A 144,179-nucleotide genomic window follows, 5' to 3' on the forward strand; every position below is an offset into this window, starting at 1 on the left:
AAAGTGTTGTGATACCAAATTTTAAACTCGTAGGTCACTTCTCAAGAACGTCTTACAAAGGTGGAGGTAGTTGCATATTTGTAAAAGACAACATTACTGCTACACCTCTTGATATTTGCAATTCGTATAGTATCGAAAAAGATATAGAACTGTCAGGTGTAGAGCTTACAGGTCTAAATGTTTATATAATAGCACTTTACAGGTCACCCTCTGGTAACATAGGGACTTTCTACAAAAATCTAGCACCAGTAATAGAAAATCTAAGTAAAAGAAAATCATATAGTGTTCTAATATGTAGTGACTATAATGTAGATTTTCTCTCAGAAACCTCTAGCCATCTAAGCATTAAAAATTTTATGAACAACTACAACCTAGACCTAATGTTTAACACTCCAACCAGGATAACCAATCACAGTATCACTTGTATGGATCAAGTAGCAAGCAATATAAATTGTACTGTACTAGGATTTTCAGGCCACAATGCATTAATTATGCAGGTCTGGTTGCAAAATAACAGTCACGAACACAATAAAATCACTGTACAGAGGAGAAACTTCAATAAAACCCACGTGCATACTTTCCTATTTCATATACAGAATGAAAACGGGCAAAATGTATATGAGGCTCAAACAGTAGACAGCAAATATGAAGCATTCTTGGATATTTTCTGTTATTATTTTAATTGCCACTTTCCCTTGCAAACAAAAAGTATCAACAAAGATAGGAAACTCTCCAGCTGGCTCACCTCATGAATCATTAGATCATCACAAAGAAAAAGAGAACTTTTACATTAGCAAATCCAAACAAGGCAGTAGTGAAGCATTTAAGTCATACTTTACTCTATTTAAAAAGATATTAAGGAATGTAGTAAATGCAGCTGAAAAGCTACAGAATGATAACTACCTCAAATTGTCATCAAATAAGAGCAAAATCATGTGGCAACTTATTAATATGAATACTAATAGAGGAAAACAACAACAAAGTGATATTAGCTTAAAAATAAATGGAAAATTAGTCTCCAGTGGGAAAGCAACAGCACAGGAATTCAATAACTACATTACAGAAACAGTAGAAAACCTGGCTAACCATCTTAAAAATAGCTGTCCCTTACAACTAGAACCAAACTTATGCTCTGAGACTCTATTTTTAACGCCTACATCTGAAACTGAAATAGAAAAGACACTTCACAGCAAAATTTTAAAAAAATCATCTGTTGGACAAGGTCAAATTTCATGCTTCCTCCTTCATAATTGCAGTAACTTTATCAGTAAACTCCTAGCCCAAATAATAATATTCTCACTCCTGAATGGTGCATTTCCTGGTATGCTCAAAATTGCAACAATTATACCTGTCCACAAATAAGGAAGCAAAGAGGATCCCAGTAATTATCGACCCATTGCACTGCTTTCAACGTTTAGTAAAGTATTTGAATATGTAATGGCCACAAGAATCATGTCCTATCTAGACAAAGAAAATATCCTGTCACCTGCTCAGTTCGGCTTCCAAAGTAAGAAAGCTACAACTGATGCAATACAAGAATTTCTAGATCATGCACAGGAGCTTGTGGACAAAAAACTCCCAGCCATAGGTATCTTCCTAAATCTAACAAAGGCATTTGACATGGTTAATCATAGTATAGTTTTGCAAAAGATGCATTCCTATGGAATAAGAGGAAATGCCTATGACTGGTTTAAAAGCTATCTGGAAGATCCACAGCAGTATGTCGAATTAAATGAAACTAAGCTCTCAGGTACAGCTAGCACTGTACATTCCTCCATACATACCATAAAGCAAGGCGTTCCCCAAGGCTCCGTTCTGGCCCCCTTGCTGTTCTTACGTTACATAGCCGGCCGCGGTGGTCTAGCGGTTCAGGCGCTCAGTCCGGAAGTGCGGGACTGCTATGGTCGCAGGTTCGAATCCTGCCTCGGGCATGGATGTGTGTGATGTCCTTAGGTTAGTTAGGTTTAAGTAGTTCTAAGTTCTAGGGGACTGATGGCCATAAGTCCCATAGTGCTCAGAGCCATTTGAATTTTTTTACTTTACATAAATGACCTTCCTCACAGCCTACCAGACGCAAAAACCCTTTTGTATGCTGATGACACCTCAATACTCATATCAGCGCCCCAACAAATTCTCCAATCTAATATAGATAGGACCACATATCAAATAAGTCGATGGCTTCAAAGTACCAGGCTGCTGCTTAATGCAAAAAAGATAACTGGAATAACCTTCCACACAGCCGAAAACAGAAATCCATTACTACCAACTATATCACTGGAAAAAAATAATGTTAGACTTGAAAATGAAATAAAATTTTTGGGAGTCACTATTACTGAAAAGCTCACATGGGAAAGGCACATTGACGTTACCAGCACAAAACTTAGTAAATTATGCTTTATGATTAGATCAATAAGGAATGTCACTAACACAAGTACCCAAACCACAATGTACCATGCACTCTTTCACTCTGTACTTAACTACGGAATCATCTTCTGGGGCCAAAATTCTGAATCAATTAAGATACTCAAACTGCAGAAGAAGATAGTCAGAACAATTATGTTCAGAAAACAAAGAGACACTTGTAAACCATTATTTAAGAAACTACATATTTTCCCCCTCCCATGCCAATACATACTAGAATTATTATTCTTTGCCAAAAAAAGTATCAACAAAATTAGCAAAAATATGGATTATCACGATTATGACACAAGATCAAAAACCTCTCTAAGAATACTTACCCACTCCACAAAACTGTACAGTGATGGTTCAAGTGCATGGGAATAAAATTATATAATCATCTTCCAACTTTTATACAAGAAATCCAAGAAATAAATAAATTCAAACAGACAGTGAAATCTCTTTTTAAAAAAGACTGCTTTTATACCATCCAGGAATATTTGGATCTAAATTGTCTTAGTGCATGATAATGTATCAAAGCTGAATGTTTTTAAGTCAATTTTGTCACATCATGTAACAGTTCTCTGTAGAGCTGTAACTTTAGGTAACATAATTTTGTAGGTAATGTTAAATAATGATTCTTCTGTGTTCTTGTTTACTGTTTTAGACTCCTGTAAACTGTATATTGTATTGACTTATCCCATATCAGTTGTACAAGCCACTGTACTGATTTGATCTACGGGACAAATAATAAATAAATAAATAAACAGTGTTCAAATAGGCCGAAGGGTGTGATGATAGCTGTCTTTGAAGTATCTGTTGGTTGCATAGGGTCTGATGATAACCTTTGGAACAATCTAAAATGGAGAAAAAGTTAGAACCCTGGAGTAATTGCGTTAAGTCCTAGATATGTGGGATGGTGTGAGCATTAACGGACCTCTAGTCTTCGCACATGCTCTCCTTTTTGGGAACAAGGTGTACAGGTGAAGACCAGTGGCTATCAGAGGGGCAGAGGACACCCAAAGCCAACAGATCCTGAACAATCTCCTTTTCACCCAGAAGTTTGAGAGCGTTAGTGCCTGGCCTTATAATGAACTGGTGGTCCATCGGTGGTGCGAATCCAATCCCAAGTGCCATTACTGATGGCTCATACTCACGTAGGAGGGTCGGCAGTAGGGGTCAAGGAGCTATCCGCAGGCAACATTGGATCACTGACCCTGGTGAACCGGGACGGTGTTGGCAGGGCGTCTGCTGCAGTCTGCGATGGAAGACACAGTGCAGGAGTGGAGCATGCAGATGTATCTTGAAGATTGACCTGTAGCAGTGAGAAGACAACAGCAGGTGGTGGAATGCTCAAACAGGAGGAGACTGGTGAGAGAATGCTGTAGAGGCATGTGATGGACTGCCTCATTGCAGGTCTGCAGATAGGCAGTGTATGGTACACTGTGCGTGTTACAATTCAGCAGAGGTAGAGGCAATGTGAGAGTGTAGGGCATTGCTCTGGCTGTCAAGTTCCACGATTTGTTAGTGCACGTATGACATGTGAAGAGCCATATAGTAATGTGCTTGACCAGGGACACACACGTGTAAAGCATAGCCATGGAAGTGGGGAGTGAAGTCATGCTGAACTCAGCACAGAACTGTAGAGCCAGACGCATGGCAGAGCACGGCGGCCTGCAGGTCTGGCGAAATTTCGATGGTGTAGAAATTCCTATCCAATCACAGGTCGATCCACATTGGCTACATGGAAGGTCCAAGGGTAGGTGTGAACAGGTGAAGCGACATTTTGATGCAGCCATGAACCACAATAGGAGAACAACGGGCGGCGATCAAGCTGAGGGTAGAAGGTAGGGCATCAGCAACGTGCTTGGCTGGGATTACAACGAGAAAGCGGATGCCCGTTTACATGTCTGTGGCATAGAGGCGCCATATCGCTGAAACAAGTGGTGCAGCATCAGACGATAGGCACCGTGAGGGAATGTGGCGGGACGTGGCGCCTAAACGTGCCCACCAGTCTTGTTTGGGTAGGCACAAGGCACGTGGCAGTTGCAGGCAGCGTCTCTTTAAGTAGCATAGTGTGGTGTCACCGCCAGACACCACAGTTGCTAAGTGGTAGCCTTTAAATCGGCCGCGGTCCGGTAGTATACGTCGGACCCGCGTGTCGCCACTATCAGTGATTGCAGACAGAGCGCCGCCACACGGCAGGTCTAGAGAGACTTCCTGGCACTCGCCCCAGTTGTACAGCCGACTTTGCTAGCGATGGTTCACTGACTTCTACGCTCTCATTTGCCGAGACGATAGGTAGCATAGCCTTCAGCTACGTTATTTGCTACGACCTAGCAAGGCGCCAGTATCCGTACTATTGATATTGTGAATCATGTACCATAAAGAGCGACGTTCTCCATTAATGAATTAAAGTAAAGTATTCCACCAGCTACGTCCGTTTTTCTCAATTCTAATTCCCTTGTCATGTTCCAGACCTCATGCCAGCCTGCGTGAGCCAAAACGCGTTCATTTCGGCCTCCTTTAGTTATACGGGTTGGCTCTCCTGCCAACCACAACATTGGCGACGAGAGTAAAAGTGTTCTCATCTAAATTGCCCTGATTTACTTGTGTAATGGCTTCACCACAATCTCCAGATATACTGTTCGAATTTTATCGCTTACAGAATCAGCAGACGCAGGCCTTACTGGATGCCCTTGGACAGCTCGTCCAGGATTAACGTGCGATGCAAAACGATGCGGCAGCAGCCGCTTCACCGCTAACGCAGCCACAACACGCTGTTTCACCCACTTTTCGACCTTTTGATGCTGCACTGGAAAGCTGGACGGTGTGGTCACGCCAATTTGGATTCCATCTCGCCGCCTACAGAATTCAAGGTAACGAGCGGCAGCCTTTTTTGTTATCGTCAGTAGGGGTGACCACGAACCGTGTGATAGTCAAATTATTTCCCCGGCGCGACGTAGCAACTCTGTCCTACGAAGTAATTTTGCATGCATTAGATGCATAACAATCAGTCAATGTCGTTACGAAAAGGTATACATTCTTTCGTACAAAACGTACGACAGGTCAGACTAATCGGGAGTGGGTTGCAACCTTGCACGGCCTTACTAGGGATTGTGCTTTTGAGTGTCAATGTGGACTCCCTTATTCAGATACTATGGTACGTGATGCAATTGCACAGAACTTTTGTGATGTTCGTATAAGGGAACAGATTTTGAAAGTAGTAAATCCCTCCCTTCAACAAGTGATGGACATATTGGATCGGCAGGACACACTTGACTTTGCTCAGGAATCATTAGAAACTTCGCCAGCAGTGTGTCGGGTTAACCGGCCCGCCGGGCGAGCTGCACGGAGCAGTAAACAGCCCTCGCGCCCGGCCGCGCCGCTGTCGCCAGGCTCTCAGCCACGTGTGCCGCGCAGGCAAGCAAATGCAGTGATCAAATCATGCCCGCGGTGTGCTACTAAACATTCGCGTGAGAATTGCCCGTCACGCCAAGCTATTTGCTTTTATTGTAATAAAAAAGGACATGTTCAGAGTGTTTGCCAGAAAAAGCTCAGATCGGAAGCTCAAAGCCGTTCCAGGCCCTTTCCTTCGCGCCGGAATCGGAATCGAACCATGGATACTCAGGCTCTCGAAGCTTCGCCCATGGAAATTCATGTATTTCATTCCACTCCGCCCAGTGCCACTCTCTCTAAGAGTGACTGCGTTCGTCCCAGAAATAGTGTGCGTCGACATCGCCGGAACTCCCGTCAAGTCGCAAGTGATTATGTAGCAGTGTAAGTTCACGTTGCACGAGACAGTCGCTCTTGCCGTCAGCAGGACAAACTTTTTGTAGACTTGGACATTACCGGCAAAATGTTACCATTCCAGCTCGATACCGGAGCTGCAGTTTCACTGATCAATCAAGACATTTACAAACTGCTGGGCACACCTCCGTTGCGTGCCGCAAATGTTAACTAGCTATTCAGGACAAAACATCCCTGTGTTAGGACAGTGCAGCCTTCTTGCAACATACAAAGGACAAACAAAACTTGTCATTTTACGTCCTTCGTTCTTCTTCTGCAGTGAACTTGTTTGGTTTCGATTTATTTCAGTTGTTTAACTTGTCTATAGTAAATCAGGTCCTATCAGTGAACCAGACGGTGCCTTCAAACAGTGTTTCTCGTCTATGTGAAGAATTTGCAGACATTTTTGCACCGGGCCTCGGTTGCGCTAAGAACTATAAAGCACATTTGGAACTGAAAGTAAACGCGCAACCGAAATTTTTCAGAGCGCGCAATGTTCCTCACGCATTGCGTGATGAGGTCACAAAAACGTTACACGATTTGGAATCACAAGGTGTAATTGAACATGTGCAGGCTTCTCTCTGGGCATCACCCTTAGTAATTTTGCCAAAACCTTCCGGAAAGTTGAGACTTTGTGTTGACTTCAAGGCAACAGTGAATCCACAACTAGTGCTTGCAACTTTTCCTTTACCCCGCCCTGAAGATCTGTTTGACAAACTGTGCCCGGGTAAATATTTTTCGAAGTTGGAACTAGCAGATACGTACTTGCAAATACCGGTGGACGAAGAATCCCAGCGCGTTTTGGTGGTCAACACGCATCTTGGTTTGTATCGATTCAAACGACTGCTATTCGGGTGTGCATCCGCTTCTGCATTGTTTCAGCAATGTCTACAAACTGTTTGCACGTCGGTCCCTACTGCAACTAATTATCTGGACGATATTGTCATCTCCGGAAAGACGGAAGAAGAACATTTGGCCAAGCTCAGAACATTATTTCAGGTCTTGCGACAAAATGGTCTTCGCTTGCGGAAGGACAAATGTATGTGTTTTTTTTTTTTTTTTTTTCTCGGGACTTGCCATACCTGGCTCCGCTTCATTGCTTACGCCGTAAAGGTGTTCCATTCGTCTGGACGGCGGAATGCGACCGCGCCTTTCGCCAGTTGAAACCGGCGTTGCTTTCCAGTACTTGCCTTAACGCCATTCGATCCCCAAAAGACCCTCTTCTTGATGGTGGATGCATCGGATTACGGGATCGGTGCTGTGCTTGCGCACAAAGATGGATCGCACGATCGCCCTATTGCCTTTGCGTCCAAATTGCTCTCGTCTGCGCAAAGAAATTATTCACAGATTGAGAAAGAAGCATTGGCTCTCGTATTTGGTGTTACAAAGTTTCATGGTCGTCACTTTACCATAATCACAGACCACAAACCTTTGACATCGCTTTTTCATCCGACCAAGCCTGTACCTCCACGTACAGCGCAGAAATTCATTCGCTGGTCTATTTTCCTCTCGCAGTACCGCTACGATATCTTGTATCGGTCCACTGCTAAGCACGGAAACGTGATGCGTTGTCCCGCTTGCCTGTTGCTGAGGATAGGACATTCGATTCCTCCGAACTTGCTTGCATGTTCATTGATGCGGAAACCGATGACGTGGTCGAATCGTTTCCGATTGATTTTCGTCGTGTAGCTACAGCCACAGCTGCCGACCCTGTCCTTGCTCCCGTTCTGCGTTTTGTTGCTACGCAATGGCCCTTGCCCAAGTCACGGATCGGGGACCCGTTGGTTCGCCGATTTTTTGCTCACAAGGAGACACTTTTTGTACGACGTGGTGTTTTGATGTTTCGTTCTGATAATGATCAGTCCAGGGTCGTGGTCCCACGTTCGTTAGTCCTCTGTCTTACAGCTTCTCCACCAAGGACATTGGGGTATAGTGACAACGAAACAACTTGCTCGTCACCACTGTACTTGGTTCGGAATCGATGCCGCGATTACGAATATGTGCTCTTCTAGCATGGTGTGTGCCGAACAACAATCAGCACCACCGCGGAAATTCTTTGCATGGCCAAAAGCCACTTCCCCTTGGCAACGCTTACACATCGATTTTTCTGGTCCATTCTGGAATGCTCGATGGTTGGTTGTGGTAGATTCATTCAGTAATTTTCCTTTTGTTGTCCGGATGTCTTCCACGACGTCATCTGTCACCATCCAAGCGTTATCCGCTATCTTTTGCATTGAAAGTCTTCCACAGGCTATTGTTTCCGACAATGGCCCACAATTCATGTCTGCAGAATTTCAGTCATTCTGCAAGGCCAGTGGTATTCAACATCGACGTCCGCGCCGTTTTCGCCACAGTCAAACTGCGCCACTGAACGTTTGGTCAGGACTTTCAAGTCACAGATGTTGATGTTGAAAGTCGCATTCTCGGGAGGACGCGTTATTGCTCTTTTTGTCCTCGTATCGCTCTCAGCCTCGAGATGGTCGCTCGCCGGCTGAGTTGCTCCACGGTCGTCATCATCGAACCTTGATGTCTTTGCTACATCCGCCGCATCAGGTTCCTGTGCAGCAGCAGACACCTTCTTTTGCTCCAGGCGACGTCTACTATGGCCACTATCGAGGTTCACGACGTTGGCTCGAATGGCGCATTCTTCGCCGCTTCGGACGTGCTATGTATCTTGTTTTGGGGGCCCCTGATGAGGTGCATCTCAATCAGCTGCGCCTCTGTCGTCGCACTGGCTCTGCCGCTCGCCATCTGCTTTCAGCGACGGTGCCGTCCGGTCAGCGCACCGGGGACCCATCTACTGGCCCAGGTGTTACCGACGGTGCCTTCCATTTTGCCCATGGCGACGCGCCGCCACCTCCGCCGCCGCCTGTTCACCTGCCGGCGATGCCCGCAGTGGACGCACCGCTGCAGCCGCCGGGCGCCTCCCTGGCCGATCGCTTCCCGTGACCAGTTGTCCTCCGACATGGAACTCTTGCCCGCTCCGGACCATATGTCGTCTTCGCCCGTCGGGTGCCCCGGCCCGATGGAGGTCGACCCTTCAGCCCCTCCTGTCTCTCAACGGGCGCATACACCGCATGTTGGCGTGCACCCTGGAGCTGGTTTTCAGGCGTTTCCTAGCTCCCCGCGGTCCGAATGGCAGGGTGCGGGTGGCACAGCCTCGCCTGTTGTTAGGCTTCCCACCTCGTCACTTACGTCAGCATGCGGTCCTCCCCACGGCAGGCGGAAGCCTTATTCCACAACCGTACGCCGATTTGCGGGGGAGGAATGTGGTGTCACCGCCAGACACCACACTTGCTAGGTGGTAGCCTTTAAATCGGCCGCGGTCCGGTAGTATACGTCGGACCCGCGTGTCGCCACTATCAGTGATTGCAGACCGAGCGCCGCCACACGGCAGGTCTAGAGAGACTTCCTAGCACTCGCCCAGTTGTACAGCTGACTTTGCTAGCGATGGTTCACTGACTTCTGCGCTCTCATTTGCCGAGACGATAGGTAGCATAGCCTTCAGCTACGTTATTTGCTAGGACCTAGCAAGGCGCCAGTATCCGTACTATTGATATTGTGAATCATGTACCATAAAGAGCGATGTTCTCCATTAATGGATTAAAGTTAACTATTCCACCAGCTACGTCCGTTTTTCTCAATTCTAATTCCCTTGTCATGTTCCAGACCTCACGCCAGCCTGCGTGAGCTAAAACGCGTGCATTTCGGACTCCTTTAGTAACACTGTGTTGGCTCTCCTGCCAACCACAACACATAGAACCAGCACAGCAGGTAGGCCAGTAGGTGTGGTGGTGTGGTGCGGGAGTGGGCTGCAGCTGACTTCATTGGGACTGGTAACTGATCCGGTTGCTGCTTGGGCGAGGCCAGCGGATGGCAGGAGCCAGCTGGCTCTCCCGTAGGCCACTAGGTGGTAGCTCCTGACTGGCAGCTGAGACCCCGAGGCGAGAGCGCTGGCCTCTGCCAACAGGGTGCCGAACTGGAGGTGCAGACATTCCAATTGGTGGTGACGGAGATGTCGTTCATGACAGGCGGTGTCGGCTACAAATAATAGTGTAGGCCTGATCCGCCATGTGTAAACGAAACTCAAGTGGGTTGGTGACATGAGACAGAAGATGAAGTTGCAGGTCAAAAGGCTTTTTGACCATCCACAATGTCCAAAGCATGGTGTCAGGCAATTCTTGATCATTAATTAATACAAGTAGGTGTCGCCAAAGTTGCGAAGGGCTGTGGTTATCAAGATGCTCTTCATGAACAATGTGATGGATAGCCTCTGTTGGAGGGTGGGAAAGACAATCGATAAGCACTGATTTGGCCATCGTATAATTGTGTGAGGTGGGCGGTGAGAGGAGCAGGTCACTGATGAGGCCTGTACGTGTGTAGAAATGGCTCGTCAGAAAAAACGGGCTTTGTCATCTGAAATACTGTGGACCTGCAGGAGGTGGTCCACAGAGGTGACCCAAGTTTTTGGATTGTGTTTTTGCAATGCAGGTAGCTTAGGGAACCTGGTAACACCAGCAGATGGAGATCGGTGTGGGCAGAGCAGGGTGCATCCAACACTGCAAATGCAGTAGTGGTGATCACTGCATCGTCCGAGGCCTGTGTGGGACGGTGGCTGCATGCAACATACACAGCATAGGTTTGCAACAGCAAGTGGGAGGTGGTCGCAGTGAAGCCATAGGAGGGCTTATCCAGTAACCGGCGTTGGTCGAATGGTCGGCGCCATAAGAATGTGGGGGGAAGGTGGGTGTTGCGACACTAGGTAAATTATAACGTGCTACCACATGCATAGAAATTTTTGATTTGCAGTTCTGGAACTTTGGAACTTTGCTGGCATGTCAAGCCATCCCGGAGGTAGCAGTGTACGTGAAGGTTAAACCATAGTGCCTTTAACTGGAAGGTCGTCCATGTTGAGCCAGATAAGGTTAGGTGGCCACCAGCTTGGCCAGCTGTAGATAACTGTTCACTTGTAACCAAGTTCGAATTAGATATAATTGTCCACACATGGTCGCAATCAGCAGAGTTGGTGGGGCGCGTTGTAACAAAAGTCACTAGTAGATCCACTGAGGCGGAAACAATGTGGGCTGGCACATGAAGTTCATAAATGACGAAAACAAGCAGAAAATAACTCACAATGAGACGATGGTGGTCAAAAGAATTAGAAATAAAATCATAATAATAAATATAATTTCAACCACCAAAATTTAACATTCATGCTGGGGTCACCACTGCGCTTGTCACATAAGATTTGTTGGAGATAACAAACACTAAGTATTGAATACGCATTTATTAATCACTGATATATAACAAACATGGCAGTAGAACGAGTTGAGCGCCTAAAGGAAAAGACTATAACAAATCAGTCCAAAGAAGCAAAGACACAAAGATAGGGTGCTCTGCGCCAGAGACGCCACATGCTCCTCTGCTAAATTCTTGTAGCAGTATCACATCTCCTACCTCATCATGTATGTGCTTCACTTATCTGCATATGTCTCTTAGTTTTCCTATCGTTGACACCTAGCCATCTCATAAACATGCAGGTTTCTCCTCTGGCCAATCGTGCTGTGCCATTTTTAACTTTTTTCATTCTCACCTTTTACAACCCTGTAAAACTTTTTTCGTGGTTCATCATCTGCAGTTTCATATTTTTCTCTTTTCATCTGTTTTATTAAATATCTCTTACTATCAAAATGCTCCTACCATCTTTGCCTTTTTGCCTGTTTGATCGCATTTTGTTTCGGTTATTTCATCTCTGAAAGGTACCCAGTTTTCTTCTGTTATAATCCTTTTCACAGTTTCAGTTAAATGTTGCGTAATTCTCTCTTCAGAACTCTCAACAATCCCTGATATTTTAACTTATCCAGTGCCCATATCCATAATTTCCTACATTTTTAACCACTTCTTCAGTTTTAGCCTACAGATATTACAGTGAAGGTGCGTGTCTACCACTGTAAATCATTTACAGTTAAAAATCTGATATAGAAATCCCTGTCTTACCATTTTGCCATCTACCTGTAAAATTTCCAGTATCGCCAGATAAAATTGAGGAATACAAGCTTTTTTCTGAGTCCTAAACCAATTGTTAACAAGGATGAAATTATGCTCTGTGCAAAATCCTACCAGGCAGTTTCTCCTTACAATCATTTGGGTTGTTGTACTATTTTTTCTTGTTTTCCTGATACGAAAATATTTACGTCCCTAGGATCAGAAATGGTTGTTAAATATTCTACAAACATGGCAACTGGATTTGATCATATGGGATAACCTATAATATTCAAATAATCAACAGCAGATTAAACGTGCTTCTGTAAGTTTTCAGTGTAACATAAATAAAAATTTAAATTCTTGAGGTCTGAACAACATTAATTATTGTACCTGTATTCAAGCCCATCAAAAATACAGGTGAACACTGCTAAATTCAATTTTATATTTTGGTCTCTATGAGTGGTTTTGAGCAAAATACTGCATTGCTGGATCAAATCAATACATGGAGTGGGTGTTGGTGTCACTGCCTGGTATATGTAAGAGTGCTTATGTGTCCTACAGCATGCAACAGTTTAATCAGCGAGAAATTGGCCTGCCTGTTAGTTTCCTCTTAAGGTCGCATCAACATTTATTCTGACTATACTTCTTAGTAATTTGTGACAAATCTATACTTATAAAAATATGTGAGTGTGTTTGTTCCAGCAAAGCTCTGGTACGCCTGGAGTAACTTCAAATGGTCTTGGTTCACTTATACATCTAAATATATGGAAAGCATGCTGTTGCTGAAACACACCCTTAGCGACTATAATGGCGGTGTGAATGTAGGAAGGTCGCGGCATGTAAAAATATTGACACAAAGTACATTGTTGCCCCATCCTCAGTTTTGTGCTTGTTGAATCTGTTGGTAAGAGTAAAAATGATATTTAACCCTATGTCACAAAGGTTGTTAAGAGTAAACAGTAAAATGTTTCGCTGGGAAGCCCTTACACATCGTCCACAAAGTCCAGATCCCTCCCCATGCCATTTCATATTTTTGGAGTCCATAAGAGATAAATTCACGGCTGCTGATATGCTTTGGATGAAGAGCTGCGCACCTGAGTACACTCATGGTTCTGTAGGCAGCCGCAAATATTTTTCCTTGAAGACACTGACGACCTTGTCGCACAGTGGGGTAAATATATACAGTTATTACGATTACCTTTAAAATAAGTTTCTTTAACAAACAGTTTACTTACTCTGTTTTTCCATCAGTCTTGTTTCCATATGACTGTTCCTTACAGTTTGCAATTCAGCCATTATGTTGCACTGTGTTAGTTCAAAATGGTTCAAATGGCTCTGAGTGCTATGGGACTTAACTTCTGAGGTCATCAGTCCCCTAGAGCTTAGAACTTCTTAAACCTAACTAACCTAACGACATCACACGCATCCATGCCCAAGGCAGGATTCGAACCTGCGACCGTAGCAGTCGCGCGGTTCCAGACTTTAGCGCCTAGAACTGCTCAGCCAACCCGGCCAGCCACAGTGTTAGCACTTACATGAAAAATACTCGTTTTCACACACAGTCTTGTTTGAAAAAGATATGTTCCTACTGTTGAATGCATGGCAGTGTCGAAAACCTGCTTAAAATATCCACCACTCTGGGTGGTAATGGAAATCTGCTCTTCATTATTGCACTATATAGTTATTTGTGTTGTTTTTGAATACTTGGAACATCCAAGTAGTAAATGATTTCCCATTTACTGTTCATGTTCTGTGCATTAAGGAGAATTTGGTTGTGTTAGTCTATAAATATCACTTTATTTGTACCATGCACTGGCCCTATGCTAGCATGCTAATGAAGGAGGTCATTATTCTTCAAGACCAGAAACAGTTATATGTTGGAATGGATGATCTGAATGTATCACAATGTCTGCCATTTTCTGTCCTTGATCAAACCACCATCGAGTGAAGTACTGCCTGTTATTGTGCATCCAGCCTATAGAAGAAAGGAGTCCCATCCTGTGCTTTGTTTTGCTAGCTGGCCTGTAATTTCAGAGCAGTGTATGCCCATGTTGGCCTTAGCCCACACTAGGTTACTGATTTCACAGTTTGTTTGCCTTTCTGATTAGCTCCAGAACGTTATTTGTACATGTCATAACGGGTATAACTGCAGATATTATTATGTGGTGAGTTACTATGTATATACATGAGTGTGTTGATTGTTTTTTCTTTCTGTCTCAAACAAACAGTCTTCCTACAAACATGTCGCAAGCTTTATGACATGATATTTTCCACATGGTCGTAACTGCATTGTGAAGGGGACTACTCCTGTCAGTATTCACTAACGGTCTTGCGTCCACACATCAATATTTGAACATCTGACCAGGTGGCCAGAGGAAAACAGACATTAATGGCTTGCTTCTGCCATGTGTACTTGGAGGTACTACACAATCTGAAAACATACTACTTTTAATAGTATAATTATGAAATAGTATTATTGTATAATAGTACTACTACTCTGCAAATGGCATACATTCTGGCATAATGTTATTTAATGCACCATCCTTAGTCACCGATTGAAGCATCTGCACTTAAACCCATTGCACCCTGTTTATCTGCACACTCCATATTTTATGATCTAGATATTGTAAGGTATTTTTGGGTCTCAAATTTCGAATCAGAACATGGTGCAAAAATTGCTCATAAATGTAGAAACATGTACTACACAAAACATAAAAAATGTAGTATCGTATCACTGCAATATCAAATCCCTACTGGAATTGATGAACTCACAAAATATGTGGGTACAGCAATTTGTAGCAAATTTATGGCTCCTTTAACACTCAATGAGTAACGTTGATAACAGGAGAGCTTAGCCAGGAATACATTGTGTACTTCTGTGGAAACAAAGGCTACAGGAGATCAAAATAAGCAAGTCAAAGGATCTGTCAAATTGAATAACAAACGCGAGAAATGCCTCAATTCTGGTAAAGAAAAATAAATTACAAAAGACTGTCAGAAGACAAAGGAAAGAGTTTAGAACTGATTCCCATATGCTTGGTAGTCTTTCCAGCACTCAAGCAAATATGAAAGAATGCTTATTTATTATGGCTTTTGGTTTCATGACTATACAACCAACCATAGGGTAAAGACATCAGCAGCAATTGCATAGATTGAATTATCTAAGTACAAATTTCAGTGTGGTTATGGTGAAAGAAGTATAAATTTTATAACACTGATATACACACCACTTATCTCTGTGAAAAATTTAATTTAAAGTCAGTTACAACAAAATATTATTATTTTAAGTAAATAAATGCATACAAATACACTGCACTTTGTGTCCAATTTGTCTTCTGGCTGGCAAGTGATTGGATCATAGATTCAGCAGCCACTTATCACATATCATGATGAACGATTTTCAGCACTTTTCGATCCCCTTCTGAAGTCCATATTGCTAATAATTCCGCTAAAATACTATTAGGTGATGATGAATCTAGTTGAAAGTCTTCATGATTAGCACTGATATTAAAATGAAAATGAATATTTCAAGTACGTGATGAAATCCATTGCTAGCAACATCGGCACCTTCCCTCTGCACTGCACTGACCAGTGGCGTATCTCCATCCCCATTCTGCCAGTCAAATCCTGCCCGCTGTCCATGTTGCCTGTCTCCCGTGCCGAGGCATTGCCATGTTTCGCCAGCACGTCCAAACCAGCTCTCGTGAGCAGCCAAAGTGCTGTCCAGCTGAGATCGCCTCTCAACCGTATGTCTTTCTAAATTTGTAAGCACATGTAGATTGTTGACATCGCCAGTTTCTGCACTGTGATATAGTGACGAGTTTATGTCACTCTCGTCGCTATACTTCAAGTAGGTGTGCTGCGGTTGTGTCTGGCTACTGCAACTGGCGGCTGTTGAAGACCTTGCCCCCTGCAGCACCACATTACCCCCTACTCGGGGTGGAGTGACACCAGACAGGAACTGTGTGGCACAGTTAGGTATGTAGCTCTCTCCATGTGCTGGAGGACGAGTCCTCGACCATTGTGGATGAACATATTTGGGCTTCACTTTCTTCCCCTTCTGCGAAAGAGTCCTTCCTTTTTCTGCTGTTCTGATCTTCCCGTGTAAGAGCATGCTGCGCACCTGAAAACAAACATGAATCTTAAACATATAACTGCAACACAGTGGTAGACCTGCATCTATTTTGTACTGTTTTTACGATGGGTGTTGAATAAGTAATGCTACACTACTTTCTTCTGGGGCTATTTCTGTTTAAGAAAATGCGGAATTTGTTTTGGGATCGTCGAACATTACCGCTTCAGCCCTTATAGTATCATGAAGTTCCAATAGCTGGTGGAACTATATGCTGCCTACAAAATGTCGTCTGTAACGGAGCTGCGCTCGAAGCACAGAGCTGTCACTGAGTTTCGTTAGACAGAAAATCACGTCATCGCTGATATTCATAGGTGCTTGCAGAATGTCTACCAGTGAACGAAAGCATGGCGAGTCGTTGGGTGAGGCATTTGTCATCACAACAAGGAATAATGTGTATTGGAATCTTGAATAACACCAATCTGCTTTTAGAAAAAAAAAAGTGTTGCGTTACTTATTGAATGCCTCTCATACATAAAATAGTGCATGTGCTGACTGTTGCCACTAATCTATGTTTTTCCAAGAAACATATCAGTTAAACCAATCCTGGGTCATCCCTTGTGTTCTATAATACATTTATTTATTGTTTGGAGTGAACCCTTCAGTGCACTGAATTCAGTGGTACGTAGCGATCTGAGCTCAGCGATGACGGAAGAGTCCAGAGATATACTGCAACAATCAGTTTTATTCGACGAGTGGTAGGTCTTCTCAGAATATGTGTTTGATGGCAGCCAAAACATTAACAGATTCTTTACGATGACACTCAATGAAGAGGGAAAAGAGGATATACTGAATGGCAAGTTCCCATCTCCAGAGTTCTGACAGGTTGGTGTTAGTGGGAAGTATCCAGATAACCAGGACGATGTAACACTATGCCAACATGTGCTGGCCATGCACCAAGGCATGTTTAGCCACAGGGGGATCCTCATTACCAACAAATACTGTCTGCCTGTGTCCATTCATGCGAATAGACAGTTTGTTGCTGGTCATTCCCACATAGAAAGCTTCACAGTGTAGGCAGTTCAGTTGGTAAATCATGTGGGTGCCTTCACAGGTGGCTCTGCCTTTGATCGTGTACACCTTCTGGGTTATAGGACTGGAGTAGGTAGTGGTGCGAGGGTGCATGGGACAGGTTTAACACAGGGGGCGGTTACAAGGGTAGGAGCCAGAGGGTATGGAAGGTTGTTTGGGGATTTCATAGGGATGAACGAAGAGGTTACGAAGGTTAGGTGGACGACGGAAAGACACTCTTGGTGGAGTGGGGAGGATTTCATGAATGATGTATCTCATTTCAGGGCAGGATTTGAGGAAGTCGTATCTCTGGAGAGCCACATTCAGAGTCTGATCCAGTCCCAGAAAGTATCCTGTCAGAAGTGGGGCACTTTTGGGGTTCTTCTGTGGGAGGTTCTGGGTTTGAGGGGATAAGGAAGTGGCTCTGGTAATTTGCTTCTGTACCAGGTTGGGAGGGTAGTTGCGGGATGCGAAAGCTGTTTTCAGGTTGTTGGTGTAATGGTACAGGGATTCTGGACTGGAACAGATTCGTTTGCCATGAAGACCTACGCTGCAGGGAAGGGACCGTTTGATGTGGAATGAGTGGCAGCTGTCATAATGGAGGTACTGTTGCTTGTTGGTGGGTTTGATGTGGACGGATGTGTGAAGCTGGCCATTGGACAGAAGGAGGTCAACGTCAAGGAAAGTGGCATGGGATTTGGAGTAGGACCAGGTGAATCTGATGGAACCAAAGGAGTTGAGGTTGGAGAGCAAATTCTGGAGTTCTTCTTCACTGTGAGTCCAGATCTTGAAGATGTCATCAATAAATCTGTATCAAACTTTGGGTTGGCAGGCCTGAGTAACCATGGCTTCCTCTAAGCAACCAATAAATAGGTTGGCGTACGAGGGGGCCATCCTGGTACCCATGGCTGTTCCCTTTAATTGTTGGTATGTCTGGCCTTCGAAAGTGAAGAAGTTGTGAGTCAGGATGAAGCTGGCTAAGGTAATGAGGAAAGAGGTTTTAGGTTACCCACCAGGCCTCAACCTCAGCTAATTTCAAGTTGCCGCCGCTCATACGTCACCCATCATTCAACATCATCTTTGCCTCTGTACTTCCGCCTCAACTGACATATCTGCCCAAACTCTTAGCCTTTACAAATGTCTGCTTGTGTCTGTGTTTGTGCAGATGGATGTGTGTGTGTGGGTGTGTGTGCGAGTGTGTACCTGTCCTTTTTCCCCCCTGAGGTCTTTCCGCTCCAGGGATTGGAATGACTCCGTACCCTCTCACTTAAAACCCACATCCTTTCGTCTTTCCCTCTCCTTCCCTCTTTCCTGATGAACCAATCGTTCGTTGCGAAAGCTTGAATTTTGTGTGAATGTTTGTGTTTCTTTGTGTGTCTATCAACATGCCAGCGCTTTCGTTTGGTAAGTTGCATCATCTTTGTTTTTAGATATATTTTTCCCACGTGGAATGTTTCCCTCTATTATATAAAAATGAAATCATAAAAGTTAGCGGTATTATAATTTTGCAGTGCAAAAACATTTACCATATCTTCCTTGAAATTGAGTGGTATGAAATTTCAATATATCCACAACCTGTTAGATTCATATTATTGATCATCTTTATTCGAAGAGACATAAATTCTCGTAGATTGAGCGCTTTTGAGGCACAAGTCTTTATTATTTCATCATGCCACTTTGACTTAAAACCAGACAGATTAGCAATTTAACATATAGTCCATCACCTACCCAGTTAATTATTACTATTGTAAATTAACTTTATTTGTGTTTGGTATGTCTTGTTGGTGTGTGACTGCTTGAGTCTGTGACTGAGTGTTTGTATTTGGGCTCCTTATAGGAGTGTGAGGCAGTGCAGTTTGTTTATGCATGTATTTTGCGATTGATTAGATGTACTTTAGCAAACTAGTACCGACATTTTGCGGATGTTCAGATGAGTAGCAAAGATAGTGTTGCCACAGGTTCTGGAAAACAGGGAATATCAGGGAATTTCAAACACACGTCGGAAATTATTAGGGAAATTTGAATTGCTACTACTTCTCCCCATCCTACAACTCCCCTCAGCTTGCAGTCAGTGCTGCCACCATTTCTTGCCGCCAGCCTAGCAGCTGCCGACGACACGCAGGAAGGTATGAGGAGTGGTGTGTTTAGGTCTAGTCTCAGAGACTAGACGGCGCGGACGGAGACTGCACTCATGTATGCATGAGCTGTCTGAATTATTGTGTGAATATGTGTGTGCTCTTGTTTTCTGACAAAATGTGTGGCTGAAAATTTAGTCTTGAGAGTGAGATTGTCTTTTCTATGTAGCTGTTTGCAGCTCGGCAATCATCTTTATGGTGAGTTCCTACCTATCATTATTATTGATTCTCAGAGTATTTGAACAACTTATGTGTCGCATGGATTGATCACCATGGTCTCATTTCATCAACATGGTGCCTGTGGCTCGCCAATAGCTGGCGGCATGATTGGATTTCCGTGATGGACCAAAACTGGATGCTGTTTCTGCAGTTATTTGTAATGGGTTCGGCCTGCCAGTCTGAAGCCATTCGATTCCCACTAACGTGCAGGCCCTGCCCATCGGATCTAGTCTCACCCATCTGCCCACAGGCAAGGTCTGTTGGTATATGGCATAATGCAGCGGATTTTCATGGTTTTTCCATGGACCCAAGATTGCTCTGCTCCTCAGCAGGCCACAGGCCATGGGCGATGGATTTCAGAGCTTGGGGACTGTCTCACCCCCAAGTACATTGTACAGTTTGGCGTTTTATACACATTTTATTTGTTCTAGTACATTATGTCACTTCAAACGTAGTTTATATGTTAGAAAGCATGGACAATAAGAAGAAAATTGTCAGCCGCTGGCGGTTTTTACGCTATGTACTCATATATTTGTAGAACTAGAAATGACGCAACACCTGTAAATTAACAGATATAAAACAGTGGGTAATAATCAAGAGTAATGATCATAGTAGAACGAACATTTGATTGGCAGTCACCTACAATGTGGGTTTACAAAATTCTTGCCCGCCTTAAACACTTCTTTCAAGAGGCCTGAGGTTATATCTCAAATCAGTGGAGGTATTTTAAATCTGTCTTGTAACTCCAAAGAAATCCATTTTTTGTCACCAAATGTTTCATTTTATTGAGGTAAAACATCAGTTATCTAAATGAAACACATACCGTTTGGTTTGCTTTCTCCATCAAAAAGCACTTCATTACAAAAGATGTTCATGTTAATTCTTAAGATTTTTACTCACATAAGGAAACGCCACTTGCTTTTTTTTTAGATATTTCCTTGTTTGCACTTTTGTTTCTTGTGCCGTAGCTACAAAGACAGATTGTCAACTTATCAAAATTTGTCCACAAGAAATGCTAAAGCATTGCTACAGTCTAACGAAAGCTTACAGAAGTCACCACAGTCATGTGAAATTTTACAACAACTGGTAAAGACACATCACAATGAGGTTTTGTGTCAATTTTTTTTTGAATGAACACAACACACATCATCTTAACTGAACTACTATATAGAACCACACTGCACAAATCGCAAATTGTCTAGAACCTGTTCATCACATGCTTAGAGAAACACATAATGAGAAAAGAAAATCATAAATCACTTAAGGAAGAAATAAAAAAATCATAGGAAGATAACAGAAAAATCACAGGAGTAAAAGACAATGAAAATACAAAATTTATCAGTAATGACAGAAATTAAAAATGATCTTCAACCAATAAACAATTCTGTATCTAGAAAAAGTGCAAATTGTCAGCTAAAATCAACGCTGTAGTTCTGAGTGAAATGGTTACACAGATAAAATATCAGAACAAACATATAAAAACAGTAAAAGAAGTTAGTGAACAAGTGGAAATTTTGACACTAAGTTCTGAAGAATTAACCAGTGAAACACATTTGTGCAATGACAAAGTAAAAAAATATTCAAGGAAAACAATGTATCATTCCAGCTGATGGAGAACAAGAAATTTAACATCTGGGTGTCCCAACTTGTGACGAACATTAACAAAAAACAGCTGTCATTTCGAGTAAGATATGTTGAAACTCAGATAACACTTCACTATTTTGTTGTTGGCATATAAAGATACATGAAGCTTTGATGCAGCATACGGACAGTCATGTGAGACTTATGGAACAAAATCTTACACATAGTCAAACAAAGTGCAATTGCAATGATCTTGGTCATTCTTACTCACATTTTTTTTTCATTTTCTGTACATATATGTATTCATGGCATTTAGGTGACTTTGTAAGAACAGTTTCACTGTCAAAAACTGAACAGGCTTGGCGGCATATGAGCAAAGTTTTGTGGATTTAGAAAGTTTACAGTTATGTTTACAAACATTTTCATACAGTCAACAGGCAATTATTTTCTTATACAAAAAAGCACTTACACATAAGACATTGAACAGTCCTTGCGCAGTTATACTGAGCATTAGAGCACAATAATAACGAAACTTCAATTTCATGGTAGACTCGTCTTCTCTCGCTAACCATTTAGTTGATAAGTACAAGGAACTTTCTTCTACTATCCTAATGTCAATATGTTGTTGTTGTGGTCTTCAGTCCTGAGACTACATCCTTCTGAATCTGCTTAGTGTATTCATCTCTTTGTCTCCCTCTATAGTTTTTACCCTCCATGCTGCCCTCCAATACTAAATTGGTGATCCCTTGATGCCTCAGAACACGTCCTAGCAACTGATCCCTTCTTCTAGTCAAGTTGTGCCACAAACTTCTCTTCTCCCCAATCCTATTCAATACTTCCTCATTAGTTATGTGATCTACCCATTTAATTTTCAGCATTCTTCTGTAGCACCACAATCCGAAAGCTTCTATTCTATTCTTGTGTAAACTATTTATCATACATCTTTCACTTTATACATGGCTACACTCCATTCAAATACTTTCAGATACGACTTCCTGGCACTTAAATCTATACTCAAAGTTAACAAATTTCTCTTCTTCAGAAACGCTTTCCTTGCCAGTCTGCATTTTATATCCTCTCTACTTCGACATTCATCAGTTATTTTGCTCCCCAAATAGCAAAACTCCTTTACTACTTTAAGTGTCTCATTTCCTAATCTAATTCCCTCAGCGTCATCCGACTTAATTTGACTACATTCAATTACCCTCGTTTTGCTATTGTTGTTGTTTCAAGACACTGTCCATTCCGTTCAACTGCTGTTCCAAGTCCTTTGCTGTCTCTGACAGAATTACAATGTCATAGGCGAACCTCAAAGTTTTTATTTCTTCTCCGTGGATTTTAATACCTACCCCGAATTTTTCTTATGTCTCCTTCACTGCTTGCTCAATATACAGAGTGAATAAAATCGGGGATAGGCTACAACCCTGCCTCACTCCCTTCCGAACCACTGCTTCCCTTTCATGTCCCTTGACTCTTATGACTGCCATCTGGTTTCTGTACAAATTGTAAACAGCCTTTCGGTCCCTGTATTTTACCCCTGCCACCTTCAGAATTTGAAAGAGTATTCCAGTCAACACTGTCAAAAGCTTTCTCTAAGTCTACACCTTGAAATTCCAGCAGTAATTAATGAGTCACATCACACAAAATATAATGCTGCTACAGCACTAAACTTTTTTCACTTGTAAAAATATCTAGAACATCTTACTGATCATCCCAGTAAACATTTTGTAATACGAAATTTTTTAAAGTAAAACGCAGACTGGTGAGACAGGGATGCCGCTTTGAACACAATTATTTTTACTTACAGTGTTAGCAGTCATGACTTACAAAATGAAGGTTTTGTGAGCGTCATATTTCGCATGTCAAACCATATATAAAATAATTAAATTCAAATGATTCAGACCCACAAGAGCGAGGAGTGTCATCATATATGACATATCACACAATATATGGAATAATTCTATTTACTAACGTTGTACCCATGTACAGGACTACAAGTCACCTATTCAAAAATATTTCTTGCATTACAGAGCACAGTAACAGTTAGCAATAAACAATGCTATAGCACTGCATGACAGAGCCACTACCGTCATGCAATAAACTTAATTTATCCTGCAACAAATCAAGCGATTTGCTGCCATGATCCATAAGTTGGAGAAACTGCTATGAAGTTTGAAATTTCATCTAGGATCCGAATAGGAATAAATAATTTCTAATAAAATCAACATTGACAGTATTTATTTAAAACAGTTCTGAGAGGGAACACTGGTTATCAGCAATGGATTGTTCTCTTCCGAGTTATTTGTGGCTATACACAGTGGTGTTAATACAGAGACATATAACATTTTCTACCACTTTCGATGAGGTATACAGGATGTTATAGGATGGTAATTGTGTTGTCTGGAAAGAAAAGTGATAGGTATTTTGATGTAAGAAGTTTTTCACAATGAGGTGAGCTAGTGAAGCTACGTTTACTGAACAGTAATATTTATGATTATAGCTATGGGGTGTTGTTTGTGTGGAAATACGTTAATGAAAATAGAGCAGGGAATTGGTATTTGAAGTGTATATTGAGACAGAGGCAGCGAATATTGCAATAGGATAATGTTGTAATAGGATACTGAGATTTCTGTTGGTGAGGTACATGAGATTTATGATAGATACTGTAATAGAATGAGACAATGATTATGATGATTAATGAGGAAAAAGAGTGAGTAATGGTTAGGGCATAGGGGACTCTGTTCCTTGTTGTAGTCAGTTTTTATGCCATGTGGATGCATTTTGTGTAAAACGTAAAATTTTAAAAAGGTGTGGCTGGACGACAATAGTGAATGAAGGTATTGTGACTTGAGACAATACAATTATTTCTTTCAAGTGGAGTTTATAATTATATGATGCAAATTATTCAACCTTTTTACTAAATAGATACTGTCACTTTTTCATCTGAACAACACAGCAGGTAACAGTTATACATTACAATAATTTGAGAACTGTATATTTTTGTCCCCATTTGTGCACAGAAAATGTTTTGCAAAGACGTGGCTCAGCATTGATTGCTACTATGTACTGTGAAACACTCTTTAATATGTGGTACCTCATTGAATTTTTTGTGATTTTGTCTTTGTGGTAACGTCTGTTTTCTTATTTATACTGATGAATGACATTGTTTTTTCAGATTGATATGCAGCCCAAATATAACTCCTACTGAAATCTGTAAGCTAATCTCTCTTGTCTTTGTCTAACAGATAAACATTATGTATGTACAAAATGATTCATTTTTTACTTTTCAGCTTTATTCTTTTTGCCATGGAATAGTATAACATGCTTTTATATCTATTTTTCTACTAACATGTGTGACATTGCACACTGTCCCCTTGTATGTACATATGATGTAACACAATTACATGAATTACTTTAACTTAAGGAATTGTCAGATTGTATTTGCATATTATATTTATGTCATTTGTGTTTGGTCATAATGTATGTTCTCTGTATAAATTGTTACTATAGGATGTTAGTACAATAATTATGTTGAGTATAGTACTGTTAGGAGCTCTCGTGAGTTATTTAAGATGTGTAAGGAGGAAACAAAGAGAAAAAAGTAAAAACAAAAATAGCTATAAAGATTAATATGACAAATGGTTAGGTAGGACAAAGATGAGAAATGGTTAGGCAGGGTAAAGATGATAAATAGCTAGGTAGAGCAAAGACAACAAATGGTTAGGTGAGGCAATGGAGTTAAAAAGTATGAACTTGTGAGAATGCTTGATACATGTGACAGAAATAAGCAAAAAGTACAGTAAACAGTGGTATTTGTTGAAAATCTGATGAACTTATAGGCAAAAGTATTACAAGGTGCATGAACTAAAGCATGAAATATATCTAGATAGCAAGCTAATTACTGACCATATGAGGTATAATCATAGGCTGACATTTGTCTGATTGCATAAACTGGTTGTGCAAAACATTCTTTGATGTGAACCATGGTTACTCCATGATCCATGTTTTTCCTAATTATATATTTGTGTTCTCCTTATCTGTGGGTGTAACCACTATCCTTGTGTGTTTGTTTTGTGTGTGATCTCTATCCTTATGTGTCTCTCTACCTTACTCCCTATACTTTTTTGTATTTCACTGATGTCCACACAAACATATATGTTTGAACAGATTTAGAATCTCCTATCAGGTAATTCTGTACAGATATTATAATTGTTTATTATCATGTCTATTACATGTTTAATGTTTCTGTAATTCATTATTATCAAAGAACGCTGCTATTTTTTCTTAGTTTTTTTAGAGACATACGATTGAGAGTTGCCAGAACAAAAGAAATGTCTACTGAAATATTGTCAGTCACATGTTGACATACTTTGCTGATACAAGCTGCAACTGACTCTTATAAAGAACTCTACGATACTGCAGGGTGGCTTTGGAGTTATCAATGGACCTGCAATCTGCTTCAAGCAGATACGACGTTTTACCGTTTGTGCATGTGGGGTTGTCAGCTGAGAGTTGTGTTTAGTCTCACTGAGTCTGATTCCCCATCATTCCTTACAATAGATACATAACTGCAACGAGCTAAAGAAAGTTAGGTCATTTGTGAGAAGGACACTCTTCTACCAACTTTCATCATGCAAATAACTCTTCACATATGTGACTATGTAAGCCTTGTGTGATACAGACACTGTAACCTACTTCCTGCGTGCTACAAAATACTACTTCAATACAAAATGTAACATATAAACTTTGAATATAGCCCTGTGCAGTAATCATTCACTCAGTGTTGAGTATTGTATAAATTTTCACTTATAGTTTTTTAACTCATATTCCTGTAAAACAATTTTTCCCCTTTGTATATGTAACGTTTTTTTGTTTATTCCAATCCATAATGTTTAGAATTTTGTCCTCATCCCATTCCTACCTGAAATGAACCTCATACAAAATTCTACTGGGGGATGGTGGGGATACATAAGGGGATCACATCATTTTGATTTTTGTATTTCAGTGATGTGCATGTCAGAGAGAGAGAGCAAGATATGTTACTGTTAAATAATCTTTGGTCATATGCAGTTTGATACATTCTTAGTTTAAGTGTGGTAGGTGATGGACATGTTTAGCAGTGCTGTGTTGACTTGTGATTGTATCTGTTAGATAAATATTTATTGTAAACGATAACAAGAATGAATATAAAGGTGAAAGGAAAATAAATTTTTAATAATGTAATAGTTTTTAAAGAGAAGTTAGAGGTAAGACTGCAGCACTGTGAACCTAATTTTCGGAATTATTACTGTCAGCTAGTTACCTTGCTCAAAGCTGAGAAAAAGATCACCTCATTTCCCTGAGTCGTGGATTAACATATTAACTTATTAAGCTATTTGATTTTTATAGAAATTCTGTTAACACTGTACCCTCTTTAAATCATTGTTTACTTTGTTAAGCCTAGTATTGTTCAGACCCATGTTATATGTGAAGATCATGTGAAGTATTACTCTCTTTCTTTAATGTATACTTCGTTCTAAAATTTTTGTCTTGGCATATCATTTCATATGAATAACTGTCCCAAACCAGTTGTTTGTCATTATTCATTTCCACAACCTACAGATTGTATATGTATTTAGAAACAGAAATCTTAGTTGCTGCCTGCTTACTGTTAGCCACTGTGCTTTTGAGAAATATGCAGTATTGTTGTCAGCATGTGAGGTAAGTAAAAATTTTTATTAGGGCCAGATAATTGTTTTACTTCAGTTGTGCTTTTAACATTTAAAAAAGTTGTATCCAGATCAGTTGGAGTTCATTTCAAATTAGGTTCTGTTTAGTCAAAGGTTAGCACACTAATTTAAGTTGAATAACAGTTCATGGGTACATAGTTTTGGTACATAGTTTATGGAGTGGGAGGTAAAGTTGGGCTAAATTTCAGACAGAAACAAATATAGATGGGAGATTACAATTAATTCCCCATTCCTCAACAGCCTGATTATACTTTCCTTGCCGCTTTGTCTCACCAGCTATTGAGTACATAGGCTAAGCGTAATAAAATACATTGTGCATTTATTACTCCTGCTGTTTTATAATATATCATACTATCTTCAATACCAAGTTCTCCCTGGTTCACAATATATCACATGTTTGACAGCATGTTGACCATTTTCCCTATCAGATATATTCAGACATATATTCCATTAGACCTAAAATGTATACAGAACATACTAAATTAATTAATCAATGATGCAATAGAATATAATCTAAATAAAACAGATGAGAATACTTAATTCAGTAATGAATTTGATTTTTATTGTATACATCGATTTTTCATTTTTTAAGTATACTTACACGCACAGTGTATTTGTAGTTTTGTTGTTCAAGGTATAAATGGACAAATTTTGAGGTGATCCAACTCTTGAGGATGTGACTTAAAACTGGTCTTGTGAAAACCGTGATTCCTTTAAGTTAAGACTACAATATCAGAATCTTTCAACTTGTGTTTGGCTGATGATCAGACTATAAGGCAGATTTACTGGAAAAGGCAATCACTTTAAACTGAAGGGCAGCCCAGATGCGAGTGACTAAAGCAGGCTGAGCTGCTATTTATATTGGTGATCTAAATTCGATTTCGATATTCTATAACATTCGGATATATTTGTTTTCGGGAATTGTTACTCCCAATCTGACATTACTAAAAGCTCTCTTTTGCACCTGCCATTAACGTTTTCTCCCTTCTGGTGATTATTGCACCACATTTTTTGGGATTCTGCCTCCTTCCAATCCCACTCAACATAATCCTTCTTTGTACTTGCCATAATGTTAAATTCTTTTATTACATCATACTCTTTCACATTTTCTTAGATTGTTCCATCTTCCAATTACCAGACCCTTCACCGCTCCAAAAATTTTACATACTACTTTGCTCTTAAATATCCTTTACATTCCAGATTTTTACATGCATATGTTAAAACTGGAGTGAAAGTGTTCTATAAAGGGTCATCTTGGTGTTTCTTTACACATATTTGCTCTTTCTGATATCACAGAAGGCATAAAAGGTTTCGTTTTAATGATATCTTTTGCATTATGTATGTACTTACAAGGGAAGCTCCTCATCGAATCCCCCTCAGTTCTATTGGTAAGAAGGTCCAATGGATATCCCATCAAAAACTGAACACAGATCAAGCATGAAAACAGGAAGGTGTACTGAACTGCGAAAAAAGAAGAAAACTTGAAATAGTGAAATGGTACAAGCTCAAGATGTGCAACATCGAGTGAACTGGTAGACCCATGTCGTCATGGTAATGGACTGCAAAGCAGGAGACCACTCTTGCCCGACCCTTTTTTCCCCCATAAAATTATGAGCTGTCCACGAGGTCACTCGCGTGTCCATCCACCGTATTCAAATTTGTGTTTGTGTCATGGTGTTAAAGTCCGTTTGCAATAGCGAGATGTAAGGAAGAGACCTATAATGAAACATGATTCTGCACAACGACTCTATTAGCAAACGAAAGGAAGTGCTTCTCGAACGAGAATTGCAAACATTTGATGACAAGTTACTTCGAAATCCTGCCACCAGGTTTTAGAGATAGTATCCCTGCGGACGCTCCAATACGTTGAAGTGCCCGAACTGTCTCATCAGTACAGTCCCTTCCACACAACGGCCTCCCAGTAGGATGGGATTACAGGAGTACGCTACAACTCCCAGCCAACCGAACCCGCCACCGGAAAATACGCCTGGTGTGTCATTCACAACATTGGTGACATACACGTGATGTGATAGGATTTTCTTATTGATGCACCTATTTTTTTTACACCTGGTGAGTTAGTGAGATATGCCCCCTTGCCCAATCTAGATTCTCCTACGGATGTGGATGCGATCACTCAAAAGGAAATTTTGAAAACGTAGTAGTTTGTCGCAGAAGCTGCAACAAATGAACTTAAGTCTCACAATCACACAGTTTTCCCTATGCGCTATCAAAATATGTTTTTAACATAAGTTATCTAAAGTCACACACATTTAAGTTGCACAAGAGATGTACAACTTGGAGAAATGGGAACCAAATCCACTACCACATCAAAATTGTATAATTCCTGATCCTTATGTCCTGTGTAGCTGCCAAGGAGTAAAGAAAGCTCAATGTTCACTAAGCAGCGTTCATTAAGATCTTTCACTAGTATTTTCTCCATTCTGTCTGACACACTACTATTCACAATGACATTGGGGGTTTGCACAAGAATCCTGTTGACCTGTTGCTGAACTTGGAGCCCAAATACACCATTTTTCCTGTAAACTTGAGTGAAATGTAGGGAAAAGAAATTCTGCTTGGTCAAGGCAATATTGTATGGTGCAACTGTGGGAAGTGGCATGCACCTGTTCTACACTACATTTAGTGACATCTCCTCCAATGAAGGACTAAGTGTGGGTCATCATTTCATAATTAAAACAGGACTGTTTTGCGTTGATGATAAATCTGTCTTCGTATTGTTGGAATTTGGCGTTAGGTGCTGTAACAAACTTCTCGGAACAGTCTGCAAATCAACATAGGATATGCTTACATATTTCCTAATCTTTCTGCTCGTAATTTTGTATTTCCTTTTGAAAGTGAATAGAATTAAAGCCAGACCGATTTTTTCACCATAATGCATCACCAAATTTGTGAGTCTGTATCATGCACTTAATTCATTTCTGGCTTCAATAAATTGTTGGTATTGCCCCTATATGGTTTTCTAATTCACTTAACTTCCGTCTTCAGGTTCCTCCTCGTTCCATGAATTCTTTACAGTATTTAACTGTGCTTTCTTCCCCCATCGCTTTAAACTTCTTGAATTTATTTGTAACTTCACTTCATAACCTACGTTTGCGTCTTTTAATTGGTTTGGACAATACTGTGTATTGGGGCATTTCTTTCATCTATCCCAACAAAATGTCATCAGATTGACATTGCAGCATCTCTCTTTCATTTTCTTCGTATGGATCATCAACATTCTCATCATCTAGTACATACAGCCCTGTGTCAATCAACACCGCATCTTCATCACCATTTCATTAATAAATGTTGGAAACAATCATACAAATATTACACAGTTCAAAAAAATGGTTCAAATGGCTCTGAGCACTATGGGACTTAACTACTCTGGTCATCAGTCCCCTAGAACTTAGAACTACTTAAACCTAACTAACCTAAGGACATCACAGACATCCATGCCCGAGGCAGGATTCGAACCTGCGACCGTAGCAGTCGAGCGGTTCCGGACTGCGCGCCTAGAACCGCTAGACCACCACGGCCGGCTATTACACAGTTATCCAATCGCTTAAATAACTTGTACATTAGGTTGCATAAGTTCGGAAAATGTTCATGGATCCTGTTATGCAAGCCGTGAGCTATATTTGCTGGATTCATGTTACCCACGGAATATCACTCATGTATTTAACACGCTCACAAGTAGAGGCACAGACAATCCACTGTCAGCCTGGTAGCTTCGTCAACAGGAATCCTCTCTCCGCCGTGCACTGTAGTCAGTTGATATCCGTTGTGTGTCTGATCTGTTTTGATGTTTGTTTGTTTAGGCGTAGTGTCCTCATACCACAGAGCAGTTATCTTGCACTGGACCTACAGCTTACAGTGGTGTCCGAACCATTAGCAGTTTTGTATCCAAGATCTTGTGTGTTTTCACCAGAATTCGACACTGGAATCCCATGATTACATGGCTATTTGTACTTGCGTTCCAGTTTGGAAGCTTCGACTCTTGAACTCCTATGTTGGAACATAGTTCACAACAGTTTATTGCCGGCCGCTGTGGCCGAGCGGTTCTGGGCACTTCAGTGTGGAACCGCGCGACTGCTACGGTCGCATGTTCCAATCCTGCCTCAGGTATGGATTAGTTAGGTTAGTTCTAGGGGACTGAAGACCTCAGATGTTAAGTCCCATAGTGCTCAGAGCCATATGAACCAGTTTATTTGTTGTTTTCATTTCTGTGAGAAGTCTATGCAGCATATCAGCTGCTCTCTCTATTCATCACATTTACTTCGAACTGTAATACGTTCTTACCACATTATTCATATTCTATAACCAATGTACAGTATGACAATTTCCAAGACTACAGGAGAACAGACACGTCAATGGCTGGATGAACAGTTCATAATTTTTTGGATACAAAATATGGGGCACAAGGGAGATCTGAACAAGAATCTCCCTTTTTGCAGTCCAACATCGTGACCATAAAGCATGACGTGATGCCTCTTCCAATTCGCTCCGTGTTGCGTATCTTGAGAATAGACGGTTTCCGGTTTCCTTCTTTTTTCACACTTTCATACCTCCTTCCTGTTTTCAGGCGTGATGTGTGTTCAGTTTCTGACAGGCTATCCACTGAGCCATCTTACCACTAAATGTGATGGGGTGTTTCCCTTGTTAGGAATCCCCTATTCACATATATTAAATTTCATTTATTTGTTCAAATGTTTACACTTTTAAAATTATCATTATCTTGGTAGTTGCCAGTGTATAGTTGACAATGTATGTGAGCACATAATATTTTATTTTGTTGTTAACTTACATTAATTTCACTGTAAACCAACTGAAGGCGAAAATAAGAAATGGAAATTTGGACTCTCAGTAACACTTGAACATTTTCATGTATCAGATTATTTGAATATTACAATTCTACTCAAACAAAATCATGTAGAATGCCAAAACGACAATCATCATGGTTTATGGAGACAGTAACTGACCTCAAATCAGCAAACAATATAATACTCACATAACATTTAGGACAAAAGTCAAAAAGTGGTCTTCAGAGATGAATAAGAGAGAAAGACAAAACAGTCTCTTAACATCTACCAACTCTGGAAAAATGGATCAGAATATATAAAATGAAGTGAGTCATGAGAAAGAAGAGTGTACATGGCAAGAACTGAAACATTCAATTAATGTGGTCTTTAAAAGACTGTTCGAATAAATAAATAAACATTAAAATACTGTGAATTTTCTGTACCCATGATATGATCACATTACAATACCAGTACAGCAAAAACCCAACCAGAACAGAACTGGAGCACAACTGGCCACATAATGTTATAAGAGCTCTATAGAAGTTAATGGGAGATTGTAAAAGTCAACAATTTTTGCTGGACCAGGCCTTCAACCCCTATCTCCTGCTTAATGCGAGTAGTTTCCTCAACTACCTCGACCATCCGGATATTGGAAGCATATAATAAGTTGAGAATTTGAGTCAGCTGGGAAGCATGTCGAGAAAGCTGTGGCGGCTAAGGAAATTACTCATGTTAAATGAGAGATACGGGTTCGAGAAGTAGTCTGGTTCAAATTTACAATTTTCACCATTGAATTATTGCAATGCTCGATTTTAGTTAGCATAGGGTTTTCCTTAGAAACAGGTATTGTAATCTATTGCTTTGCTTACCGTATGGTGTCCTTCCTCCCTGGCCTTTTCGGCAATGACTCTGAGCGACTGTCTTGGCATTTTTGCAGAGATCAGGGACAGAGCAATCTGTAAAACATCAGAGTATGTCAATAGAATGAATTTTTTCACGATATTACTGATGATAAACAAGATTATTAGTAAGAAAGAGTTTACAGAATAAGGAATTATTCATTGGTATCATAAGACTTTTCCAACAATGAAAATGCAATGTAGATTCAAACATAATTATGAAGCACCCTTCAAAGTATATGAAATTTGTGTCATGCTTTTATGGAAAACATGGCAAAGATCTGGATAGTGAAGGACTGCGGTGGCTTTTTATGTTGTGCTACTGCAGCATAGATAAATGAAAATGTTGCAACATGTCGACATATTGGCCTTGTCAAGTGAGTCTACTGTTCTGTTCACCTGTGATTTAATCATGTGTCTTACCTCCACATTTGCACTTTTAAGAGCGTATGAAAACATAGCACCGTTGGTTTTGGGAGAAAAAGACGCCATGATCTGTTAACATATACTGTTTCGAGCAGTGTTTTTGGCAAAGAGTAAGTCATTTACGACTGTTGTAAATCTACTGGTCATAATAGTTGTCAGTTACACGGCATTGTTTATTCAGCGAGCTGTGCTTCTATAATCTGTAATACCATTCACTACTAAACACTGACTGCACATAAATGGAGAGTTTGACTGAAGCATGACCTTTAAGTATGACAGAATGCGCCTTCGGATTTTAAAATCACTGTTATTCAGTTGTAGCTATTCCAGGTGTGGTGTTTCCCTTGCGGAAGTGAAAGGCGATTATGTAGGAAAGTTAATCATGTTCGTAGAAAACTAAAACCACCAACAAAATCTCTCTAATTCACTGAAGATATAAGCTTCTCTTGTAAAATGGTTATTACTTTCCAAATATGTCTTGTAAACATTAAAATGAAATTGCGTGCAAAAACCTTAAACCTCAAAACCCATACTTATTTTCGTTAGTTATCAAGACTCTTGCGGCATCCTGGTAGGAATGATATGTTACGGAAACGTTGTTTTGGTGACTTATGATGTACATAATAACTTTAATTTTCATGTGCCAATGCATTGCTCATTTCATCTGTCATGTACCTGGAAATGAAATGGAAGGATTTTGTGTGTAGCTGGGACAAGATGTTTGTAATAACCTTTGTGAAGGTCTGGCGATGGTAATCCAGTTTTACTGAAATCAGTTATCTGTAATAAAGTTTTTATAGTGATCTCGGCTAAGAAGTTCTTCTTCTAAGTAAATACTACAGATCACCCTTTTTGCTCAACATGAGTACACCAAACCTTCCAATCTGTCGCTGTTGATATGGACTACGCAGAGGAAGTGCGATTTGGAAATTTCCATAATAATAGCATTTTGACAGAGAGGTGCGACTGGTAGAGAGTAGCAACCAGCAAATAACTGACATCAAGGAACAATTCACAAATATGTCTAAATTTATTATTTAACCAACATTTATTCAAGGGGTTAAGTTCGCAGGTCAGAGAAAGGCATGCTGTAAGTGACGGAGGGACGCAAAGACGCATTAAGAGTGCATCGAAAAAATAAAGCAGACGCCTTGGCCCTAACATCAGGGAGGGCCAAACCTCTCATCAGCTTGGATCTCACCATAACCTCAGAGCGCACATGGATAATAGAGTTTCACCAGATAAACTTGCTCGATAATCGTTGTACCTCGCAGGATATCATTGCAGGAATGCGAAAAATTTGGCCGAAAAAATGGGCTTTGCTCAACACACAACTTTCCACCCAATCGAGCAGTTATGATTCGTAATAAGGGTTCCAAAAATAGCACAAATTATAACATAGATAAAGGGCTCCCCTGTGGGACACCTCGATACATTGCTATGGGTGGAGTAAAATGACCGATCACATCAGTAGATGCCTGAATACCAGTAAGTAGAGAGGTGAAGTTCCGTTTCTGCAGTATCATTAAAACCAACACCCCTCAGAAAATCATGACTAACTCAGTCAAATGCATGATAAAATCAATAAAATGTAAAGCTTCCAAGAAAGGAAATGTGGAACCAATCGAACTGAGATTACGACATTCAACACTGGTAGTCAGGAGATTACGACCTGGGAGACAACTTTGATAACAAGCGGCAATGCCAGCAAACAAAACCTAAAAACAGCTATTCATCACTACGATTTTATAATAAATATTGAGCATCATTATCAGTCAGACTTTATCCATGGACAGACGTCCAGTCTTTTGTAGAACTGAAACAATTTTCCCCACCTTAAATGAGGGCGGACTGTGTACCTTGAAACCACTTCATTCACCAAGAATGTCATCATATCTCCTATCACAGGCTAAAACCGAACAAATAATTCTTTGCAAAGCCCATCTAAACCCGGAAATCTGCGTGAAGGAGAGCGAACTACAATGTTAAGATAACTCATTACGGTGAAGGCTGTCAAAAACTCATAGAGAGTTAGTGTAACAACACCATCAACGAGGGATGTCAAATCAGCAGATAATGTACTGTCTGATGCCATTCTAGTGTACAGATCGGAAAAATACCAGGAGAGTTCACGCATTATATCATGTTGGGATGACCACTCAGGACCATCTATAGAAAGAAGTGATGGAGACATATCAACTCATCCTGGGGAGTCGAATGTGGCTGGGATCACAGAGGCGAGATTGGGGACAGGTGACTTCAAAATCTTCACCGTTCTGAGTTCGCCGGCGTTTAAACTGTAGTATCAGAGCCGTAGCCTTATGACAGCAGCAGAGCCTGCATCTGAACATACTGATAATGACGGAGAGTTGTGCGGAGTGGGCGACAACGTCTCTCCAATGTCCTCTAAAGCTAAATTGGTTTTTTCTCAATAACTGAAAAAGTAGATGAGGTATCTTCATGGAAACACATACCATATGTTTTACGATGAATTCAACCTGATTCCAAAGTATAACTTTAATATTGTGTGCCTCTAACATTTCAAAAAAATGGAATAATTCACAAAGTAAAAGAGCTTGCTGAAAACTTTATTCCGAAACTAGAGATTTTTAGCTTTAATATTATTGGCCCCTTAGAATTTTACAAAAAGTGAGTTTTTGAAGGAACTGATAAGAGCACCATGTTGAAATTCACAATATTTTAATTTTCCATACTCTTACACAATACGACCAGTTTCTGAGACAATACTCAAACATTTGATGTCATTTAAACATCTAGTGCAATCTCTTTACTAGTGGCTCAAGTGATTCGTCACGAGCTCTATTGTACTGAACTTGGCGGAGGAACTGAGAAAAAAAAAATCAGTGCTTCACTTGTCGCACTAGTGCTGGCTTTTTTTTCCCCACAGGTAAAGTATTTACCCACAATATGTAAAGGTACAGATACCACATGGCAGTTATCAGAGTCGGGGGACATGAAAGGGAAGCAGTGGTTTTGAAGGGAGTGAGACAGGGTTGTAGCCTCTCCCCGATGTTATTCAATCTGTATATTGAGCAAGCAGTAAAGGAAACAAAAGAAAAATTCAGAGTAGGTATTAAAATCCATGGAGAAGAAATAAAAACTTTGAGGCTCGCCGATGACATTGTAATTCTGTCAGAGACAGCAAAGGACTTGTAGGAGCAGTTGGACGGAATGGACAGTATCTTGAAAGGAGGATATAAGATGAACATCAACGAAAGCAAAATGAGGGTAATGGAATGTAGTCGATTTAAATCGGGTGGTGCTGAGGGTATTAGATTAGGAAATGAGACACCTAAAGTAGTAAAGGGGTTTTGCTATTTGGGGAGAAAAATAACTGATAATGGTCGATGTAGAGAGGATATAAAATGAAGACTAGCAATGGCAAGGAAAGCGTTTCAGAAGAAGAGAAATTTGTTAACATCGAGTATAGATTTAAGTCGCAGGGAGTCGTTTCTGAAATTATTTGTATGGAGTGTAGCTGTGTGTGGAAGTGAAACATGGACGATAAATAGTGTAGACAAAAAGAGAAAAGAAGCTTTCTAAATGTGGTGCTACAGAAGAATGCTGAAGATTAGATGGGTAAATCACATAACTAATGATGAGGTATTGAATAGAATTTGGGAGGAGTTTGTGGACCGAGAGAGGTGGCGCAGTGGTTAGCACACTGGACTCGCATTCGGAAGGACGACGGTTCAGTCCCGCGTCCGGTCACCCTGGTTTAGGTTTTCCGTGATTTCCCTAAATCGCTCCAGCCAAATGCCGGGATGGTTCCTTTCAAAGGGCCCAGCCGACTTCCTTCCCTAATCCGATGAGACCGTTGACATCGCTGTCTGGTCTCCTTCCCCCCCAAAACAACCAACCAACAACAAACCAGGAGTTTGTGGCACAACTTGACTAGAAAAAGGGATCGGTTGGTAGGACATGTTCTAAGACATCAATGGATCACGAATTTTGTATTGAAGGGCAGCGTGGACGGTAAAAAACGTAGAGGGCGACTAAGAGATGAATACACAAAGCAGATTGAGAAGGCTGTAGGTTACAGTAGGCACTGGGAGATGAAGACGATTGCACACTACAGAGTGGCATGGACAGCTGCATCAAACCAGTGTCAGGACTGAAGACCACAACAACAACATGCAAAGTGTTGTGTACATAGTTCTGCGTAGTCAGCGCAGTACACAACTTTCCCAATAGAGTGCGCCCCGCCAAGCACAACAGTGCAGGCGCAGCGCTCATCCGTCTCCACACTACCAGATGGCGCTGCCTTAGAGACGTGTATTAATATGTAACACAGCCTATGAGATTGTTGCTAACATAGAACCTTTTCTCCCTGCGGATCACACTCGCGCAGTGATACAACAATGCGCGAAGTATTACATTGAGTGAACAGACCTCCAATTAGTAAGTCTGCATTAGCCTGCATTTGTCTGCATTAGTCTGCATTAGTCTATAGTCAAGTTTCAGTCTGCACTTAACAAGATTATCATATTCCTGTATGTAGCCATGAAATGTATAGACACTTTGTCAAGTATCATAGATATGTGAGAATAAGATTAACGTACCAAGACCAAAGGAACTTCAGATGGTCAGTTGTAAATAGCATCCAGAATCAAGTTACGTAATGTGTATATTTTTTATTATTTAAACAAATGTGTGTGAAAATTAATGAAGTTCTGTTTAAAGTTGGGCACCGTCAATCTGCAAGTGGCATTTCTATCGTCTGACCGAGCGGCAGAAGATAAACACCACACGATAAGACCACGAGACATATTGCTGACACTCGCCTACTTCGTTAGAGCGACAAGTCAAATAATCTGATGGTGTGTGTACCGAAGGTCTTACAGTACGCGCACCACACCCAGCCAGAAAGGTTTATGTTAGTTACAACTACGTAAAATGTGATGGGTGATTATTTTTTTTTATTTACCTGCATTTGAGTGCCTACGCCCTTCCACGCTGCCTTGGCTCTCCATGACGTATTGTTGAGCGAGAAGATGTGCTCGTACAGGGCCCAGTATCCGCCCCGTTCGAAGGCGCCCAGCAGCTGTGCGGGATCGTGCAGCCTCAAGCGGAAGTCCCCCAGTTGACTGACGTCGCCTCCCGCCTCCAGCAGTGCTTTGACGGCGGCCCAGCGACCGCCCTCTGCGGCATACCTCATCGGCGTCCACCCAAGCAGGCGGTCCTCCGCAGACAGCGCGCCCACCCCCGCACGCCTGCACAGCCGCCGCAGCAGGGGCAGGGGGCAGCGCAGACGGTGCGCCGCCGCCAGGTGCAGGACGCTACGCCCGCACGCGTCTGCCTGCCCGACGTCGGCACCCTCGCCCAGCAGCGCCGCCATCTTGCGCTCGTCGCCATCCAGCAGCGCCTCCAACAGTGGCTGGCCCCTCGCTGCCCTCCGGTCGAAAGACTCGAGGAAGAACTCCAGTCTCTTGTTCACGTACGCCTTGCGGTACGCCCTCGCACGAAACTGTTTTCTATCTGTGACGAAGCACAACTTGGCGAGGAAGTGCTCGGCGAAGGTCCTGTGCAGGAATGCGGGTTTCCCGTTGGTGAACTGGTACACGATTCCAGATTTCACAAAGTAGTCCGTATCGAACGACAGCTTTGTCGGTACAGCCGTAGCGTGCGACAGAACTGATTCTGCGAGGGCCATCAACTGTGCCTCGTGCTTCTTCAGCTTCTCCTCGACCTCTGCCTTCTTCCCGGGAACGGAAAAGTTTTGACACAATTTCTCCTCGTAAAGCCTTCTGAAGTTATTTCGGAAGAAAGTTTCGTACAGAGTCACAATGTCCCATGTTTCAGCTACTTCCTGTGACAGATTTACGAACATTTCGGCGAAGAGAGGGATTCTCAGAAGATCCCTTAAGCTCTTGTTGAGGCCGGCGATGGCTGGAGTGTTTCCCTTCGGCGGGTGGAGTGTGAAGAATTCTTTCAGCTCTGAGTCACTGAAAGGCTCCAGCGAGTGCGCCAACACACCCATCCGCGCCTCCAAGACCTTCAACGCTGCTGGCCTCGTCGTCACCAGGAGCTTTCCCTTGCGTGGTGCCACGAGAGGCAGCACCTCGATACACTTGTCGACGTAATCCGGGCACACCTCGTCGAAGCCGTCCACGAGGCAGACGACTCGCGGGGACCGCAGCAGGCTGTGGCGAAGCAGTGCGCACTCCAGTCTGGCCAGCTCGTCCTTGTTAAAGACTGCCTCCCTCAAGATGTCTTCTACAGAGCTGTCACTGTCATCTAAAACTGTGTAAAACTCCAACAGATTAATTCTCAGTATCCAGCAGGCAGGGTCCCTTCCTTTTATTTGCTCCGCCACATGAGACAGCACCTTCGACTTGCCCACTCCCGGCCTCCCCTCTACAATTACCGTATTGCATGCAGTGTCTAATGCCTTATACTGCTCTACCTTCTGCTTGATTCTGTGCCCTCCAATCCTGTCAGGATGCCCAAAATAGTAAACAATCTTCCATTTCTTGTTAGAAAACTGTAATACGTAGATTTTCAAAACTGGCCATGTTCTGGCAGCTTCACGAATACTCTCCAGCTCCTCAGTTAACACAATTACTGGCCAATCGAATTTGGATGGAGTGCGGATCCAACTTTTCATCTGCGCAAAACTCGTGACCGAATGTTTGCCTATTTTACATGACAGTGCCCCATAGGATGCGCTGTCGATGACGCACACATCCCAGCGCCCCAGAGACGAGAAGAACTCGTTCTGCACCAGCCGACAGTCTACCAGCTTCCTGGGCACGTAATAGGCGGGCAGCGTTTCCAGCTCCCGGCCCATCCTCAGAGGCTGTGACAGCTGCGCCAGAGCCAGCAAGAACGTCGGCTTGCCGTCCAGAAGCGATTTCAGAGCATCGGCATCTGCCACCTGGTCCCGCAGGCGGCATTCGTAGCGGTCCCCGTTCAGCCTGACTTTGACATCTAGAAGGTCATTCCAACTGTCATCGCTGATGTCAGCTGTTTTGAAAGTGTCGTCGAAGCCTTTATTTCCCCTCGACGACACAATGATGAGACGGCGTTCATTTTCTATCTGGGCCGCCAGCTCAAACAATATGTCAGAGTCTTTTTCGCTGTCTACAAGCACCTGTAGATGATTGAAATAGATTAATTACATTTAAATACTTTAAAACTTTCCTTTTTTATAAATGGGTCATGCAAGATTATTCCAGAAAATATGAAATTCTACTCACCTAAATTTTTGTATACTCAAACATATACTAGTGATAAATAACAATTTTTGCAGCCAATATCGTATGTTAAAATATTTTCATCCGAAGATGACAATTAGTCCAGTCAAAACTGGTCACTCAGGACCTAAAAATATTTCAAAATGCAATCATGGCTACACAAATTCTTATAAAAAATTAAAAACCAGATCATCCTCAGAAACATGTGCAGCATATAAACACTTCTGACTTCAATATAAAAAAAAACTTCAAATTTCTTGTTACTTCTCACACCAATAATTTTTACATAGAGTTATTGTATCAGTTATCTTCATATGATTCAATTCTTAATTTTGATTTCTTTCAAGGAAAAAATATAAAGCCCAATAAGATGTATTGGCACTAAGAACCAACATTTGTTCCCAGTCAAATAACAGGTTTTATGGGGGACAGCCATCATCAGCTAGCTGCACCAGACTTATGATGCAAGAGAACTGAAATTCCTAGTATTAGGAGACTTTGAGAAGCAGCTTATCCAAGAAAATGAATTATCTGGATAGCAGTAGGAAGTCACATTATGTCGATTCATATACTCTCCCACTCCATCATAACTAACGAAATAATTTACGATGTGGATTACCTTCCAAATATACTTCATGGTCAAAACATGAAAACAGATTCTAATTCCTACATCAAACAAACGTTACTGCTGGAAATGCTTAACTGTAACATGGCACTCAACTTTTATTTCAGTGCTAGCCCCAATGCCCTGATGTCAACCTGTACAGTCCGCATCACACTTACATGATTATATGTATATGGAAGTCGTACTCTATCACTAATAGAATTACACAATAAATTTGTTACATTGTGTCAGTGCTGACTAGTGTCATTACTTAATGTACAGTATTTAATAATTATAAACTAGAATATACTCTAATACACTGACTATGTAATACAATTGCGTCGAGGACCAAACACAACAGTAGTGTTAACACAAATTTGTTAAAATAAAGCTCGCATTAGGCCAAAGACTTAATTTTTAATAAGAAAAAAAATTCTGTCATGATCTATATACACATTTATTTAAAAGCGATGACCTGTTTCAATCCGTTTTAGGTCATCATCAGGCCATACTCTGCAATAGGAGTAAAATCAGAGACTTCAAGGGATATCTAAACAAGAATTGTGACTTACTAAAAGTACCTATAGCGATTTTTTTAGTCCTAATAACTGATTTGATGCGGCCAGCTGCAAATCCCTCTCCTTCGGTAACCTCTTCACCTCAGAGTAACGCTTGCAACATATGTAAGCAATCATTTGCAATCATTCAAACTTCTGAAACTTCCTGGCAGATTAAAACTGTGTGCCCGACCGAGACTCGAACTCGGGACCTTTGCCTTTCGCGGGAAAGTGCTCTACCAACTGAGCTACCGAAGCACGACTCACGCCCGGTACTCACAGCTTTACTTCTGCCAGTATCCGTCTCCTACCTTCCAAACTTTACAGAAGCTCTTCTGCGAACCATGCAGAACTAGCACTCCTGAAAGAAAGGATACTGCGGAGACATGGCTTAGCCACAGCCTGGGGGATGTTTCCAGAACGTTTTTCTTTCAGGAGTGCTAGTTCTGCATGGTTCGCAGAAGAGCTTCTGTAAAGTTTGGAAGGTAGGAGACGGATACTGGCAGAAGTAAAGCTGTGAGTACCGGGCGTGAGTCGTGCTTCGGTAGCTCAGTTGGTAGAGCACTTTCCCGCGAAAGGCAAAGGTCCCGAGTTCGAGTCTCGGTCGGGCACACAGTTTTAATCTGCCAGGAAGTTTCATATCAGCGCACACTCCGCTGCAGAGTGAAAATCTCATTCTGGATTCAAACTTCTGTCTTCCCCTACAGTTTTTACCCTCTACAGCCCCCTCTACCATCACAGAGGCTATTCCTGTTGCTGTGACAAATGTCCTATCACTCTGTCCCTTCTTATTGCCAGAGTTTTCCATATGCTTCTTTCTTCACTGATTCTGTAGAGAACCTCCTCGTTCCTTGTTAGTCCACCTAATTTTAACATTCTTCTGTAGCTCCACATCTGAAACATTTCGATTCTCTTCCTTTGCGATTTTTTCACTATCCATCATACACTATTGCACAATGCTGTGATCCAAATGTACATCCTTAGAACGTTCTTCTTCAAGTTAAGGCCTACATTTGACGCCAATAGACATCTCTTGGCCAAAACTGCCCTCTTTGCAACTGCCAGTGTGCATCTTAGATCCTCCTTGCTTCAGTCTCATGGGCTGTTTGGCATCCAAGGTAGCAGAATTCCTTAACTTTGTCTATTTTGTGATCCCAATTTTGACTTTAAGTTTCTCATTATTCTCAGTTATGCTACATCTCCTTACTTTTGTCTTTCTCTTTTTCTGGTTTACTCTCAATCCATACTTTGTACGCATCATACTGTTTATTCCATCCAACAGGTCCTGTAATATTCTTCTTCATCTTGGCTCAGTGTAGCAATGTCATCAGTGAATTTTAATCCCTCTTGAAGCTTTCGTTTATTTCGCTCATTGCTTCTTTGCTATGGAAATTGAACAGAAGGAGTGGAGGAGTGGATGCCTCTCTTTCACCATTTTTAATCTGACCACTTCGTTCTTGGTCTTTCAACCATATTGTTTCTTCTTGCTTTTGTACATGTACATCACTTGTCTTTCCTTATAGCTTAACCCTATTTTTCTCAGTATTTCAAACATCTTGCCCCATTTTACATTGTCGAATGCTTGAGCTACGTCGACAAATTCTACGAGTGTGTTTTGATTTTTCTTCAGCGTTGCTTCCATCATCGACTAAAACGTCAGAAATGGCTCTCTGGTGCCTTTACCTTTCCTAAAGCCAAACTGATCGTCATTGAACACATCCACAATTTTCTTTTCGATTCTTCTGAATGTTATTTTTGTCATCAATTTGGATACATGAACTGTTAAGTTGATTGTGCGACAATTCTCACACTTGTCAGCTCTTGCAGTCTTCAGAATTGTGTGGATGATATTTTTACTAATTTCTGATGGTACATATTTAGATTCTTCACATCAACATCAATAATCATTTGGTTGCCACTTCCTCCCAATGACTTTAGAAATTCTGAAGGAATGATATCTACCTCTTCTACTGTGTAGTGGACCTCAAGTTTTTAAGAGAACTTCTAAATTCTGACTCTAATTCTGGAACTCATATGTCATTCATGTTTACTCCAACTTTTTCTTCTGACATGTCATCAGACAACTGCTCCTCCATCACAGAGTCCTTCAATTTACTATTTCTGCCTATCTGCTCTCTCTTGTGCATTTAACACTGGTATTCCAGTTGCACTCTTAATATTATCGCTAGTGCTTTTCATTTCACGGAAATTTGTTTTGAATTTCCTGTATTTGCATTTCTTCACACCTTTCCTGCAGCCATTTTTCCTTGGCTACCAGCCATTTGCTCCTCCTCGACATTTTTTATTTCCTTCTTTCATTGATTAAATGATGTATTTCATCAATTACCCATGCTTTCTATGCAGCTACCTACCTTGTACCTGTATTTCTATGTCCATCATCAGTCATTGCCATTGTTAGAGACATTCACATCTCCTCAACTGAACTGCCTGCTTCGATGTTCTTTACCACAGTCTAGCGCCTCACCACTCCTCAGTGCTTCAGTATCCCATTTCCTTTCATACTGATTCTTTTGGTTCATCCTCTTAAACTTCAGCCTACTCTTCATCATTACTAAATTGTTATCCGAGTCTATATCTGCTCCTAGGTATGCCTTACAATCCTATTTCACATTTTTAACCTCTGTCTGACCGTGATGAAATCCAGCTGGAACCTTCCCGTGTCTGAATCTTTTCCAAGTATACCTCCTTCTTTTGTGATTACTGAAAAAAGTACTATTACTAGCTGAAATTAATTGCAGAACTCGATTAGTCTTTCTCCTGTCTCACACCTATGTGCAAGCCCGTATTATCCCATAACTCTTCATTCTATTCCTTCCCTTACAACCACGTTCCAGACCCCATGATTATTAAATTACCACATCTCCTTTTACGTACTGAATTACCTGTTCAAAATCCTCATTTACTTTCTCTATCTCTTAATCATACACGAAAACTATCATTGCCAGCGTTGGTTGGCCGTTGAATCACATGAGAACAACTGTATCACTTAACTGTTCACAGTAGTTCACGCTCTGCCCTCTCCCCTTACACCATTTTCTGCAACTGTTGATATTACCCTACATCAGTCTGACCACAAAGTCCTTGTCCCCACTATATCTAGATTGAGTCTAAGCATTTCACTTTCCACATTTTCTAGCTTCCCTACCATGCTCAGACTTTTAATATTTGATGCCCCTTTTGTTGGTTATTCAATCTTTTTCTCATGGTCACTTACCCCTTGGCAGTCCCAGATCCAAATGTGGGCTAGTCCATAATCTTTTGCCAATGGAGATCTTCAAGAGACTTTTTGAATTACAGGCCCCATGCCCTCTGGATACACATTATGTGTCTTTAATGCCGTGGTTTCCACTGCCTTTTGCATCCTCATGCCATTGATCGTTTGCTGGTTCTTCCACCTTTTAGAGTCCGTTTCCCACCCAAAGGACAAGAGGTTGTCCTGAAAGTCTTTCCACTCCTCCATCCTCTTCGACAAGGCCATTTGCAGAACGAGGGTGACTGCAGCCATTGCTGATGATTTTTATTGGAAAGTTAAGCTGTGGCTGAGTTCTGGCCTGGGAACTAGAGCGTGCTCATTAGAAGCCAAAGATGCTACCCCTAGACACGGGAGAGCCTAATCAACTAAAGATAAACCCAAAGGCGGAAGGTAGAGATGGTGACAGTGACAAGCAGCATGGAACCCATGTGCGAGGCATGAATGTCTACTGCTGGTTAGAGTAAGGAAGCTATGGGTTGAACAGAAGAGGCTCCACTCCCCATCTTCCACCTGACTTCAGTAACAGTCACTGAGATACCATGTACAGAAAGACGTGACAAATGTACCGTATCTAGGTAATTACAATACAAAATAGGAGTAGAAACAGTGTAAAATGAGAACAGAATTTACTGCTATGTAAAGTAGTTTACCAAAAATGCTATGATTAATGTTATAACAATGAAGCAGTGATGTTGTTGTTGTTGTTGTTGTTGTGGTCTTCAGTCCTGAGACTGGTTTGATGCAGCTCTCCACGCTACTCTATCCTGCGCAAGCTTCTTAATCTCACAGTACCTACTGCAACCTACATCCTTCTGAATCTGCTTAGTGTATTCATCTCTTTGTCTCCCTCTACGATTTTTACCCTCCACGCTGCCCTCCAATACCAAATTGGTGATCCCTCGATTTCTCAGAACATGTCCTACCAACCGATCCCTTCTTCTGGTCAAGTTGTGCCACAAACTTCTCTTCTCCCCAATCCTATTCAATACTTCCTCATTAGTTATGTGATCTACCCATCTAATCTTCAGCATTCTTCTGTAGCACCACATTTCGAAAGCTTCTATTCTCTTCTTGTCCAAACTATTTATCGTCCATGTTTCACTTCCATACATGGCAACACTCCATACAAATACTTTCAGAAAGGACTTCCTCACACTTAAATCTATACTCGATGTTAACAAATTTCTCTTCTTTAGAAATGCTTTCCTTGCCATTGCCAGTCTACATTTTATATCCTCTCTACTTCGACCATCATCAGTTATTTTTCTCCCCAAATAGCAAAACTCCGTTACTACTGTAAGTGTCTCATTTCCTAATCTAATTCCCTCAGCATCACCCGACTTAATTCGACTACATTCCATTATCCTCGTTTTGCTTTTGTTGATGTTCATCTTATATCCTCCTTTCAAGACACTGTCCATTCCATTCAACTGCTCTTCCAAGTCCTTTGCTGTCTCTGACAGAATTACAATGTCATCGGCGAACCTCAAAGTTTTTATTTCTTCTCCACGGACTTTAATACCTACTCCGAAATTTAGTTTTGTTTCCTTTACTGCTTGCTCAATATACAGATTGAATAACATCGGGGATAAGCTACAACCCTGTCTCACTCCCTTCCCAACCACTGCCTCCCTTTCGTGTCCCTCGACTCTTACAACTGCCATCTGGTTTCTGTACAAATTGTAAATAGCCTTTCGCTCCCTGTATTTTACCCCTGCAACCTTTAGAATTAGAAAGAGAGTATTCCAGTCAACATTGTCAAAAGCTTTCCCTAAGTCTACAAATGCTAGAAACGTAGGTTTCCCTTTCCTTAATCTTTCTTCTAAGAATTATTATATTCTTCTTGAAGTCTGAGGGTATTTCGCCTGTTTCATACATCTTGCTCACAAGATGGTACAGTTTTGTCACGACTGGCTATCCCAAGGCCGTCAGTAGTTCCAATGGAATGTTGTCTACTCTGGGGGCCTTTTTTCGACTCAGGTCTTTCAGTGCTCTGTCAAATTCTTCACGCAGTATCGTATCATCCATTTCACATTCATCTACATCCTCTTCCATTTCCATAATATTGTCCTCCAGTACATTGCCCTTGTATAGGCCCTCTATATACTCCTTCCATCTTTCTTTTTGCTTAGAACTGAGCTCTTGATGTTCATACAAGTGTCTCTCTTTTCTCCAAAGGTCTCTTTAATTTTCCTGTAGGCAGTATCTATCTAACCCCATGTGAGATAAGCCTCTACATCCTTACATTTGTCCTCTAGCCATCCATGCTTAGCCATTTTCCATTTCCTGTCGATCTCATTTTTGAGACGTTTGTATTCCTTTTTGCCTGCTACATTTCTCCTTTCATCAATTAAATTCAATATTTCTTCTGTTACCCAAGGATTTCTACTAGCCCTCGTCTTTTTACCTACTTGTTTCTCTGCTGCCTTCACTACTTCATCCCTCAAAGCTATCCATTCTTCTTCTACTGTATTTCTTTCCCCCATTCCTGTCAATTGTTCCCTTATGCTCTCCCTGAAACTCTGTACAACCTCTGTTTTAGTCAGTTTATCAGGTCCCATCTCCTTAAATTCCCACCTTTTTGCAGTTTCTTCAGTTTTAATCTACAGGTCATAACCAATAGATTGTGGTCAGAGTCTACATCAGCCCCTGGAAATGTCTTACAATTTAAAACCTGGTTCCTAAATCTCTGTCTTACCATTATATAATCTATCTGATACCTTCTAGTATCTTAAGAATTCTTCCATGTATACAACCTTCTTTCGTGATTCTTAAACCAAGTGTTAGCTATGATTAGGTTGTGCTGTGTTCAAAATTCTACCAGGTGGCTTCCTCTTTCATTTCTTAGCCCCAATCTATATTCACCTACTATGTTTCCTTCTCTCCCTTTTCCTACTGCCGAATGCCAGTCACCCGTGACTATTAAATTTTCGTCACCCTTCAGTATCTGAATAATTTCTTTCATTTCACCATACATTTCATCAATTTCTTCGTCGTCTGCAGAGCTAGTTGGCATATAAACTTGCACTGCTGTAGTAGGTGTGGGCTTCGTATCTGTCTTGGCCACGATAATGCGTGCACTATGCTGTTTGCAGTAGCTTACCCGCATACCTATTTTCCTATTCATTATTAAACCTACTCCTGCATTACCCCTATTTGATTTTGTGTTTATAACCCTGTAGTCACCTGACCAGAAGTCTTGTTCTTCCTGCCACCGAACTCCACTAATTCCCACTATATCTAACTTTAAGCTATCCACTTCCCTTTTTAAATTTTCTAACCTACCTGCCCGATTAAGGGATCTGACATTCCACGCTCCGATCCGTAGAACGCCAGTTTTCTTCGTCCTGATAACGACATCCTCTTGAGTAGTGGAGATCCGAATGGGGAACTATTTTACCTCCGGAATATTTTACCTAAGAGGACGCCATCATCATTTAATCACACAGTAGAGCTGCATGCCCTCGGGAAGAATGACGGCTGTAGTTTCCCCTTGCTTTCAGCCGTTCGCAGTACCATAACAGCAAGGCCGTTTTGGTTAGTGTTACAAGGCCAGATCAGTCAATCATCCAGACTGTTGCCCCTGCAACTACTGAAAAGGCTGCTGCCCCTCTTCAGGAACCACACGTTTGTCTGGCCTCTCAACAGATACCCCTCCGTTGTGGTTGCACCTACGGTACGGCTATCTGTATCGCTGAGACACGCAAGCCTCCCCACCAACGGCAAAGTCCATGGTTCATGGGGGGGCGGGGGGGCGGGGGGGGCGGGGGGTAAGCAGTGATAGGTTATACGAACAATGGCTGCCCTCTGTAGGTACTTGATGTTGTTATGTGGCGAGTAAAGCCAGCGAAGATAATCGAGGTTCAAATGGCTCTAAGCACTATGGAACTTAAAATCTGAGGTCATTAGTCCGCTAGAACTTAGAACTACTTAAACCTAACTAACTTAAGGACATCACATACATCCATGCCCGAGGCAGGATTCGAACCTGCGACCGTACCAGACGCGTGGTTCCCGACTGAACCGCTCCATCACAGTGGGCGGCATAATCGAGGAGACACCGTAGGTAACAAAGGTGACAGCTTGCAGAATGTCAATATGTTCTGCCTGCAGAGGCCACAGAGGTGCCAGGGACTAGGCGCCGTATTTCTCTGGCACAGAAAGGAAGACACGGCGAGCCTGTGGGAGGTACCAGTAAGGCGACGTCGCCTATATAAGACGCCTTCCACAAGCGATGAATTGCCAGAAAATACTGAGACGGTTCATCGAGTCGCCACGTGACTGCTGCGAGATGGCGTCTCTTACAGCCGGCAGTGTCCAAGTGATACACAATGCGCTCTCCGCGCTCTCTGAAATGCGGCGCCTAGTCCCAAGGCACGTAGCTGGTCTTTGCAGACAGCGCATATAGAAATCCTGCATGCCTTCGCCTTGGCTCGCTGTGGAGCCTCTTTGCTGGTCTTACGACTCGCATAAAAACATCAGTCCCTCACAGAAGCCAGCCACTTTTTGTAGAACCTGTTATCATTGGCTCACTGTTAATTAAAGTGTTTTTGGTAAACTACTTCGTACAACAGTAAATTCTGTTTTCACTTTATACCGTTTGTACCCATATTTTGTAATATAATCGCATAGATACAGAACTTTCATCACACTTCTCTGCCCATTGTCTCTCGTTGGCTGTGATTGTCTTCATTGATTTCAGGCAGGAGCTAGGGTGCGTTGTGGGGGTGTGGGTGAGGGGGCCTGGTTGAACCCTTCTATTTGACCAGTAGCTTACTTACACCAACCAGTAGTCAACATCTATGCCTTGATCATTCTGTTTCTGTTCCATCTCTCCGCCCTCCACCTTCCACCATCGCATATACATTCAATTAATTACTGCTGATATCTTTTTATATTTAAGTTACAGTTCTTGCTCAGTAATTCCTGTAAGTCTCTGATTCTACTGCTACTCCAGAATATGTTCTGACGATGACTGAAACCATTCACCATTTTTTAAAAAAATGTATAAATGTGCCCAAGACTGCCTTTTAATTTTTATTAAATATTGTTTGAAGGGTTCTTATCACCAGGCTTTGCACCAACATTATTGTTCAGATACCCAACTCTCCACAGTGTCTCATGAAATGAGGGCATATGACACTGCAGATGGAGATCCGTCAGTCAGATGGCGACATTAAGCCTAGGGCCCCCTTCATGCTATTCCAGAGGTGTAGGCTATGTTCTGGCATCAAGTTTCACCCTCTCCCTTCTCATCATCATCATCATCATCATACAGTGCAAACATTGCACAACACACACACACACACACACACACACACACACACACACACACACACACACACACACACACACACACACACACAAAATATATACATGTAGCATTGCAAATAGTGTGTAATGGAGTAGGGTAAATATACAAACAAAAACTGTCCAGAATATGTTTGTTTTGAATCCACTTCTAAGAAACCAAAAAAATTTTACTGTCTCAGTGTACCTTTAAAAATCTTAAGAATCAACGCCTAAGCCTCAAAACAAATGTAATTTTTAGAGAAATGCTAAATGGTGCAAAATCTAAACTAAACTTTAAGGATAATTTTCGACAGAAGGTGGTAGAGTCTCTCCATTAGTATGCAACTGTATCTCAGGAAAATAGTTGAAAACTTGAAGAAATCAAAGCATAGAACATATCACTCAATGAAATTACAAATAACTAATATTATGGTAATTTGCTTACCGTTTGTATACGGTCCAGTAATTCTGTGTTGGGACATTTAAACAGCACAAAAAACAAGTAGATATTCATAAGAAGGCACCACAAAGAGTAACTATTCAGATCTCATTTGGAAAGAAACAATGCATATTTGGCGTTTGTACCTCTATAATATAAAGAAAAATGCAAGGAATTTCTCTAAATTTTGGTGAAATAATTTAAGAGACTAGGTTCAACATTCTCAAACGTGAGAATATTCACGAGGTACAATGTATATAATGAACAGTTTTATATGAATGGCATAGCTCTGCATTTGAAAATGATAAATGTAGAGATGCATAAGATGATTTTGGAAATATAAAAAGTTTTGTCAAGACATCAGAAAAGTTATTGAAGCCCATCGACATGGTGGCTTCGTCTCGCAGAGTTTTCATAGAAATTGCAAAATGCAAACAGTCATTAGACAGGCAAAAGACATTTACAATGAAATATACATTTCAAAATATACAAAACTATGATACTAGATCATGATCATCAAATCAGAGTATGTTATGAGGTTAAAATACACATTTTAAACAGAAAGAGAAACATTGAATCAATCCACAAGAGAACTAGACAGTTTATCAGGTTCTACAAAACTCGCAGCAAAGATAAAATTTGAATAATAAAACGGATCAGCAGTAAGAGAGTACTTGAAGCAGAGATAACTGTAAAATTCAACATTTTGAGGCATGAAATTCATGACTGGGCAGTTTGTGAAAAAGTAAAACCCAAAGACTTGAACCACTTGGTGTGAGGGTAGGATGAAGAGCTCATTCTGAAAAAGAGAAACTGATACCTGGGCAAAGAAAGTATAAAAGAATATTCAGTTGCGTCTAAACATGAAAAATAATAATAAAAAGCTAGCTTCAGTCTTTAAATACGGTGTAATGGTTATATGTTCAGATACTTTAACTGGAGACTCGGGACAATTTACTGAACAACATTACATCAATTTTTACTCCATTAACAGATAATTATAACTCTTAGGAGTAGTATGTTTTTAGGTCTTGTAGTTCCTCCAAATACATGTGGCGAAGCCATTCATGCTTACCTTTCTCTGAGCAGCATGTCATGTGTTGAAGTGTGGATGCATGGACATAAAACAGTTCCCCTATTACTCACACAAACAAAGTTGACTCTCAGTGCGGTGGCTAATGGGATCGACTATAAATGGAAAATGCCTTTACTGTCGCTCCCTTCAGGCACCATGCCGAGCGTCAGCTTTGTTTGCACATGTAGTGTATTGGCAGGTGTCGTCCTCTCAGTGGTGCAGTTATGACTGTGCAGAAAACATGAGGCAGTAAATTCTGTGGTATGTTTGTAGAAAGACTGTTATACAGAGAAACAACTAACACACTGAAGTGCGTTGATATTAAGATACCAACGATTACAGTATCTGTACCACTAGCACCCTGCATAATTATTGTTCTGACAATGCTATACACTTCTTCAACATAAGCTATTTTTTCAGCTTTAGAGTGTATCTCCTCAAGAGCCTGCTTTTGAACCCTTGAGTAATTTCAGAATATAGCTAATTTAGCTAATGATTTCAGTGCCACTTTTTCTTAATGATAGCAGATGGATGCAATGAGGTTTGCTTAAGAAATCGTAATATCACAACACTACAAGGACTGATGAATTACAGACTGTATATTTTTACAGACGTACTACATGTAGTGATGAGCTAGAATGTTGTGATCACTGTTCACTCTAAAACTGTATGCCAACTGCTGGTATCACAGGTAAGTGATGTGGTAAGGAAACTGTACAACTGAGGCAGAGACGAAAGGGAAATCACTTATCGACATTACAGGTTGCAAGTGGAGAAACCATTGATAAGAGTAACTTTCAAACATGGCAAATTTTTTGTCCTGGCTCCTAGGAAATAACATTTCTAAGACAGTGGAGCTTTGGCCATTGGCATGCTGATGTTCTGAGCATCTGTAAAAAGTGGCAGAACGACGATGAAACCATGAGTAGACGGAAAGATGTAGGACGTGTTTGCCTTGTCACGGAACTTGGAGGCTCGCCTGCTCCATAAAAGAGGATAGAAGCTGATCTTTATAGATCTGAGAACAGAATTCAATGCCGGAGCAGACAAAAGTGATTTTGTTCTACCAGACGGCAATGGCATCTTCTAGGACAACTGCTCTCCCCATCATAAAGCCAGAATCGTGCTGCAGTGTTTGGGGAACATGGCAGTTAACTCATGTTCATATCTCGGTCACCAAAATTGCCTTATATGAATCATATGGTGTACGTATATTGGATGTTATTGGGCACCAGCTCTGCACCCACAACCACTGGCCTTAATTTGCAGGAACTGTGTGGCCATCACACTCACATCCGAAGGCACAAATCTCCAGAAAACTTCCAAGGACTTGTTAAATCCATGTCGTGCAGAATCGCTGCTGTGTTGAGTTCCAAAGGCTGAACCAGTACACTTTTAAGCAAATGGTAATAATGTTTTAATTCATCAATGTTCAAATGTATCATATATATGTATTTCTACATACTTTATGCATAAAGAAAACCATGGTCCGAAAAGCAGAAGTGTTGAGTTACTGACAGGCACCCACAAAAGACAGAAAACTTACTTTTAATGTTATACTTTGACAAGATAGATAATAATGTACAAAGACAGACACACACACTCACTCACACACACTCAATTCACGAGCGCGCGCACACACACACACACACACACACACACACACACACACACACACACACACACACACGCACATTCACGTGTGCACACACACACACACACACACACACACACACACACACACACACACACACACACACACACACACACACCTATGTCCCTACATGATGCCAGCTAGACGAACAGTGCCAATGCTATTTTTCAGTAGGTGGATTGGTTGTAATGTGGGTAGTATTATGTGTGATGGGTGGAGAGAGAGGGAAATGGGAAACAGGGAGAAGGACTGGGGTTGGATGGTTAACAGCTTTGAGCTACACCACTGGTTTTCTAGTTAGGAATGTGGGAGGGTGATGTGGCAAGTATATGGCCTGGTACAACTGTAGTCACTGGTGGGAAGTGACACACGCTGAAAGCGATGTGGGTATGTGAATTGGGAGGGGATGACAGGAGAAACTATTGGGCGGAGGTGCAGGGACTGAAGCCATGACGATTACGGGAGTGGAGGATGTGTTATAAGGTTAACTCCCATCTCTGCTATTCAGAGGAGCTAGTGGTGAAGAATCGAGATGGTTTCAGTTTTGAAGCAGCCATACACATCATGAAAACAGATCCAGGCCTAATCATCCTATCTGAAGACAAAATATCTACCACTGTTATGGTGAGTTGTAGTGACCACCTAATCAAAAGCCTCTTCCAACTGATTCCTTCATCTACAGGTCCGCCAGAGAGCTCCCATTCTAGAAGCTCGAAGTCTAACACAAACTCCCATCCTCACTGAAATCCATAGGCCCTTACCAGAATCTCTCACCATGTCACTACATACCCCAATGGCACACCACACACACACCTTCCCCATGCTTTCCAAAATCCAAAAATACATGCTTACCAAAATCCAAAAAACCCACAAATCCAGATGCCCCACTGCAGCTATTGTGCCTGAACTGAAAGAATTTCTGCTCTTGTTGACCAGCACCACCAACCAAATGCCCAAAACCTAGCCTTCCACCACTCCACCCCTTAACCTCCTGGATCCCTACTCGTCACTGTTCATGCCGCCTCCCTCTACACCAACATCTCTAACGACCAAGCCCTTGCCACTATCGAACAATACCTCTCCCATAGTGCCTTCAGACTCCAAAGCCACCAGCTCATTCTACAATCTGATGCTGCTTTCAATTGTTCTCATGACATCTGTCATGATTTGTGATAGAAAGTATTTTCTTTGATGTCATTTAAGAGAAGAGTATGTATAAAATTTTAAAACAATTATGTCTTTCATGCTATTATCATGCTAAAACGTACCAGCCATCGGCAAAACGGGCCCCAACAGCAGAGAATTTGGTGCCGGAGGTCTGGGAACCGCTCCACATCCACCATGATGTGTGTCTCGTGAACCAGTGCTTGGTGGATCTTTGTAGCAGAGAGAGCCGCTGTTCCTCTTTCTAAAGGCCTCACCCAGGCTGGGTTACAGGACTCCACGTGGTCTCGAACATCTGCCACACTGCGGTACTTGAGTCTGGTGGTCAATGATTTGCACCCGGTCACCTGTGTTCTGACGTATTCGTCTACAAGTGCCTGCCAATCGTTCCAAGTACTCGTCAAACACTCTCCCTTACGCTTGTTCATCCACTTCCTAATGCTCTCGCACAAACTGTCACTGATGGATCTGCATAGGTCACCAGCGCCCAGCAACTCTTCCAGCTCCTTGTAAATGTCACTCAATATTTGCACGGAATTCCTCTGCTGGCACAGCAAGTAGAAATTCTCCACGAAGCCAGTGTTCTCTCCCACTGCTTTCCACACCTGTTCGTTGTTTGGGTTGAGCCTGTACACGTTGCCACCAGCCTGTAGCAGCTCAAGTTCTGGAGTGCTGTCCGCATCTTGGCGTTCCAACAAGCTGAGGCTGCTGCCACCCAGAGAGGCGTTCGTCAGCAAGACGAATGTGAGTCTGTCCATCTCGAGTGACTCGCTAATTTCTCTGTAGGAGGTGCAGTACTTGCTGAGCCCAAAGTCGCAGTTCTGCGCCTCAGACAACAATGCGCTACTGTGGATGAACGCGGATTTCTTGTGCTTCAGCTGGATGAACATGATGCGCGCTTCAGGGTGTCCCTTAGGTCGCCACACCAGTACCACGTCGTCGAACTTGCCTGCATCCCCGTTGTTGGCAGACAACTGGAAGGTCAGTCCGCGCCTCAGGCAGCGGAGGTACACAATGGCCAGCACCCTCTCCTCGTATCGGTCCCCCTCTCCTGTATTGTGTGCTCCCTTATTGTATTTCACTGCAGCAGACCTACAACGGAAAAGATGATAAAGATGGCAATTATGGTGATGATGATGGTTTTATTATAATCAAAGGTAAGAGTACGAGCATCCGTGCTGAATATGGATGTATGCATTTAGTATGAAGATAAATCAAACAGTATTTGCACAACATTTTTCTACTTTAGCACAACATCAGTATGAAATTTATAGTGGCACCATTTTCCTGGACAAAAAACCTGCCTGTCAGTGCAATCAGTCTGTCATTGCACTAGTTTTCAAGTACCCTTAGAGACAAGTATCTCAGTTGAGCAGCAAGTGACGTTCAGTATGTTAACTGTAAGACGGCCGAGTTGTGGGGGGAGTGCGGGGAGAGGAGGAAGCAAGCATTAGCTGGCGAGGGGTGAGGAGCCATTGGGGGGGGGGGGGGGGGGGAGGACAAGGCACGAATACAAGTTGCAGTGCCGGCACTACAAACTGCGCGTCATGATTAGACGAAAGGCTTGGAAGTGAAACTCGCTTCAAATGTTGTTCGTATACGAAACTGAAATCGTCATGTACCATCTTCCGCACTGGATAAAATTCCGCTATCTTGTCGCGAATGACGCGCTGGTTGCAATCATCGATCATTATTTCGATTTCCCCACTTCTTTTCCTAAGTTAAAAGAGAGAGAAGGATTTATAAGAAAATGCCTTCTGCACTGCATGTATTTTTTTGAATTTGGAAATGTACTGCAAAGCCCGGTCCACACGCAACGATCCGACTGCGCAAGCATCGGCGCAGATGTCTGTACATGCAAAGGATCGCTGCAAATGTGGTGTGTTCACACGACACAAACCCCAATCTACTACTCGCCCGCCATCTGTAGGTGTAGAAAAGAAATATCAGTGGCAAGCGACTACGCTCCCCGTAAACGTCAAAAATTTAATTCAGTTATTTTGAAATATAGAAATGGAGGCTGTTCTGTTGTGGTCTGTGTTCGGAACTTGTGTTGCTAAAACATTCAGACCAACCGCGGGAAACAGAGAAAGCGGTCAAAATGGTGTAGGCAATGGCTGCTAAAGCGAAAGCAGTTTTCTCACGTACATTTACTGCGAGAGTTGCAGGGCGAACCTGTTTTGTTTTACTTACATTACCTCGTGTTCCATTTCCTGGCACATTGACACTCCAATTTCATCTTCAATTGTACTCCTGCTTGGTCTTGGCTTTTCTTGATCTCTAAGAAAGCCAAGCAGATCAAAATACCATGAGGTTGGCTGGTATACTTGATCTACTCTTACACCAGATCTTCTAGATTTCTGAACTTTGGATAACTCTTTTTGGTAAACACTTCGGAGATAGACTTAATTTACTTGACTTGCCTTCATGAACTCATCCTTCAGGACAGCGTAAATAGCTTCACATGTGTTGGGTATTATTTTACTCAACGCTTGTTTCGATATTGCAGTCGAAAATTCCAAATCCTTGAAGCTCCTTCCTGTTGCTAGGAATCTTAATGTTAACCGGCAGCCGTTTATGAGGAGAAATTGCCCTTCTCATACAAGTATTTTTTCTCATAATATGAGGGGTTACAAGCTTTAAGAGATAATTATAAGTTTCGACATCCATCCGCAAATAATTTCTCCAGTTCGCAACGAATTAATTTTTTTAATTACCGTTTCTCTGTTTGCCGAGTCGTCAACTTCCCGCAGTTTTTCAATTAGAGCATAGTATGCCTCTGTCTTCTTGTCAGGGTCACTATATTCTTTACTTTTAATCTGCCACAAACATGGGTGGTTTCTATATATTTCAATGAATTCACTTACAAACTCTCGACGAGTATCAGCCATTTTAATGCTCTGTGCGCACAAATACAGACGCTAGACTGAGCAAACATCTGTTTCGCGCCAGATTTGCGGCGATCTCCTGTCCAGACGCTCCAACTTGTCTGCGCAGATGTGGTTTGAATCCACAGATTTGAGAGGTTTCGCTCAAACCTCCAACTCCCAGGTTTTGCACACACCTCAGGTTGGTGCAAATCTTCTGTCCACACGAAACGATCTGTCTGCGCAGATGTGATGTGCGCAGACATTTGCGCAGACAGATCGTTGCGTGTAGACGGGCCTTAATATGAATGGGTTTCGAAATAATACAGTAACCAGTGGTGTTTCCATACAAAGCAATACGGTAGCAAGAAAAAAATGAAACACGAGGTAATTCGGATGAAATAGGGGGCTCCTTCAAAGTGATTGCGAACAAAATATCTGAAATGGAAATTCACCTTTTCTTGCCAGGCGTTTGTGGTGATACACCAGGATGATTCTTGGAAAACTGTTTGAATCTTCCAGTGCTACGCATGATTTGTCCTGTGTATGTAGCAGCTCTCGCTGAAGATTTGTAAATGGGGTGAAGCAATTTTTTCTGCTCCCTTTTCCTTTCGCAGCATTCAATCACACGCAATATAATTTTGCGAGCATCGCTACGTAATACTGGTTTCCTCCTAACCCTAGGCCTACCGGTAGGGGTTGCTGGCTACTCCCGAGATGGGCCACCAACTGCCTCTTCACTCATTTTGATCATGTTTAGCACAACTGCACGATAAAAGCATGCAGAACAGTACAGCGCAAAACAATAACGAAGCAGACGACAATGGCTACCTTGTACCACACAGTCAGCTGCGTAATGTTGGCAGCAGTCGAAACTGCGTGCCTACCGAAGCCCCCCGACGTTTAAATACTGCTCACTCCTTTCATCTCTTTCTTCACTTTAACCACGCTGCAACCTAGTAGTCAGCGCCACAAAAATTTATAATTAAAAACGTAATGTGCTGTGAGACCCCTCAGTCGTATAAGGCGGAGACGAAATTATTTTGTATTGGCTTATTCAGCGGAATTTCGCAATGGACAAGCTGATACGAGTCGTCATTCACCTCTCAGTCTTCGCTCTCCGTCACATGAAATCCCCAGAGGTACCCACATAAACACATGGCACTTCTTTTCGCAAGATCGCAAGACTTTTAAGATAAATGTTGTGGAAGTTTGGCTGTTTCATGTGAATTTGATTCCACGGAAGGCTGATTTTAATCATACCAGTTCGCCCAAATCAGGTCCCACAATAACACGTCACTCACTGCTTTCTTAATATAAATGTCGCTGTGAGAACTTACTTGCCAATTGAGATCACGAAGAACAGTACGAAAATGTTTTTAAAAATGAAGTTGATCAAAAAAAGGCCTCAAACCTTCATATTAGCAGAGAAGGCTCAATGTTTTGCCATCGTTAGGTATTGAAAGTTCTATTTTAAGAGAAGTAAACTTGGTAGTTAGTGAATGTAGCTTCATTGGTATTAAATACAGGCATGAACCAATTAGCCAATAACATTATTTAACACTTTCATTTTAAGGCAAATTATTTGCTAAACTATTGTACTTGATATTAATATAGGTAAATTTTATTTGGTCAGTACAGTCCACTGAATACCTCAACTTACAAGTTCCATCTGGTTACGAAATGTATTTTTTTAGAACTGAAAACCAGAATATTTCATGACATGACTCTCAGCTCTTATTCTTCTTTAAAAAAATATGGTTGTTCATTGTGATCTTGGTAAATCTTGTTGAATACCTCAATGATTTCAGTTCGTTTTATTTTTTATCTCATAAATTCATTCAGTTACAAATCATACACTAAAGATCTTTACGCTTAGCGCTTAGCAAGGGAATGTAGTATTACAAATACTGTAATGGAGCAAGTTGCAAAGAAGTAAACAAAAAAATAACAAGACAGTGGTCCCATCCGACATGTCGAAGCCCACTCTGAAATTTTTTACGCAGGACCAATAAAACGAAAGAAATGCAGTGTCCAAATTTTACCTGCTAATACACACTACAAGTATCTTTTTTAAACTGTTGAATCTAGTCGTTTTTGTCGACCGAATAACCGCGTATGACAGCTATTTGTACAGCCCTTCGTGTCTAGCTTGCTACCTGCCATGAGAAGAGAGCGTAGCGCCACATAGTTCTAACACCCGGAGTAACTCAAGCAAATCTGAAACAGCTAATCTATACAATAATGTCACGTATCATAAATATTTGGAATAGGAAGCAGTTTACATCAATAGCTTAACTGTTGCATATATAATTCTTACAAAGGTGACCAGAGGAAAATAAATCGAGGCAGAGGTTCATGTTAAATTATAGATGACTTACATCAGTCATGACTTCAGTATCTGAAATGTATTTATTACACATCATTTTATAACAATTCGCGTAGCAGAGTTCATATAACAATTTACGACCAATTTGTATTTTAGTAACAATGAAACATTTCTTTGTTTTAGAATTGTATTAATACCTCCAGCTGCTGACTGGCGTTGATATATATCAATGGGGGCAGGTGAAAATGTGTGCCCCGACCGAGAGCCGAACCCGCGATCTCCTGCTTACATGGCAGACGCTCTATCCATCTGAGCCACCGAGGGCACAGAGGATAGTACGACTGCAGGGACCCACATTCTCACCTTGTATCTCCACACACAATATTCGTAGTGTCCCACCCCAACACACTCATTACTCGTGGAAGACATTCATACCAAGCCCGTAAGAGTTCGCGGAATACGCGTGCATCCGCACAGAAGAAAAAGGTCATGGCTGGTATTGCCAGATATTGTGTCTGTTCTTTCGGACATCTCCTCTTCACTTTTATTTGAAGTAAAGTTCGTTCTTTTGCGACTTAAAATACACAATGATTTCTTGAATCTGCTTTCAACCAGGTTGAAGAAGCCTTGATATCAGCAATGTTCGTCTCGATAGCAATTTTGAGGGCTCAGTCTCGTAGACCATGGTGCATTGCCTGTCATGAGCAGTTCTACATTGTTGATATCTGAAGAAACCAGCTCTAAAGAAATTTTGTGAAGATTCTGTATTCAGAATGACATTTTCACACTGCAGCGGAGTGTGCGCTGATATGAAACTTCCTGGCAGATTAAAACTGTGTGCCCGACCGAGACTCGAACTCGGGACCTTTGCCTTTCGCGGGCAACTGCTCTACCATCTGAGCTACCGAAGCACGACTCACCGCGGTACTCACAGCTTTACTTCTGGCAGTATCCGTCTCCTACCTTTCAAACTTTACAGAAGCTCTCCTGCGAACCTTGCAGAACTAGCCCGCGAAAGGCAAAGGTCCCGAGTTCGAGTCTCGGTCGGGCACACAGTTTTAATCTGCCAGGAAGTTTCATATCAGCGCACACTCCGCTGCAGAGTGAAAATCTCATTTTGGAAACATCCCCCAGGCTGTGGCTAAGACATGTCTCCGCAATATCCTTTCTTTCAGGAGTGCTAGTTCTGCAAGGTTCGCAGGAGAGCTTCTGTAAAGTTTGAAAGGTAGGAGACGGATACTGGCAGAAGTAAAGCTGTGAGTACCGGGCGTGAGTCGTGCTTCGGTAGCTCAGATAGTAGAGCACTTGCCCTCGAAAGGCAAAGTTCCCGAGTTCGAGTCTCGGTCGGGCACACAGTTTTAATCTGCCAGGATGTTTCATTCTGTATTCAAGTTTAGGAGTTTACATTATTTATTAATGGGGGTAATGGGACTTCGTGATGACTCTATACAGTAAATCCTACGGACTGATTCTTTCATACATCTGTGAGTTTCATTTTGGCACCTATTTCTTACTGCATATACGCTGGTGTCAAAAATTAAAGCAACAAAAGGAAATTTTGCATGATTTCTTTTATTTTACCAGAAAATACTACAAATAGGTGACAGTAAAGTAGAAGCAATGTAAAGAATGGAGAACGTAAACAACTCTAACATGCATAACGGTAGACAAAAATGTTCTTGGTTTTCTCCAACTTCACAGTTTTGCACCACATTCCCATAACTGGCTAATTTGCTCACTATGGGGGGTGACCATCTCTGACAGCAATACAGGCCTGATAAACGACGGGGTAATATGTAAAGGATGTTATATTGAAGCAATAGCGCCCATTCTTCTTCCAGGGCTATTCGCAAGTCTGGGAGAGTGGTTGGTGGATGCTGACGTGATGCGATATGTCTCCCTATCTCCCTATGAGGCTCATATCGGGAGAGCTAGCAGGCCACGCCAGGCGTTCAGTATCTTCTGTTTCCAAGAAAGCATCAACCACCTGTGCTCCATGAGGTTCCTTCAGTATGAAGTCTGAGTCCACAGCACCTCGTAACAACCGTACATGAGGTCACAAGATCTCGTCACTATAGCTGGCAGCAGTTAAATCTTGCCAATTCACCCCTACCATGTCATACAGAGACGTTCGAGTGGTCAACATAATCCCTGCCTGCATCATTAATGTAGTGGTACCACCTTTAGAGTAGAGAAATTTAGTTTTGTGCAATATTCGGAGCACAAGTGACAGACAGGTAGAGGCCGAATATCAGTAAGTTACCAGCAGTTGCGAAGGCGTAGAACTGCCGGAGAGAGCACACACAGAAGTTTCCATGGTGCAACATACCTGACACGAAGCGGTGCGCTTGGCAAAACAGAGGCGCACAGCCAAGTACAAATAGGTGCCGTTCTCTAACGAGATTCATTCAAGTGTGGCAGCTTTCCTGGATGGTGGGACGTATCACACCACCGGGCTACACACAGCAACAGATGGGGCGCCAGCGTGACAGTCCACGACGGGTCATTGGTTCGACCCTCTGAGACCGACGCGGGGTCCGCAGCCAGCCAGCGGCGAGCCACTCTTCGGCTCGCTACAGTGGGCAGTCGTCTCGGCTCCCAACACATGCTGGAGACTTCCTGAGGTGAGGGCCACAGATTCGGACGCCAGGTAGCAGGCACTTGTTCGGCGGTGCGATCTCAGCCACGCCGGCGAGGAGAAGGATGCAGCTGGCTGCCCGCAGCTCACGCTGAGCAGCGCTGAGTCGGCTGCTGGCGCAGCCATCCTGGCATCATCGGAACTCAGTGGACCAGCCAGGGCTGGCATGACACGGCGTTGGATTGCACAGGCCGCTGGGGTGCTTCCTCAGCATTGTGATACAGACTGAGGCGAACGGAGCACTGTAGTGGAAGCAAATAAATCATTTGGAAAGTTCTCGCTGAGTTTTAAAACAGCACCTCCTGGCACCCAACCACTACATTTGGTGTCTTCCCACTACATTTGGTCATCCTGACACATTCGGTGGCAGAAGTTGGCACAACATTAAGGATCCTCCTCGATGTCGGTTTCTCTGCTCGATGTTTGGGTCCCGAGATCGTGTTTCACGTTCCCTCCAGATGTGATTCCGTCGAGAACCACTCTCCAGACCAAATCCGGACTCATGTGTGAAAAGAATATTGGCCCTCTGTTCGCCCGCACAGGTGGCATATTGATGACTCCGCTTTAGACGTTTCCTCTGTGAAGACGTGCTAGAGATACATATACAACAGGCCTCCGACAATAAAGGCTACTCTGCCGAAGCCTTTTTTACAGCGTTTTCCTCGAAACAACACGTCCAGTGGGTGGTTTGATGTCAGATGCCAGTTGCCATGCAGTACTAAGGTGTTATCGTCGCACCCTTACGGCCAATTAACGGTGCACTCTTTCCGATTTCACACGTGATTGGCCCTGCCCTGGTCTTCAGGATACAGTTTCGGTCTCAATAAACTGTCACCACATCCGAGAAACAACAGAACGATTCACATTAAGCCATCGGGCCACATCAAATTGCGATTGTCCTGTTTCCGTTATTTCTATGGTCTTTCACTGCAGAGCGTCGGGTAGGCCTCTTGTCTGTGCCATACTGCACCGTCTGTGGCTGTGTACACAGCGGTTGTGTTTGTGGGAGAGCCCATCAAACACTACTCCGTTTGACGGGTGCCCTGACGTCATGGTTGGTGTGCTTGTCCATTGACTGGAATGCCATCAACCGTGCAGAACACTATCGTACACACGTATGTTGACCATTTGTTGCCTTAATTTCGGACACCAGTGTAAGTCTTTCATCCATTCATACAATTCACAAAGATTTTATAAAGCAGAACAGGGTTTGCACTTGATAGCTAGCCACAAGGAATATCAATTCAGTTTCAGCTCCATTCTTGACACTTGTGCTGCCTCAAAAGCAATTGGTAATTGTTATGGCTAAATGAGTTGCAAATCTGAGTGAACACTAACAGCGGACAATTGTTTGAGAGAAACTATGAACAAAAACTGAAATTAGCTTCACAAATTAAGAACGCGCCCTGTCGTGTTATTTGTTTGACGATGCACCCTCAACCAAGGATATCGGCCTGCTGTGCTGCGCATGCGTAGTCCGTGCTCCGGTAAGGGTGCAGGGTATGTATCGACAAGCCGGATTGGACCATGGCCTTGTAAGCAACAAACCTTAAATGCTGCGTCTTAGGACTTTAGTTCGACAGTTGCTCTAAAATGACAGTTGCAAAGGTTCATCGACACACAATTTCCCGTGGTATAGCCCGCAAAACACGTCTTGGCCAAGGAACTATTTATCATAAATACATGTCCATCTTAATTCATCTTTAAGCTGACCAAACAAATAAAGACACTCAAAACTTTGCAAAGCATATCGCTGTAATGTGAGTATTTACTGAGGACCACATATTACGAGTAATGATCCAGAACGTGCATCCAAAAACACTGTGGGCATCATGTTTCCTGCAGAACGTTGACTTTTTTCCCTTTGTCCAGAAACCTTTGGTTGACTTTACGCTCTGGCATTTACTCTCTAATTCAAAGCCATGAAGCAATGTTTCATCTCCACTGACGATTCGTTTCAAAACCATCTACTTCTGTTACCATGACAGTACAGTAGCTGGCGACAGAGCCTCACACGATTGCGCTTATGCTCCTTTTTGAGTTTTATTGGGACACATCTTGCACTCACTTTACGGAAGTTGCACCAGTTGTGAACAGTCTCACAGGCAGAACCTTGAGTAATGTACTGTCATGCTGAATAGCACCCGAACGACCTCAATTACGTTTCGCCTTCTTCGTATCCAGCCCACATGACGTAACTGTATTGCAGGTTGCAGGCCTTCTTCTCTCTTTTCGGTTCAAATGGCTCTGAGCACAATCGGACTTAACATCTGAGCTCATCAGTCCCATAGTACTTATAACTACTTAAGCTAACTAACCTAAGGACATCACACACATCCATGCCCGAGGCGGAATTCGAACCTGCGACCATAGCGGTAGCCCGGTTCCTGACTGAAGTGCCTAGAACCGCTCGGCCACCCTGGCCGGCTACACCAGTTTGGCTGAACAAAATGATTACTACAATAGACCACAAGGAAAAGCACCGCTGTATACTTATCAATATAGATACAAATTAACATCACAATAAATGAAAAATCAGAAAATACATTTTTAGAGATGACACCGTGGCTCTGAACACTATGGGACTTAACATCTATGGTCATCAGGCCCCTAGAACTTAGATCTACTTAAACCTAGCTAACCTAAGGACATCACACAACACCCAGTCATCACTAGGCAGAGAAAATCCCTGACCCCGCCGGGAATGGAACCCGGGAACCCGAGCGCGGGAAGCGAGAACGCTACTGCACGACAACGAGCTGCGGACAGAGATGACACAGTCATTACGTTTGTAAACTGAGATTTATTACAGTAAATGATATTTTAAAAAGCAAATATGAACTTGAAATTATATCGAATTTGTACTGGACTAACACCTGGGATCGAATCGAGCAACTATTGTTCCTAGCAACTAATTATGAATGATCTTAACCAAGGCTTCAATCACAAGTAACAAAATGTGTGCTGGTTTAAACTTCAAATGACACAGCATAAATTTTTATGTTGGTCGTGGATTCGAACCAAGCACCTAATCAGACTTAACCCAGCACAATCAAAAAATTTTCGCCCATAGCGGGTAAACTGAAACTGAAATGCCGCTACGAAAAACTTTTGTCTTGCCTGGCTTTCAGCACTAGACGTTCGTAGCTGTCTGTAATCATTTCAGCGTACCACCAACCTACATAGAACACCCGTTCCTGACTGTGTCGTAAAGTTTTGTTTTCCTGGAATTTTATTGCAACCTGTACGAAACATTAATTTTCTTGTTCGTCCAAATCGATGATCACTAGCTGTCTTGGCTACGCGTAGAGTGCTTTTCACTTGATTTTGTAATCAGTGAAATCAAATCACGAAGAGTATTGATGTACGTAATCCATCGGAGTAAAGTTTACCGAAGAAAATCGGACAGGTGCGAGTAGATCTCGATGACTCAGGGTTCCGTACAAATTTCGTAGATGAGAATAATAACAATAATAATAATTTTTGTAAACCCTCGTCTCCAACTTTTGTAAAAGGCCTCGTCGTTACTGCTGTGAAGGTCGAGTTGCCACTGTTGCTAGGCAGGTCGAGTTTGTGGGTTCGTGAAATGGCTTGTGGTGCAGTACACTTTCTCCCTGCCAATGTTACACAGCTATGCCCCAGAGTCAGGTAACATGATAGGAGAACGATGGTTCTACAACACTCCAACAAATTAGTAACAAAGTCACACAAATGAGTTAAAAAGGTTTACTTATCTTAGTGACTTGTTGAATAATTAAGTCTACAACTCCGCATTTAATATAACAGAAAAAGACCTTCAATGGCTAAGTGCAGATAATTATACGTGAACCTCATGTGGTACATAGCAAATGCAATTACAACTGTCTGTTCACTTCTAATTCACTAACCGACGTTCCCTGTTTAAGTCAGCCATCGACGATGATCTGTATCCAAGAGGGCGAGAGCTGCTCTTCTGCCTTCCGAGTAGGCTTCTGTCCGTTGTCGTCCGGTCATTGGCGGATTCTACTCGCCTCGAAATTGGCAGAGACTAAGTCGATATCTTCATCCTCAGCGCCGCCCGAAGCACTGATGGAACTCGCGCAAGTGGTGAGTCTCTGTGGCACCGGCTCGCATCTTTGCTTGTGGTGCTTTTGCCCTGACTGTGTCTTGTTCGGACGACGTAGTAATAATAATAATAACTAAATTATTTAACAGTTACATTGCAGACCCATACACATTCCCTGATACACTTACACATGGAATAACTTATCTGAAACCTAAAGGCCAAGCAGACACAGCAAACCCAGCTAAATATCGCCCCCTAACATGCCTACCAACAGTACACAAAATATTAACTTCAGTCATTACACAGGAATTAATGACACATACAACAGAGAACAATGAAGAACAAAAAGGCTGTTGCAAAGGAGCACGAGGATGTAAAGAGCAACTGATAATAGATGCAGATGTGACATATCAAGCTAAACAAAGATCGCTACACTACGCATACATTGATTACCAAAAAGCTTTTGATAGTTTACCCCACTCATGGCTACTACAAACATTGAAAATATACAAAGTAGATCCTAAATTGATACAGTTCCAAAACATAGTAATGAAAAATTGGAAAACCACACTTAATATCCAAACAAATTCAAATAATATCACATCACATCCGATACAGATTAAGCGTGGAATATACCAAGGAGACTCATCAAGTCCTTTCTGGTTCTGCCTTGCTCTGAACCCACTATCCAACATGCTAAATAATACAAATTATGGATACAATATTATTGGAACATACCCACACAAAATCACACATTTGCTATACATGGATGATCTAAAACTACTGGCAACAACAAATCAACAACTCAACCAATAACTAAAGATAGCAGAAGTATTCAGCAATGATATAAATAGGGCTTTTGGAACAGACAAATGTAAGAAAAATAGCATAGTCAAGGGAAAACACACTAAACAAGAAGATTACATATTTGATAACCACAGCGACTGCATAGAAGCGATGGAAAAATAGGTGCCTATAAATATCTAGGATACAGACAAAAAATAGGAATAGATAATACAAATATTAAAGAAGAACTAAAGGAAAAATATAGACAAAGACTAACAAAAATACTGAAAACGGAATTGACAGCAAGAAACAAGACAAAAGCTATAAATACTCATGCTATACCAATATTGATCTACTCATTTGGAGTAGTGAAATGGAGTAACACAGACCTAGAAGCACTCAATACACTTACACGATCACAATGCCACAAATATGGAATACATCACATACATTCAGCAACAGAAAGATTCACATTAAACAGAAAGGAAGGAGGAAGGGGATTTAGCGACATAAAAAACCTACATTACGGACAGGTAAACAATTTAAGAAAATTTTTTATAGAACGAGCAGAAACTAGCAAAATACACAAAGCAATCATACAAATACACTCCTGGAAATGGAAAAAAGAACACATTGACACCGGTGTGTCAGACCCACCATACTTGCTCCGGACACTGCGAGAGGGCTGTACAAGCAATGATCACACGCACGGCACAGCGGACACACCAGGAACCGCGGTGTTGGCCGTCGAATGGCGCTAGCTGCGCAGCATTTGTGCACCGCCGCCGTCAGTGTCAGCCAGTTTGCCTTGGCATACGGAGCTCCATCGCAGTCTTTAACATTGGTAGCATGCCGCGACAGCGTGGACGTGAACCGTATGTGCAGTTGACGCACTTTGAGCGAGGGCGTATAGTGGGCATGCGGGAGGCCCGGTGGACGTACCGCCGAATTGCTCAACACGTGGGGCGTGAGGTCTCCACAGTACATCGATGTTGTCGCCAGTGGTCGGCGGAAGGTGCACGTGCCCGTCGACCTGGGACCGGACCGCAGCGACGCACAGATGCACGCCAAGACCGTAGGATCCTACGCAGTGCCGTAGGGGACCGCACCGCCACTTCCCAGCAAATTAGGGACACTGTTGCTCCTGGGGTATCGGCGAGGACCATTCGCAACCGTCTCCATGAAGCTGGGCTACGGTCCCGCACACCGTTAGGCCGTCTTCCGCTCACGCCCCAACATCGTGCAGCCCGCCTCCAGTGGTGTCGCGACAGGCGTGAATGGAGGGACGAATGGAGACGTGTCGTCTTCAGCGATGAGAGTCGCTTCTGCCTTGGTGCCAATGATGGTCGTATGCGTGTTTGGCGCCGTGCAGGTGAGCGCCACAATCAGGACTGCATACGACCGAGGCACACAGGGCCAACACCCGGCATCATGGTGTGGGGAGCGATCTCCAACACTGCCCGTACACCTCTGGTGATCGTCGAGGGGACAGTGAATAGTGCACAGTACATCCAAACCGTCATCGAACCCATCGTTCTACCATTCCTAGACCGGCAAGGGAACTTGCTGTTCCAACAGGACAATGCACGTCCGCATGTATCCCGTGCCACCCAACGTGCTCTAGAAGGTGTAAGTCAACTACCCTGGCCAGCAAGATCTCCGGATCTGTCCCCCATTGAGCATGTTTGGGACTGGATGAAGCGTCGTCTCACGCGGTCTGCACGTCCAGCACGAACGCTGGTCCAACTGAGGCGCCAGGTGGAAATGGCATGGCAAGCCGTTCCACAGGACTACATCCAGCATCTCTACGATCGTCTCCATGGGAGAATAGCAGCCTGCATTGCTGCGAAAGGTGGATATACACTGTACTAGTGCCGACATTGTGCATGCTCTATTTCCTGTGTCTATGTACCTGTGGTTCTGTCAGTGTGATCATGTGATGTATCTGACCCCAGGAATGTGTCAATAAAGTTTCCCCTTCCTGGGACAATGAATTCACGGTGTTCTTATTTCAATTTCCAGGAGTGTACATCGCCTACACCACTGAAATTTCATAACCACTTCTACAACCCTTTAGATCACATAACGTCAACAGATACGAAGAAAGTAAATAGGAAAAAGAAAACACTATATGGTAAGCACCTGTATCATCTAACACAGCCACACATCGATCAAGACGCATCCAACAAATGGCTAAGGAAAGGCAATATACAGTGAGACGGAAGGATTCATGATTGCAATACAGGATCAAACAATAAACACCAGATATTACAGCAAGCATATTATTAAATATCACAATATCACAACAGATAAATGCAGACTTTGCAAACAACAAATAGAAACAGTAGATCACATCACAAGTGGATGTACAATACTACCAAATACAGAATACCCCAGAAGACATGACAATGTAGCAAAAATAATACATCAACAACTTGCCATACAACATAAACTAATAAAACAAAACGTTCCCACATACAAGTATGTACCACAAAATGTACTGGAGAATGATGAATACAAATTATACTGGAACAGAACCATCATAACAGATAAAACAACACCACATAACAAACCTGACATCATACTCACCAATAAAAAGAAGAAATTAACACAAATAATCGTAATATCCATACCCAATACAACAAATATTCAGAAGAAAACAGGAGAAAAAATTGAAAAATACATCCAACTGGCTGAGGAAGTGAAGGACATGTGGCATGAGGATAAAGTTGACATTATACCAATTGTACTATCAATTACAGGAATCATACGACACAATATCCACCAGTATATCAACACAATACAGCTACATCCAAACGTATATATACAACTACAGAAATCTATAATTATTGATACATGTTCAATTACCCGAAAGTTCCTAAATGCAATGTAACATATACCACACAGTTAGAAGGAAGTCGCGCTTGATCAAGGTCCGCGTCACTTTCCATTTTTTTACCAGACATAACATCTGAGAAAGGAAAATAATAATAATAATTTCGTGCTGAATGCTCCAAAATTCCAGAAAACAGATATTGGCCAAATAGAGTGGGTAAAAAATTTCAATATCTAGGGGAGATAATGCAAGAAAATGCTCCGGGAAAATCTACACTACAGGAAAGGTTGCAGAGAATGGGGAGAGTATATGGTATCACCAAAGACTCTACAATAAAAATTGCCTATCCGAAAATGCAAAAATAATGCATTACAACACAGTAGTGAAATCAGACTGCCTAGATGCAAGGGAATGGTTCATATGGCTCTGAGCACTATGGCACTTAACATCTGAGGTTATCGGTCTCCTTGAACTTAGAACTACTTAAACCTAACAAACCTAAGGACATCACACACATCCATGCCCGAGGCAGAATTCGAACCTGCGATTGTAGCGGTTGCGCTGTTCCACACTGAAGCGCCTAGAACCGCTCTGCCACAGCGGCCGGCGCAATGGAATGCCTGGCTTAATTTAAATAAATTATAAGCACTAGAAAGGAGAATTATAAGGAAAATATTAGGACCATTAAACACAATAGAAGATTGGAAATTACGAAGTATTGCTGAAATATACCAAAATATAGAAAATATTTCAAACGTACTGTCAAAGAAAAGACATGTGTATTTTGGACATTTATTTAGAATGCAAGATAGTAGATTGACAAATAAGATTTTCAAATATTTGTGGGGTAAGAACTCCACAACATGGTGGGTCAACGAAGTAAGAAAGGATTTAGCAAGAAACAATATAAAAACAGAATATATGAACAACACAGAAGTGTGTTGGGAAAAAGTATTGAAAATTGAAAGATTCCAAGGCAGGGTAGCTAAAAGGACTAGTTGAAAATGCTCTGAAGACAGGAAAAAGAAACACAGTGAACGGATGAAAGTATACTGGAAGAAAATAGAAGAATAAAGAAGGAAGAACTGAAATTGGAAAGTGATCCTCTGATGGTCTATTCGCAGTACGAAAAATTTGTGCACCTGAGTGGCCAGGGCAAGTGCTTCAGTTGGATGCCACTTCGGCGACTTCCGTGTCCCTAAAATTTACCAGTTATCCAACCAGGTGAAAAGGACCTAACGTTTAGAGAGAAGTCCGAATCTCGTCTTGTTTCTGCCGATTCCTCGCATCGATGGGATGTGACACGGTGTTGAAAAGGAAGATTGAAAAGCCCACAATCCGATTGTGAATCGATCCCACGACCTTTCGATTTCCAGGCACGCCTTTTATCGCTGGACCACCAGGGCCGACAGGCTTGTCATGGCGGGGGGCCCGTATTCGATTCCCGGGAGGGTTGGAGATTTTCTCCCTTCAGGGACTGGCCGTTTGTGTCGTCTTCATCATCATCATCGACGTGCAAGTCGCCGAAGTGGCGTCAAAGCAAAAGATCTGCACCAGGCGAACGTGTCTAACCGACGGGAGGCCCTCGCCACACGACATTTCATTAATTTCATCTATAGGATTTGATGAGTGAGTGTGCAAGTATCAAAATATGTGACCTATATGGCCGTATCTACTGACTGCACTGATTTAAAAGCCTAAATTTTTTACGCCGTCGAAGAATCGTAGACATTGGTACTTTCCATAAATTTCAACTCGATACCTCGACCCGTTCCCGAGAAAAAGACGTCTTAACAGGTCGACTGACAGTGGAACAACAAACCAGAAATAAAATCGATTTAAGGGAATAACGGAAAACCTAAATCAGGATGGTCGGATGGGGATTTGAACCACTGTGTTTTAACTTCATAAACAGAAAATAATGGTGGACGCTAACAGGCGACAATAGAAGCATAGGCCAGTGGAATCCTCAGAACGTAACGTTATGCATCTAGTTGAATAAAGATGTTTTGTGCTACGAAGAGCAGTTGGCACTTTTCTCCATAACTGTGGAGCTCTGCGGTCGCGAAGTAGGAAAAGCGGCCGACGAAACCGCAAATACTGTTGCTGATACACGAGAACATCCGCCTACACTCTGCTGATTTCACAAAAGAACCTATGTAGGAGGTTGGCTCCAAAGATATCTCTATCGCACTTCTCCCTCTTATCTAGTGCTCTGAAACGTTTATCTTTCTGACTCCTTATCGAACCACTATCAATACAATTTCTTTGTGGACGAAAGTGAACTTTAAACTTAGACTGACGATGTCTTTATCTCGCAAGCAGTAGTTTTCTACAGGTGTGCAATCCAAAAACTGCTTGACTGTTTTAGTAAAAAAAAAAATTGCGTGTGGCGAGAGCCTACCGGCGGGTGGACCTGATTGACGGGTGCAAGTCTTTTGCTTTGACGCTTCTTCGGCGACTTGCGCGTCGATGATGATGAAGGCGACACAAACACCCAGTCCCTGAGCAGAGAAAATATCCAGCCCAGCCGAGAATCGAACCCGGGCCCCTGGGCATGACAAGCCGGCGCGCTGTCCACTCTTCTTTTGCTGAACTTTTTTATTCAAAAATAGTTGCAACAACATTATAAAATTGCTTATTATAGTTACATATGCATAAAGATAATCTTCTGCATTACTGGAAGCATTTGCGAAAACAAAACATTTCTTGAAAGTGATGTTTGTCGATTGATCGTACGTGCTTTTCATAGATCAGATTTTCTGTCGTTTCTCCATGTTCTGAACCGCATCATCAAAAATCGGAGTTCACAAGACGGTTGTTCTGAGGAAGTTGGCGTATATATCATAGTAATTGTTGATGCATAGTAGTTGTGAAGCTGGTCGGGGATGTACGTCCAATAATCTCCTTCGCGCCTTTCTTCATTGGACAGTAGATAAAATACCGCAGGTCCCTTCAACCAGTGGATGGCATTGTTCTTCAGGCGGGGTATAGTTCTTCTTCCGGATATAAAACGCACGTTGGTGTTATCAAATACGGCGGTTTTCTCTGCATAGTTGCTAATTTCTTTTCTGATTGACAACTAAATGTTATTTGCATTTCCACAGACAAATTGATGTCCACCTGTGTCAATCAGGTTGCAAGTGGTACACAAAGCGGAATCCGCCAGATGAATGGAATGTAGTCTGGAGTTCGTTGGAAATTTCCTGTTCACAAAATAATACCACAATGACCGCACTTTTGATGGTAAATGCGGGTGGTGTGTGTTCCTGCAGATATCACGCCAAGAGTCTCCGACGTATTTTTGTCCTGTGATGTTCTTTGAAGGTTTACTAAGTTTTGGTAGACTTTCTTGACTTTGATGACATCTTTCTCAGATGTTCCCAGTCTAATGTAGCTACATTCTACGGAGAAATGTTTTGGGTGGTAAGGTCCATTTGAGATGTAGTGAACGTAAATTGGCTGGCCGGCGCTATTTCATTTAACAGAAATGCGGCAACACTGTTGACAGACCGCTTTCACAGTTCATGTGTTTTACAGACACACAATGCTTGTGCTTTATTGTACACGTCTGTGAGATTCAATCCACCGTTGACAGTCGGTAGAGTGAGCGTTTGGTATTTGACTTTGAATATGTGGCTGCGGCTGACGAAGTGGCCAAAAGCAGCCAAAACTTTCGTCATATCCCTCGGCATCGGCAGGGCTTGCGCCACGTAATGTATTTTAGAGGATAAATACACCATTGACCATTAAATTGTTACACCAGAAAGATGACGTGCTACAGACGCGAAATTTAACGGACAGGAAGAAGATGCTGTGATATGCAAATGATTAGCTTTTCAGAGCATTCACACAAGGTTGGCGCCTTGGCGACACCTACAACGTACTGACGTGAGGAAAGTTTCCAACCGATTTCTCATACACAAACAGCAGATGACCGGCGTTGCCTGATGAACCGTTGTTGTAATGCGTCGTCTAAGGAGATGAGTACTATCACGTTTCTGATTTTGATCAAGGTCGGATTGTAGCCTATCGCGATTGCGGTTTATCGTATCGCGACATTGTTGCTCGCGTTGGTCAAGATCCTATGACTGTTAGCAGAATATGGAATCGTTGGGTTCATGGGGGTAATACAGAACGCCGTGCTGGATCCCAACGGCCTCGTGTCACTAGCAGTCCAGATGAGAGTCATCTTATCCGCACGGCTGTAACGGATCGTGCAGCCACATATCGACCCCTGAGTCAACAGATGGCCACGTTTGGAAGAGAACAACCACCTGCACGAACAGTTCGACGACGTTTGCAGCAGCACCGACTATCAGCTCGGAGAACGTGGCTGCGTTTACCCTTGACGCTGCATCACAGACAGGAGCGCCTGTGATGGTGTACTCGACGACGAACCCGGGTGCACGAATGGCAAAACGTCATTTTTTGGATGAACGCAGGTTCTGTTTACAGCATCACGATGGTCGCATCCGTGTTTGGCGACATCGCGGTGAACGCACATTGGAAGCGTGTATTCGTCATCGCCATACTGGCGTATCCCCGGCCTGATAGTGTGGGGTGTCATTGGTTACACTATTCGGTCACCTCTTGTTCGCACCGACGGCACTTTGAACAGTGGACGTTACATTTCAGATGTGTTACGACGCCTTGGCTCTACCCTTCATTCGATCCGTGCGAAACCCTACATTTCAGCAGGATAATGTACGACCGCATGTTGCAGGTCCTGTACGGGCCTTTCAGGATACAGAAAATGTTCGACTGCTGCCCTGGCCAGCACATTCCGCAGATCTCTCAACAACTGAAAACGTCTGGTCAATGGTGGCCCAGCAACTGACTCGTCACAATACGCCAGTCACTACCCTTGGTGTGGTATCGTGTTGAAGCTGCATGGGCAGCTGTACCTGTACACGCCATCCAAGCTCTGTTTGACTCAATGCCCAGGCGTATCAAGGCCGTTATTACGGCCATAGGTGGTTGTTGTGGGTATTGATTTTTCAGGATCTATGCACCCAAATTGCGTGAAAATGTAATCACATGTCAGTTGTAGTATAATATATTTGTCCAATGAATACCCGTTTATCATATGCATTTCTTCTTGGTGTAGCAATTTTATTGGCCAGTAATGTAGATGTTCAAGAGAGCCACTATCTGTATCTCTTCAAGAGTACGGAGATTGTGCTGACGTTTATAGGCATGGAGGGTGGTGACGATTCTTCTGTAATTAATTGCGACGGTGGCGGACACTATATCAGTGGAAATGAGCCTTTGGCGTCATTGGCCGGGAGGCCCCTAGCGGGGCGGGTCCGGCCGCCTTGATGCTGGTCTTATTACATTCGATACCACATTAGGCAGGTCTGCGTGCCGAATGAGGATGAAATGATGATGAAGACAACGTAACACCCAGTCCCTAAGAGGATAAAATATCCGACCCAGATGGAATCGAACCCGGGCCCGTAGGACGACAAGCCGTTACGCTGACCACTCAGCTATCGGGGTGGACAATGTCTTGCCTAACGACGGGGATATGTTATTGGCGATTAATCTCTTTCTTTTGTTTTTCAGTTGTTGTTGTTGTTGTTGTTGTTGTCTTCAGTCCTGAGACTGGTTTGATGCAGCTCTCCATGCTACTCTATCCTGTGCAATCTGCTTCATCTCCCAGTACCTACTGCAACCTACATCCTTCTGAATCTGCTTAGTGTATTCATCTCTTGGTCTCCCTCTACGATTTTTACCATCCACGCTGCCCTCCAATGCAAAATTTGTGATCCCTTGATGCCTCAAAACATGTCCTACCAACCGATCCCTTCTTCTAGTCAAGTTGTGCCACAAACCTCTCTTCTCCCCAATCCTATTCAATACCTCCTCATTAGTTACGTGATCTACCCATCTAATCTTCAGCATTCTTCTGTAGCACCACATTTCGAAAGCTTCTATTCTCTTCTTGTCCAAACTAGTTATCGTCCATGTTTCACTTCCATACATGGCTACACTCCAAACAAATACTTTCAGAAACGACTTCCTGATACACAAATCTATATTCGATGTTAACAACTTTCTCTTCTTCAGAAACGCTTTCCTTTCCATTGCCAGTCTACATTTTATATCTTCTCTACTTCGACCATCATCAGTTCTTTTACTTCCTAAATAGCAAAACTCCTTTACTACTTTAAGTGTCTCATTTCCTAATCTAATTCCCTCAGCATCACCCGATTTAATTTGACTACATTCCATTATCCTCGTTTTGCTTTTGTTGATGTTCATCTTATATCCTCCATTCAAGACACTGTCCATTCCGTTCAACTGCTCTTCCAAGTCCTTTGCCGTCTCTGACAGAATTACAATGTCATCGGCGAACCTCAAAGTTTTTATTTCTTCTCCATGAATTTTAATACCTACTCCAAATTTTTCTTTTGTTTCCTTTACTGCTTGCTCAATATACAGATTGAATAACATAGGGGAGAGACTACAACCCTGTCTCACTCCTTTCCCAACGACTGCTTCCCTTTCATGCCCCTCGGCTCTTATGACTGCCATCTGGTTTCTGTACAAATCGTAAATAGCCTTTCGCTCCCTGTATTTTACCCCTGCCACCTTCAGAATTTGAAAGAGAGTATTCCAGTCAACATTGTCAAAAGCTTTATCTAAGTCTACAAATGCTAGAAACGTAGGTTTGCCTTTTCTTAATCTTTCTTCTAAGATAAGTCGTAAGGTCAGTATTACCTCACGTGTTCCAACATTTCGACGGAATCCAAACTGATCCTCCCCGAGGTCCGCATCTACCAGTTTTTCCATTCGTCTGTAAAGAATTCGCGTTAGTATTTTGCAGCTGTGACTTATTAAACTGATAGTTCGGTAATTTTCACATCTGTCAGCACCTGCTTTCTTTGGGATTGGAATTATTATATTCTTCTTGAAGTCTGAGGGTATTTCACCTGTCTCATACATCTTGCTCACCAGATGGTAGAGTTTTGTCATGACTGGCTCTCCCAAGGCCATCAGTAGTTCTAATGGAATGTTGTCTACTCCGGGGGCCTTGTTTCGACTCAGGTCTTTCAGTGCTCTGTCAAACTCTTCACGCAGTATCTCACCTCCCATTTCGTCTTCATCTACATCCTCTTCCATTTCCATAATATTATCCTCAAGTACATCGCTCTTGTATAAACCTATATACTCCTTCCACCTTTCTGCCTTCCCTTCTTTGCTTAGAACTGGATTGCCATCTGTGCTCTTGATATTCATACACGTGGTTCTCTTCTCTCCAAAGGTCTCTTTAATTTTCCTGTAGGCAGTATCTATCTTACCCCTAGTGAGATAAGCTTCTACATCCTTACATTTGTCCTGTAGCCATCCCTGCTTAGCCATTTTGCACTTCCTGTCGATCTCATTTTTGAGATGTTTGTATTCCTTTTTGTCTGCTTCATTTACTGCATTTTTATATTTTCTCCTTTCATCAATTAAATTCAGTATTTCTTCTGTTACCCAAGGATTTCTAGCAGCCCTCGTCTTTGTACCTACTTTATCCTCTGCTGCCTTCACTACTTCATCCCTCAGAGCTACCCATTCTTCTTCAACTGTGTTTCTTTCCCCCATTGCTGCCAATTGTTCCCTTATGCTCTCCTTGAAACTCTGTACAACCTCTGGTTCTTTCAGCTTATCCAGATCCCATGTCCTTAAATTCCCACCTTTTTGCAGTTTCTTCAGTTTTAACCTACAGGTGTTGTTGTCTATTCCTGATGTTATTTAGTCTGTGCATTGAACAATCAGTCATGGATACCAAGGAGAAATTTGTGAAGTAAATTAAATGGTCAGTGAAAATAATAAAAACTGTGTTTTGCCGATGACATTGTAGCTCTGTGAGTAACGGCAAAAGACTTCTAGGAGCAGCTGAACGGAATGGCTACAGTCGTGAAAATAGGTGAAATGATGAATATCAACGAAAATGGAAGAATGGTAATGAAATGTAGTCGAATTAAATCATGAGAGAATTAGAGTAGGACATGTTTTTGTTGTGGTCTTCAGTCCTAAGACTGGTTTGATGCAGCTCTCCATGCTACTCTATCCTGTGAAAGCTTCTTCATCTTTCAGTACTTACTGCAACCTACATCCTTCTGAATCTGCTTAGTGAATTCATCTCTTGGTCTCATTTGCGTCAAGCCTTTTCAGTTATCTGATTCATGTATTCCAATATTTGTCTTCCCCTACAGCTTTTGCTCTCTACGGCATTAACGTATTCTCCTAATGTCACTATGTTTTAAACCGTCTTTTCCACGTATTCATTTCGTCGTTGTTTCTTGTTTCCGCAGTGAAGCTCCTCCTTTCTTAACAGACACTTAACTTTCATCATTGTGTTGTAAAACCACACCTCAAACGAATCAACTCTCCTTTTTCCCGACTTTCAAAAGAAAATATAATTGTGTCACAAAAATTGCCGAAGGTGAATGGACCTGTGTTAAAGTTTTAGAATGAGCCATTCCAGTATTTAGGAAACTTTTAGCATTTGACTGTTATGATTAAACATTCGGAAGCAGCCAGTATTTTGGCTTTCGCCAAAAGTTTTGAGCTTTTTTGGAAAGATTTTGAAAAATGAACTAACAGCAGGACAGTTGCTTAATCCAAAATCCATTATTGTGTACACGCGACCAGTTTCGAAACAGTTAAAGTTACATCATCCGGTGCAAAAAATGAAATCACTTAATCAAGTGAGATCATCCTCAGTCCCATGTTGTCATGGAACCAAAGGTTCCGTGTCAAAAGGATGTTGTTGTTGTTGTGGTCTTCAGTCCGGAGACTGGTTTGATGCCACTCTCCATGCTATGTCCTGTGCAAGCTTCTTCATCTCCCAGTACCTACTGCAACCTACATCCTTATGAATCTGGATGATCTCAGTTGATTAAGTGATTTTTTTTACATTAAATGATGGAATTTTAACTGTTATGTAACTGGACTTGTGCATGCAATAAAGGATTGTGGATTAAGCAACTGTTCTGCGGTTTCTTCATTTTTCAAAATGTACTTGTAAAGTTGCGTCTGCCCCAGAAGAGGCGCTAACTTGTGAAGTCGAGGTAGGACATGGAAAGTGATGTGTACACAGGAACGAGTCCACAAAAATGTATTATACTCTTGGGAGCCTTCATGAAGGACGTGCTAGCTTTCAGTAAAATTCTGAACAATGAAAGGTGGCAGAGAACTGATTATTTATCAAACTGAAGCACACGGAGTATGTGCAGAGACCGTCATTTCGCTTGTGTACCAGACGATAAGATTTGTTACGAAAATTATCTGTGGAATTAACAGGGCTGGTTTTAGGCCCAAGCGACACAAATCGCTGAATGGGGGGGGGGGGGGGAGGGGGGACAGGGGGAGGACCAGCTGGATCGGTGCCAGAGATGCCACGACTGTTAGATTTCCACACAGGGCTATCACAATCAGTGGTCGCATTTGAACTGCGCACACCGGGATCCACCTCATTGCGTTGGCATGTGAGCCGCGGACAGAGCCGGCTTATCGGCTTATCGACAAGTCCGATAATCGCCCCTCGACTTCCTCTGTCGCAAGTTGTGAGCTGCGAACGTTCCAGAAACACTCAGTTTTGTACTCTTTTATTTACTCGTGACTCATGTCACATACCCATTTCATCATGTCCAATATGTCACACAGATAAGTCACAACACATTAGAGAGTTATTACTTGAAAAACTTCTTCGGGTTGCCTTTGTTGAGTCCAGATTGAGGTGCTGGAGTCCTTCTCTCATGATTTCACGGCGGTTTCCCTGGTGAGTGAGTGCGGCAAGATGGGGAGAACGTGGTGAAGCAGAAACCAGCAACAGTAAAATATACAGACTACGTTTTTCGCGACATGTATACATCCCCTGAAGCCTTGTTTCCGGCAACTATCTGGGCTGAACACTCTCCCATTTGCAACCGCACCACCAAAAGTTGCGAAGCTTTCCATTCTAAACTGCGCGGTCCGTTTTATTCAGTCCATAGTTCTGTCTACCATTTTCCGGAGTTTCCGTGAAAATCAAGAGTGCCACGCGACAAAAAAAGAAAGACTATTCAGAAGGAAACATTTTTACGGAAGCAGATTGATGTTTTAGTTGCAATTTCGGTGGCGAATATGGAAGACAATCAGCCATCATCCTCGTGGTTTCTCCCGGGTTAACGCTAACTGGCTGACTAATTCTCTGCCCGCAGTTCACATGTCCCCAGTTTATTACTCCTATCCGCAGTTTCACATAACCGACAGAAGGCTATCCGCAGTTCATAAGTTGTACAGCCAGTAGCGGTCGCTTGCAGCTCCCCTGACTCCCCAATGCGAGATTTGCATACTGTGAATATAGCAATTAGTAACGAAAGTTGATGCGGGGGTGAGAACGTACGAGAGAAAAAGGGGAAGGGGAGGGGGTGTCGCCAAACAATAAGTAGCATATGTGTAAAAATGCGGTTCTAGGCGCTACAGTCTGGAACCGCGCGACCGCTACGGTCGCAGGTTCTAATCCTGCCTCTGGATGGATGTGTGTGATGTCCTTAGTCAGTTTTAAGTAGTTCTAGAGGACTGATGACCTCAGAAGTTAATATTGCTCAGAGCCATTTATTGTATAAATGTTGTCGAAGCGGAACCTGGGTAACTGTAGCAACAAACGAATTGCGGCAGTGAGCAACAAGCTGCTACGAGGAGATAATCTCGCACAGTAATAAAGAGTTAGGTGAATGTAGCAACGGGACGGCTTATGCTCTCACGATCCTTTAAACAATCTGTCCTTCTACCTGGATAGGTAGATACTGGTTTAGCCGACAAAAGCAGCGTCGACGAAAATTCGACTAAATTCATGTACTCCGTTCAAAAATCAAATGGCTTTGAGCACTATGGGACTTAACATCTGAGGTCATCATCCCACAGAACTTAGACCTACTTAAACCTAACTAATCTAAGGACATCACACACATCCATGCCTGAGGCAGGATTCGAACCTGCGATCGTAGCGGGCATGGATGTTGGTGATGTCCTTAGAGTAGCTAGGCTTTAGTAGTTCTGAGTCTAGGAGACTGATGACCTCAGATGTTAAGTCTTATAGAGGTTAGAGCCATTTGAACCAAATGTCGTGCTATTTCTCGCGGCAAATCCCTTAACTTTGCTCCAGATCAGTTCTATTGGGTTCAGATAGCAGTGGTACGATGATAACAGTAAAAATGCAGTATTTGTACAGTGTGCTCAACACCGTGTAATTTTTTTCCGTTTTTCTACCACGCTTATCACTCTGGTTCGTGTGGGACCACATTTGTCCTATAAAACAGTGGGCACATTCAAACAAAGAGTATTTGATTTTTCATTTTTCTCCAAAAAATTTGTATAATGTTGTCATATATATATATATATATATATATATATATATATATATATATATAAAGTATCCTTGTAAAAAGAAATCTATGGATGAATTATGCTACTACTGCTACTAATATATCAATAATTAAGAATATGTATTTGCAATAAAAACCAGAATTCTGCGTGTCGTATGTAATTAAAAACCAGAAGACGTGCATTTTTCTTGAAGAAAATGATGGTTAAGTTAGAGTTAATTACCACGTATTGATAAAGGTCATATTTAAATGATTTAGGTATTCAAACGGAACAAAAAAATTTATTTGTAGTTGTTCGATGGGGAGCGAGACAGGTATACGTATGAGAGCAGTGGATAAGAAGAAGAAGTGTGATAGGGACTGCATTCCTAGATAGGTTCTTTTGTCAAATCAACAGAGTACATGCGAGCGTTCACGTACATTTCCTTGGTCGCTTTTCGTACGTTTCGAGCGCAAAGTGCATCAGTAATGGAGAAAGATGACAACTGTGATGCAGTTCTTACGCAATCATCTTTGTGCCATTAGATACATATCATTACATTCTTAGAAATTGCAAGGCCCCTATTTTTTGCTGTTAGAGCCAATCATTATTTTCTGTTTATGAAGTTAATACACAGTGGTTCAAACACCCATCTGACCATTCTCACTTAGGTTTTCATTTACTTCTTTCTATCTACCTGTGTCACCGTCTGTTAAGACTTCTTCTCAGATGTGATAATGATGTTTTGGTTGTAGTGTGCTCAACTACGCGGTCATCAGTGCCCATAAGAAGTCTCACTTTTTACACAGTGCCATTTTTTTTCCACCGTCCAATTTAGCCATTGTCACGAATGATGATTATGATGATAAAATGATTACGTCAAGAGAAACACCCAGTCACCGGGTACAGTAAATCCCCAACCCGGCCGGGAATCGAACCTAGGACCCCATGATCCACAGGTAGCAACGCTAGCCACTAGACCACGAGCTGCGGATTCTTTTTCTCAGGAACGAGCAGAGTTATCGAATAAAAATTTATGGCAGATACTAAGATCTAAACTCTCTTCGCGGTGAAAATAATTTAAGCTTCTAAGTCAGTTCAGTGAAAAGATATAGCCATATGTGTTACATATTCTGATGCTTGCAAACTCACCCATCAAATCCTATAGATGAAAAACGTACGTACATGTCTGCCCTGGTGGTCCAGAGATAAAATGTGTGCCTGGAAACCGAAAGGTCGTGGGATCGATTCACAGTCGGATCGCGGGTTTTTCAGTCTTCCTTTCAACCCCGCCTTCACATCCTAGCGATGTGAGGAATCATCAGAAACAATACGTGATTCGGATTTTTCTTCAGAATGTAGGTCCTCTTTCCCTGGTTAGATAACTGGGGTAGGTTAGCAACACGCAAGTCGTCGAAATGGCGTTCAGCGGAAACACTTGTATATCTGTATTGACCTACATGAATTTTTTATTACTATTATTATTATTATCATTATTACTATAATTATCTACAATCATAATTAACCCATTAAGTGCCGCGATCCCCATTTGGGGACTTATTTTTGTAACGGAAATTTTGGAAATCTAGTAATGCTGGCAGCAAATGCTACCATTTCCCATTGTTGTCCAGACCTTTGTCGATCGCTTGCATTGAAGCTCCATCAGTTGTTAAACGTGTGAGTTGTACACTTATTTCTGTGAGGGAGGTACGTTTTTCAGCGTTACAAGAGTTGCACATTTTCAAAGCAGCGTAAGTTATATTAGTATGTAAATAACTTCCAATATCTCCGTACAGGCGTGTTCTGTAATGGTTTGAGAAGATGTTTATTGATCATTTATTTCAAAGACCTATTTCATTTCTGCATGACACCTGACTAACCTTCGTTCCCCATTTGGGGCTCTTGTCAGTTTCCAAGTAAAACTTTATTATACTTTTATTTGCTCCTCAGGCACAAGGAGTCAAAATGGTTCAAAAGGCTCTGAGCACTATGCGACTTAACTTCTGAGGTCATCAGTCGACTAGGACTTAGAACTGCTTAAACCTAACTAACCTAAGGACATCACACACATCCATGTCCGAGGCAGGATTCGAACCTGCGACCGTAGCGGTCGCTCGGCTCCAGACTGTAGCGCCCAGAGCCGCTCGGCCACTCCGGCCGGCCACAATGAGTCGCTACAAAGCATGTTCTATGTGGGAAACTGAAGAAATTGTAAATGACCGGAACATAATGGCTTCTTTTGGTGATGATGGTTATGTGAATGAGACTATTGACATTGTCGAACTCCCTCCAGATCGTGTAGATGAGATGCCTTACTGTGAAGATATCGACGAAAATATATTTGAAACTACTGTTCTATCTGATTTACCAGGTTCCTTGAAAATTCATGCCAATGGAGAAAAGGAAAATGAGGACCATGCAGGCCAACGAAAGAAGAAAGTGGAAGCTATTGCCACTTCTAACTGGAAAACTGAAGATGCAAATTTCTCTAAAACCTATCCCGACAGAGCAGAAATTGAACAGCGAAATTCCAATTTGGTAGCAGCACTAAAAGGAAAATCTGCTGTTGAATGCTTTGAAGAATTTTTTGATGAACAGGTATTGAACTTTTAATTATCAATCAAAGTGTCTGACATGCTACACAGAACAATAATCACAGCTATGAGTTATCAAATGGATGCATAAAAAAGTTCATAGGTATACTACCCTTCACTGGACACTATGCTCTTCCACATGAAAAGCTATACTGAAATGGAGATGAGGACTTTGATATAAAGTGTGTACGACACTGTAGGAGTGGCAAAAGATATCTGGAAATAAATCACCACCTTCATTTCCATGATACCACATGTCTGAACAGGATCCCATCTGACGAAAGGGACAAACTTTTAAAAACTCGTCCGTTAATGTATTTACTGAATAATAATTTTATGTAATGTCAAGTTTCTCCCCGACAGCCTGAGTACTGATGAACAGATGGTACAATTTTATGGACACCATTACCGCCCCGGCGGGGTCAGGGATTTTCTCTGCCTCTTGATGACTGGGTGTTGTGTGATGTCCTTAGGTTAGTTAGGTTTAAGTAGTTCTAAGTTCTAGGGTACTGATGACCATAGCTGTTAAGTCCCATAGTGCTCAGAGCCATTTGAACCATTTACCATATGTCAGTCCATGAAGGGAAATCGAAGGACACAAGTGATGTTTCAGTTCCGGGGTTGGTGGATCAGTTGTGTTGAATATGATTTCTGTTCTGCAGACTCGTGATCTTCACAAAATATATTTCGATAGCTTTTTCATGTAAGAGCCCTTAGAAATGAGAGTAAGGGTAACTGGAACTGCCCGTATGAACCGAATGAATAACTGTTCAACAGAACCTGAGAACAGCATGAGGAAGAAACGAATAGAAGCATATCAGTATATACACTCCTGGAAATTGAAATAAGAACACCGTGAATTCATTGTCCCAGGAAGGGGAAACTTTATTGACACATTCCTGGGGTCAGATACATCACATGATCACACTGACAGAACCACAGGCACATAGACACAGGCAACAGAGCATGCACAATGTCGGCACTAGTACAGTGTATATCCACCTTTCGCAGCAATGCAGGCTGCTATTCTCCCATGGAGACGATCGTAGAGATGCTGGATGTAGTCCTATGGAACGGCTTGCCATGCCATTTCCACCTGGCGCCTCAGTTGGACCAGCGTTCGTGCTGGACGTGCAGACCGCGTGAGACGACGCTTCATCCAGTCCCAAACATGCTCAATGGGGGACAGATCCGGAGATCTTGCTGGCCAGGGTAGTTGACTTACACCTTCTAGAGCACGTTGAATGGCACGGGATACATGCGGACGTGCAATGTCCTGTTGGAACAGCAAGTTCCCTTGCCGGTCTAGGAATGGTAGAACGATGGGTTCGATGACGGTTTGGATGTACCATGCACTATTCAGTGTCCCCTCGACGATCACCAGAGGTGTACGGCCAGTGTATGAAATCGCTCCCCACACCATGATGCCGGGTGTTGGCCCTGTGTGCCTCGGTCGTATGCAGTCCTGATTGTGGCGCTCACCTGCACGGCGCCAAACACGCATACGACCATCATTGGCACCAAGGCAGAAACGACTCTCATCGCTGAAGACGACACGTCTCCATTCGTCCCTCCATTCACGCCTGTCGCGACACCACTGGAGGCGGGCTGCACGATGTTGGGGCGAGAGCGGAAGACGGCCTAACGGTGTGCGGGACCGTAGCCCAGCTTCATGGAGACGGTTGCGAATGGTCCTCGCCGATACCCCAGGAGCAACAGTGTCCCTAATTTGCTGGGAAGTGGCGGTGCGGTCCCCTACGGGACTGCGTAGGATCCTACGGTCGTGGCGTGCATCTGTGCGTCGCTGCGGTCCGGTCCCAGGTCGACGGGCACGTGCACTTTCCGCCGACCACTGGCGACAACGTCGATGTACTGTGGAGACCTCACGCCCCACGTGTTGAGCAATTCGGCGGTACGTCCACCCGGCCTCCCGCATGCCCACTATATGCCCTCGCTCAAAGTCCGTCAACTGCACATACGGTTCACGTCCACGCTGTCGCGGCATGCTACCAGTGTTAAAGACTGCGATGGAGCTCCGTATGCCACCGCAATCTGGCTGACACTGACGGCGGCGGTGCACAAATGCTGCGCAGCTAGCGCCATTCGACGGCCAACACCGCGGTTCCTGGTGTGTCCGCTGTGCCGTGCGTGTGATCATTTCTTGTACAGCCCTCTCGCAGTGTCCGGAGCAAGTATGGTGGGTCTGACACACCGGTGTCAATGTGTTCTTTTTTCCATTTCCAGGAGTGTATTTAACGAGAATACGGAGATGATAGTAGTAATGTGGAAGGATAACAGTTGTGTAAAACTCTTGTCAAACAATGAGACAATGCGTCCAGTAAGTCGAATGAAGAAATGGAGCAAAGCTGAGAACAAAGGAGTGCAAGTTCCACAGCTAAGGATGATTTCAGAATATAGCAAATAATATAGGAGGTGTGGACAAACTGGACTGGAATGTGCAGAAATATCATGTGAGAATTCGAGGTAAGAAATGGTACTTTCTATTGTTCGCCAATGTATTAGATGACACACCGGTCAATGCGCACGTCATCTGCTGCCTTTCGAATGAAAATATTCCACTGCTTCGATTCCGGAGGATGGTGGCAAGGGGACATCTTGTTCAATCATCTGCTGCTTGTGCTCCGAAAATCAGGGCGTCCATCTTACCCAAAATCATCCCTTTCACGTGTTCCAATTGAACTCAGGACTTCCGGAAATGGACACGTGAATGAACACACAACACTGGGGAAACAAAATGTGCAATTTTCAAGAAGAACGTGAGATAACAGTGTTCTGTGTGCAATGTGGGACTCATTGGTTGTCTTTTTGTCTGACACCAAAAGTAAAAGAAAATGTAAAAAGAGAGTGGCATACGCCTTGATCCCCATTTGGGGATCGATTACAATAAACCATTTATTTCAAGATTATTGCATTTTTTTAAATTTTATATTCCTTTTCCTCACCTCTGTGTCGCTCAGGCAACACACAAATAAATCTTGATCGAAGAAAAGAAACATGGTACTTAATGGGTTGAAATTATACGGAACCCTGAATACGCGAGTCTTTCTTCCCCTTGCCCGGTTTTATTAGATAAATTTTCGCCAGGTAGATTACTTCATTTAATATTCTGCATAAGAAAAGGTCACTGCACCTTACCTACGTAATTACATGACAGGAAATGAGGCTTAAAAAGAATGTGCTCGATATCTGGCCTTGGCGGTTACTCTGCGCCATATTGAGAAATACACCATAAAAAATCACAAAAAAATAGCACAAAATCACAAGTGAAAATCAGCACTTCTAACATAAATTTCCGCATGCTACTGAGTTGTCAGTTCGTGCAGCTGCCTTTTATGTCATTTTATATCAGCGATTACAGAATCAAGTCAAAATTATGCATTGGGTAGTCAATCAGCTAATGACTATCGACGTGAACGTAAAAGAAAATAAATATATCGAGCTTGTTAAGAGCAACCTCCAGGGAATAAGAATTGTATTTCAGTGTGGAGCATTCTTCTCTAAGAGACAACAATGAGCCAATGGTCTGTGAAGGTTACTGGTCTATTGGAACCATTCTATGTGTAAGATCTGGGTTCGATTCACACAAAAGACAGCCATTTTTAAGAAGCACAAAGGGACCCTCTTCACCTCTGGTAACGCAAGCTGAACAATGCAGGTCTGCACCCGTCCCATACCCATATTAAACTGAAAGTCCATTCGCAACCTACTGTAGGGGCGTCTGTGTATGTTGGGGTCATGACAGAAGCGGAAATCACTCTACTTTGCAACTCTGTCACCAATAAGCTTGCTTACACGAGAGATTTATTTTTATTAATTAGCCAATCGTCAGATACAGTGACAGGGCACTTATTTCTTATTGTATCCAATCTTGAAAGGTTGAAAATATTCGAGCTGGACTAGGATTCGATTTCAAATCCTTCCTTTCTTGACCATGTGAAACGACTCATTTCCGTCGTTTAATTGTTTCACCAAGATTCCGAAGTTCTTCAGTTCCCCACGGTGGATTGATAGCCATACAGAGAAATTATCTCCTGTGGCTTCTTGTTCTAACCATTTTTATAGTGAAACGAGTGCACCGAGTAGAGAGAAGACGAGAGCAAGACAGTTACGTTACGTGAGTTGCTTACAAATCAAACGAAACGCAGCACATGTCTTTCTGATACTTTTGAGCATGATATTACATGAAACGATAACACTTTTGTCCCACTCAAGGAGGACTGCCTTACGAGATGTGGATTTGCGGAAGGAAACGTATTTATTTCCCAAATTGTAAGACAAGAGCGTAAGGGAAGGCCCGTAAAGAGGCGCGTTTGAATTTTATAACATTAAAAGAACGGAGAGAGTGAACTGCGGTGCACAGTTCTCTCGAACGACACACCGACGTCTTCAGAACAGATTTGAACCCTATATACCTGAGTCGAAGGTCACATCACGCCAATTCGTTACAGCCTTCTCCACAGAGATGTGTACATAGTGAGACTAACATATTGGCGTCCCAAGACTGTCTGGTACTGTCAACTGGCTGGCGTGAATAGAGATTTTGCAGATCTTCTAAAAAATAAACAGAACACTCACCCATCAGGAGCAGAAGTCACTGCAGTTACTATCTCCCGTAGTGCAGACATTCTGGAAAATAAAATGGAGATATGAATCAAAAAATATCCTGTTATTCGAGGGCTATTTGGAAAGTAAGGTTCAATGGGTCGCGAAATGGAAACCACAGAGAAAATTAAAAATGTATTATGTGCCAGAGCGTACTGCGTCTTCCAGCTACTTCCACATGTAGCCGCCGCTCCGACTTTGGCATCTGTTGTATTGTACCACCCTCAGGGAGCCACATCTAGTGACACGTGGCTGGCGACCACGGGGCCCCGAGCTGAGTCCTGGCACTGCTTCCACTTACTTATGCCAGGCTCCGCACTTTTATCTTTCCTGTCTGGCTACCCTCGGCCAGCTCTTGTTCTTTTCCGACCCTGACGCTATTAGGTTTCGAGGGCTAGGGGTCTTTCGTTTTCCAACCTATACTTCTCATGCAGCGTCTGACCCGGAGCGGGCGGCTGCAAAAGGTGTCTGTATCCCATGTTAGGGGCGGCCTCCAGAGCTGCGGAAGGCAACGGAATGCCACTGCAGATTATCTTCCCTGCATAAAGCAGTCTCCATTTTATGCACAAAAAATGACATTCTCTCATGTTAAATCAGTGTCCGAAGGTAAAATAGTCCCCCATTCGGATCTCCGGGGGGGGGGGGGGGACAACTTGAAAGTAGGCAAAAAATCAAAACGAGAATTGGTACCTGGAATGTCAGAACTCTGCTACAAGCAGGAAAACTAGAAAACCTTAAAAGAGAGATAGAAAAGAATCATATGGACCTCGTAGGAGTTGCTGAGGTAAGATGCGATGGTCATGGAAAGTTGCAGTCAGATGAATATGTATTCTACTACTCAGAAGGAGAAATAAAAGGAATTAATGGAGTAGGAATGATTATGACAAAGGAATTGGCTAAATGTGTTGAATATGTAGACTATGCAAATGACCGGATTATTGGTGTAAGGCTGAAAGGAGCACAAAAAGATTTACTGATTGTCCAGGTATATATGCCAACTTCAGAACATGATGACCAAATTGTACAGGAAACGTACAACGTAATAGAGAGAATAATGGACAAAAATAAAAAACGCTGCAAAATAGTAATGGGGGACTGGAACGCCATTGTGGGAGAAGGGAAAGAGGGAAACATAGTAGGCAGTCATGGTCTTGGAAAGAGAGATGGCAGAGGTGAATGGTTAATTGACTTCTGCAGGGAAAGGCAGCTGATAGCGGCAAACACATGGTTCAAGTACCACAAGAGGAGGCTCTACACTTGGAAATCACCAGGGGATAAATACAGAAACCAAATCGATTTTATACTGGTAGAAGAAAGATACAGGGATGGAATCAAGAAGGTGCACACATTAACAGGTGCAGATATTAATAGTGACCACAACTTACTTATAGCAGAAATAGAAATAAGAATGAAAAAACCGAAGAAGGCGACCATGGTGAAGAAGTGAGATTTAGAGAAGATGAGATCCAACAAAGAACAAATTGCAGAAATGCTGTCTCGGGACTTTCTAAACACATTACGAGACAAAGAAGCACCTGAAAATGCGAACGAGTACTGGAATATGCTGAAAGAAGGAATCATTAAAGCAGGACAGCAAAATATAGGATATGCAAAAGGGAAAAGGTCAAAAAACCCATGGGTCATACAAGAAATGATTTCCAAGATGGAGGAGAGAAGAAAATTGAAAAACAAGAACACTGAAGATGCGAGAAAGATATACCGAAAGTTAAATAATGAACTGTGAAGAGAAACAGAGCAGGCTAGGAAAAAATGGCTAAAAGAGGAATGTCATGAAATTGAAGAACTGGACAGGAAGGGAAGATACGACTTACTATACAACAGAGTAAAGACTATGACATGGGAACAAAACAGAGCTGGAAGTGCTACTATGGAAATTTTGAGTAAAGACGAAGAGGTAGTGTACAAAGAGCGTGACGATGTCCTCCAGAGATGGGAAGAATATTTAAAAGAGCTATATGATACAAATAGCAAACCAGAAACTCCGGAACTTGAATCACACAACAGTGTAAGTGATGACGAGAAAGGACCGACCATCATAATGGAAGAAGTAAAGTCTGCCATAGCTGCAATGAAAAATGGCAATGCGGTAGGTACAGATACGATACTGGGAGCAATACTAAAATGCTTGAACCACAATGGAATAAGAGAAATATTGAGGTTATGTAATAAAAAATATGACAGTGGCGAATGGCCTGAGGACTTTCTGATAACAGTAATGATTCCATTACCGAAAAAACAAGGAACCAAGAAATGCAGCGAGCACAGAACAATCAGCCTCATTTCACATTCAGCCAAAGTGATGTTAAGAATAATTAATAAAAGACTTGAAAAAGTAATGGAGGAGAATCTTGGCGAGGAGCAGTTTGGCTTTAGACTGAATACGGGCACCAGAGATACAATAGGGCTCCTACGAATCTAGGGAGAAAGGTTTATTGAAAAAAGAAGATACCTATATAAGTGCTTCATCGATCTAGAAAAGGCATTTGGCAATGTGGTTAGGGACAAGCTGGCGACTATAATGAGGGAAAAGAGAGTGGACTGGAAAACCAGAAGACTTATAAACTCATATCTTAATCAAAAAGTTTCAGTTAAAGTGAGAGGAGAAAGTACAAACTGGATCAGACTAGGAAAAGGAGTAAGACACCTACTCTTTTCAACCTCTACTTGGAAAATATGATTGACCAATGCTGATTAGATGACAAAGGAGTAGAAATTGGAGGAAGAAGAGTAGGGTGTTTGAGATTTGCTGATGACATGGTCCTTCTATCCACAGGGGAAGAAGAATTACAGGATTTGGTGGACACCATTGCAACTAACGGAAAAAATATGGAATGAAAATTAAAACAAATAAAACAAAAGTATTGGCACTAGGAGGAAATAAGGAAATAAAAATTATGGTGAATGGAGAAACACTAGGAGGAAATAAGGAAATAAAAATTATGCTGAATGGAGAAACACTAGAACAGGTGCAAAATTTTAAGTATCTTGGAAGCAGGATAGACACCGACTGGAACTGCACCACAGAAATTAAAACAAGGATAGCAATGGCAAAAGAGGCGTTTTACAAGAAAAGGAGAATCTTCTGCAGCGGTCTGGACAGAGAACTCAGAAAGAGACTCATAAAATGTCTTGTGTGTTCTTCTATATGGCGCTGAAACATGGACTATGAGGAAAAAAGACAGAGAAAGGCTGGAGGCTTTTGAGATCTGGACATGGCGGAAGATGGAAAGAATAAGTTGGATGGACAGAGTAAAAAATGAAGAGGTACTGAGAAGAGCGGGAGAGAAAAGACAGTGACTAACTAGATGTAATAAAGAGAAGAAAAAGAAATTGGATTAGACATATATTAAGAAAGAATGACAGACTGATAAAAACAGTTTTAGCAGGTTATGTAGAAGGGAAAAGGAAGCGAGGAAGGAAGAGATCCCAGATACTGGATGACATGATGGACGGTACAACATACAGCCGCAGCCTTAAGAAAGAAGCAATGGATCGCAGAAAATGGAGAGGAAAAGGACCTGCTAATATAGCAGATAACTGATGATGATGAATTGTACCAACTTTCCAATACCATCGTCACAGAAGGCAGCCTCCTGTGCTTTTCGACAATTTTCTACACTGGACTGCTGCTCGTTGTCTGCGCCAAAATATTGTCTTCACAGCCAGTGGTTTATTTAAGCAGTGATGAAAATCAGGCTGGGGTGTATGGTGGGTGATCAAACACCTTCGATAGAAAATGTTGCAGGGGCGTCCCCATTGGCCCTGCAGAGTGCTCTCAGTAATTGCACTGAAGAAGAAAATGCCTTAAAGGTACGGTATGTGGGGTAGCATGAAATCAGGCGAAATCTCTTAGCGGGCGCCCATACTTGGCAGAAAACACTATTGTTCTGGCCATCTTTACGTGCTCACTGTGTGCTCAGAAGTGAAAAGAGCGACGTGGCGCGATCGACAGGGGCGCTACAGACCCCGCCCAATACATCTGTGCAAAGCTTCATCGTATTTTCAGAGTCGTTTCCACTTCGCGACCAATTGCGCCTTAGTTTCCAAAATGCCTTCTCCATAACAGTATGCAATGCGTGGCTTATTTGGAAACAAATTTATTACTTTCACTCATGGAACTTCCTGTTGTCAACAAATATGCCGGCTTGAATCTTAGCCTTCAAGCTTGAATTAGGCACTGCTCAGTTCTGTCTCGGGTTTGTTTCTTCAGAACTGTTCGTGGCGCATTAGCATTGATATCAGTATTAATAGATTTTCTGATGAACAATTCGATATCGTCTATGGATTGACTAAATGCCATGGGAGAGCGACAGAATGGTGCTACGCTGAGCTGTTCCCGCAGTGATGGCAACCACACCTTGCTACTTCCTGTACATATATATGTCTGCAGACAATGGCTGTGGGGTAGGAGGTAAGCAGAGAGTAGTTGCTTATTACAGTGTCTGCCAACACCAGATTATGACATTGATAAGCATGACACTGCAAATGGCTATGGAAGTCAAGCAACGACACGAGCTGGCATCACATGAAATTAGTATAACACAGTCCATTATACAAAAACAATATCAACTCGATCCTTTGTTAATGAAACTATATGGTTCGAGGGACCTTATCAAGTCTCAGAAATCTATGATGTATATATGCAGACTGAAGTGGCAAGTTAATATTTGTACCAAGGCCAGGACTCGAACCCAGGGCTCCTGCTCATTAAGCAGATGTACTAAGCTGTAAAAGTAACTTCGGGTGTACGCTAGAAAGCGTTTTGGGAACCTTGCCTTTGAGTTCTCCCTCGGGCATTGGTGTGTGTGTTGTCCTCAGCGTAAGTTAGTTTAAGCTACATTAAGTAGTGTGTAAGCCTAAGGACTGATGACCTCAGCAGTTTGGTCTATAGGAACTTAGCACCACCACCACCAGCTACCACCACCATGAAAACTCTAAACTTCCTGTTAACCATTAATGACTAAATGGATATCAATAATAATAACCTCAGACTTTTCGCAGATGATTCAGTTATCGATAATGAAATACTTGGGCCATTCCGAAATACTTTGGACAATATTTGTGTATTTTAATTTTTCAAGAAAGATGTGAAAGTGGCGTATGAACTGAAAGATAATTCGCTTATTACTGTATAAGTACGTTCCAAATATAACAAAATTAACCACCAGAAATTCGTGCACTAAAGCTAATGTAACAGTAAACATGAAAACTAACCGCGGGAAGAAGGAGGGGGGTTGTAGCTGCGTGGTTTAAGGCACCTTGCTACGGTGCACGCGGCTCCGCCGTCAGAGGTCCGAGTTCACCCTCGGGCATGGGTGTGTGTGTATAGTGCTTAGCGCAAGTTATTTTAAGTTAGATTAAGTAGTGTGTAAGCCTAGGGACCGATGATCTCAGCAGTTTGGTCCCACAGGAACTTAGCACTATCACCACCACCACCAGCTACCACCACCACGAAAACTGTAGACTTCCTATTAAGCATGCGACATTAGCTTGTTTTTCTTCCCAGAGCACGAGGAAGTTTGTACCATTGATAGTTGCAGCCACAATTCCTGAATTGCAGCCAGCATTCCTGAATCCAATCCAGCACCATTGCCTAAATTATTCGAAATGGCTGCCAACAATCTGTTTGGATGTGTGGTTCTAGTCAAATCAAATGGCTCTGAGCACTATGTCATCTGAGGTCATCAGTCCCCTAGACTTAGAACTACTTAAGCCTAACTAACCTAAGGACATCACACACATCCACGCCTGTGGCAGCATTCGAACCTGCGACCGTAACAGCAGCGCAGTTCCGTACTTAAGCGCCAAGAACCGCTCGGCCACAGCGGACGGCGTAGTTCTAGTCACATGCCTATCAATCCAAGATGATTTTTCTCTGCCGAATCTGTTAAACGATGCCTTCTGAATTGAGTACTTCTATGCTGTAATTGCATCATCAATTGAATCTACCTGAACAATTAATTCTGATCTAATTGCGTTTATTTCTGAAATATTCAATAAATTCATAGAATAACTAAGCCATTACTCTTACTCTATAGTGTTCTTGTGGTATATTTCAATCATTTTTGAAGCTTTATGCCAATTAAATTTCTTACAGATAAAATGTCACATGTCTAGTGCACACTATCATATACAATAACATATAATAAGTAGAAGAAATGTGGAAATACAGTTATATTAGCGTGGAAAGAGATAGAAACATGCACATTGTTTTAAAATGAGGCCGCGTTCATTATCAATACGTCCCAGAGATGGCAGCACCGTATGGCAGATGGAATTTTACCGCCAGCGGCGAGAATGAGAACTGTTTTAAATACTTAAAATGACAACGTTTCCCTTACTTGAACAACGTGCAATCATTCGTTTTCTGAATTTGCGTGGTGTGTAACCAATTGAAATTCATCGACAGTTGAAGGAGACATGTTTTGATGGAGTTATGGATGTGTCGAAAGTGCGTTCGTGGGTGCGACAGTTTAATGAAGCCAGAACATCGTGTGACAACAAACCGAAAAAACCTTGGGCTCACACAAGCCAGACTGACGACATGATCGAGAAAGTGGGGAGAATTGTTTTGGGGGATCGCCGAATGACTGTTGAACAGATCGCCTCCAGAGTTGACATTTCTTTGGGTTCTGTGCACACAATCCTGCATGACGACCTGAAAATGCGAAAAGTGTCATCCAGGTGGGTGCCACGAATGCTGACGGACGACCACATGGCTGCCCGTGTAGCATGTTGCCAAGCAATGTTGACGCGCAACGACAGCATGAATGAGACTTTCTTTTCGTCGGTTGTGACAATGGATGAGACGTGGATGCCATTTTTCAATCCAGAAACAAAGCGCCAGTCAGCTCAATGGAAGCACATAGATTCACAGCCACCAAAAAAATTTCGGGTAACCGCCAGTGCTGACAAAATGATGGTGTCCATGTTCTGGGACACCGAGAGCGTAATCCTTACCCATTGCGTTCCAAAGGGCACTACGGTAACGGGTGCATCCTACGAAAATGTTTTGAAGAACAAATTCCTTCTTGCACTGCAACAAAAACGTTCGGGAAGGGCTCCGCGTGTGCTGTTTCACCCAGACAATGCACCCGCACATCGAGCTAACCTTACGCAACAGTTTCTTCGCGATAACAACTTTGAAGTGATTCCTCATGCTCCCTACTCACCTGGCCTGGCTCCTAGTGACTTTTGGCTTTTTCCAACAATGAAAGACACTCTCTGTGGCCGCACATTCACCAGCCGTGCTGCTATTGCCTCAGCGATTTTCCAGTGGTCAAAGCAGACTCCTAAAGAAGCCTTCGCCGCTGCCATGGAATCATGGCGTCAGCGTTGTGAAAAATGAGTACGTCTGCAGGGCGATTACGTCGAGAAGTAACGCCAGTTTCATCGATTTCGGGTGAGTAGTTAATTAGAAAAAAATCGGAGGCCTTAGAACTTGAATGCACCTCGTATTATGTTTATATAGCGTCTGTTCTTCTTTGCAGTTTTTCTTTACAGTTTGTCACCTGCAACTATATACAACTTACTGTAGGTAAAACATTTACGCTAAAATTACGATTTCCAAACTGTTGTGGCTATGCATGAGAATAAGTTATGTGAAGCGTTGTGTGTGTGTGTGTGTGTGTGTGTGTGTGTGTGTGTGTGTTTGTGTCTGCATCTATTTACATTACGTTTCACTTATGGTTTCTTTTTTTGTTATCTTCATCATTGTCAAGTTCAGTGTTTTGAGTTGTCACTGTCCCTGACCCTATCACTGTCAGCCAGCTTTGATAACAAGATGGCGGACAGTGGAACAGTAGAAGGTGTGAAAACAATATGGCAGACAGTGGAATAGTTGAAGATGTCATTGGCGGTTGTTTTTAATTTCTCACTGTGGGTGTGTAAAAAAAAGAGCGAATGGGGAAGAGAGAGAGTGTCTGAAAGAGAGAGAGAGAGAGAGAGAGAGAGAGAGAGAGAGAGAGAGAGAGAGAGAGTGAGAGAGAGGGAATGAGAGAGTAGGTTTCAGGATTTATCATTATTATTATTATTATTATTATTATTATTATTATTATAAATATTTATTTATTTATTTTTAGTTTTGTGTGTTTTTATGGATGTTTGTGTCTGTGCGTGCATGTTGGGGTGGGGGGGGGAGGGTGGGGGGAGTTCTGTAGGGTGGTGTTATCCACTAATTCTTTGAGGGCAGAGAAAAGAACCCCAGCGCAGAAAGCTTGTTATCACAGCTGATACAGTGACAGTGACAACTCAAAACACTGAACTTGACAATGAAGAAGATGATGAAAAAAGAAACCATAAGTGAAACATAACCTAAATAGATGCAAACACACACACAACCTTTCACATAAACTATTAGTCTCAAGCATAACCACAACAGTTTGGAAATCGTAATTCTTGCGTAAATGTTTTGCTTACATGAAGTTGTATATAGTAGCACATGACGAACTGTAAACAAAAACTGTAAAGGAAACCAGACACTAGATAAATGTAATACAGCAGGAAAACCACACCATGTGGTAAGAAGGTATGAATACACAATTTGACGTGTTCCTCAGAAACCTGTAATTATGATTTAGAAACTAATATTTGTATGTATCTAAACAGTAAAGAACATTCTTTATGTTTAACAGCCATAACAATAAAAAACAATGATGTTGCTGTAACTGCAGTGAAACATGTCCGGGACAAAAATCAAAATCGTGTTTTGCTAAAGGCGGACGCCACTCAAAAACATGTTATTATTAAAGTAAACACACTTTACATTTCAGATGTGTTAGACCCATGGCTCTACCCTTCATTCGATCCCTGCGAAACCCTACATTTCAGCAGGATAATGCACGACCACATGTTGCAGGTCCCGTATGGGCCTTTCTGGATACAGAAAATGTTCGACTGCTGCCCTGGTCAGCACATCCTCCAGATCTATGACCAATTGAAAACGTCTGGTCAATAGTGGCCGAGCAACTGGCTCGTAACAATACGCCAGTCACTACTCTTGATGAACTGTGGTATCGTGTTGAAGCTGAATGGGCAGCTGTACCTGTACACGCCATCCAAGCTCTGTTTGACTCAATGCCCAGGCGTATCAAGGCCGTTATTACAGCGAGAGGTGGTTGGTCTGGGTATAGATTTCTCAGGATCTATGCACCCAAATTGTGGGAAAATGTAATCACATGTCAGTTTTAGTATAATATACTTGTTCAATGAATACCCATTTATCATCTGCATTTCTTCTTGGTGTAGCAATTTTAATGGCCAGTAGTGTATATCTTACTCTAACGCAAACTATCTCACGCTTGAAACTCTACGATTAGAGGCTATATCACGCAGCGAGGTCTGCAGACATTTGGTAGTGCAGCTGGATGAAAGAATTTCATAAGACACATCGAGGAATTCACAGAGAAAGTAGTAAAAATTATGCACGGCCTGGTGCATGGATGCTTTTAGGGCATACGAAAACAGTGTCTTCAATGTTATAGTTACCTTTGCAGCCACTGTGTGGGCACACTGGCTGCAATTGTAAAACTTCACATCGATTCTTAGATGACCACTTACTGGGTTCATCGGTACAACACCTGTCGGTAATGATGGGGATCTGCCCCATCGACATTAGTGTACGATAAAGAGCAGCATGCTGCTGGTTAAGTCGAGGCAGAGTCCAGCTGCTCCTAGTTAGTACATGGCTGAATATCACTCAGCGAGTCAATACACTGCTTGTAACTTAGGCTGGTATTGCACTATCAAATTTCTTTGTCAAATTTATTTGTAAAATTTACTTTGTCTAAGATATTTGATGGTGTAACAGCAACTTTGTCAAATTTCTTCCAGTATATGATCAAATTTAGGGCCTCGATGTAGATTTGATCAAAGAAATCGCTTGTCTTCTGTTCACTGCAATGTGACATGTTACCACATGGAGCGCTAGCATCGCTGCAGCGCTCTGTCGTCTGTAGTGATTTCATTGCTGGTAAATACAATTGCTGTGTGCCGACAACTACAAAATTAATAGAGATGTGTGAAGCTGATGAGGTGCTTTACAAAGTTAGACACCCTGAATACAAAAATAGATTAAGAAGACTGGAGACCTGACCTGACCTGACCTAACCTAACATAACATAACATAACCCTCTCCTGTAGCAAGGAATCGGAGTGTTACAGTGAGCCTCTCTTCTGAAGATGTAGCTGTTCTTAAATGAATATTGTGCTTTGCGATATGAGGATACCCTTCACTGAGCATATACAGAAATGTATGCTCATCCATTCCTAAGTAATTGATGTACTACATGACGTCTTGCTCTGCAAGTTCACGTAACACGTTTTGTTGAATGCTTTTATCGTGTCGTCGTAAAACCCACGCCTTCACACAGATTAGTTTAGCTTTTCGTTCAATAGACCCGTGCTGAGGAGATCCTCGTGGATGTGGAATATGCCAATTTTTTTTAAGCTGAAATAACAACACTAATAGTATGAATAAATACAATACATCATTTGTTTCTGTTAAAAATTTCGTCAATGGAGTAGAAGGAGTTGGCCACTAGTAAGTCTTTCAGGCTCTTTTTTAAACTGATCTTTATTTGTAACTAAAATTTTTATGTTTGTTGGCAAACTATTGAAGATGAGTGTTCCTGAGTAGTGGACCCCTTTTTGAACTAAACTAAGTGTTTTTAAGTCCGTGTGCAGATCATTTTTGTTCCTGGTATTGTATGTATGAACTGAGCTGTTTGTTGGAAAAAGAGATATATTATTTAGGACAAATTTCATTAAGGAGTAAATATACTGAGAGGCAGTAGTTCTTTGAAGAGGTTTCTGCAGGACGTCCGTGTATTTACTCCACAAATAAATCGTATTACACGCTTTTGGACTCTGAAAACTTTTGTTTGACTTGAAGAGTTACCCCAAAATATTATACAATATGACATTATGGAATGGAAGTAGGAAAAGTATGAGAGCTTTTTCATTTCTATGTCGCCTATGTCTGCTAACACTGGAATGGCAAATACAGATTTGTTAAGGCGTTTCTGCAGTTCTGTGGTGTGCTCCTCCCAACTGAATTTATTATCAAGTTGTAATCCCAGGAATTTAAGACTGTCAACCTCGTATGTATGGTTCCTTCTTTTTCCCCCACTATTTTTCCGCATGTGCACACAATGCAATTGCGGTACGTGCAACTGCTGCGGTTAATAACAATTTGTTGTCAGCTATCTTGAACTTTGACGAAAAATTTGATGACAGTGTAATACCCCTTCTAGCGCTACGTCAGAGATCTTTGTCAAATATATTTGACGGAATACTTGTTCACATACTTGATCAAATCTTTGACAAAGAAATTTGATAGTGTAATAACAGCCTTATGGAAACAAAATAACTCATCCCAAACCTTCTTTCACTGCGCCTACCTGTGAAAGCAGGTTACCACCATCCTTTCCGAGGGAAACTGGCAATGAGTGAACTGGGAGAGTGGCTCCTTAGACAGAACCAACTCTACTTCCGCCCACCCAACAGTCGCCTCTTGCAGTACCCGTGCAAGAAGAACAGCATTAGGAGAACAACCTTGAGCGACACCAAGACTGCCGATTGCCACTGTCAAGGTTCTTGAACACAGAGATACATGTTGACGGGTTTTGTTTTTACTTTCACTTCACTGTTCTTGCTTTCTTTCTTTTCTGCTTTTTCTGTTAGCACAACTGCGGAATTTAGTTGTAGATATTAATATTATACAGGGTGTTACAAAAAGGTACGGCCAAACGTTCAGGAAACATTCCTCACACACAAAAAAAGAAAAGATGTTATGTGGACATGTGTCCGGAAACGCTTACTTTCCATGTTAGAGCTCATTTCATTACTTCTCTTCAAATCACATTAATCATAGAATGGAAACACACAGCAACAGAACGTACCAGCGTGACTTCAAACACTTTGTTACTGGAAATGTTCAAAATGTCCTCCGTTAGTGAGGATACATGCATCCACCCTCCGTCACATCGAATCCCTAATGCGCTGATGCAGCCCTGGAGAATGGCGTATTGTATCACAGCCGTCCACAATACGAGCACGAAGAGTCTCTACATTTGGTACCTGGGTTGCGTAGACAAGAGCTTTCAAATGCCCCCATAAATGAAAGTCAAGAGGGTTGAGGTAAGGAGACCGAGGAGGCCATGGAATTGGTTCGCCTCTACCAATCCATCGGTGACGGAATCTGTTGTTGAGAAGCGTACGAACACTTCGACTGAAATGTGCAGGAGCTCCATCGTGCATGAACCACATGTTGTGTCGTACTTGTAAAGGCATTTTGAACATTTCCTGTAACAAAGTGTTTCAAGTCACGCTGGTACGTTCTGTTGCTGTGTGTTTCCATTCTATGATTAATGTGATTGGAAGAGAAGTAATAAAATGAGCTCTAACACGGAAAGTAAGCGTTTACGGACACATGTCCACATAACATCTTTTCTTTATTTGTGTGTGAGGAATGTATCCTGAAAGTTTTGCCGCACGGTTTTGTAACACCATGTATATTCAGTGTCGAACTGAAAGAGAAGGATGTTGAGTCAGATACGCAGTAACAGGCAAGCAAATAAGTAAAAAACTCATCCACGCGAATACTGGACTGGTTAACCGATTCCGCCTCAGTTACACGATACACAAACATTTAGAATACAAAAAAACATATCTGCATATTAACACAAATACGCTGACACATTTTAACACACATAAGACTGCCTTTGGAGAGAACCTTGCATTTCGTCGTCCAGATCTTTGAATTTAGATTGTTGTAAAGAGGTGCAAAGTTTGGAATTTATAAATGTACTTTGCTCATTTGTACTGCTTAAGTGGTAAGAAATAGTAGTGAAGGTGGTCCTGATGCAGTACTAAGCGCAGTGAAAACAAGCCTCAACTATGAGTGTTGCATAAATATATGCTTATACACTACTGGCCATTAAAATTGCTACACCACGAAGATGAGGTGCTACAGACTCGAATTTAACCGACTGGAAGAAGATGCTGTGATATGCAAATGATTCGCTTTTCAGAGCATTCACACAATATTAGCGTCGGTGGCGACACCTACAACGTGATCACATGAGGAAAGTTTTCAACCGATTTCTCATACACAAACAGCAGTTCACCAGCGTTGCCTGGTGAAACGTTGTTGTGATGCAACGTTGATGGAGGATAAACGCGTACCATCACGTTTCCGACATTGATAAACGTCGGATTGTAGCCTATCGCGATTGCGGTTAATCGTTTTTTTCTTTTTCGGATGAATCCAGGTTCTGTTTACAGCATCATGATGGTAGCATCCGTGTTTGGCGACATCGCGGTGAACGCGTGTATTCGTCGTCTCCATACTTGCATATCACCCGGCGTGATGGTATGGGGTGCCATTGGTTACACGTCTCGGTCACCTCTTGTTCGCATTGACGGCCCCTTGAACAGTGGACGTTACATTTCAGATGTGTTACGACCCGTGGCTGTACCCTTCATTCGATCCCTGCGAAACTCTATATTTTAACAGAATAATGCACGACCGCATGTTGCAGGTCCTGTATAGGCCTTTCTGCATACAGAAAATGTTCGACAGCTGCCCTGGCCAGCACATTCTCCAGATCTATTACCAATTGAATACGCCTGGGTACTGATTTCTGAGGATCTATGCACCCAATTTGCGTGAATATGTAATCACATGTCAGTTCTAGTATAATATATTTGTCCAATGAATACCCCTTTCATCATTTGCATTTCTTCTTGGTGTGTCAATTTAAATGGCCAGTAGTGTATAAATGAGAGCAATGTACAGGGTGTTCAGTTTATCTTAAGACATAGAAACATCTCGAAAACTACACATCTGATCCAAACAATTTATAATTAACATTCGTTCATCTCAGAGCGGAACACCCAACGATACCCAACTCAATTCACCACTCACTTCGTGCGTTTGTGAATGTCTGTCTGTGTGTGTGTGTGTGTGTGTGTGTGTGTGTGTGGCGGGGGGGGGGGGGGGGGAGGGGGGGGAGAGTGAACAACTTTGGAATCTTAAATGGGAACCCTCATTTTTTATGGCAGACTCGGATTCTGCGGAAAAAATATATAAGTTTAGTCTGAAACACTTTTTTCTTTTCCCGACAGATGGCGCTGTGACCGAGTGCTTGGGTCATCAATTTAAAAACAATCGTGTCGTATACGGTTTCTGATCACGTCTCGTCGGAACTTAAAGAAAGAGACTTATCGGTGATGGACGTAAACCAGCGGGTAGAGAGAGATTAAATAAATGTAAATTAAAGATGTTTTTAATAGAGTCCACAACGTAACTCTGTCACGAAATGGTCGCATGTAAAGTACATCAGCGGAAAGGCACAATCAATACCTTCACTGCACGATAGCAGTGGTGATGTTAAAATTCTTCGGCAAAGAAGACGAAGTAAATATTCCAGAATTCACATCAAGAACAACTAAAAACAAGTGTATGTTAAAAGTGGGTATTCTCAGTATATCGAAGCAGCGTAAATCACTTGATAAAGGCACGGTCTCCGGTCCAGATCGTATTCCACTGAGGTTCGTTTGAGAGTACGATGATACAATAACGCCAACTTAGAAATAATCCCACTCGCTCGCTCGTAAAAAGATCCGTACCCGAAGACAGGAAGTCACACCAATACCCAAGAAACGAAACAGGAATAATCAGCTGAATTACAGACCCGTATTACCAACGTCAATTTGCAACATATACTGTGCTCGAACATTATGAATCACATCGAACAAAACGATTTATTGACAAATAGCTAACACGGATTCAGAAAATATCGTTCTGTGAAACATAACGAACTGTTTATTTTCACGAAGTAATAAGTGCTATCGAAAGGGGATGTCGAATTCATTCCACATTTCTAGATTTCCAAAAGGTTTCTGATACCGTTCCTCAGAAGTGACTTCTAATCAAATTGCGCGCCGACTGAGTATCGTCTCAGTTGTGCGACTTGATTCGTGATTTCTTGTCGGGAAGGTCACAGTTCGTAGTAACTGACTGAAAGTCATCGAGTAAAAAAGAACTAACATCTGCCGTTCCCCAAGGTAGCGTTACAGGCCCTTTGCTGTTCCTGATTTACATAAACGTTTTAGGAGACAACGTGAGCAGCCCAGTTAGATCGGTTGCAGGTGATGCTGTCATTTACCGTCTTGGAAAGTCATGGATGATCGAAACCAATAGCAAAATGATTTATATAAGGTATCTGTATGATGCGAAAAGCGGCACTTGACTCGGCCGGGATGGCCGAGCGGTTCTAGGCGCTTCAGTCCGGAACCGCGCGACTGCTACGGTCGCAGGTTCCAATCCTGCCTCGGGCATAGATTGTGGTGTCCTTACGTTAGTTAGGTTTAAGTTCTAGGGGACTGATGACCTCAGATGTTAAGTCCAATAGTGCTCAGAGCCATTTTTGACTCCAAATAATCAAAAGCGCGAAGTCATCCACATGAGTAGGTACTAGGAGAATGCGCTAAATTTCGGTTACACGATAAATCACAAATCTAAACGGTGTAAATTTAACTAAATAATAATTATGCATTACGAATAACTTAAATTGGAATGATCACATAGATAATGTACTGAGAAAAGCGAAACAAAGACATCGAATTATTGGCACAGTACTTAGAAAGTTCTACACAGCTACTAAAGAGACTGTTTAGACTACGCTTGTCCGCCCTTCTCTGGAGTACTGCTGTGTGGTGGGGAATCCGAACGGTCAGGATTGACGGAGGACATCACAAAAGTACAAAGAAGGGCAGCTCGTTTTGTATTATCGCGAAATAGGGGAGAGAGTGCTACGGATATGCGACTTGGGGTGGCAATCATTCAAGCAAAGGCGTTCTTTGGTGCGAAAGGATCTTCTCATGAAATTTCAATCAGGTTTCCCCTCAGAGTGTGAATATATTATGCTGGCGCCCACCAACGCAGGGAGGAATGATCATCATAATGAAATGAGAGAAATCGGAGCTCGCACGGAGAGGTTTAAGCGCTCGTTTTTCCCGCGCGCCGTTCGAGTGTGGAACGCTAGAGAAATAACTTATAAGTGGCTGGATGAACCCTCTGTCAGATTCTTAATTGTGAATTGCAGAGTAAACATGTAGAAGCAGATGCAGATGAAAGAAGTGGCTGTTTATATGTACATATTAAAGCAGTGAACTTACGTTTCGCGATGTCGCCGACTCGTCGTATAACACAGACACTGAGGACTATCGCTGCTCTTGTCCGAACCTGCAGAAGCTTGCAGCACGCTGCGCATGCGCTATGCTATTTTCCTGTTATTACGTCAGCACACGGCGGCCTCCAAGTCGCAACTGTCGGCGCAGTGCCTCGTATCACATCTGCCCTTCCTGCTCCTGCATGTGTTTGTGCGTTTATCTCTCCTACGACAGACGATCAGCGACCACGTCGTGCCGGGACGTGGAACTATGGATTTTTCATTACGCCACAAAACTCTCACGCGTTTGTAACACTGTCTGCCAATCTGCAAAACTAGAAATGTAACATTTCCAAGCGCGACGGCAAATACAGAAACTTTAGCAACTACTTTCTTTCCACCAATCTGAAACGTAGAAAGGTCTTGATCGCATAGTTCTTTATTGTTAAGCGATTCAAAATTTCGGCTTCACACTGAAGCTGTGAAATAAAGTCCACAAGGAAATTAACGATAGCAAAAACGTACATAATAACATAAGTATGCATCTTAGTAATCCATATACAGAATTTTCAGTTAATATCGTGCTTACATTTAAATCAAACCTTAGTAAAAAGCTAACGAAAGTGACAACATAGACTGAATGTAATACAGATCTCAGCTCGTGTAAGGATATTTGACAGTGCCTTTGTCTATTCGAAGAGAGCCGGCCGCATTGGCCGAGCGGTTCCAGGCGCTACAGTATGGAACCGCGTGACTGCTACGTCGCAGGTTCGAATCCTGCCTCGGGCATGGATGTGTGTGATGTCCTTAGGTTAGTTAGGTTTACGTAGTTCTAATTTCTAGGGGACTGATGACCTCAGAAGTTAAGTCCCATAGTGCTCAGAGCCATTTGAATCATTTTTTATTCGAAGAGAACCATTAGGTGAAGCGATTAAGCTGTCTAAGAAGCAAACGAAGGCAGGTAGGTGGCGCTAGCATAGAAATGAAGAAACTGTCAAAGTAATGTGGTACAAGCGTTTTTCTTAAAGTTTATTCCCTGTTTGTCCACTTCGTGGACTATATAGGTAGACCATTTTGTTCGTTATTTTTGTTGATATGCAAACAGGATTTTGTTAGACGCTGGACACTTTTTCTATAACATGTTCTTAATTTTCATTTTTAACCCAACAATATTGGAATACAGGGTGCATTAAAAAATGTATACACACTGTGAAGCGTCATAGAAAATTTATTTCCCGTTCTACAAGGTTACATTTCTGGAAATGGAAAGGGCCAATTGGAAAAATAAATGTACTTTGCAAATATGATTAACGTTAAAACTGGTGGCCTTCAGCATCAATACATTTCTGAGTACGAGTCACCACTGATTCCTTACATCGTACAAAGTGTCCAATAAGATTTCTGTGCACACTGCCTGAATCTCATTCCAAAGTGCGTCCAGGTTATATGGTTTACTTTTGTACACCTTATCTTTTACTGTACCCCATAAGAAGAAATCCAGCGGCGTGAGGTCTGGAGAGAGTGCAGGAAACTCGATTGGTCCCCTGCGTCCTATCCACTGGCCTGGCACATTGTGATCCAGGTATGATCACTATGATAGTGCGGCAGGGCGCCATCTTGTTGGAAATAAAACTCATCATTACCGTATAAGCACGAATGGCAGGGAATATGTAGTCAGCAAGGATTGTTAGGTACGTTTCTCCAGTAACAGTATCTTCAAAGCAGAAAGGCCCAATGAGTCCCCTTGCAGATAAACCACACCACGCATTTACACCAGCAAATTCACAGCCTTTTCAACTGTAATGTGAGGATTATCTTCAGCCCAGTACACACAATTGTGCCTATGGACAGTTCCATTGAGTTTGAATTGCGTTTCATCCGACCAAATTATGCTACCTACTGTATAAATCCCAGTTCACGTCTCACCATCTCCTGAACCCATTCACAAAATTCTAACCTTCGATCTGGATCGTCGTCACTTAGCTGTTGCACCAGCCTTGGAATGTACACACGAAACTTGCTTTTCTTCAGAATGCGTAACACACTACTAGCACTTACATTACTCTCACCTGCCGCTTGCATTGAAGATTTTCGAGGCGAACGCTGAAACAGTTCCAAGACCACAGTTGGGGAAACATCACTTGTAGTTATACGAGGTCGCCCTGATCGATCTTTATGCACATCCCACACTGTTCCATGAATTTCAAATTTGTCTCGTAGACGTGTAATTGTTAACCTTGAAGGTGGTTCTGTACCATACTCACTTCTCCAGTGTCTTCGAACCGCAGCAACATTCTCAAACTTCCAGTACCACTTAATTATCTCCTTCCGTGCTTCAAAGCTCAAACGCACGTCCGCCATGTTGCAGTTACTTCCTTGCCAGTGCTGCTACCTGTTGAAGAAACATAACACTACTTTCTCACAGATACACTCCTGGAAATGGAAAAAAGAACAGATTGACACTGGTGTGTCAGACCCACCATACTTGCTCTGGACACTGCGAGAGGGCTGTACAAGCAATGATCACACGCACGGCACAGCGGACACTCCAGGAACCGCGGTGTTGGCCGTCGAATGGCGCTAGCTGCGCAGCATTTGTGCACCGCCGCCGTCAGTGTCAGCCAGTTTGCCGTGGCATACGGAGCTCCATCGCAGTCTTTAACACTGGTAGCATGCCGCGACAGCGTGGACGTGAACCGTATGTGCAGTTGACGGACTTTGAGCGATGGCGTATAGTGGGCATGCGGGAGGCCGGGTGGACGTGCCGCCGAATTGCTAAACACGTGGGACGTGAGGTTTCCACATTACATCGATGTTGTCGCCAGTGGTCGGCGGAAGGTGCACGTGCCCGTCGACCTGGGACCGGACCGCAGCGACGCACGGATGCACGCCAAGACCGTAGGATCCTACGCAGTGCCGTAGGGGACCGCACCGCCACTTCCCAGCAAATTAGGGACACTGTTGCTCGTGGGGTATCAGCGAGGACCATTCGCAACCGTCTCCATGAAGCTGGGATGAGAGTCGCTTCTGCCTTGGTGCCAATGATGGTCGTATGCGTGTTTAGCCCCGTGCAGGTGAGCGCCACAATCAGGACTGCATACGACCGAGGCACACAGGGCCAACACCCGGCATCATGGTGTGGGGAGCGATCTCCTACACTGGCCGTACACCTCTGGTGATCGTCGAGGGGACACTGAATAGTGCACAGTACATCCAAACCGTCATCGAACCCATCGGTCTACCATTCCTAGACCGGCAAGGGAACTTGCTGTTCCAACAGGACAATGCACGTCCCCATGTATCCCGTGCCACCCAACATGCTCTAGAAGGTGTAAGTCAACTAGCCTGGCCAGCAAGATCTCCGGATCTGTCCCCCATTGAGCATGTTTGGGACTGGTTGAAGCGTCGTCTCACGCGGTCTGCACGTCCAGCACAAACGCTGGTCCAACTGAGGCGCCAGGTGGAAATGGAATGGCAAGCCGTTCCATAGGACTACATCCAGCATCTCTACGATCGTCTCCATGGGAGAATAGCAGCCTGCATTGCTGCGAAAGGTGGATATACACTGTACTAGTGCCGACATTGTGCATGCTCTGTTGCCTGTGTCTATGTGCCTGTGGTTCTGTCAGTGTGATCATGTGATGTATCTGACACCAGGAATGTGTCAAGAATGTTTCCCCTTCCTGGGACAATGAATTCACGGTGTTCTTATTTCAATTTCCAGGAGTGTATTTAACCTTGTAGAACGGGAAATAAATTGTCTGTGACAGTTCAAAGTGTTTATACATTTTTTTGACGCACCCTGTATAATTTATTTGTTAATATTTCCTAGCTTTCAACATTTATTTCAGAATTCATTGGATACTCACAGTTTATTCATTTTCTTGTGAGTCATCAGTCTTGTGACTTGATTAATGCAGCCCACCACAAATTCCTTTCACGTGCCAACTTTTTCATCCAAGAGCAGCAACTGCAACCTACGTCCTCAATTATTTGCTGAGTGCATTCTAACTTCTGTCCTCTTCTATAGTTTTTACCTCTAAAACTCCCTCTGCTACCATGGAAGTCATTCCCTGGTGTCTCAACAGATGTTCTGTCCCCTCTCCTTGTCAGTGTTTTCCACATATTTCTGTCCTCTCCGACTATGCGCAGAAGCTCCTTTCAGCCCAAATAATTTTCAACATTCTGCAGCGGGGCGGGATCGGTCGGTCATTCTATTGTCTCCTTCGCTCTCTCTCAGTCACTTTCACCTGTATATTTGTTACTTCCTCCGTTCCTTTACTCTACAGTAGTTGATACACAATTCCTGTAAGTTCATTTTCACAAATTTCGGGCGCTAGGAGAATGCAGTTTAATTCCAGTAAGCATTTGAAAATTCTATTGACATCTTTCTATTCATAAGGAAGCACATGAAATGGCTATCAAAGCCGTATGTAGAATGAAATTTTCATTCTACAGCCGAGTGTGCGCTGATATGAAACTTCCTGGCAAATTAAAACTGTGTGCCGGACCGAGACTCGAACTCGGGACGTTTGCTTTCCCCGGCAAGTGCTCTACCAACTGAGCTACCCAAGCACGACTCACGCCCCGTCCTCACAGCTTTACTTCTGCCAGTACCACGTCTCCTACCTACTCGAGTCTCGGTCCGGCACACAGTTGTAATCTGCCAGAAAGCTTCAAGTGCGTATTTAATTACGCAAATGCTCTATTATTCCAAGTTCACTGTTTATCCAACATATTTCACACGTAAAAGCAGCCAGAAATGCTGCAAGTCCGACCCAATTAATTTTGCAATCTAACAGTCACTGACCCACCACTATTAGCGAGTTGAACATTCGGTCCTTTCAGTCGGCTTCTATGTTAGAAGTGCTCGCCAAAGTATTCCATAACGAGCACGGATTACGCCACGCTGAATTGTCACTATGACCGAAAATTTCACACTCTTAAAAACTTCAGCTAATTAATTCAGAAATGTCACACTTTCATCAATATGTTCGTAACTTAAGCCGTTTTGTTTTTGGTCACGACACGTTCTAAACACAATGAACTCCCGAGTCCTTCATTTGACATACTATTTTCGCGGAGACATCTGGCATGGTGTTACCCAGAAGCAGGTTAGCGAGCGACTCTCTCTATGCTCCTCTCCTCTCTCCTCTCTGCGCGGGGACCGCTTATTTCTGCTTGGCTATTGATCTGAATCACCAATCAGAATGATCCTTTCAGATCATTCTCGCGGCAAAACTTGCCTTAGCCGACCACTAATCAGATAGTCATTTACGTCATTACAATTTCAACTTCTAATATATTGTTTAATAAAATAGAACGAAATGTGAAATACTCTTTAAATTAATATAGAAACTTATTCCGCTTCAGACTTTTATTCTGGCTGCTCTCTTACAAAAGCAAGCACACATCATATGTCATCAGCATCGTGGTTGCAACACAATTTTCCACCAGTACAATTTTATAACGTTTTACATAAAATAAAATAAAATTTTAACGTCTGTCCCGCATACACTATCTCTTTCATTCCCATGTATTCGCACAACAAAACAATAAGCAAATAATAATTTTGAATGACTTTTATACTACTTAACGTAGAGTAACTAAAGTTTTGAAAAGAAAATTCCAATTAAGTTATTTTATATATTGTGAGCTTTGTTATGAATTCAGATGATAATAAAAGACATTTGGTTATTGTTCCTAACTGAGTTTTCAAACATAATTGTCGGTTTTAGGACAATTAAGTAATTTTCTCAATCTCCGTAACTATAATGGATAAAAATCTGAAATTTTAACAAGATTCCTTCCTTCATAACAAAAGATTGCTTACCAAGTTTGAACAAAATCGGATGATAATTACTAAGGTTTATTTAGATTCGTAGAGGGTATAAATCTGCGTACAGACTGCATGTTACATGACACCTTTCACATGGCTGGTAGCGTCAGCTGCGTTGTGAGTCAGAGCGAAGAAAAAGCGTAGCCACCTTGAGGCCACCGTGCTACACGGCTGGGTGCCTTACTGCATCGAATGTTATCTCGTAATAGCTTGCTATCTTGCAATTCCTCGGTAGCACCAAATTTCAAATTCTTGGATTATTTTCTGTTACGTTTTCTCACTGTCCATGTTTCACTACCACGCAATGCTGTGCTCCAAACGTATTTCCAAATGAACTTCTTCCTCGAATTAAGCCCTGTGCTTGATACTATTAGACTTTTTTTGGCCAGGGATACCCTTTGGCCACTTGTAATCTGGTTTTGATGTCCTCCTTGCTCCGTTCATTATGGGCTATTTTGCTGCTTCATCTACTTCACGATCCCCAATACTGACATTAAGATTTTCGGTATTCTCACTTGTGCTACATCTCATTACTTTCATCTTTCTTCGATTTACTCTCACTCAGTATACTGTACTCATTAGACTGTTCGTTCCATTCAACAGATTCCGTAATTCTTCGCTTTAATTGGGGGTAGCAATGTCTGCAGCGAATCTTATCATTGATATCCTTTCACTTTGAATTTTAATCCCACTCTTGAAACTTTCTTTTATTTTCTCGCTGCATCTTCCATGTATAGATTGAAGAGTGGGGGCAAAAGACTGCATCTCTGTTTTACATCCTATTTAATCCGAGTCCTTCCTTCATGGTCGTCCACTCTTATTATTCCCTCTTGCCTCTTGTACATATCATATATTACACTTTTACCCCTATAACTTAATCCTATTTCTTTCAAAATTCAGAACATCTTGCACCAATTAATTCATATGAGGATGTAATTTCAAGTCGATGAAATAAAAACGTAGTCCGCCCCTATCCATATTCCTTTTCAATAACATAAAAAGCTGCACTTTGCCTGTTCTGTTAAACTTTTCCTAAAGTATAGTTATCAAAGTAATCTACCTTAAAAATTCTAAGGTGATATCTACCAAAAATTTCAGGTACAATAAGTTATGTTTCCCTGCAAAATTTATTTTGAGCAGCATGACACTTTTTTCGGGCCAAATGAATCACTAAAACCAGGGATGGCACTTTCAGAATCTGGCAAACGTTTCTGCCGATATCCATGCCACTCCCTGCTTGCTTAAGGATACAGGGTATTTATAAATGGTGGAAAAATTTGTTTTTTATGACTTCATTAAATTCTATAGTCTTTACTGATGACATTGATATATACATTATAGGGTTTCAAATTAAAAATGATCTATATATACCACATTTTAAAGTTACAGTTATGTATGCCCGCCACGCTCCCTTATTTCTGTTACAGAAAGCGGTATTATTTCGAAAAGAACTATGAAATTTCTATTTCCAGCGATTATCCGTATGATACATTGTATATGTTGGTAATATGCAGGTTTCTAGTGTCTGTCAATGATTATCTTTGCTAGTATTTACTTTTGTTTCGCTGAAGCAGTTTGTTCACGTGTTACTGAATGTTTGTTGCCCAAGCGCTACATATATTTGTGGAAGTAGATATCCTTTAGTGTGCTATAAATACGAACTATGCCGCGCATCAAGAAATTCAATAAAAGGAAATTCCGTGGTAACCAGTTCACAAACAAAGGAAGCCACACTGTTGAAAGTAACCTGTGTATCAGTTCTTCAGGCAAGAAACTCCCACATGGCACGCCTCTTGGTGATTCAAATTTTTGTGTTAATAATGACGCTGTTTGTAATGGATTTGTTGTTGTTGATGTGGGCATCTTATCTTCTTTTATAAAGGAAGAGGCGAAATGTAAACAATGTGATGGTGTAGGCTGTCTGGAAATAACTGAACAACAAAGTAGCAAGAAGGGTTTAGCATCAAAATTAGTAATCTGTGTAGATCTTGCAATAAATCTACCTCGAAAATGATTTCGAACATTGTGCATAATTCATATGTTGTGAAATTGAAGTTAGTGTATACACTGCGTGCAATAGGGAAAGAAAAAAGAGGCTGCTCAAACGTTTTGTGGTTTGATGGACTTTCCTCCTCACAGTAGGTTCGGCAAGTACATAAAAATACATTTAGGTGGCTTGACGGTTGTGTCTAAAGCATCTACGAAACGTGGGTAGAAGAAACTGTAAATATTACAGGAACCAGGGACATTGCTGTTGCACTTGGTGGGGTGGGACATGGCCACGTCGAGAACATCATTCCTTGAATGATGTTGTAAGTGCTACTTTTCTGGAGAATGGAACAGTTGTTGATGTTGAGTGCTTATCTAGTTACTGCCATACCTGCTGTGGTAAAACTGAAGGACGTATTGTACATTAGTGTTCTAAGAATTATGATGGTTACAGTGGAGCTCTAAAAGTATTTCTGAGGTCGTTGCCCATTTATAACGCTAGCAATGCTAAGTACCTAGGCGAAGGGGACTCAATCTTTCAATAAAATTAATGAGTTCAACGTTTATGGTGATACTCTGGTAACAAAACTGGAATGTTGTGGACGTGCAAAAGAGGATGGATGCTAGGTTGAGGAAGCTGTGAAGAGAAATGAAAGTTGTTACCTGATGGGAAATCTCTGTCTGGCCAAGGCAGATTGACAGAAACTGAAATAGTTATTACGGACTGGCCATTAGACGAACTGCACCTCTGAATGATGTCACAGCAACGACAAAAGCTATATTGGCCACCTACTTTCATAAGTTGTCCACATGTGACCACCCTGTTCACGGACTTTGCCCTGAAGCAGCAGATTATCGGTGTGGTTACCAAAAAACAAAAGAAAGTGATCAAATATACCATCAGAAGCACTCTTTTCCTGAGCCTGTCATGAATTAAATAAAACCTGTTTTTAGAGACCTGAGTGACCCTGTTTTCTTTAGAAAACGTTTTCATGGGAGCACTCAGAATACAAATGAAAGTTTCAGACATTGCATATGGGAAAGATTACCCAAGAATGTTTTTGTAGTAGTAAATACATTAAAAGTTGGTGTACGAGATGCAATGATATGTTTCAATGATGGAGTGATAGAAAGGTTGGAAGCCCTGAGAAATTTAGGCATGAAATGTAGCTCCAATACGGAAGATCAATTGCTCCCGTGTGACAGACAATGGGTGCATGAAGCTGAAAGATTCGCTCTTCAAGGTACCAAAGAAACAAGAATTGCTAAAAGGAAAGTCAAGAGGGAGCTTGAAGATGAAGAAATGCTGCAGGACGAAGAGTATGCTTTAGGAATGTTCTGAGGCACAGTTTAATTGGAATCATATATTCATTAGCAATTTCCCAAAAGTTGTGTTCTTCAGAATTCAGGTACAAATATTTACTAAAGTTTATAAACTATTACTCTAATTTTTTTCTCTAATTGCAATAGTCCATACTTATGTACTATATCTTAGCTTTATTGCATAATTTACTAAATTATAGAAAAAATAATATAATTATTAGGGAAAAATTATAAAAATTAAAATGTAAGATGGGAATTTTTTTATTCTTGTAATATACACAACAGGTGGAATTAAATAGGTCTAGTGCCTCAGCTCTCATGTTATGCAGGTCTGGTAAAATTTGATTGCCTTCAAATGTATAACATTGGATTAAATGGTACCTCAATTTGAGTAATCATTTTTGGAAAAAAAAATGCATCAATTTCTTCGTAATTTTTTTACAACCCTAAACAGTTTCATAAATATTCATAATGCTTATAATTTGTTTAGAAAGTGTATGGCATTAACTGATATTAGCAAAAACTCTGTAAAACATATACATTATAAAAGAAATAGGTGCTGATTTTTACATAATATTGAGCCAGAAAAGTACCCTGTATACTTAACTCGCTTCTAAAACGTTCCAAGACACATAGGTGGCCGTGCTTAGAGTACACACACACACACACACACACACACACACACACACACACACACACACACGTACACCTGGCAAAGAGCGACACGTGACTTAAATTACGCGACTTACCGCTGCCCAGACATCCTCTGTTGCCGGATCCGAGTTCATTTTGTTCAACACTGCGCATACATCGAGGAGACAAATCATTATGACCAGAACCTTGATATTCGTGCATATTTGCGCCATTTCGGGATTCAATTGGTAGTTCGAAAACATTTTAGATTTATTAGAATGGATTTAGACATTTGCTTACAGGAAAATTAAAGAGAAATTTGCAGAAAAGAGAACCACTTCTATGAATATCAAGAGCTCAGATGGAAACTCAGTTCTAAGGAAAGAAGGGAAACAAGATGGAAGGAGTACGAGGTGCATTCAAGTTCTAAGGCCTCCGATTTTTTTCTCCAGACTGGAAAGAGATAGAAACATGCGGATTGTTTTAAAATGAGGCAGCGTTAATCGAGCTAGCGTTACGCAACAGTTTCTTTGTGATAACAACTTTGAAGTGATTCCTCATGCTCCCTTCTCACCTGACTTGGCTCCTAGTGACTTTTGCCTTTTCCAACAATGAAAGACACTCTCCGTGGCCGCACATTCACCAAGCGTGCTGCTATTGCCTCAGCGATTTTCCAGTGGTCAAAACAGACACCTGAAGAAGCCTTCGCCGCTGCCATGGAATCATGGCGTCAGCGTTGTGAAAAATGTGTACGTCTGCAGGGCGATTACGTCGAGAAGTAACGCCAGGTTCATCGATTTCGGGTGAGTAGTTAATTAGGAAAAAAATCGGAGGCCTTAGAACTTGAATGCACCTCGTATATAGTCTATACAAGGGCGATGTACTTGACGACAATGTTATGAAAAAGGAAGACGATGTAGATGGAGATGAAATGGGAGATATGATACTGCGTGAAGAGTTAGACAGAGCACTGAAAGACCTGAGTCGAAACAAGACCCTGGGAGTAGACAACATTTCATTAGAACTACTGACAGCCCTGGGAGCCAGTCCTGACAAAACTCTACCATCTGGTGAGCACGATGTATGAGACAGGCGAAATAACCCCTTGACTTCAAGAGAGCATAATAATCCCAATCCCAAAGAAAGCAGGTGTTGACAGATGTGAAAATTACCGAACTAACAGTTTAATAAGTCACAGCTGCAAAATACTAATGCAAATTCTTTACAGAGGAATGGAAAAACTTATAGCAGCAGATCTCGGGAAAGATCAGTTTGGGTTCCGTAGAAATATTGGACCACGTGTGGCAATACTGACCCTACGACTCATCTTAGAAGATACATTAAGAAAAGACAAACCCATGTTACTAGCATTTGTAGACTTAGAGAAAGCTTTTGAAAATGTTGACTGGAATACTCTCTTTCAAATTCTGAAGATGGCATGGGTGAAATACAGGGAGCGAAAGACTATTTACAATTTGTACAGAAACCAGATGGCAGTTATAAGAGTCGAGGGACACGAAAGGGAAGCAGTGGTTGGGAAGGGAGTGAGACAGGGTTATAGCCTCTCCCCGATTTTATTCAATCTGTATATTGAGCAAGCACTAAAGGAAACAAAAGAAAAATTTGGTGTAGGTATTAAAATCCATGGAGAAGAAATAAAAACTTTGAGGTTCGCCGATGACATTGTAATTCTGTCAGAGACAGCAAAGGACTTGGAAGATCAGTTGAATGAAATGGACAGTGTCTTGAAACGAGGATATAAGATGAACATCAACAAAATCAAAACGAGGGTAATGGAATGTAGTCAAATTAAGTCGGATGATGTTGAGGGAATTAGATTAGGAAATGAGACACTTAAATTAGTAATGGAGTTTTACTATTTGGGGAGCAAAATAACTGATGATGGTCGAAATAGCGAGGATATAAAATGTAGACTGGCAATGGCAACGAAAGTGTTTTTGAAGAAGAGAGATTTGTCAGCATCGAGTATAGATTTAAGTGTCAGGAAGTCGTTTCTGAAAGTATTTGTATGGAGTGTAGCCTTGTATGGAAGTGAAAGATGGACGATAAATAGTTTGAACAAGAAGAGAGTAGAAACTTTCGAAATGTGGTGCTACAGAAGAATGCTGAAGATTAGATGGGTTAGATCACATAACTAATGAGGAGGTATTGAATAGAATTGGGGAGGAGTTTGTGGCACAACTTGACTAGAAGAAGGGATCGGTTGGTAGGACATATTCTGAGGCATCAAGGGAACACCAATGCAGTATTGGAGGTCAGCGTGGAGGGTAAAAATCGTAGAGGGAGAGCAAGAGATGAATACACTAAGCAGATTCAGAAGGGTATATGTTGCAGTAGGTACTGGAGGATGAAGAAGCTTGCACAAGATAGAGTAGCATGGAGAGCTGCATCGATGCAGTCTCAGGACCGAAGACCACAACAACAACAGTGCATTACTGCTGCACTATTTTGTGTCGCTCCCCACCCCTCTACACACACACAAACATTGACAGCTCCGTTCTTCCGGACTGGAGAGATATTCCTTCACTAAAAGTGTCTCACTTACCTATTCGCTGGGAGCGCATCTATACGATAGTGGGATGTAACTTGGCGCGATGCAATTCGCTTGTCGCGCCAAGACGGTTGAATGACCTGCGAGTACAGAACTTCCGTTGATACATGGAGGTTCATGGGAGCAAACATGTATTTTCAGGCCACTGTAATTCTTTATTGTTTTAATGTCTTGTAGAGATCACCTGAAGATGCATCTCTATTGAACCGAAACCGATAGTGACATTTTAATAAAAGTATTTCAACAACCAGAGCGGAACGTTTTTTTCACCGTATACAACACCCTTCCAGAAGATTTGAGGAGCGACCTAAGAACCTCCGCGTGAAACAGTTTCCGCCCATGTTGCGCCCCCAAGTCCGTCTGCCCCCGCGCTCTCCAGTCGCTGATTCTTTATTTTCAAAATTGAATAGCAATCGAACCATAGGTACGATTTTTATGCAGATTGCATCAATGAACTGGAAATTCGCCAGAGCATATTTTCGAGCCTAGGAAACAACAATTTATCCTTTAACCCAACTTGCGTTATTTCATAATAGTCTCGAAGACAAAAAAGGATGCACGACAGAGGAATCATGCGAATGGGACTGAAATCGTTAAATGACGTACATGTACAGTCGAACAAAGGATTACAACTTCGGAAAAAAATGGACAATTTACTCAAGAGAAAGAGCTTCAAAAAACTGAGTAAGTCAGTAACTCCTCTGGCCCTTATCCAAGCAGTTACTCGGCTCGGCATTGATGGACAGAGTTCTTGGATGTCCTCCTAAGGGATACTGTACAGAATTCTGTCCAAATGGTGCATTAGATCGTCAAAATCCCAAGATGACTGGAGGGCCCAGTCCATAATGTTCCACACTTTCTCACGTGGGCTGAGACTGACGGCCTTTCTGACCGTGGTAGAGTTGGCAAGTAGGACGACATGCAGCTAAGCTCTCGACCCGTGTTGGCTGTAATGCAGGCCCAGGGTGGTTAACCACGAAGGGCAAGAAAATAGGGCGTGAAAATCGTCGATGTACATCTGTGCTGAAAGGGTGCTGTGGATCACTACCAAAGGGGTGACTGTTGGACGTTTCCCAGCACTGTTCAGAGCGTGTCCAGACAGGTGTACACTGGCCATTGGGTTCATATTGAAGCAGGACTCTTCACTTAAGAAAATTCTACTCCACTCAACGAGATTCAAGGCCAAAGACGTGTCTGGAGAAACCAGCCTGACTTACCCACCATCAGGCCTGACAGCCAGGAGTGATAGTCTGGGGTGCCATTTCCCTTCATAGCCGGATGCCTTTGCCGGCCGCGGTGGTCTCGCGGTTCTAGGCGCGCAGTCCAGAACCGTGCGACTGCTACGGTCACAGGTTCGAATCCTGCCTCGGGCATGGACGTGTGTGATGTCCTTAGGTTAGTTAGGTTTAAGTAGTTCTAAGTTCTAGGGGACTAATGACCACAGCAGTTGAGTCCCATAGTGCTCAGAGCCATTTGAACCATTTTTGAACCGGGTGCCTGATTATCATCCGTGGCACCCTTATAGCGCAGTGGTACAGTGGCGATACACTACACCAAGTCTTGTTGCCCTCCATGACAAGCCATCCTGGACTTACATTTCAGCAAGACAATGCCTACCCACACATGGCTACAGTTAATACTGCTTATCTTTGTACTTTCACTGTCCAACCTAGCCAGCAAGGTTGGCGGATCTTTCCCCAATTGGAACGTTTGATGCATTATGAGCAGCATGCTGGCGAGGCATTCGTCTTCATGGACGACAATTCGCGCCCCCATCGTGCACATCTTGTGAATGACATCTCCGGACTAGAGTTCAAAAAATGGCTCTGAGCGCTATGGGACTTAACATCTGAGGTCATAAGTCCCATAGAACTTAGAACTACTTAAACCTAACTAACCTAAGGACATCATACACATCCGTGCCCGAGGTAGGATTCGAACCTGAAACCGTAGCGGTCGCGCGGTTCTAGACTGAAGCGCCTAGAACCGCTCGGCCACACCGGCCGGCGCTGCACTAGAGTGTCCAGCATGTTGTCCAGACATGAACGTTATCGAACATGCCTGTGGTAGACTGAAAAGGGCTGTTTATGGACGACGTGACCCACCAACCACTCTGAGGGATCTACACCGAGTCGCCGTTGAGGAGTGGGACAATCTGGACCAACAGTGCCTTGATGAACTTGTGTATAGTATGCCACGACGAATACAGGAATGCATCAATGCAAGAGGACGTGCTACTGGGTATTAGAGGTACCAGCGTGTACAGCAATCTGGACCGCCACCTCCTAAGGTCTCACTGTATGGTGGTACAACATGCAATGTGTGGTTTTCATGAGCAAAAAAAAAGGCGGACATGATGTTTATGTTTATCTCCATTCCAATTTTCTGTACAGGTTCCGGAACTATGGAAGCGAAGTGATGCAAAACTGCTTTTACGTGTGTATTTCAGTAAATTTTGCCAGCTACAGGACGGTTTTTATGTTGGCAACATGACTGTAACATGCGTTAGAAGTATACAAAAGGTAAACAAGTAGAGTGGAATATTTGTTACGTAAATTTTTTATAAGTTACGGAATGCCATATTTGTTACATGATAAGGAGAACAAAATTTATGCACGAAGATGAATATGTGTTATTATTGCCATGATGTCCTGGAAATTCTGAAAGAAAAAGTTTTATGTTGATTCAGTTTGTTCATTTACGATTTTTTGAGGTGATTTTAGTTTTTGGATGTAAATCTTTAATCGTTCAAGAGGTCCATCTGTATTCCTCTCTCAGAATTCTTTGGCACAGAAGATTGGCATTGATATCACCAACAGAGTGTTCATGATGAGCAACATGTGATGCAAAGATGGGCTTATTTAAGTTTTTGAGTCAAAGGACGTCCATATGTTCTTTTGTAGCGGGTTGTAAAATTTGTCCCCGTTTGACATACGAAGAAACAAGAACAGGAGCGTATGGGTTTGTATATGCCAGAATTTTTAAGCCAATCTCCTGTGGATTTACTGCCGTTAACAATTTTATTTTGTAGTTTATTGTCAGTGTGGAAGGATATTTTTATTTTGTGTGGTCTGAAAAGATTTGCAAGTTTACGTTACACTTTGGCAAGGAATGGAGGCCAGATAAGTTTTGGCATTTCTTTCTTAGCTTGTGATTGTGATGGTAGTTGCTTACAGCTACTTGGGATTTTTGTCCTATTGATTTAAGTATATTCACGCACATGATGTTGGGGTAGTCCTGTGGCCAGAACTATCCCCATACCTGTGACCCATAGAAACGCGTGGGACCAGCACGGATGTCAGGTTCATCCCAGCACCAACATCAGGGATGTCATGGACCAGTTACAGCAGCTGTGGTCGAGCTTGCCTCAGGGCAGGATACCACGGCTTTACGAAGACCCTTACCAATCGAATCAGTGCAGGCATCTAGGCGAGACAGGATGCAGTCACACACCAACAAGTGGACTCACAATGCCAAGTTGTTTATAAATTTGATTCGACATATACGGCTGATATTTAACGGTATGCAAGGGTTGCCAACTTGTGGCACTACTTCAACCGGCTTCTCGATATTGAATAAACGCTCGCCACATAATTCCACATAATCTCTTTCAGTAATTACGACTGAAATGTCATAAGTTAAGGAGAACATCAGGAGTACGACAGACTGCACTATACTAAAATACGGTCAGGATTGTCCTCTACATTCTCAGTCTATGCAGTGATTTACGACGTCCGACCTCAGCGGGCGAAACTACAGGCCTACCGTCACAGGTGCGCTGTGGCGTGATAAGCCGCTTCGAGTGGATGTAGATAAAACTCGCGGATGCGATAAGGTCGTTGCCCATTCAGGAAAAACGTTCTAAACAAAGCATTTCATATACTTAGCCCACACCCATTGCCAAGAATAACAAAGCCAGTTAGGCCACATGTTTTTGTTTTAGATGAGACATACAATTTTTTCACGAGCATTATGTGTTTAGAAAAGTGCGAAGTTTTATTTTATTATTTTTTTTTTTACAGAAAACCAACGTCCAAGATGCAAATAAAGCAATTGCTCTTTGTATATATCTCCAGGCATAACACTAATACACTCATGCTGTTTTTACACATAAAATTAAGAGGCTTTCTTGAAAAAAAAAAATATTGCCAGTATGTTGCGCTTAAGATTACCGTAGTAACATACAAAAGATGCTTAATTCGTTGGAGATGAAGCGTGTAAGCCAAGAAACTAGGTTTTTTTTGCTGATGTCTTTTAAAAATTCGTCCTGTAACTACAAAAAACGACGAATCACAAAAGAATTATCTGAACTGTATAGAAATCGATAGATGTCATGTACATGTACAGGCAAACAAATGACTACAATTTCAAAGATATTGGATGATTTATTCAGCAGAAACAACTTCACGAATTGAGCAAGTCAATAACACATTGGCACACTCTGACACTTATGGAAGCAGTTATTCGGCTCGCCATTGATTGATACAGTTGTTCGATGTTCTCCTGAAGGATACCATGCCAAACTGTGTCCAATTCGCATGTTAGATCGTCAAAAACCCGACGATGTTGGAGCGCCCTGCCCATAATGCTCCAAACGTTCGCGCCGACCTTGCTGGGCAAGGTAGGGTTAGGTAAGCAGTGGAAAAGCTCGTCGTGTGCGAGTGGGCACTTGCTGAAATGTAAGGCCAGGATGGCTTGCCACGAAGGGCAACAGAACAGGGCACAGATTATCGAGACGTTCCCTTGTCCTGTAAAGGTGCCGTGGATGACCACCAAAGAGGTCCTGCTACCAAAACAAGCCCTCCTGGCTGACAGGCCGTACAGCGAGTGACAAACTCGTATCCACTGCAGTCAGGGCCTTCTCGAGACATATCTTCGCTGGTCATCAGCGCTCAGTTCCAAGTGGGACTCATCAGTAAAGACACTTATAGTTCAGTCAATAAAATTCCAGGGCGAAAACGAGTCTGGAGACGTCTCGGACAGCAGTGAGATACCAACCTGTCTCCTGCCATACAGCATATATATACTGCCGGAAAAATTACCTTCAATGTCTGAGTTCAACTGAGAGGTTGTAGTGCTATTGGCTGATTTATCATGGTAATCGGCGATCAGAAGGCGCTGAGGATGCCTGTCTGTCACCCTCTTTTTGGGCTATTCAGGCCGTAGCTGTGCTGAATTCAGAGGTGATCACTGTTTGCGACATTCATTGCAGTGTAAAACCACACCCCAGCAACAAGTACACACTACTGTTGAGCAGCTTAGGCCATTTTTACGGGATCCACTTGTGCGCCATTGGGAATCTGGATAGACGTATCAACAAATTGCTGCACATGATGGTCATAACATACTGGTGGAGTGTCACCGCTTTCAGAAGAAAATGTGGAGAATTCCCACCCTGTGGACCAAGTTCTGGATGTTCAGTAGTACAGATGAATGTCTAGTTCGACGCATTGTGTGAACAGTTTTGGCTTACCGAACATCATACCCAACGAAACTTGGATACACAATGCACCTGGAATCTATCTGCTTGCAACAGGATAAAGATCACATGTGCCTCTCGACAAGTTACCACTAACACAATGACACCATGGATCATCGTTACTCCGGTGTCATGAAAACATTGACTCGAGAGTGGTATGTCACTCTGCTGTCTTCACCGATGAAAGTGAATTCTGTCTGTCTATTCCCGGGTGCATTCGCACACGACATACAGGTCCCATCCCAGTCTTCATGATGTTAGCGACCATCAGATAGAACTCGAGGTCACTGTTTGTCTTTATGCTGGGCGGACTCTAACCACTGTCTGCCACGTTGTACATGTTGTTATGCACGTACTACTGCAATTTCTTCATTAGAAAAGTGATGTGCTTCCTCAAGAGGACTATGCAGGCTTGTTCTGACACAATGTGCTATTCGTGGTGCAAAACAACGGCTCTGGCCAGCAAGATTACTAGATCTATTGCCAATTGAAAAGGTGTGGGACATGATGAAACAGGACCTGCAAGAACCACTGCTGAATTACACACAAAAAAATAAATAAATAAATAAAGAAAAAGGAACAAGTTGCTCCAGACAGTCTTCTGCAGGATGCCATTCGGCACCTCTAAGATCATTAGCGCGTGAGAATACACGCCTGTGTGTCCACAAGAATGGGGTGTGTATTTATGTAACTGTTTAGGCATCCTTTACTGTAACATGTGTGTTTGGTCTGAATTTATCATATACACCTGCAACTGTAAACTACCTGTCACTTCACTTTGAGGGTGCTGCAAAAAATGTTGCACAGAATACACTTCTACACACACACACACACACACACACACACACATATATATATATATATATATATATATATATATATATATATATATATATATATATATATATAGGGTGTTACAAAAAGGTACTGCCAAACTGTCAGGAAACATTCCTCACACACAAAGAAAGAAAAGATGTTATGTGGACATGTGACCGGAAACGCTTACTTTCCATGTTACAGCTCATTTTATTACTTCTCTTCAAATCACATTAATCATGGAATGGAAACAGACAGCAACAGAATGTATCAGCGTGACTTCAAACACTTTCTTAAAGGAAATGTTCAAAATGTCCTCCGTTAGCGAGGACACATGCATCCATCCTCCGTCGCATGGAATCCTTGGTGCGCTGATGCAGCCCTGGAGAATGGCGTATTGTATCACAGCCGTCCACAATACGAGCACGAAGAGTCTCTACATTTGGTACCGGGGTTGCGTAGACAAGAGCTTTCAAATGCCCCCATAAATGAAAGTCAAGAGGGTTGAGGTCAGGAGAGCGTGGACGCCATGCAATTGGTCCGCCTCCACCAATCCATCGGTCACCGAATCTGTTGTTGAGAAGCATACGAACACTTCGACTGAAATGTGCAGGAGCTCCATCGTGCATGAACCACATGTTGTGTCGTACTTGTAAAGGCACATGTTCTAGCAGCACAGGTAGAGTATTTCGTATGAAATCATGATAACGTGCTCCACTGAGCGTACGTGGAAGAACATGGGGCCCAATCGAGGCATCACCAACAATGCCTGCCCAAACGTTCACAGAAAATCTGTGTTGATGGCGTGATTGCACAACTGCGTGAGGATTCTCGTCAGCCCACACATGTCGATTGTGAAAATTTACAATTTGATTACGTTGGAATGAAGCCTCATCCGTAAAGAGAACATTTGCACTGAAACGAGGATTGACACATTGTTGGATGAACCATTCGCAGAAGTGTACTCGTGGAGGCCAATCAGCTGCTGATAGTGCCTGCACACGCTGTTCATGGTACGGAAACAATTGGTTCTCCCGTAGCACTCTCCATACAGTGACGTGGTCAACGTTACCTTGTACAGCAGCAACTTCTCTTACGCTGACATTGGGGTTTTCGTCAACTGCACGAAGAATTGCCTCTTCCATTGCTGGTGTCCTCGTCGTTCTAGGTCTTCCCCGGTCGCGAGTCATAAGCTGGAATGTTCCGTGCTCCCTAAGACGCCGATCAATTGCTTCGAACGTCTTCCTGTCAGGACACCTGGAAATCTGTCTCGATACAAACGTACCGCGCCACGGCTATTGCCCCGTGCTAATCCATACATCAAATGGGCATCTGCCAACTCCGCATTTGTAAACATTGCAGTGACTGCAAAACCACGTTCGTGATGAACACTAACCTGTTGATGCTACTTACTGATGTGCTTGATGCTAGTACTGTAGAGCAATGAGTCGCATGTCAACACAATCTCCGAAGTCAACATTACCTTCCTTGAATTGGGCAAACAGGCGGTGAATCGAGGAAGTACAGTACATAGTGACGAAACTAAAATGAGCTCTAACATGGTAATTAATCGTTTACGGACACATGTCCACGTAACATCTTTTCTTTATTTGTGTGTGAGGAATGTTTCCTTAAAGTTTGGCCGTACCTTTTGGTAACACCCTGCATATATCGCTCGCCAACAGCGCAGCAGCATAGTTACTAGCGCGCTATTGTGTCTACCCTTTAGGCCCTTTAATAGGGAATGTTCCTAGTCAGAAGGTTCGGTGTGGTGGAAACGTGTGAAAGAAGCAGGCAGCAAAGCCACGGGACGTACTAGTGCCTCCTACAGCCAACTGAGAGAGTTTGAATGTGGTCAGACTGTAGCCTTCCCAGCGGCGGGATGCTACTCTCAGATAATTACCACAGAATATGGACGTGCTGCGTAAGTTTTGCAACGATGCTGGTATCAGCAGTTACGTGAACGTTTTCACTCCTATAGGTGAGGTTCTGGACGTTCACACGGCACAGAAGCCCGTCAGGATGGCTGTATTGTAAGGGCAACAGTGGCAGATCATAGAGCTACCACAGCACAGAAAAAGGGCATGTGAGCCCAGACGTGTCAACACGAACTTTTACGAACTGGTTATTAGCAGTGAGTTACGGACACGCACGCCTCTGGCGCGTCTTCCAGTGAATGGTGTTAGAAGATCACTTGGAAAGTGGAATGGCGCGTCATGGTCTTAAGTAATGAAAGAAGATTCTGCCTGCACGCAAGCGATGGTCGTTTACATGTACGATGAGCACCTGGTAAGTGCTGCCTCGTTGAGTACATTCGTCCAAGACACACTGGCTCCAACCCAAACCTTATGGTCTGGAGTGCGATAAGCTACAGCTTCCGTTCACGTTCAGTGTTTCTCGAGGGGACGCTAACCAGCTGTCGATACATGCGGAATGTAGTTAGAGCCGTTCTTTTTCTGTTCTTGCAACGGGAATGTGATGTATTGCTCCACCAGTGTAATGACCGCCCACACACTGCCCTTGGAACTCAACGAACTCTGTAAGACGTGCAACAACATCCCTGGCCAGAACGATCTCAGGATGTCTCCGATGGAGCGTGCGTGGGATAGGATTAGACGAGAAGTGACTCCAGCTCGTCAACCATCAGCTCTTACAAAACTACATGAACAGGCCAAATAGGAATGGAATAACGTATCGCAAGACAGCATTCGCCATCTGTACTATCAACTGGATGTCAGAGTCAGCGCCAGTATTGCAGCCCATGGAGTGTATATCACGTACTAATACGGGTGTTTCAGCATGGTTCGATACCTGGTACCCAAGCACCGCTTGTGCTACTGATCTGTAAATCATTTCATGTACTCCTTATGTAGTATTGCAATGGAATGAGAGTTTGGCGTCATTGGCCGGGACACCTCTTGCGGGGCAGGTCCGACCGCCTTGGTGCAGGTCTTATTACATTCGACGCCACATTGGGCGACCTGTCTCGCCGGATGGGGATGAAATGATGATGAAGACAGCACAACACCCAGTCCCCGAGCAGATAAAATCCCTGACCCACCCGGGAATCGAACCCGGGCCCCTTAGGAAGGCAGTCCGCCAAGTTGACCATTCAGCTATCGGGGCGGAAAGTATTGCTGTAATAAATCTTGAGTGAATTGAAACCCCTAGAAGTGTGTGTAGAAGGTAATTCAGCTTACCATGTCAGTAGGTTTCATGCAACCCCCAATTCCCTGGAAAACCAAGTCCTAGATTTTCATATTCTCTGGCTTACTACGCATAAATTATTAGCCCTACAGAAAAAATGAACAGGACCTTTTGTAGCAAATTTAATGGTTAAAATTTTATCGAAATACGTTTTCGCTGGAGATCGCAGTTTTCGAGTTGTTCAAGAAAATACTTTTGAAGCTCACTTTGTAGCGAAGCAAGCGCTGTTATCATTGTGAGAGATACAGAGGTGAGCTAATGCGCCGGGACTGACCCCAGTTCTCTACCAGTGGCGCCACGTCATCACACCGCGCCTGCGCATAGCATACAAAGTATTGCGCCATAACCTAAGAGTGAAATTAAACATTGAAACAGCTCCTCAAATCTTGTCAGTGTATGCTTCAACATATTAATGTTAGAACTGTGACGTCTCAGAATGATCTAATCAATATGTTTCGTTTATGACTTTCATCATGGCAGCGACACAGCGACCGTTACGAAATTGTCTCGAATGAAAACAGCCCACACTTGCACTAAATTATGTTTCAAACAGTGGTAGTGGCGGAGTACATACGGTGCCATATGTATTTTTACTTATGTTCGAAACAGGCTTATGTCTGTTGAAGTAACTTCGAACAAAAGCGAACAAAATGAGATCATTAGAAAAAGGGGTGAGGGTAGCGTCTTTGATTCATAATCAAAACGTCTTCGGTCCCGGGTTCGATCCCCGCCACTGCCTAAATTTTGATAAATAATCAGCATTGGCTGCCGAAGACTTCCGGCATAAGAAGTCAGCCTCTTTCTGCCAACGGCCTTGTCAAAGAGGGCGGAGGAGCGGATAGAGGTTCAGGGCACTCTCTTGTCCTAGGGGTGGGAAATTGCCCCTGAAGGCGGAATAATCAGCAATGATCAACGAGATGAGGATGCAGAAGGCAATGGAAACCACTGCATTAAAGACACGTAACGTGTGGCCTGTAGTTGAAGAAGTGTCATGATGATCTCTCCATTGGCAAAAGATTCCTGAATAGTCCCCCATTCGGATCTCCGGGAGGGGACTGCCAAGGGGGAGGTTACCATGAGAAAAAGATTGAATAATCAACGAAAGGATAATATTCTACGAATCGGGGCGTGGAATGTCAGAAGCTTGAATGTGGTAGGGAAACTAGAAAATCTGAAAAGGGAAATGCAAAGGCTCAATCTAGATATAGTAGGGGTCAGTGAAGTGAAGTGGAAGGAAGACAAGGATTTCTGGTCAGATGAGTATCGGGTAATATCAACAGCAGCAGAAAATGGTATAACAGGTGTAGGATTCGTTATGAATAGGAAGGTAGGGCAGAGGGTGTGTTACTGTGAACAGTTCAGTGACCGGGTTGTTCTAATAAGAATCGACAGCAGACCAACACCGACAACTATAGTTCAGGTATACATGCCGACGTCGCAAGCTGAAGATGAACAGATAGAGAAAGTGTATTAGGATACTGAAAGGGTAATGCAGTATGTAAAGGGGGACGAAAATCTAATAGTCATGGGCGACTGGAATGCAGTTGTAGGGGATGGAGTAGAAGAAAAGGTTACAGGAGAGTATGGGCTTGGGACAAGGAATGAAAGAGGAGAAAGACTAATTGAGTTCTGTAACAAGTTTCAGCTAGTAACAGCGAATACCCTGTTCAAGAATCACAAGAGGAGGAGGTATACTTGGAAAAGGCCGGGAGATACGGGAAGATTTCAATTAGATTACATCATGGTCAGACAGAGATTCCGAAATCAGATACTGGATTGTAAGGCGTACCCAGGAGCAGATATAAACTCAGATCACAATATTGTAGTGATGAAGAGTAGGCTGAAGTTCAAGACATTAGTCAGGAAGAATCAATACGCAAAGAAGTGGGATACGGAAGTTCTAAGGAATGACGAGATACGTTTGAAGTTCTCTAACGCTATAGATACAGCAATAAGGAATAGCGCAGTAGGCAGCACAGTTGAAGAGGAATGGACATCTCTAAAAAGGGCCATCACAAAAGTTGGGAAGGAAAACATTGGTACAAAGAAGGTAGCTGAGAAGAAACCATGGGTAACAGAAGAAATACTTCAGTTGATTGATGAAAAGAGGAAGTACATATATGTTCCGGGAAAATCAGGAATACAGAAATACAAGTCACTGAGGAATGAAATAAAAAGGAAGTGCTGGGAAGCTAAGAGGAAATGGGTGCAGGAAAAATGTGAAGATATCGAAAAAGATATTATTGTCGGAAGGACAGACTCAGCATACAGGAAAGTCAAAACAACCTTCCGTGACATTAAAAGCAACGGTGGTAACATTCAGAGTGCAACGGGAATTCCACTGTTAAATGCAGAGGAGAGAGCAGATAGGTGGAAAGAATACATTGAAAGCCTCTATGAGGGTGAAGATTTGTCTCATGTGATAGAAGAAGAAACAGGAGTCGATTTAGAAGAGATAGGAGATCCAGTATTAGAATCGGAATTTAAAAGAGCTTTGAAGGACATACGGCCAAATAAGGCAGAAGGGATAGATAACATTCCATCAGAATTTCTAAAATCATTATGGGAAGTGGCAAAAAAACGACTATTCTCGTTGGTGTGTAGAATCTATGAGTCTGGCGACGTACCATCTGACTTTCGGAAAAGCATCATCCACACAATTCCGAAGACGGCAAGAGCTGAAAAGTGCGAGAATTATCGCACAATCAGCTTGACAGCTCATGCATCGAAGCTGCTTACAAGAATAATATACAGAAGAATGGAAAAGAAAATTGAGAATGTGCTAGGTGACGATGAGTTTGGCTTTAGGAAAAGTAAAGGCACGAGAGAGGCAATTCTGACGTTCCGGCTAGTAATGGAAGCAAGGCTGAAGAAAAATCAAGACACGTTCATAGGATTTGTCGATCTGGAAAAAGCATTCGACAATATAAAATGGTGCAAGCTGTTCGAGATTCTGAAAAAAGTAGGGGTAAGCTGTGGGGAGAGAGATGGTCATATACAATATGTACAACAACCAAGAGGGAATAATAAGAGTGGACGATCAAGAACGAAGTGCTCGTATTAAGAAGGGAGTAAGACAAGGCTGTAGCCTTTCGCCCCTACTCTTCAATCTGTACATCGAGGAAGCAATGATGGAAATAAAAGAAAGGTTCAGGAGTGGAATTAAAATACAAGGTGAAAGGATATCAATGATACGATTCGCTGATGACATTGCTATCCTGAGTGAAAGTGAAGAAGAATTAAATGATCTGCTGAACGGAATGAACAGTCTAATGAGTACACAGTATGGTTTGAGAGTAAATCGGAGAAAGACGAAGGTAATGAGAAGTAGAAATGAGAACAGCGAGAAACTTAACATCAGGATTGATGGTCACGATGTCAATGAAGTTAAGGAATTCTGCTACCTAGGCAGTAAAATAACCAATGACGGACGGAGCAAAAAGGATATAAAAAGCAGACTCGCTATGGCAAAAAAGGCATTTCTGGCCAAGAGAAGTCTACTAATATCAAATACCGGCCTTAATTTGAGGAAGAAATTTTTGAGGATGTACGTCTGGAGTACAGCATTGTATGGTAGTGAAACATGGACTGTGGGAAAACCGGAACATAAGAGAATCGAAGCATTTGAGATGTGGTGCTATAGACGAATGTTGAAAATTAGGTGGACTGATAAGGTAAGGAATGAGGAGGTTCTACGCAGAATCGGAGAGGAAAGGAATATGTGGAAAATACTGATAAGGAGAAGGGACAGGATGATAGGACATCTGCTAAGACATGAGGGAATGACTTCCATGGTACTAGAGGGAGCTGTAGAGGACAAAAACTGTAGAACAAGACAGAGATTGGAATACGTCAAGCAAATAATTGAGGACGTAGGTTGCAAGTGCTACTCTGAGATGAAGAGGTTAGCACAGGGGAGGAATTCGTGGCGGGCCCCATCAAACCAGTCAGTAGACTGAGGACCCCAAAAAAAAAAATTACAGAGATTATCGGCTTTGAAGTTTTCCAATAGATTTTATTAGATACACTGTAGATACAAATACCAACGCGAACGTGTACCGGTATCGGCAGGGCGAAATAGTGATAGTTTACTGATAGTTCATAGTTCGCGGGTTCAAGTCTCCCCTGAGTCATTTTTTTTTCTGTCGTCCAATTTCAAATACATGCATCTCGTAATTGTAAAATTCATCTTCATTTTTATGAATAATTCACGTCTTCTTGTTTCTAATTACATGTCGTACCCGAAATTCACCTTTTCATTCCAAGTTAAAATTCTTAATTATCGATATTTTATGAAAGGCTGTTAATAAAGGTTGCTTAAAATTAAGATAACATAAAAATTTAATTTTAAGAAAAATGAAAAACCAAATACTCTTTATTTGGACTATGTCCATTGTTTAATACCACAGATGTATATAAGTGTCCTAGAAACATGAAAAACATTCATTTTCACAGCATCGAGCGAGCGCACCAGACAAATGCTGCATGTTTACATTTTCCACTGTACCATTACAATATGTAGCCAAAAGAATTGATCTGGAACCAATTTAAGGGATTTGGCTTGAGAAATAACAAGACTATTAAGCTGCAGACGTAATGAAACTGACGCACGCAGCTATTTCACACGTCACTGGCGAACGCTGGCGGGATATAGAACGGCACGTATAAAAGAAAAGGCGAAAATGCAGCGCCTGGTTGGCTTCGTGGGTTTTGTTGTTGATCGATTCATTACCAACTTAGCAGATGACAGTTCTAGAACTCAAGTGTATTTCTCGGATTCGGATAAAAAAGGAATTAAAACTGACTGTAATTAATTAAAAAAAGGTTCAAATGGCTCTGAGCACTATGGGACTTCACTTATGAGCTCATCAGTCCCCTAGAACTTAGAACTACTTATACCTAACTAACCTAAGGACGTCATATACATCCATGCCCGAGGCAGGATTCGAACCTGCGTCGTAGCGGTCGCGCGGTTCCAGACTGTAGGGCCTAGAACCGCTCGGCCACTCCGGCCGGTATCAAATGGTTCAAATGGCTCTAAGCACTATGGGACTTAACGTCTGAGGTCATCAGTCACCTTGACTTAGAACTACTTATAACTAACTAACCTAAGGACATCACACACACCCATGCAGTGTTTTGCTCATGTGGAGACCATTTTGAATCTGCAAGTCCACAAGCTCTTGAAAGTCTAAATATGGTTTGCTATATTTTACTACAAAATGTGCTGTGCGAAATACTTTCCGCTGTTCAACTACAAGCTGTTCTAGAATACTGTCTTGTCTTTCTTTTCGTTGTCTGCACGCAGTTAAATGTGACCAAAATGGTACTGAAACAGAGAATGACAGACCAAAGGCCGAAATACTAAATGTCTTTTTCCAAAGCTGTTTCACAGAGGAAGACTGCACTGTAGTTCCTTCTCTAGATTGTCGCACAGATGACAAAATGGTAGATATCGAAATAGACGACAGAGGGATAGAGAAACAATTAAAATCTCTCAAAAGAGGAAAGGCCGCTTGACCTGATGGCATACCAGTTCGATTTTACACAGAGTACGCAAAGAAGCTTGCCCCCCTTCTTGCAGCGGTGTACCGTAGGTCTCTAAAAGAGCGAAGCGTTCCAAAGGATTGGAAAAGGGCACAGGTCATCACCGTTTTCAAGAGGGGACGTCTAACAGATGTGCAGAACTATAGACCTATATCTCTAACGTCGATCAGTTGTAGAATTTTGGAACACGTATATATTCGAGTATAATGAATTTCTGGAGACTAGAAATCTAGTCTGTGGAATCAGCATGGGTTTCGAAAAAGACGGTCGTGTGAAACCCAGCTCGCGCTATTCGTCCACGAGACTCAGAGGGCCATAGACACGGGTTCACATTTAGATGCCGTGTGTCTTGACTTCCGCAAGGCGTTCGATACAGTTTCCCACACTCGTTTAATGGACAAAGTAAGAGCATATGGACTATCAGATCAATTGTGTGATTGGATTGAGGAGTTCCTAGATAACAGAACGCAGCATGACATTCTCAATGGAGAGAAGTCTTCCGAAGTAAGAGTGATTTCATGTGTGCCGCAGGGGAGTGTCATAGGACCGTTGCTATTCACAATATACATAAATGACCTGGTGGATGACATCGGAAGTTCACTGAGGCTTTTTGCAGATGATGCTGTGGTGTATCGAGAGGTTGTAACAATGGAAAATTGTACTGAAATGCAGGAGGATCTGAAGCGAATTGACGCATGGTGCAGGGAATGGCAATTGAATCTCAATGTAGACAAGTGTAATGTGCTGCGAATACATAGAAAGATAGATCCCTTATCATTTAGCTACAAAATAGCAGGTCAGCAACTGGAAGCAGTTAATTCCATAAATTATCTGGGAGTACGCATTAGGAGTGATTTAAAATGGAATGATCATATAAAGCTGATCGTCGGTAAAGCAGATGCCAGACTGAGATTCATTGGAAGAATCCTAAGGAAATGCAATCCGAAAATAAAGGAGCTAGGTTACAGTACGCTTGTTCGACCACTGCTTGAATCCTGCTCAGCAGTGTGGGATCCGTACCAGATAGGGTTGATAGAAGAGATACAGAAGATCAACGGAGAGCAGCGCGCTTCGTTACAGGATCATTTGTTGTTGTTGTTGTGGGCTTCAGTCCTGAGACTGGTTTGATGTAGTTCTCCATGCTACTCTATCCTGTGCAAGCTTCTTCATCTCCCAGTACCTACTGCAACCTACATCCTTCTGAATCTGCTTAGTGTAGTCATCTCTTGGTCTCCCCCTACGGTTTTTAGCCTCCACGCTGCCCTCCAATACTAAACTGGTGATCCCTTGATGCCTCAGAACATGTCCTACCAACCGATCCCTTCTTCTGGTCAAGTTGTGCCACAAACGTCTCTTCTCCGCAATCCTATTCAATACTTCCTCATTAGTTATGCGATCTACCCATCTAATCTTGAGCATTCTTCTGTAGCACCACATTTTGAAAGCTTCTATTCTCTTCTTGTCCAAACTATTTATCGTCCATGTTTCACTTCCATACATGGCTACACTCCGTACAGATATTTTCAGAAAAGACTTCCTGACACTTAAATCTATACTCGATGTTAACAAATTTCTCTTCTTCAGAAACGCTTTCCTTGCCATTGCCAGTCTACATTTTATATCCTCTCTACTTCGACCATCATCAGTTATTTTGCTCCCCAAATAGCAAAACTCTTTTACTATTTTAAGTGTCTCATTTCCTAATCTAATTTCCTCAGCATCAACCGACTTTATTCGACTACATTCCATTATCCTCGTTTTGCTTTTGTTGATGTTCATTTTATTTACTCCTCTCAAGACACTGTCCACTCCAGTCAACTGCTCTTCCAAGTCCTTTGCTGTCTCTGACAGAATTACGATGTCATCGGCGAACCTGGAAGTTTTTATTTCTCAATTGCGAAAGCGTTACGGAGATGGTAGATAAACTCCAGTGGAAGACTCTGCAGGAGAGACGCTTAGTAGCTCGGTACGGGCTTTTGTTAAAGTTCCGAGAACATACCTTCACCGAAGAGTCAAGCAGTATATTGCTCCCACCCGCGTATATCTCGCGAAGAGACCATGAGGATAAAATCAGAGAGATTAGAGCCCACACAGAAGCATACCGACAATCCTTCTTTCCACGAACAATACGAGACTGGAATAGAAGGGAGAACCGATAGAGGTACTCATGGTACCCTCCGTCACACACCGTCAGGTGACTTGCGGAGTATGGATGTAGATGTAGATGTACAGATTTCCTATGTTTATGAATTAACTGAGCTTGTTTACTTCCACTAACTGGACCCACCAAAATACTACACCATTCTTTACAAATGTACTCTCCCTGTGATTTACTAAATCTAATGTTCTGCACATCTTTACTCACCGAGCAACCCAGCTTGCCTTCCCTACACACTAACTTCTCATATTTAAATTGCCTCCGTGTACTGTCGTTCCGACAAAAAGGATAATCAGATGCGTTTTGGGAATCCAAATAACAAGGAATTACTTTACATAACTGGCTTTTATTTTCAACAATACCCGTTCCGGTGCTACTATTCGCATATGAAATAGATGGGTCATTACCAGCTTCACATAGACCATCTTCTGTTGATTTACTGAAATAATCTACTGTACCATGTTACAGTCTGAAAAATTACACCTTTCAGTTACTTGAAAATGTAATACGCCAGGCTGTAAAATGGCGAAGTAATACGTATAACCGAAGAATCATCAGAGTTGAACACTACAGCGTCTGTAACTTCACTGAAGAAAAAAACTGGAACAGCAATACCCGTGCCTGCCGTGCAGTGACTAGCGATTAATGCTATTAACAATGGGACTGTAAAACCTCAAACGAAAGGCACGACAATGACTCGAAATAATAAATAGGTCTACTTCGATAATATCATAGCCGAGTAATCAAGTGAAGAACCGACATCCGATATTGTCGGTGTATCATTGGAGATTGCAATATCACCATGAGGAAGCGGAAAATGTTTTCGTTTTACTTATATCTTATCTTACAGATTAGGTTTCAGATATGAGTCAGGTTTTGTTGTATTATTAATCTTCAGGCGCTCGCGCAATTTCAAGCAACGTTGGGTAGTGCTCGCACGGCAGCATCTACACCGCCACGAATTGATTTTCGTTTTCGAATCCCCATACATCATTATAACGGGCTATAGTGTCTAAGCAGTCAGTGTCAAGATCACGCGCCATAAGGCGAGCCGATAGGTAACTGGGGATTACCAGAGAAACAAGCGCGTTAATACACTCCTGGAAATGGAAAAAAGAACACATTGACACCGGTGTGTCAGACCCACCATACTTGCTCCGGACACTGCGAGAGGGCTGCACAAGCAATGATCACACGCACGGCACAGCGGACACACCAGGAACCGCGGTGTTGGCCGTCGAATGGCGCTAGCTGCGCAGCATTTGTGCACCGCCGCCGTCAGTGTCAGCCAGTTTGCCGTGGCATACGGAGCTCCATCGCAGTCTTTAACACTGGTAGCATGCCGCGACAGCGTGGACGTGAACCGTATGTGCAGCTGACAGACTTTGAGCGAGGGCATATAGTGGGCATGCGGGAGGCCGGGTGGACGTACCGCCGAATTGCTCAACACGTGGGGCGTGAGGTCTCCACAGTAAATCGATGTTGTCGCCAGTGGTCGACCTGGGACCGGACCGCAGCGACGCACGGATGCACACCAAGACCGTAGGATCCTACGCAGTGCCGCAGGGGACCGCACCGCCACTTCCCAGCAAATTAGGGACACTGTTGCTCCTGGGGTATCGGCGAGGACCATTCGCAACCGTCTCCATGAAGCTGGGCTACGGTCCCGCACACCGTTAGGCCGTCTTCCGCTCACGCCCTAACATCGTGCAACCCGCCTCCAGGGGTGTCGCGACAGGCGTGAATGGAGGGACGAATGGAGACGTGTCGTCTTCAGAGATGAGAGTCGCTTCTGCCTTGGTGCCAATGATGGTCGTATGCGTGTTTGGCGCCGTGCAGGTGAGCGCCAGAATCAGGACTGCATACGAACGAGGCACACAGGGCCAACACCCGGCATCATGGTGTGGGGAGCGATCTCCTACACTGGCCGTACACCTCTGGTGATCGTCGAGGGGACACTGAATAGTGCACGGTACATCCAAACCGTCATCGAACCCATCGTTCTACCATTCCTAGACCGGCAAGGGAACTTGCTGTTCCAACAGGACAATGCACGTCCGCATGTATCCCGTGCCACTCAACGTGCTCTAGAAGGTGTAAGTCAACTAGCCTGGCCAGCAAGATCTCCGGATCTGTCCCCCATTGAGCATGTTTGGGACTGGATGAAGCGTCGTCTCACGCGGTCTGCACGTCCAGCACGAACGCTGGTCCAACTGAGGCGCCAGGTGGAAATGACATGGCAAGCCGTTTCATAGGACTACATCCAGCATCTCTACGATCGTCCCCATGGGAGAATAGCAGCCTGCATTGCTGCGAAAGGTGGATATACACTGTACTAGTGCCGACATTGTGCATGCTCTGTTGCCTGTGTCTATGTGCCTGTGGTTCTGTCAGTGTGATCATGTGATGTATCTGACCCCAGGAATGTGTCAATAATGTTTCCCCTTCCTGGGACAATGAATTCACGGTGTTCTTATTTCAATTTCCAGGAGTGTAGTTAACATGTTCAAGAGGCGGTGTAAATGGTGCCCACGTGAGCGCCCGAAGGTTAGAGAATATATCAGCTTGCCGAAGAAGGGAATTAAGTGTTATTATCACGTCACGCGATGCGAGCTTTTGCAGGCGATGTGCAACGCCGCTCGGGCCGCCGCACCGCCGCACAGCAGTCCACAAATGCCAAGAATGGAGCAGTCATTTTAGGTGCCCAGCAATGTTCCAGAGTGTGGGCGCGTGTGTGCCAGTCATTAATAATAGGAAACGAGGAACGGCGTCCAAACAGAGCGCGAATAACCTTTGATGTTTCGACATAACATGAAACTTTTCATTGTTGTGCAGAGCGGCGAGGTTAGACGTGAATATGGTCTATCAGTTATAACTAAGACCTGACGATAATTTAGTTTAGAGAGACGATGAAAAAGAATTACTGCAATAAGAAAATATTATGCACGTAATATGGTAACGGGACAGAGTACCAGTCCGAAAAAAGGTGAGAGAACGGCGTCCACACCCATTCTCCCTCCAATACGGCTCTGCTCTTGATTCGTTCGCCGGATGGGCACGTTAAATTTGGCGGCACCTACGCCGTTGGATGAGAAAAGTACGCTGTATGGTGGCACAGGGCATCAGCATCTCTATTTCCTTCATCCATAAAAACATACACTACTGGCCATTAAAACTGCTACACCACGAAGATGATATGCTATAGACGCGAAATTTAACCGACAGGAAGAAGATGCTGTGATATGCAAATGATTAGCTTTTCAGAGCATTCACACAAGGCTGGCGCCGGAGGAGACACCTACAACGTGCTGGCATGAGGAAAGTTTCCAACCGATTTCTCATACACTAACAGCAGTTGACAGGCGTTGCCTGGTGAAACGTTGTTGCGATGCCTCGTGTAAGGAGAAGAAATGCGTACCATCACGTTTCCGACTTTAATAAAGGTCAAATTGTAGCCTATCGCGATTGCGGTTTATCGTATCGCGACATTGCCGCTCGCGTTGGTCGAGATCCAATGACTGTTAGCAGAATATGGAATCGGTTGGTTCAGGAGGGTAATACGAAACGCCAACGACCTCGTATCACTAGCAGTCGAGATGACAGGCATCTTATCCGCATAGCTGTAACGGATCGTGCAGCCACGTCTCGATCCCCGAGTCAACAGATGGGGACGTCTGCAAGACAACAACCATCTGCACGAACAGTTCGACGACGTTTGCAGCAGCATGGACTATCAGCTCGGACGCCGTGGCTGCGGTTACCATTCACGCTGCATCACAGACAGGAGTGCCTGCGGTGGCGTACTCAACGACGAACCTGGGTGGATGAATGGCAAAAAGTCATTTTTTCGGATGAATCCAGGTTCTGTTTACAGCGTCATATTGGTCGCATCCGTGTTTGGCGACATCGCGGTGAACACGCATTGGAAGCGTGTATTCGTGATCACCATACTGGCGTATCACCCGGCGTGATGGTATGGGGTGCCATTGGTTACACGTCTCGGTCACCTGTTGTTCGCATTGAACACTTTGAACAGTGGACGTTACATTTCAGATGTGTTACGACCCGTGGCTCTACCCTTCATTCGATGCCTGTGAAACTTCATATTTTCATACAGAAAATGTTTGACTGCTGCTCTGACCAGCAAATTCTCCTGATCTCTCACCAACTGAAAACGTCTGGTCAATGGTGGCCGAGCAACTGGCTCGTCACAATACTCCAGTCACTACTCTTGATGAACTCTGGTATCATGTTGAAGCTGCATGGGCAGCTCCACCTGTACACGCCATCCAAGTTCTGTTTAACTCAATGCCCATGCATATAGATGCCTTTATTACGGCTAGAGGTGGTTGTTCTGGGTACTGATTTCTCAGAATCTATGCACCCAAATTGAGTGAAAATGTAATCACATGTCAGTTGTAGTATAACATATTTGTACAATGAATAGCCGTTTATCCTCTGTATTTCTTCATGATGTAGCAATTTCAATGGCCAATATTGTAGAAACAACGCTCGCCATGGACATTCACACGACACTTAATAACAGGTCCGAAGAAGGCAACCGCAAAAGAGCTCCCCTAGAAAAAAACTTGGCACCAACTGCGATGTAGGATTACTGCACCTGCTCCCCCGCGCTCAGTCCCTGAGTAAGGAACTACTATGAATAATTAAAAATGAAAAGATACGTACAAAACAGATAAAAATTTTCAGCTGCGTCGGTGTGCAAGATTAACACTAAGAGTACCACTGCAATGTATTATGGTAATATTGACATCCTTATTTTCCACAAAAGATGTTAAATTTACTGAGACAACAGAAAACTTGCAGATTTTTGCAGTAATCTGTCTTAAACACAAACTTCCACGTGACAGACGTTCAGATCGGTACCGAACATTGTATGTCGATAGAGTACCAAGCAAAACACCGGTTTAGTTCGTGCTAAGAGCTGTCATCCAGCAGAACGGGCGTAAACGTTAATTAAAAGTAACAACAGATCTACGGACCAGATTAAAATCATAACTGTGAGCGATTAACACATGTTACTTTCATGCGTAAGTTGGTAGAGCGTTAGATTTACGTGTCAAGGGGAGTGGCCGATATACATGAGGGACGCGTGGGGTGGACTGCGTTTCCACCCTCGCCGCTCCTTCCAGTCATCCCGCACGCTATTCGTTCGTTTCTTTCGTTAGTCTTCATTTAAGAAAGAGAACCACAATTTTTATGTCATAATACGGCATAGGTAACATTTAGGCATTTGATTTAATAATCATGAAAGAAGTTTGTATACATGGAAGAAGCCTGGAGATACTGACAGGTTTCAGATAGGTTATTTAATGATAAGACAGAGATTTAGAAATCAGGTTTTAAATTGTAAGGCTTTTCAGGGGCAGATCTATTCGTTATCAACTGTAGATTGAAACTGAAGAAACTGCAAATAGGTGGGAATTTAAGGAGATGGGACCTGGATAAAGTGACAGGAGCAGAGGTTGTAGAGAGTTTCACGGAGAGCATTAGGGAACAATTGACAAGAATGGGGGAAAGAAATACAGCAGAAGAAGAATGGGTGGCTTTGAGAGATGACATAATGAAGGCAGCAGAGGATCAAGTAGGTAAAAAGGCGAGGGCTAGTATAAATACTTGGGCAACAGAGTAGATATTGAATTTCAACTGATGAAAGAGAAAATATAAAAATGCAGTAAATGAAGCAGACAAAAAGGAATACAAACGTCTCAAAAATGAGAGCGACAGGTAGTGCAAAATGGCTAAGCAGGGACGGCTAGAGGACAAATGTAGAGACATGTATCACTAAGGGTAAGATAGATACTGCCTACAGGAAAATTGCAGATCGATTGGGGAAATTCAAAATCGACCTTCTCGATGTTTTCAGGTGTTCTGTTGGTTCTTGAAGGTCCTGATTTCCTTTTCTGCACACTTGGAGTATCCATAAACATAACAATTGATTTCCCATCAGGAACACGACCATCAGGCGCGATGTCGAACTGTTTCCTGAATGCACCCTGAGGTCTGGCGACCGAACGTCCATTCGAAAAGTAGGCCGCAACGGCGAAGTAGTAAACTAGCAACTGTGAGACATATCAATAGGTATGAGAATGTCCATTCTTAGTATAAAAATAAAGGTGCAGCTTGTTCACTTATATTATTGCAAAACCCACAGGAATTGACGTTTCACGCGCTATTGATGATGCTTAAAAATTACATTATTTCATTTTTTTAAAATCTGTAGTTGCTTGAAAATCGCGGTACATATGCCAAATGGTTCAAATGGCTCTGAGCACTATGGGACTTAACTACTGAGGTCACCAGTCCCCTAGAACTTAGAACTACTTAAACCTAACTAACCTAAGGACAACACACACATCCATGCCCGAGGCAGGATTCGAACCTCCGACCGTAGCGGTCTCGCGGCTCCAGACTGTAGCGCCTGGAACCGCTCGGCCACTCCGGCCGGCGGTAGATATGCTAGTTTCGCATATTAATCACGTGACAAAATACTATTCACTTTGCGTGCTGTCATTTGTCAAAATCTTGTTTCGACATCTCAGATCGTTTCTGAGATACGGGGAATTGATGAATATTTCATTCTGGCCTTTTCACTGCCGAGAGTGTTGGTGATGGAGCCCTTTACATACATTACGTTTCCTCGACATCGGAGACAGGCAGCGATATCCTTCGAGGTGGAAAAAAATAATTTAATATGTTGTTCTTGAGTTTCTCTCGGCGTATTTGATAATCAAAATATCCACGGCTGTACTGCCTGTCTACAGTGTCCAACGGGCACAATGTTTCGGCGATCAAACATGTCGCCATCATCAGGTGAACTGACGGACTGAGCTCCTGTGAACGTGCCGGTACGGAGATCCGTACGCTGTGACTGCTCAGGGGGAACTAGGTTCGCTCGCGGCGGCGGCCGATTTAAATACCCTCCACCCGCGGCGCACTTCCTCCGCCCTCCGCGCTCCGCGCCTTATACAGGCGCACTCTCGGAGAAAATCTACCGCATTTTGAAGAAACACCGGGTCGGAACTGCGTTTTGTCCTCCGAATAAAATTCGTGCACTGGTGGGGAGCGCCAAAGATGACCTCGGTTTGAGGAAGGCCGGTGTGTACCATATTCCGTATCACTGTGGCAAGTCGTATATTGGTCAGACGATGCGTACCGTCGAGGATCGATGCCGTGAACACCAGAGGCACACTCGAGTGATATATCCGAGTAAGTCGGCGGTCGTTGAACTTTGTTTGTCGGAAAATCACGCTATGGAGTATGAACGCACGAAGATTCTGGTACAGACGTAGAGATACTGGGACAGCGTTGTTAGAGAGGCCATCGAAATTCGCACCAATGACGACCTCATAAACCGTGATTGTGGCTATAGTCTTAGCAAGGCTTGGGAACCAGCGTTTGGGTTAATCGAGAGTAAATCGAGCAAACGTATAGTTGTGACGACCACGGCGGACAGAGCCATCACACCGACGTCATCTCAGACGCCGTCGCAATCTGTTCCACCGCGTGACCGTGGCGCAGGGCGCGGACGGCGAAGGGAGCGCGCCGCGGGCGGAGGGTATTTAAATCGGCCGCCGCCGCGACCAAACCCAGTTCCCCCTCAGCAACCACAAAAAAATGGTTCAAATGGCTCTGACCACTATGGGACTTACCATCTATGGTCATCAGTCCCCTAGAACTTAGAACTGCTTAAACCCATCTAACCTAAGGACAGCACACAACACCCAGTCATCACGAGAGCAGCCACAGCATACGGATCTCCGTGCCGGCACGTTCACAGGAGCTCAGTCCGTCAGTTCACCTGATGATTGCGACATGTATGATCGCCGAAATATTGTGCCCGTTGGACACTGTATACCGGCAGTACACCCGTGGATATTTTGATTAATTTAATATGTTATCTACACTTCTGATGCAGCAAAATATGACCTAACACAAACCTAAGTGTTTACTCATAGTGACCCCATTTTTCACTGCAAAATTTGTTGCAGTAGTTTCGCTTATACCGAAATATCACAATAACTATGATCGTTAACAAAGCTATCAGCTGTGTGAGACTCAGAGTTTACTACCGTTCTTTAAAATCGTTTGAGAAAGACTGAAGATCGGCCAGCTTGTGCGCCGATTAGGCCTGGGGTGTCGTCGCCCGCTGACATGTCCAGCACACGCTGGCAACTGCACTTCCATCCACCTGCTCCGTAGTGAACTGCCAAAAGTCGCAACTAATTTTAAACGCACGATAGACAAAATTTCTATTAGGACGAATGGCAGCTTGAAGCTGACTGCTGAACGATATTACCGCCGCCGACATAAATTTCCCCCAAGGTCGAAGAACATAAGATAGTCGTTTTTTCCTCGCTGTACGAGGGGCGTTTGGAAAGCCCATGCAAAAATAAAAACTACTTACGTGTTTGGGGTATTTTTCGACATGGTCTCCTTTTAGACTTATACACTTCCTACAACGCTGTTCTAATTTGTCGATCCCTTCCGAATAATAGGAATTGTCCAAGTCTTCAAAATAGTTATTAGTTGCTGCAATCACCTCCTTGTTTGAATAAAATCTTTGTCCTGCCAACCATGTCTTCAAATTGGGGAACAAATAGTAGTCCGAGTGGGCCAAGTCTGGAGAATAGGGGGTGGGTGGGGGGGGGGGGTGGAGGGGTGAAACGAGTTGGAATCCTATTTCCATTAATTTTCCAACCACAACTGCTGAAGTGTGTGCTGGTGCACTGTCGTGATGGAAAAGGCCTTTTTTGATTTCCAATCGCAGGCGTTTTTCTTGCAGCTCGGTTTTCAAACGGTCCAATAACGATTAATAATATGCATCTGTAATAGTTTTACCGTTTTCCAAATAGTCGATGAGGATTATCCTTTGCGAATCCCAAAAGACAGTTGCCATAACCTTTCCGGCAGAAGGAATAGTCTTCGCCTTTTTTTGGTGCAGATGCTCCCTTGGTAACCCATTGTTTAGATTGCTGTTTGTCTCAGAAGTATAGTAATGTATCCATGTTTCATCCACAGCGACGAAACGACGCTTACAGTCCTTCGGATTCTTCCTGAACAGCTGCAAACCGTCCTTGCAAAACACTTCACACGATTCCGCTTTTGGTCAAGCGTGAGCAATCGCAGAACCCACCTTGCCGGTAGCTTTCTCATGTCCAAATGTTTACGCGAAATATTATGTACCCGTCCACTCCAGATGACCACAGCAATAGCAATCTCACGCATCTTAATTCTTCTGTCATACATCACTATATCATGGATTTTATCAGTGATTTCTGAAGTCATAACCTCCACAGGGCATCCAGAACATTCAACATCATTTGTGCCCATATGGCTACTCCGAAAATTTTGAAACCACTTATAAACTGTTCCAATCGAAGGTGCAGAGTCACCGTAACGTTTATCAAGCTTCTCTTTAGTCTCCTGAGGTGTTTAGCCTTTCATAAAGTAATGTTTAATCGCCATATGAAATTCTTTTTCGTCCATTATCACTCGACTTCCTTGATTCACGAGAATGCCAAAGAAATAGACCAATATGGCTGAAACTTGGTGTTCATTCTTTCCAAAGATACTACTAGCTAAACATGACATCGATACGCGACGGTGGTGCCATCTCTCGGACTTTGCACGGACTTCTCAAACGCCCCTCGTATTTGTGAGTGGAAAAGGAAAGGAAATGACGGTAGTGGTGTGCCGTACCCGCTGCTACGTCGCCGTACGGTGGCTTGAGGGATATGTATGTACACTACTGGCCATTAAAATTGCTACACCACGAAGATGACATTCTACAGACGCGAAATTTAACCGACAAAAAGAAGATGCATTAGCTTTTCAGAGCATTCACACGAGGTTGGCGCCACTGGCGACACTTACAGCGTGCTGACATGAGGAGAGTTTCCAACCGATTTCTCATACACAAACAGCAGTTGACCGGCGTTGCCTGGTGAAACG

At 42.6% G+C, this 144,179-nt stretch overlaps 1 protein-coding gene across 1 annotated transcript; it reads right to left on the reverse strand.

The window, feature by feature from the left end:
* Window positions 1-15,235: 15,235 nt before the first annotated feature.
* On the reverse strand, window positions 15,236-104,852 carry LOC126291872 (uncharacterized). Its single transcript, XM_049985592.1, has 6 exons — window positions 104,649-104,852; window positions 88,419-88,469; window positions 54,486-55,473; window positions 38,054-40,219; window positions 32,650-32,736; window positions 15,236-16,294 (listed from the first exon to the last, which is right to left on the reverse strand). Exons 1-6 carry the CDS (start codon window positions 104,741-104,743, stop codon window positions 15,647-15,649), a joined length of 4,035 nt encoding a protein of 1,344 aa, XP_049841549.1. The 5' UTR covers window positions 104,744-104,852; the 3' UTR covers window positions 15,236-15,646.
* Between the last annotated feature and the right edge of the window lie 39,327 nt (window positions 104,853-144,179).

This window comes from Schistocerca gregaria, chromosome 9 (genome assembly GCF_023897955.1).
Source record: "Schistocerca gregaria isolate iqSchGreg1 chromosome 9, iqSchGreg1.2, whole genome shotgun sequence".
NCBI lineage: Eukaryota > Metazoa > Arthropoda > Insecta > Orthoptera > Acrididae > Schistocerca > Schistocerca gregaria.

Coding starts and splice junctions, on each gene's coding strand:
- LOC126291872 (XM_049985592.1), bottom strand. CDS start 104,743: ATGCGCAGCGTGCTGCAAGCTTCTGCAGGTTCGGACAAGAGCAGCGAT. Junction 55,474..88,418: donor GTGACTTCTGCTCCTGATGG/GTGAGTGTTCTG, acceptor TTTCCGTTGTAG/GTCTGCTGCAGTGAAATACA. Junction 32,737..38,053: donor GCGTAGGCACTCAAATGCAG/GTAAATAAAAAA, acceptor GATGTTTTACAG/ATTGCTCTGTCCCTGATCTC.